The sequence below is a fragment of the Tasmannia lanceolata genome, unplaced genomic scaffold (assembly GCF_043159265.1).
Source record: "Tasmannia lanceolata isolate RefF3 unplaced genomic scaffold, GAP_Taslan_0.1 ptg000002l, whole genome shotgun sequence".
Taxonomy (NCBI): Eukaryota; Viridiplantae; Streptophyta; class Magnoliopsida; order Canellales; family Winteraceae; genus Tasmannia; species Tasmannia lanceolata.
In genome coordinates, this window is record NW_027518679.1 from 57057102 (window position 1) to 57186194 (window position 129093).

General features: G+C 38.3%; 6 protein-coding genes across 13 annotated transcripts; 3 read left to right on the plus strand and 3 right to left on the minus strand.

The window, feature by feature from the left end:
• Nucleotides 1–1532: 1532 nt before the first annotated feature.
• Nucleotides 1533–25898, minus strand: AARE (acylaminoacyl-peptidase-like protein). The gene is made up of 18 exons (XM_077383551.1): nucleotides 25689–25898; nucleotides 23368–23549; nucleotides 22893–23202; nucleotides 21499–21720; nucleotides 21157–21396; nucleotides 20985–21059; nucleotides 18900–19038; nucleotides 14445–14596; nucleotides 14271–14350; nucleotides 14044–14174; nucleotides 13872–13950; nucleotides 12031–12238; nucleotides 8085–8145; nucleotides 7819–7941; nucleotides 5654–5851; nucleotides 3939–4007; nucleotides 2013–2089; nucleotides 1533–1913 (listed from the first exon to the last, which is right to left on the minus strand). Exons 1-18 carry the CDS (start codon nucleotides 25811–25813, stop codon nucleotides 1850–1852), a joined length of 2535 nt encoding a protein of 844 aa, XP_077239666.1. The 5' UTR covers nucleotides 25814–25898; the 3' UTR covers nucleotides 1533–1849.
• A 4128-nt stretch (nucleotides 25899–30026) lies between these two features.
• Nucleotides 30027–32073, plus strand: LOC143880564 (Pentatricopeptide repeat (PPR-like) superfamily protein). The gene has a single exon (XM_077383561.1). The coding sequence runs from the start codon at nucleotides 30151–30153 to the stop codon at nucleotides 31867–31869; it is 1719 nt and encodes a 572-aa protein (XP_077239676.1). The 5' UTR covers nucleotides 30027–30150; the 3' UTR covers nucleotides 31870–32073.
• Nucleotides 32074–33642: 1569 nt separating this feature from the next.
• On the minus strand, nucleotides 33643–58083 carry GONST1 (golgi nucleotide sugar transporter 1). 8 transcript variants are annotated; one of them, XM_077383568.1, is made up of 12 exons: nucleotides 57067–57286; nucleotides 56853–56977; nucleotides 53343–53470; nucleotides 51766–51986; nucleotides 49143–49374; nucleotides 48775–48914; nucleotides 46452–46581; nucleotides 43751–43849; nucleotides 40068–40222; nucleotides 34986–35102; nucleotides 33835–33932; nucleotides 33643–33753 (listed from the first exon to the last, which is right to left on the minus strand). In XM_077383568.1, exons 4-12 carry the CDS (start codon nucleotides 51888–51890, stop codon nucleotides 33701–33703), a joined length of 1149 nt encoding a protein of 382 aa, XP_077239683.1. In that variant the 5' UTR covers nucleotides 51891–51986; nucleotides 53343–53470; nucleotides 56853–56977; nucleotides 57067–57286; the 3' UTR covers nucleotides 33643–33700. The 8 variants fall into 8 exon arrangements, with proteins under 8 accessions (XP_077239683.1, XP_077239689.1, XP_077239700.1 ...); XM_077383574.1 differs by having other exon boundaries at nucleotides 51766–52025; XM_077383585.1 differs by lacking the exons at nucleotides 56853–56977; nucleotides 57067–57286 and adding an exon at nucleotides 57666–58082.
• Nucleotides 58084–59413: 1330 nt separating this feature from the next.
• On the minus strand, nucleotides 59414–64592 carry LOC143880618 (small ribosomal subunit protein eS1-like). Its single transcript, XM_077383606.1, has 7 exons — nucleotides 64446–64592; nucleotides 64315–64362; nucleotides 64113–64218; nucleotides 61244–61381; nucleotides 60976–61161; nucleotides 60585–60785; nucleotides 59414–59715 (listed from the first exon to the last, which is right to left on the minus strand). The coding sequence occupies exons 1-7, from the start codon at nucleotides 64454–64456 to the stop codon at nucleotides 59620–59622; spliced, it is 786 nt and encodes a 261-aa protein (XP_077239721.1). The 5' UTR covers nucleotides 64457–64592; the 3' UTR covers nucleotides 59414–59619.
• A 32099-nt stretch (nucleotides 64593–96691) lies between these two features.
• MCCA (methylcrotonyl-CoA carboxylase alpha chain) lies at nucleotides 96692–114627 on the plus strand. The gene is made up of 16 exons (XM_077383555.1): nucleotides 96692–97101; nucleotides 100114–100235; nucleotides 100652–100799; nucleotides 102091–102228; nucleotides 103648–103743; nucleotides 103820–103879; nucleotides 104742–104834; nucleotides 105120–105231; nucleotides 105775–105879; nucleotides 106074–106210; nucleotides 106456–106687; nucleotides 106761–106927; nucleotides 110908–111024; nucleotides 112205–112447; nucleotides 112669–112764; nucleotides 114251–114627. The coding sequence occupies exons 1-16, from the start codon at nucleotides 96745–96747 to the stop codon at nucleotides 114257–114259; spliced, it is 2232 nt and encodes a 743-aa protein (XP_077239670.1). The 5' UTR covers nucleotides 96692–96744; the 3' UTR covers nucleotides 114260–114627.
• A 1525-nt stretch (nucleotides 114628–116152) lies between these two features.
• On the plus strand, nucleotides 116153–119459 carry LOC143880541 (LOW protein: PPR containing-like protein). The gene is made up of 2 exons (XM_077383552.1): nucleotides 116153–116697; nucleotides 116776–119459. The coding sequence occupies exons 1-2, from the start codon at nucleotides 116367–116369 to the stop codon at nucleotides 118971–118973; spliced, it is 2529 nt and encodes an 842-aa protein (XP_077239667.1). The 5' UTR covers nucleotides 116153–116366; the 3' UTR covers nucleotides 118974–119459.
• Nucleotides 119460–129093: the final 9634 nt, after the last annotated feature.

The window sequence follows — 129093 nt, forward strand, 5'->3', positions numbered from 1 at the left end:
GTAGTGAGGATATTACCACTATATATAATTTGAAACCATGGTTGTTACTTGGATGTTCCCATGCGGGTCGGGTTCAACGCAAATTTGGGTTGGGTCGGGTCGGGTTAAGCTTTTTCGCAAATCGGGTTGGGTTGGGTAGGAAAAAATCAACCCGAATTGGAAATCGGGTTGGGTTGTCGAGCAACCCTACGCGACCCAAAACCCGAATTTGGGTTCCATATGAAGAAGTTCTGTTAGTCTCCACAATCCACAATGGACGGTTTGGATAATCCTATGGTGCGGGCCATACCATACTTTAATATAGTAAGGAGTGTGATCATCAAAATATAGTAGTGCGGATAACATTTTTATTTGTTAATTGTTAGTCCCTGATTGGTTTGGATTTTGAGAACAGATTGTGAGCTAAAAATTGATTATTGGTGACTCACTATTGGTTCTCAAAATCCAAAACAACCCGGCTTCAGTTGAGGTGGTCAACAATTGGTACTATATCAAATTGGGCCAACTCGACCCAACCCAACCTGAATTGGAAATCAAGTTGGGCCGGGATGAGGAAATTGCAAATCGGGAACTACTTTTCCTTATTCACTATGTGTGGGTTAAATTACGAAAAGTTTGAAATTACAAATGTAGAACACCTGTAAAAATATTGACAACTTCTGGGCACCTTAAGAGGAACAACAATTATTGAAACCTCTATAGATTGGAGGGCTAGGATCGGTCTATGAAAATTATTTTACGGGCACAACTTATTTATGTTGTGTTCCATCACATGGACGGTTTAGATCAACCTATGATGTTGTCTGTACAATTCTTTCTCGGCCCATGCATCGCGCCGGGTTTTTTGCTAGTGATTATCTAAAAGGAAATGACAGGTTTTTTGCTAGTGGCACAACCTATTTATGTTGTGTTCCATCACATGGACGGTTTAGATCAACCTATGATGTTGTCTGTACAATTCTTTCTCGGCCCATGCATCACACCGGGTTTTTCGCTAGTGATTATCTAAAAGGAAATGACAGGTTTTTTGCTAGTGATTATCTAAAAGGAAATGATATATTCGTTCCCTTTTCTTCCACGGGGCAGCCCTTTTAGGTAAAAAGGGTGGTCATAAATACACTAGAGGAAACCCGGAAGGGTGTGGCTCTTTGGCGTAAAGTCATGGGTTTGCTCCCCAATGACGAGCGTTCGAATCCCCCTTGCTTACCCAATGCGCGTGGCGCGTGGTTTCCGGGTGCTTGCGCGCATCCGTAGGGAAATAGTCCTACCCCCAAAGGGGGTGGGGACACCCTTCGTTACCAAAAAAAAATACACTAGAGGGGGCTGTCCCAGGGAAGAAAGGGGGTGGAATATATTACTTCCCTTGTGAAAAAAATTAGATGTTTTTACTTTTAATACAAAACAATGCAACATTCAGGACCTGTTGGCAAACGTGAAAAATTATTCCATGGAATATTAGTAGGCGCAATTGTAAAAGAGGAGTTGAGATGGAGGGTGGGAGGGAGTTGAGAGGCCATGAGTTGGAGTGAGCATGGGAAGTCCCTGGAAACAGTGGGGAAAAAAAAACCATCCACCGTCAACCGTCATACCTTTGTTTTCATTTCCTTAATTTAGAGGGAAATCATATGATAATGGCTTATTTCGCCCTTACTCCTTTGATATGTTCTATAAGCAGAGCTTGTATGATCAGATAAATAGGAAGGCCAAGTTTACTCTCTAACGAATGTTTAACAGACAAGGAGATGAATCCAAGGTCTTAAGGAAACCATCTCCATCATGAGATTTTGAAGTCTTGAGAAGCATGAGTCCCATCTTTCAAGCAGGGCAGAGCAGTGGCAATTGAAAGAACTCATTTGCAGTACTTTTTGAACCATACTCCAATATTGAGGTAGCCCTCAAAGTCAGATTGAGGCCTGTGAAAAAAGAACAAGATTGAGAGATCTCAAAGTAAAATGCATCCCTTAGAAGTTTGGTTTGTATCTGTACTATGGCATCATACGAAAAGGGCAAACCTCTCAATCGCATGGACGTCGTTTGGAAATACAATGACTTTGACTTCAACTCCTTTTTCCTTCAACGCGCGTGCATACTGTACGTTCAGGTACAAATAAGAACTAGCTGAACAGCTATGTATATGATACATTTCTTTCTAAATATATCATGAATTATATGAAATCGAAACAGAGATTATGGCTTGACCAAGGTCCTGTTCGTTGTGGACTTCGGGAATCAATTCAGTCCAAAACTGAATTTTGAGTCCAATAATCAGTTTTGGACTCAATTGATTCTCAAAATTCAAAGCCGAACAGGGCATAAATGTAGTTAGTATACGAAAACTTTGAACCATGATACCAGCTGTGCAGTGGCGAATATAGGAATGCGGACAGAAGAGTTCTATATAGACTACAGGACCGAAGCCCTTAAACCTGGACCAACTTTTTCGCTTTCTGATAGTTTTGTAGGCCTTAATCTCTCTGTCTTAGTTTTGTTCTATTTTTTTACCTCATTTTTGACATCCACATTCTTAGGTATCCCATGTTCTTAAAGAAGTAAATTCAGTGCAGATGTTTTGACTATGCATGGAGCTTATAGTTTTAAGTTGTATGCAGCAAACCTTCTCCCACATTCTTAAGGATGTAAACTAAGTGTGAATCTTTCAACCATATTTCTATATGTCGGCGAAAATCGACACGAAATGGTCGACATGCTTCTGTTGGCATCTCCACCGAAACAAATCCTTCCATCAATACATAAGTAATGTTTCAGTCATTGTGAACCGAAATGCTACCACTTTAGTAAGTAACTGGACTTCGATTGATATATGGCAAAATTTCAAACAAAGTGAATAGAGGTTGGTTTTTTCACATTTTTGCTTGCTAAGTGCTTATTTTATATTTTATCCTCATTTCTTCAATTACTGTGAAAGTCCATCAACTAATTGTTAATTTGATGCATTAGCATACAGATTAGGGTATGAATTTTCATTTCTTCGTTGATTGATGATTATAGACTTGAAAAATTATCATATATGAATATTAGCTTCTATTTTTTACATGTGAGTTATTCTTGCTTGATCTACCGATTAACAGATTTAGATTTTTTAATTTAAAAAATTAATTATTTTATTTATTTTTGTTAGAAAATTATTGAAATTTAAATCATTATATTATACTCCATTATATTGTATTTTTTTATGAAATTAATAAATGGAGCAAATGTTTATAATATTTGGTATTTATTTGAAGCATATTATGTGGTTGTATACATTTCCAGTTTAGAATAGACCTTACTCTTCTAGACAAATGTGACAACGAATGTCATTAGGTGTTTGATCATATTGGTTCCTGTTGAACCAATATGGTGGTTGTCTTGCTTATTTGATGTTTTCTAAGAGTATTTGTATCTATTCTAGCATTTCTTGAAATTTCACCTCAAATTTCCATTATTTGAATGCGAAACTTCTATGATTTTGCAGAATTTCCACCAAAATCTATAAACCAAAACGGCATGTTTCAATTTCTATGGTGAGCAACATGTATAACAAAATCGTCATTTAAAACCTTCATCCAACTAACTGGAATTTATGAACCTCAATTATACATAGAAAATTATATGCAGCAAAGTTTCCCATATTATTCTTAGGGGGTGCCTCTTAATTATGTTGTCCTATTTTAACTTATTCTATATGAGAAGGTTTCACATAAAACAAGGATGGAGTTATGGTCTACACATAAGTATTCCTAAAGTGAAAAATCATATATTTCTCTAATCCAATATTGATTATTATTGTTATGTCTAGCTACTGTTATTTTAAAATTACTGGTGTCAAATTATCACAAATGAGTCAGGTTTCAGAAATCCCAGCAAAAATATCAATAATCGTAGCATTGCAGCATTCATAATCTCAGATGGTGTAGAGGGGAAGATAATTTTCTTACTTGCAAGCCATTAGAAATTGGAACCCGAAGATCCTGGGCACCCAAAAGAAAAAGAATTGGTGTTTTGACCTGCAGATACCACCATTACATTACTAAAGGTTAATTAGTGCAAAACCTGATGAAAAACTTTGAATCAGTGAACCCCTTTAACTCAGTTAATCTGATAGTCCACATATTACGTTTGTAAGAGTTATCATAGTTGATGCAAGGCTGGCTTCATAGCAACAAAAAATAAAGAATGAAAAGAAACGAAAGCCGCACAAATCTAACCTGACAGAAGCAAAATAGGTGAGATAATTATCAATTGAGAAATCGAGCTTGATATTCTAGGAAAATTGCCTCTATTTGTGAAGAAAATCTAGTGAAATGATGTGAAATCCATTACTACAATCATATCAACGACGTCATGGATTTTCTGATATGTTGGGCTGTGGCCAATTTCAGTCATGATTTCCATGTCCCTGGCAAAAAGAAAAGCATAATGTATATATGAATCTACCCTCTTAATTTATTAAATTTGCTTGTGAACATATATAGCCACAATTAACAATGTTTGCTGAGAAGATCATCCTAATCCCAACTATTGCGCTCTGCCACCAATAAGAACTGGTATTCCACTCTGTGATCGCTTGTCTTTTTCCCTTTCCTATTTCCCATTTATGCAATTGATGAATACTCTTGCATCATCCCCGACACCTGGTTCATAAAAAGCTCAACTTTGACAGCTCCAACATGGGCAGTCCCCGATGGACATTGGGGGTGTTATTAGGTGTCCCAATGGTGTTGTCGGCTAGGCTTATTCCAAACCAACATGTGATGAGGACTCTAATGAAGTAAACATCCTAGCGCTCAAGTACGGGATCAAGCTTGTTGAAACCAACATTCTTGAAGTTGTTGATTATGGAGGTCGACTCCCTCAATCTAAAGGGTGCCCCATTTCGAAGAATTATCTTTAAGCTGAATAATCACTTGAGTGTTTAAAGCTTTTTTTGTGCTGATTGAATAGGATGTCCTTTAGACGTTCCACTAATTTATATTGCAGTTTTGTTGGAGGTACTCTTGTGACTTTGGAGAAGAAGCAGAGTATGGCTTCACATTCCAGTGCAAGGCAGTGTAATTTGCAACTGCTCACATTACACAGAGTTTAATGTGGTTGTAGAAACTTACACATGAGATGATTTTTGTGATTGATAAGGCAATGAAGATATTTTTGACAATCAAGTAGCTATTTACATAACCAATAATCCAATGTTACATGAACGGACAAAGCACATTTAAGTGGATTGTTACTTTATTTGAGACAAAGGTCTAATAGTAAGCAAATAACCACTCCATGTGAGGGGTTTAAGAACACACTTGGTGGTAAACTGTTTCTGCTTAAGAGTGTATGCTTTTATTTTGTGGGGTCTATCTTTAGTTATGTATTAGCATACTTGTAATTTCATTTTAAGAGAGATCATATGTAATAAAGTGAGAGTGCTACACATTCCTAGATTATGTCGAACACCCTATGAATTCCCTTCTAGCACTACTCTCTCCTTCAATAATGGGTTGCTTTTTAGAAGAATGCATTGGAAACGGCATTTTTTTTAAAACAACAATATTGGGAAAATTCAGCACATGTGGGTGGTCAAACATTACTATCTGACATCAGTCGATAAATCCAGAAGGATGGCAATAACCTTAAAACAAAGTTGAAAGCTTAATAACCATACCTTTGAGAGGTGTGAAATAGGAGACTTGCTATAGAAGAGACCTAGATGTTCCATTGAAGGTGCCTCTGTAAAGAAATTTTTCCCTTCACTGCCATAGGTCTCCACATAACACCAATCAGGGATGTCTGACGTACCAACCATTAATGACAGGTTACAAACTGGATTTCTGACCGCTGCGGCCACAAACCTATCTGGTGCCTGCAGCAAGCAGAAAACCAAAATAGATCTATTGAGTCCAACTCTTGAATTGCATATGTTTATGCTTAACCTGATAGATAAAGAGAGTTATCTAACAGGATATTTTCCCTCTGAAAATAGACTGGGTTGTGGATAATTGCTTGAGATTAATTGCATTACATAAAATACACAACATTGGAATAAAAAGTAATGAGTGTTTATCTGTATTACTCGGTCTGCAGATCAAACATGAGCGTGTCAACACAAAAAAAGGAAGTACCGATGCATGGTAAAACATACCATAGTTTTGTGTGAATTAAGGAAATGAACAAGTGGGGGGATCCAAGCATTCAACTGATGGGTCCTGACATAGATAGGGTGTGCCCAAAAGGTCATCTGCATAGGATCATTCTAACCTTTCAATTTGTGGAGGTTTAAAATGGACAGATTTGTGGTGGTTTAAACCTGTCCATTTTAACCTCCAATTATCGAAGGGTTAGGATGATCCTATCGAGGACTATTTTTTGGGTACATCCTATATATGTCAGGGCCCATAAAATGAATGGTTTGCATCACCCTAACAACGTGTGTCCACTATATTTCTGGTCGACAGACCAGATAATTTATCTGGCCCGACGGACCAGAAATACTTTTCATATATATATATATATATATATATATATATATATATATATATATATATATGAGGAAAAGGATTGTACGCTCGACCGTACCTAAAGTTAGGTACGGTAGAGTGCCAAATCACATGGGTCCCCCATTTTTGGTGGGCATCTAAACCATTCATTTGCAAGGCCCCATCATAGATAGGGTGCATACCAAAAATCAGCACCATTGAATCATCCTAACCCCTCCAAAACTGGAGGCCAAAATGGGCAGATTTGTGGACAAACACTGTCTGTCCATTTTGGCCTCCACAAATGGATGGGTTAGGATGATCCTATGGAGCTGATTTTTGGTATGCACCCTATCTATGATGGGGCCTTGCAAATGAATGGTTTAGATGCTCACCAAAAATGTGGGACCCATGTGATTTGGCACTCTACCGTACCTAACTTTAGGTACGGTCGAGCGTACAATCTTATTCCTCATATATATATATATATATATATATATATATATATATATATATATATATATATATATGAGGGAAGGGTTCCTGCGCTCAAGTGCAGAAACAGGGGTGGGCCACATTGGGGGGGTGATCCTAAGCATTCATTTGATGGGCCCTTTCATGGATGGGGTGTCCACCAAAAATCAGCTCCATTGGATCACCATAGGGTGTCCATTTGTGAGGCCAAAAATGGGCAGATTTGTGGACAAACAGTATCTGTCCATTTTTTGCCCCACAAATGGACACCCTAAGATGGTCCAATGGAGCTGATTTTTTGGACACCCCCCATCCATGATGGGGCCTGTCAAATGAATGCTTAGGATCACTCCCCCCCCCCCCACCCCCCCCATCTCAGCACTCGAGCGCAGATAAGCTATCTGCACTTGAGCGCAGGAACCCTTTTCTCATATATATATATATAGGGAATTGCTAGCGTCCATCGCAGGAACCCAAAAGGGTTTTCGCGGCTGGTCTGTTGCACATCAGACCAACCACCTCGTTAATGAAGACAACAGCTTTTGTCTCCATTCACGAGGTGGCTGGTCTGACGTGTGCAACAGACCAGCCGCGAAAAGCTTTTGCGATGGAGCTTAGCAAATCCCTATACATATATATACACACACACACACACAAAGAGAGAGAGAGAGAGAGAGAGAGAGAACTAAAATAATTTACTGAGCATGTAAGAGCTAATGGCTGAAATCCTAGTAGGCTGTTGTGATTTGAATTAAATGGAAGTATGCAGTGAAAGTAAAATTCATAATAACCAAACATAAGAAAACGAAATAATCCATGATTTAATGACAGTCTTGACTGGAAAACAGAAACGTCAAAAGCAGTATACTAAAAACTGAACCTGGCCAATCAAGTGAGTGGTCAAAAAGCCGCCATGTGACCCTCCAACAACAGCTACTTTAGATGGGTCTGCAAGTCCCATTTCAAGGACATGGTCCACTGCTGTAAGGACATCATTGACATCCTGCTCATAACATCAGCAACTAAGGTCATCACAAAGATTCAACACCAATATCATTAGCTAGTTCATAAAAAAATTTCCACTCGTGGAATAAATATAAAGATGACAGCATGAAGAAACAATGTCCAATGTTGAAACCTAAATACCTGGCTCCCAACTTTCCCTGGAAGAGATTGTAGTGCCTCCTCTCCAAATCCCAGTGAACCTCTGAAATAATTAGTGTATAAATCAATGCCTAAAAGACGATTACTGAAATGACATTACCGTCAAGCATAAACTGAAGTAAACCTAATATTGCGCAGAACTTTCTGGAAAGCATATACAAGTACAAAACTCTTATACACCCTTTCCATCATTATCTCATGAAAACACTATCGATAACCAGGAATTGACCACTCTATTTATATTTTAAATTCATTCTCTTAAAGGCATAACATTTTATAATTGTTGAAAGGTAAAGGAAGTTTTGTCTATATGAAGAGAAGGTTATGGAACCTATTGTTCACTGACATTCTTGCACATAAAGCAAAAGGCAAGAGACTACACGTAGAAAGGAAGATTTTCTCTGTCAGAACATAATAGTCCGGTGTGCCCTTGCATACATACCAAGGGAGTTTTTGAGCTCAAAAGAAAATGGTGGGCACCAGGGATTTAAGTATTAGGAACAGTTCCAAACTGATAGGTTTTGGCCAATACATCCGCGATCCTTTTCTTCCCATTCATACTTTCCGAAAAAAGGGGAGGGTGGATCTAAACCTCCCAAATAATTATTGTAAAAATCAAAGGAAATAAGTAGGGAAGGAAAGTCCAATATATCAAGGCCTTGCTCGCCATCGTGAATCAAATAAAGAAAAGAAATACGCATCCTGAATCTAATAAAGAGAAGAAATACTTGCAAATGGAGTCCTCCATATTTTTCTGGGATTCGAAGGAAATGCAATCCACGTGATGTTTTTGGATCAATTACTTTCCGCCTCTTGAAGTGGCTGTTCTATGATAACGATTCCATGTTCCACACAAAAGACCTCTAGATCTATAATAGAAGAATATTATCATTGGTCATTGATGATCCACTCCTACTATAATGTTTGTTTTTCCTTTTTCCTGAACCGATAGAAGGAAAGAGTCCTTTCTATCAAGAGGATCGATTGTATTCTCGAACATGACTTCTTCTTTTTTTACAGAAATGCTATTAAGGTTCTCCTTATCCCATTTATAAAAGGCTACTTCAAGAGCCTTGAGCATATTGAATAGCCTTTCCTGGGGCTCCCAGGTTTAAGCTTGTGTCCAATAGTTTCACTGAACAACATTCCCAAGGATTTAACATTTCTAGGCAATACTCTAGAATTCCTCTCCTTCCACATGAGCCATAAGATAGAAAAGAAAAGAATGCTGCAAAGACATTGACCTTCCATTGCCATCATCTTTCCCACCATTGCCAAATGCCACCTAGATTAGAAAAATCACACACAGGCTTAAACATATCAAATATACCAAAAAAAAAAGTACCAAATTTGGGCCGGCTAGGAACAATGTAAGAAAATATGCTCGTGGGTTTCCTAAGGATGACCACAAAATTTCACTCAGTTATTCCACAAATCTTCCTTTTCATGAGATGGTTGCCTGTTAGTATTTTTCCATGGAAGGTTAACAACTGGAATGCAACCTCTCTAGGGGATGGGTGGATGTCCATATCCTTGGAAGTTTTATGCCAGTTCAATTAACATAAAATAGCAAGATTTGACAGAGTACTCACTAGATTGACATTGGACCAGATGATCTCATCATACAACTCAGAGATATAAACACTTGATTCTTGATTTCTTACCAGAAGACGGTTAAGATCATTGGACGTTCTCCAGGGGCTAGAATAATCAATATAAACATTGATTAAGGGGACGTTTGGATACATAGATTTTAGAATCTTGGATTTCCTCAAAATCCTGGATGGGAGACAAGAGAAGGAGACCGTCCGTTTCGCTTCTCTTTAGAATCTTGGATTTTAAGTAAGAAATCCAGGTTTTAGAAATCTCTCCCCCATCCGGAGATTTTTAAAACCTGGAAACATGGGATGATCTCCTACTCTCTTGCTGACGGAAAGAAGGGCGAGAAATCAGAAAACGATGGCGGGTCATCTTGTTCTCTCATCTCTCATCTACGATTTTGAGGAAATTCAAGATTCTAAAAACCAAGTATCCAAACAGGCCCTAAGTATCCAGAATTTAAGGCCATGTTACAAAGATAAGGGCATTCCAAAGCAAGCTTAAAACTTTTGCACCGTTACCTCTCAACTCAACTCAACTCAACTCAACTAAACCTTTGTCCCAAACTAGTTGGGGTAGGCTAATGAATCCTTTAGAAAATTTTCATGAAGAAGGTGAAAGGATCTACCCGGCTCAAATTGACTAAGTCTAATCCTGACACTAGTTGGGTTCGTCTACATGGATCAATTTCTTTCATTCTATCCTCTCCAAGGTCATGTTCTCTATTATATTCCTAGCCCTTCCTCATGTTCCTACCCAAGTTGTTTTCGGTCTGCCCATACCTCTTTTTACCTCATCAACTTGGCACGAGTCACTTCTTCTTACTGGAGCATCCAAAGGCCTACGTTGGATATGCCCAAACCATCTTAAGCGGTGCTCTCTCGTCTTCTCCTCAATTGGTGCCACCCCCACCTTTTTACGGATGTCTTTATTTTTAATTCGATCTAACCTTGTTTGGCCGCACATCTAACTAAGCATTCGCATCTCTGCTACACTCATCTTATGCACATGTTGCTTCTTAGTGGCCCAACATTCTGAGTCGTACAGCATGGTTGGCATCCCAACTGTCTTATAAAACTTTCCCTTCTACTTTGTAGGTATTTTACGATCATACAGAACTCCTGAAGCGTGCTTCCGCTTCAACCAACCTGCTCTTATTCCGTGGTTAACTTCCTCTTCAATCTCTCCTTCCTTATGTAGGATTGAACCAAGATAGCGAATGATATCCCTCTTAGGTGCCTCATGTCCAGTCATATTTACTACATCCTCACCCTGCCTCCTTACATTACTAAAGTTGCACTTCATATACTCTGTCTTAGTCCTGCTCAGTCTAAAACCTTTGGATTCCAAAGCAGTTCTCCATAACTCTAACTTAGCATTAACTCATACTATGGTTTCGTCAATTAATACTATGTCATCTACAAATAACATACACCAACCTCGCCCTGGATACCCTCCGTAAGTTCATCCATAACTAGAGGAAAAAGATACGGGCTTAGAGCTGATCCCTGGTGCAGTCCTATTGTAATTGGAATTTGGAAACTCACTAGACGTGCCATCCGTAGTTCTGACACTAGTTACTGCTCCATCGTACATATCCTTAATCATATCAACATATTTGGTAGGAACTTTTTTTCCTTTCAAGGACCCACCACATAACAGTCCTGGGAACCCTATCATACGCTTTCTCCAAGTCAATGAAAACCATATGAAGGTCTTTTTTATTTTCTCTAAATCTCTCCATTAACCGCCTAATCAAGAACATAGCTTCCATAGTCGATCGTCCGGGCATAAAGCCAAACTGATTCTCTTAGACCTTAGTCTCTTTTCTTAGTCTGTGCTCAATTACCCTCTCCCAAAGCTTCATGGTGTAACTCGTTAGCTTAATTCCTCGGTAATTGGTGCAACTCTGGATATCCTCATTATTCTTATAAATAGTTACTAATATACTCTTCCTCCACTCATCAACATCTTCTTAGTCTTCAAAATATTGTTAAATAATCTAGTTAACCAAACCAAACCCACTCATCAGGCACCGTTACCTAACCGGAAAAAAAAAATTTGCTCAATTCAGCATATTAAAGTGAAAGCCTTTTCAATAATCATTAAACATTGATTTCCAAGTGTTCCATATGAGACCCTAACTGCTTCCATTCCCAACAAATATGAATTTTGATCATAAGCCCTCATGATGGGAAACTAATCTCTACCAAAACCAGTAGAGTCAAGGAACAAGTTTCTTATTATCTATAATTAAATGAATGGCTTGAAACACTTGCCTTTAGACTAATATTTAATCAATAAAAACAAAATCAAAGCTTGTGCTCACCTATAATTTACCACAAGCAAGTTGTAACCCAAGGAAGCGAGAAATGCTAGAGACTTTGAATAGCTTGACACCGAAACTGAATGAGGACCACCGTGAAGGATGACAATTAGAGGATTACATGCACCACCCTTTTGTTGGTCATTGCATGATTCCTTGTTGGGGGTGTTAGAAGATGATACAAAAATAGCTTCAAAAGGTTTTCCAGCGCCTGCATAGAATTGAATGGTTACAAACTATGAATATCAATGTAATTTACATCCACAAAATGGTAATTCTATGGTTACAAACTATTAATATCAATGTAATTTATATCCACACAACGCATTACCATTATGATTTCTATAGCTGTCATTTTCCCTAGGTGATCTAGGCAAGCACATAAAGGCTAAGGCAGTAAAATATTAGGTGCAATTAAGTACATAAATATATTAGTGGAGAGAGCCAAAAGGTCATGGATGCAAAATACCTAACATTAAAATGACTAATCCAAGGATGAACAAAAGTACTTGGCATAAATAGTTGAAAGCAATAAGTGACAGAAAGTAATTGAACTTACCATTCAAATCTAATAGATTCGTCAAAAGAACTAAACAATCATTCACTAATGACCAAATATTCATAAAACAACTATTTAAATATAAATTGATTATGAAGTGACAAAAGGGAAGGAGAAAGAAGGAAAAATTGTGAAAGAGTTAGTCCTCTCTCTTAACCCACCATATGGTCTTAGAGTTAATAATCACTATCCACCCACCGCAATCTATAAATTCCCAGATGTGCGTTTACAAATATTTATAGGAATGTCGCGCGTAAAGAAAAGAAGAATATTGGAGAAGATTATGAAAGATGAAGAATAGAGGGAGGAGAGATAAGAGTGAAGAAAAGAAGAAACAAGAAAGAGAGATGGAGGGCTTGGTTGCCACTCCCCACAAAATCCATGCCTTTATATGCATATAAGGGGTTGAAAAATAAGAATTACAATGATGCCATTTATGAGATGGGCCCTGTCATAACTGACATCATTACCCACAAAACTAATCACAAAAAAATCAAATAAACCACAAAACGACCAAAAATTTTCTATTTCTATCCAACCACAAAAATGCACACCGAAAAGAAAACTGCAAGCATATATGCTACATTATTTGAGTTGGAACATGGTAACATGTCGATTTCAGTCAACAAATTTAGATGAAAATCCTATAAAATGACGGAAATGTATGGAAACATATGCAAATGATGCAAATTTAAGACCCACTTCAAGAAATGCTAGAAAACTATTTCTTTTATCTAATATTATGAAGATTAATTTTTAGTATTAAAATATTAAAAAATCATTAAAATATTTAATAATCATACAAATCAAAATGGACAAGGAAATTATATAAATAACACAACTCATACTATTGTAGTGTTATATAATACATTTTATAATACTATCAGTATTTTTATATTTTTATTAAAAAAAAAAAATCATTATATGTGAAATGTGGTCTTCATTGAATTATCAAACATGCACAAAAGCGCATGTCACAAGGTGTTCAATGTTGTTAAACCATTATGGGTATCTTTCTGGTGCCCAAAATGTAATTTATCCCTCAGATACTGGAAAGTCAGCATATGTAATGAAAAACTTAAGAGCAGTTACATTTGGGACATCGTTGTTAATTCCTGGGTAAAGATACATGGCCGCAATACAAGTAACGGAAAAAATTTGAAGATCCATGCTAAATGACAATTATTTCAATAATTGAAACAAATAACTTGCATGTCAATTTGATCATAGCATATGACAGTACTTTTGAGCATGAAATATACACATCAATGTCAATATATTTTACCGTTTGTAAGGTTAGTGGAAGGATCTCTGACTGGAATCTTCATTATACTAAATTTAAGTGAAGATAGCAAAGATTTAACCTGTTGCAGATAACAAAAATAGCCAATGTAAGAATTAAGAATATTACAAGTTCGATATATAGAAAGAGATAATTCAAAATATGGGTACTGAACCTTTTCTGAATAATTTGATAAAGGACTTGCAACATCTAGCCAATCCCATGCAACATTCACCACTGTATGCTCATTTTGGCCAACAGGACATCCGTACTTGATTTGTGGAAGGTCTACGGGACTACTAGAGACTTAAATAGAAAGAAAAAAGAGATACAGAAATTGAATTAATGTTTTTTCATTTTTTTTAAAGGGTGTATGGAATAAATTGGCATTTTTAAGTTTACCAGCAAGAATATTGTCCCCATCCACCGCAAGAGCAGTCCATGAACTTGAGTCCGTAGGGCTTACTCGTGATACCTTGCCACTGTGTAACAAAAATATGCCTTTAAACTTTTACAATTTAAACAGGATTGACAAAGTTCACTTTCACTATGACATAAAAAAACTGTTAGGGTTACCTTAACACATTTATGGAAAGTATTACTTCAATGCTACCCCAGATGGAAGATAAAATCATCGTACAACCATCTGAAAGCCACGGGTGGTCTAGGAAGCTTGAACAGTAAAGCCCGGGGAAGCAACCATCCTCAGGACATATCACCTCGGGGACCTAAAAATGTTTAAATTGACAAAGATATCTTGATATTCAAGCTAATTATAATAAATTGATAAATTGTGCGCTGACGTCTTAAAATTCATATTCATTGCAACTAATTCAGAGAAGGATAAGTCAAATACTATGCAGGAAGGAAGTGGCTTCATTCTTTTAAGGTGGACCAATAACAGAGCTACATGTGATTCCACTTGTTCATGTTGAGACACTATAAGGAAAACCGAGAACCCCAAGCAATATTTTTCTTCTCAGAAAGCAACAAGAATTGGGCTACGAATACAAGAAAACCTTTAAAGCAAAAGTTAGATATGTTGATGTGTTTACTAATTTTAGAATATGTCCAAAAGCTAATATATGAGTTTCACTGATCCTATGATTCATTAACATCCAATTTTTAAGATGCAAAATAATTGGTGGGATAAGTTCCCACGAGTGGAGTTTCATAGTATTCAACAATAAGGATACAATTTCCCAAGGAAAGAAATAGGAATAATCAAACATGGATCTTTATTGCACGTCGACAATTATAGACAGAGATATTGAGGGATGACACTATGGAAGCACTTGTATGAGAAGAGCTGAAACCCAGCTCATTTAATTCTTCCTTGGCCTCGCATGAAATCCATTTACAGCTGACACATACTCAACATCTTGAACTAGTAATCACTAACAGGAATTTTCTATCAATCATCCACTTGTAAAGATTATTTTTGCAACACATAAGAAGTTTACTGAGCACACCTTTACATCCATGTTGACACTCTCATAAAAAATCCTCTCCAGATTGACTGGAACCGTGTGGTAATTACAGATTACATCAGCCAAAAAATTACAGTACAACTGTCCACCTAACACAATCAACAGCAGCCAAGACCAGAAGTCTAGTGTGAAGAAACACCCATTGAGAACATTCCCCTAAAACCACAAGTATGGGATTTTCTCACAACAACTCTTGAGAAAAAGACCTTGATTGGTTAGAAAAGTGATTGCCTTTAAATCTCCAAGTCTAAACCCATCCAAACTGAAAGTTGTTCAAGAACATGTACGGAAAATCTCTTTCGATTCTGGTGAAAAGCTAATTTCAGCATCCTCAAAGCCGGTCCTTTTTTAAACCCGGAATTTATCTAGGAACCCAGGCCGACACCTTAAATCCTCAACCCTGGTCCTTGCAATTATCAACAGAGATTGTTTTTTTTTTTTTGAATGGTTAGATATCATTAATGGAAGAAAAGAATATACAAAGCCGACCGAGGAGGACGACTAAAAGAAATAAAAGAGAACAAAACAAAAGGGATTAAGGAGGAAGAAAATCAGATAACTCTAAGCTCTTGCTTCCCCGCTCCTTCCCTGGCAAGCTTGTCTGCCTCCTCATTTGCAGATCTTTTAACATGATGGAAAATTACATTCTCCCCTCCAATTCGATCCCTGATCTCATCCATTCAACTCCCAAATCTCCAAGGGACGGGACTTTTTACCTTGAAGCCATCCAATTACATTAAGCGAATCTCCTTCCACTATAAGCTTAGCCAAATCAATAGACTCTGCTAGCCTAATGCCTTGCAAAACCACCCTGATTTCCGCCTCATTAGAGTCCACAACACCAAAGGGGCTTGAAAAGGCCCAAATCGGGAATCCCGCCTCATTTCTGAGAAGGCCACCAATCCCAGAAGGTCCAAGGTTACCGAGGCTAGAACCATCAAAATTAATTTTGAAGAAGCCAGCAGGCGGTGGGGCCCATTGGGGGTCACACCTATGTACTTGCTCGATGCCAGAACAAACCCTCCTTCCCATAGATCATAAGTTGAAACAAACTTAAAGCTAGGGAGGGACCTAGCCCAAGCAATGGTCAACGCAATCACCATAGAGGAAGTATGATGAGGGCTTTTTCCACCCCCTTGAACACTCGAGCATTTCTTTCCTTCCATAAGGACCGGATCGTGGCCAATAAAGATAACTTCCAAAGCACTTTAGCTTTCTTTCGCCAAGGGGAGAATTCCCAACTACCTACCACCTCGGACAAATGAGCGGGAAACACCTATTCAAACCCGAATCTTTGAAGAATCCTGCTCCAAACCTGTCGAGCGAAATTACAATGCAAAAGGAGATGATCTATTGTCTCTCCTACCTCAATGCAAAGGGCGCAATGGTCCACTATCAACATATTCCGACATCTGAGATGATTAACGGTGAGGATCTTGTCGAGAACCGCCGTCCAACCAAAAAGTGCATACCCTAGGAGGAGCTGAACTAGTCCAAACTTTGGCCACCTGCAGGGATCCCGTGCAAGGAGTGAGCTGCTGATAGAAGGACTTGACAATAAATTCCCAGATGTGCATCAAATCCACCCCAGAACTACTGATGTACTGCGCCTCAAGCAACTCTAAAACCCTGGTCCAAACAATTATCATCAACACAGCTTGTTACTTTTCAGGTAGGATAAATTTGGTCAAACTTCAGACCCTATGTTCATGCTAGAAACAGCCCTTCGGACAGTTTCTCTATAGGAATTTGTTCCATCCATTCAGCTTTATTCTTTGTTTTCAAGACAAAACATTTTGTCGAGAGAACCTCCTTTAAAACCACAGCACTTTCTCTATTACAAAAATATCTAGCTACCCAAACCCAAAATTTTCATAAAGCAAGCCCTAGATTGTTGTATTTATATTATCGCTGTGCAGTTAGGAATCTACTGTAGAAGACCTCATGTAAACACCCACCTTTCGAGAAAAACCAGATGACTGTCATGATCAGAAACTGAAATCCTAATAAGAAACAACTTTTTCATTGTTGCTTTTCAGAGTTTATAGAACCTTTGTCTTTTATGGTTTGATCCTAAATTTCATCCATTGATCGAGGGCCTTTCATTAGTACAGCCAGTTCAGTACTTAGCGCTTAAAAGATCGGTTTGTAGGCTGATTCTGTATTGAAACCAGTGTTTTAAAACTGGGATTTGGAGAAGAACTAGGCCATGGTAAAAGGGAGACACCTTGGGTTAGTCACGAATTGTTGGGGCCAGTTTTTTCATTAACTCAGGGAGTTTAACGAGTTTTGATTGACTGGGTAGGGAAAAACTCAGACTCAGTTGAGAACGCAGGCAAGGAAAAAGAGAGCAAACTTGGGAAGTCTATGATTGGCTCGGAGTTTTTAAACAGTGATTGAAACTAGAGCTCAAAATGGAGTCAGCAACGGTAGATGAAGAAATAAGTGTGGAAAACAAGGAATGCGAAGGAATTAAGTTCTTTGATTGTTTCCTAACCAAATATGATGGCAAACCCTAAACTAGTGCTGTATTAGGATGTTATGAGAACTTCGCAAGATTTCTGGCTCAAACAGATGGAATTCAGTTGTTTGATTACATTCACCACCTAAATACAGCGTAGAGGGCTAAAAATGGCCTTTCTTGGGAGAAGAAAGAATGTAACTTATTCTCAATAGCAGCTTAAGATCTAATAATTGATGATGCCATATAAAAAAATGAACAGCCCAATGCACGAGGCTCCCGCCATTGCGGGGTCTGGGAGGGGGGGGGGGGGGGGGGGCTAGATGTACGCAGCCTTACCCCTGCTTTGCAGAGAGGCTGTTTCCGTGACTCGAACCCGTGACCACAAGGTCAAAATGGAGCAGCCTTACCGTTGTGCCAAGGCTCGCCCTCAATTGATGACGCCATATGTAAGGGTAAATATCATATACATGAGAAAGGTCAGGAATAATGTCAAGCATGGGAGAAAGGATGGGTACCTTATTCACACCTTCTCGGGTAAAAATGTCCATTTTAATTGCGCTTTTACATTTGTACAAAGAAGATATAAGGAGCCCCTCCATTGAGCTCCTGTAAACATTTGATCAAAATCTTACTTTTCTTTCTTTTTTTCTTGATTTAGGGTCCAACTTTACGTCTAAAAATGTCAGCAATGTGCAGAAGCAAAGATATGTCCTTAATTTGCGTGAGCATGTACAGAATCCAATAAATAAAAAGGGTGGCCCAGTGCATGAGGTTCCCGCCATTGCGGGGTCTGGGGAGGGCTAGATGTATGCAGCCTTACTCCTGCTTTGCATAGAGGCTGTTTCCGTGACTCAAACCCGTGACCACCAGGTCACAATGGAGCAACCTTACCGTTGCGCCAAGGCTCGCCCTCACAGAATCCAATAAATATGTACAACAATTAATTGCATGCATATTTCAAATATCTATTGCACGCAACAACGCAGTCATCATTAATTATACATTAAAATTTATAAAGATATCAAAGGGTTATTCTATCATACAGTCAAATTATATTAAACAGAAAGAAGGGCTTACCACATCAACAATATTTAGAGATGGGCATGGTCTTCCATCAGTGGGCCAACCCATTCTATGAAGCGAATTGGTGGCACAATGTGCTCCACTGTCCACAGCACTTTTTGCAGATAAAAAGACAAGTGACTTTCCATCTGGGCTGTAAACACAATAGGATCTACACATAAGTGACATTCCATCTGGACTGTGAGCACAATAGGATCTACCTCGATCAGCGATTTCAGGAAAGTTTCTTTTGATCCATTATAAGATAGAACATTTTCCAAAAGCTAAAATTAAGTGCACTGTCTTCAATTATCAGATGCACGTGGATGTGAAACATACACAACAATACAATAGCGTTGACAGTTATCTGGAAGTACTATTTTCTAAGACGCGTGCATATAGTATTTAAAGGTGGAACGCAGGGGCCCAGTGGGGGTGAGGTGTAAGCTGACAAGTTTTCTCATTTTTCATGTGAAATGATAAAGAAATTTTCCAGAAATCGATAGAAGTTCAGAAAATAGTAAAAACTAAAATACATGTTTCATTTTCAAAGTCATCCATTCCCAATCCATATAAACAATTATAAGAAGCTACAGATTTGTCACTACTTACAAAATATATTTAGAGAGTAGAAGTAACCAAAACATTGAAAGTAGCTCCCTCCTAATTTGTACAGATCACATTGATACATAACATAACAATGAAGACAGACCCTAATGAGAATGATGACCTGCAACTTAAGGATTTCCACTCCGTTCAACGCTTGGGAAGAAATAGTGAAAATAGTGACAGATCAAACCCTAATACCAACCTAAATCTCAAATGAAAATGAAACATTTGCTAAAATATATTTTACTCACCACTTCCTTCCCAACCAACCACCCCCAAGTGTGCCCTGATATAAATTAAATATTGTATCTTTTTCCTTTTCCAAGAAAAGGCACATAGGTCTGACCCGAGAACGCTTCTACCAGCTGTCCTTTTTTCTAGGAAGTAATATCTTTTTTTCTTCTCCAAGAAGTACGAATATTCTGAGGCTTCAAATATTTAGAATTCTTAGAAGCGGGAATTTAAGCTTTTAACAAAAGGTATCAGTATAATGGTCAGTGATGGCTCTTTAAATTTTACTGAAGGTTTTATCCTTACCATTCAAAAATAATAATAATAATAACTGAAGGTTCAAATATTTGGAATTCTTAGAAGCGGGAATGGTCAATGATGGCACTTCAACTTATTTATGGTTGGAAAGTTGTGTGGGGACTTTATATCTGCATGCAAGTTTTCCCAACTTATATAGGAGGCCTTGAATCATAGAGCATTAATTTCAGAGCATCTAATAAATTATTATGAGGGATTGCTTTGCTCCTTATGTGGCTGGGTCCACAATTCTTCGGGACTGTGTCTCTTGAAGAGCATTTAATGAATTATTGGTATATTAATGAAGCATACAGATGTTTTCCTTTCCCTGTTGGATTATATAGACCAGATTATACAGTCCTACTATCGCTCAAGCAAAGTTTCTTACGGATGTTTTCCTTTCTCTGTAGACCAGATTATATAGTCATACAGTCGTACTATTGCTCAAGCAAAAAAAAGGTTTCTATTAAATCTTAATTTTTGTTTGTTTGAAACTAGACCAAATTACATGGTCATACTATTGCTCAAGCAAAGTTTTATTAGATCTTATTTCTCATCATATAAAAAACAAAGTTTATATTAAAAACAAAGTTTATATTAAAAAATAGGATAGGGATATATTAAAAATAAATTTTATTGCAGGTTTATTGCCTCCAACAAAAGGCACACACGTATTCCCCAAGAATGCTTAATTTTTGTTTTATTGCAGGTATATTTTCTAAGAGGCGTGCATATAGTATTAAAAAAAAGTTTTATTGCAGGTTTATTCCCTTGACCAGTTGCTGCAGAAGCACCTTATTTTGCTTTCAGATATTTCATGAATACAGATTTAGATGGCTGATAACATCATTTCCTTAAAGAGTAAAAACCATGGAAAATGATTTAAAAAACAAGAGTTAAATACATTAACTTCACTGAACAGACTCGAAGAACCTGAGGCATGGAGAGCACTATATTAAATACCTGAACCGCGGAAAGAAAGCACTACTTATGCCTTGAGTTATGTTGACTGCTGCTGCTAAATCTTTGTTCCCATTACTGCCGCAACATAAAAAGATATCAAAAGTTATTAACAAATGATGGAAATTCATGGACAGAAAATAAACATAACCAGTTTTCTAAGAATGTAACCCACTTGAACTGAAGTTCATCAGCTTTTGTTTCACGAAATGGAGCCCGGATTGCATACAAGGCACATGGTCTATTGTAACAATATTTTATGCCAAGCTTTCTAGAAACATGATTTGGGCCATTTTCTGTAGACCACCCAACAAAAACCAAATATTTATCCACACCCTTGGAAGATGATGGTGCCCACAAAACTTGTCCGACACTCAAGGACTTTGAAATTCCCTCCACAGCTCGTACATCTCCGCTGAAAGCACACCAAAGTCCAAATACATTTTAGACAGTTCACAGCTTAAGTATCTTCACCTACTATATGCAATTAGAAACACAGAGATATGTAAAAGTGGACCTATTAATTTCGAGGACAAATAGTGCAGGCTCCCTTTTCCCTGAGTAGGTCTCACCCCAATCTTCTTCCCAGTCTCCTTGTGCTTTCCAGTTACCACAGTCCTTGTCAGCAGAAGCTCCTTTTTTGTAGTCAAAATTAGCAAACACGGGCTTAGATGGAGACGGCTCTTCAGCAACATAAGCAATGAGGGTTTCATCATAGTTCCAGGAGATTCCTTCAAACCTGTAACACCACAATAGGGTTTCAACTTGTTCATATGAAAGAACTATAATCAAATTAAACCACACAAATAGGAGATATGATAGTCTACTAACAACATCAAATATATAAGTTCAGATAGAGAGTGTGCTACATATATAAACAAGGAAAACACTTCCAAAACGAGATTTCGTTTGGAAACTAGAGACGAAAGTGAAATTGACCAAAGAATTGGTCATTTCCACAATGATTTTTGCATTTTGTGGGGATTCGAGTTCACTTCCTTGCCTTCCTGCGCATGTGTTACAACCAAGGTTATAAATTGCAGTTTCTATTTTGGTTTTGGTTGGCACGGAAATGGAAACATTTCGGTTTAAGTGCAAATTTTGGTGGAAATCTTGTAAAATCACGGAAACGTATGGAAACATGCAAATGATGAAATTTTAAGTTAAAGCTTTGAGAAATGCTTGAATAAGCACAAATACACGCTTAGAAATCATCACATAAGCAAGAAAGTCATCCGTGGTGGCTTAATCACCTCGAACAATTAGTGACAATGAATTGAGCATAAATCACCTTCTCTAGCTACAGGTTTCTAGAAAATCATGATCAAAATACCACCCAAAAAGCTGGAAAACAATGAAGCAGCTGGAGTCAACCATGGAAAAAATAATACCCCTTCATATTTCTTCTTTTTCTTTGAATAGTTGCCTTTGAGTATTTTCTTGAATCAAATACATTGCACAAATCGCTTCAGGTGGTTGATATCAGAGAGAGGGAAAGAGAGACTTCTTCCTGGCAAGGGGAAAGAGAGGAGGCGTAGATTGCTTTTGGCCTTTTGCAGAAAGGGTGGTAAGGTCATACAATTCTTCTGGTATATCTATTATTTCTCAATAACTGATATGAATTTGATCAGTGACAACCTAACCCACCACGAATAATAAGTGTGTGCCATTCAATGAGATTGAATAGGGTCCAATGTAATTTTGATTTGTTCTTATTTTAAGATGAACTACACTAAGCTCACATTAACAAACCTCGAGTGTGTGTTGGGACAAACACATAATTGCCATTTTAAAATTAAAACACATGTTAACAAAAAGATAACTTTTTATGCATGTGTAAAGACACAAACATATAATCACTCACATGAAAATATCAATTTCAAACATCTAAATTCATGAAAAATAGGTTACCATCCGTCTGTGTATACTGGGCCATGAACAGATTGTGGGATATGTATTTCCTTAAGCATTTGAGAAGGGCCCCAGATTTCAAGTTGTGTTGGTGATCCATTTTCCCCATTCCGAACTACAAGAAGCTTCAAACCTGTAGGTGACGGAACAATAGTGGATACGCCCTTCATCTCGACAGGAAATGGAGACCACTGGAAGCTTATAGAATGGTTACTTTCCTTTGAAATATGAGAGGATAGGATATGTACTCTTCTTTTGTTTGCCAAGAGATTCATCTGGCCAATAGAAAACATTGCCCGGGAAATATTTCCTGCAGTAAAAAATTCTATTGAAAATGAAAACCAGAAAGGTTACCCAGATAAATCAAATGAAAGCAATAAATAGAAAAAAAATGTGGATTTTCAAAAATAGAAATGTCAAGCATCATTTTTTAAAACACAAAAATAGAGTTTTACAAGGACAAAATCCCGTTTACCCTGGTCAGACTTAAAAATCCACGCCTTGTTAATGCTAGGAATACTTGTGAATTCACCAAGTAATTTAGCCTGGGAAGCATATTCTTCCACAGTTGTTGCATCTATGCCCTCTGGCATTTCCTTTGAGGAGACTGCTCCAGGGATATCCATGGCTGACAAAGTGGACAGTTTTGGAAAACCGCTGCAGAATTGAGGGAAACAAATCAGTAAATGAGAGGAGCAAAACCATAAACCACATGGTCAGCACCGAAGACAAAAGAATTGAAGCCTTTGAAACTAAATTTTTCTTCATTAGATAAAATTTTTAATTTTGCTGGACTTGTTAACAACAAACAAAAACTAAGGAAAAATGTTCTGATGCCTGTAAAAAAAGTTCATTCAAAAACCATAATAAGAACTTCTTTGATCCATTTCAACAAAAAAAAAAAAGAACTAAAAGTAAGACTCCAGGACCAACTAACAAGAGACTGTTCTTCATATACTTGGTAATATGAAGATGCCAAGACACATCTATTTGGAACAGTGAAAAGTCACAGACTGTACAGAATAAGTATTTAAAGTTTTGGACCAGAGAAATGCAGATTCATAACCACAGCTCAATTTTTATTTTCTGTATAGAATGGAGGTATTTATGTGTGTGTATTTGTGTTTCCATCTGAAAGAAAAAGACAACTAACAAATGGAACAACTTTATATACAGCCATGCATCCCTAACTTACTCCCCGAGCAATTCAAACACCTAATTCTAGTCTATTATCAATGTAAAGACACCCCAAATTCACTTTTCTAACCCTACTGTTCTGAAATGAAAACAGAAAGATACATCCCCAAATGTACAATTCACTTTTTTATGCCCACCACCCCAATCAAATCCGACTCAATTACAACATAAAGAGGCCAGTCAACAATTGCCAAAATTCGCCATATATCAAAAACCCACTCGACAAATTTTCACAATAAACAGAGATCATACTCACAATTCATCTTTGCTTGCATCAACAAGTGCCTACCAACAATCAATTAACATGAGAATCCATTCTAGTCTATTAACAACATAAAGACACCCTAAATTCACTTTTCTAACCCTACTGTTCCGAAATGAAAACAGAAAGATAAATCCGCAAATTTACAATTCACTTTTTTTTATGCCCACCACTCCTACCCCAATCAAATCCAACTCAATTACATCATAAAAAACCAGTCAAAAATTAACAAAATTCACCATAAATAAAAAGAACCCACTCACAAAGTTCACAATAAACAGAGACCTATACGCCCAATTCAACATCTTTGCTTGCATTACCAAGAGCCTACCAATCAACTAACCAGGCTGCTGACCTGACCGATATTAAGCCTCACAAGTGGACTAGGATACTAACATGTGTATCATCCTCAATCCAGCATGCTTCTTGAGTTCTTTCTTCTTGGTAGAAGATCTTGTAGAGTAGCCTAGCTTGTTAAGGAAAATACTTCCAATTTATACTTTGGTTCCGATTCTTTGAACAAATGACCAAACGCCAAAGGGAAAGAACAACATCAATCAGTTTCCTGATTATGTGCCAAAAAGGCCGAAGATCACCCAAACACCAGCTCCAGCATTAATGTTATTTACAGCTCAATTATCTTCGAAACCATCCAGAATCCCTCCAAACATTTACTTCTTCCAAAGCCATCTCCCAACAACATTGAGCAGTCACCATTTGTTGCGTACCTAGATGGGTCCCACTTGGGTGGAATAAATTAGTTTAGATTTGTGTAGCTTGTGAGTTTGCTATCTAGTTGTTTGGTATGGGTAGGAGTTTTAGAGGACATGGTATGTGGCTGCAAAGTGAGTGTTATATTTAACATGTAAGTAGTTTTTTTTTTCAAATCAATGAAGAAATTTATTCCTGAAAGTGTGTTTCTACGCATAGAGGAGGACTGACCCTTCCCTCGAAGTGGGTCGAGAGGCTGATCTTCCCTCTAAGAAGATAATCACGTTGCTAACCGAATTGGGTTCGTAATACCATTCATGAACAGTACACCCATCAATGCCTACACTGACACACATTTATCTAATACAGCCTAAGTTTTAGAAACACTACCGGAAAAAAAAAAACACATTTGTTGAAAGTCCAACTACAAAAGGTATCCAAAAACCCAACAAGAACATGCAAAAGGAATATTGAAACCGAACAAAGACATGAAAGAAGAGAAACCCATGAAGTATCTTTTTTCAGTTGAAACCAACAATCATCTAAACATTAGCAAATCCAACAGAAACTCAAGATAAAGAAGACATTAGAGAGAGAGAGAGAGAGAGAGAGAGAGATTTGCTTACGTGGAGGAACAATAGACCTTTTTAAGAGGTGGTGAATGGAAAAAAGAAGATTTGCAGGGATGAAATGGAAAGCAGAGAGAGTGTCCGTACCAAGCCGAGGAGGCTATTGACACCCTCGTTGCCATGCCCCAGAGTCGTCGGATGGTTTTATAATAGAATAATAAAAAAATGTATTCAGTCTAACCTACGCACACTGAGAACTACGCACCCTTCTTTTCTCCTTGTATATGTCACATCTTGGACCCACTAAGTCATACCAAAGAGACTAATTGGGTCGATCGTCTCCTCTTATCTCATTGTCTACCCACATACTGCTTGGGTTATCTACTCTTATCTCATTGTTCACCCACATGGCATACCAGAAAACAACTAGCAAAATCTAAGCAAAAACCAAGGGATTTGTGCATTTGATGCTCTTTCTATCTCTTCTCTCTATATTGGTAATGACAGCCCCTATCACTATTCTACAAGGTTGACCACCAAACACTACTTTACCATTGCTCTAGAAGCCAACTATAAGAAGACTACTTCGCTTGTCTCCTCCTAATGACTACTTAAGTTTTAATTCACCAATACTCTACGAGATAACTACGTGCAACCAAAGTGACCCCTTCGCCTTCGTTTGGTTGGATGTTGTGCCACCGAAAACACATGGAAATTCATCTTCTTCTTTTTTGTTTTTTAACTGTCTATTTTGACCTTAAGCTCCAGTCAGTATGGTTTGATAGTTTGTTTTGTTGTGGGAAAAAGATTTCCTCAAACCAAGGGGTTCTACTTGGCGACTCTGTTTGCTGAGGTAGCACTCGATTCTCCCTTATTTTTTGCCTTACAGTTGTTTATTCCCATTTTTTGGGTATGATTGGTCATGAGAGACCGGATCGCTGGACGATGACTTGTTTGGACTGAGACTGAGTCAAAGAGGTTACATGCCAAGCTGACACTCCTAAGAAATAGGGCGGCACCCAGCTAGAAATGGAGAGGGCGTGCAAGTAATGGAGCCAAAAATAGGTAGCTATCAAAAGTTCCCTAGTTGAGAACATGGGGTAGTAGGGAGCGGTTACTCGATTAAAGCTATAAAAAGAGATGTCTGTCTCCAAAGAAAAGGTCCCAGAACCAACATCAAACATGTCTAAGCAACCATCTTTTATCTTTAAATTTCTTGTACTGCCATTTACTTTTCCTACTTGTAGTTGTTCCGATCGAATTAAGGAAGCAATGAATTCATCTTCCCAGGTGAGTCTTTCTCTTTAATTCCCTATCCTTCACACTAGTGTTTTGCTTGTGTCATTTTGCTGGTTAGTTAGTCGAACGGTTTATTGATCCTGAGAGTCCCTTGCATTATGCGTGCACCAACGACGTCGTTTGCATTCCGCACGCAATGACGTTTTCCCCCGTGAGTACTTCACAATATGCGGTGTGCGTCGACATCCCCAAATCTGGCGTACTGTCATACTATATATGTGTAAAGGCTGAGGAGCCCAAGGAAGAAGTGATGTTCCCCTCTTCTTCACAATCACCCGGAATCTAATCCTAGGGGGAGGAAACGTTTCAGTCATCAACCCCTTGAAATGAAATTTGATCCTGCCTCTCAGTAAGATGGCACACCTTGTGCATTCACTACACAATCACACACATCCACTCCTCCATAATCGGTGCACTGACTGACCACGCCAAGCGATTTTAGACTGAACACCATTTTTTAGCCCACCCGGTGGGACCTAGTGCACTACGTGGCATTAAATGGCTCAAGTACTTTAAGTAAAAGTGCTAGCATCAGTGCTCCTGGAAACCCTAGTTACTAATGTTTTCGAGAGTGCTGAAACAGAAGATCAAAGGACTATTAACCAAGAAATTCCTCAGCTAAGGGAGAAACCTAATCCCATTTCGCTAAGGGGGAGTACCCCTCCAGAAGGACAAAGCTCTAACATGCCCGTGTCACTTCAGGATGTGGCCGATACGTTTAGGCAACACCTAGACGAGAATTCCCATTATCAAATGATGGCTCGCCAAACTTCTGAAGTGATAAGGCCCTTTCACTCCTCCAAAGAGAATTTTTTCTATGCAGGTCGAGAGACTGTTTGTTTACTTCATAATAGAATGCGACGGAAACGTCCATACAACTACCTCTCTAGCAAGGTAATAGATCAGTCTAGCAACACCATACGTTGTAGCGGCCCATCAGCTACCATATATTGGATCCAAAATTTCGAGTTCTACCCCGCGAGAGAACAGAATCAGGATCGGTCAATTCCAGCTTTTAACTAGACCGAATCCTGCTTCGAAAGGCCCATTCAGTGGCCCTTTTATATTTGTCCCGGGATAATCAAGCCAAAACTTACCACTGGGGTATAGTGTGCCACCTACTATGATCGTTTCAAACAACCTTGCCCCTACTATGCCTCAACAGCAGGCGAGGTCATCAGTGAGAAATCAATTAGACCTTGGAACCGTGAGACCAAACGAGAGCGCGAATGTTCCTAGTGGTGGTGTGCAAGTCAGTGAAGGAACTGGTTTTCAGGGGAACAATGATGGGAACCAGAACTAAAACCAACCTCACACACCACCCCCGAACCCCGAGTTAAACTAGGAGGTGCACCACTGGTCGGAGTTGGGGGCAACTAGTGCTGCCCTACCCTAGGATGGGTTTAAACCACCCTCTCGCTCGGGACAATTACATCCCCCGGTACATCGGCTTGAACAAAGAACAAGTAATGGAAATAATACAACAACAACTCGATCTAATGTTCAAAGCAACACGTAGGCCGGTGTATAGGAAACCGTACCCCGACTAGTATGACCTTTACCACCCATACCCTCGAGGATATCGGGTTCCTAAGTTCACACTTTTTCCTAGGGAAGATAACCAGTCTACCGTCTAGCAGTAAGCCGTTTCACTGCCCAGTGTGGAGAGGCAAGCCATTAAGTCTACAAACTTTGGCTTTTTACCAACTCTCTCACGGGAGAGGCCTTCAACCTGTACACTAGTCTACCACGCAACAGCATGGAGACATGAGTGGACATGGAGCATGGGTACCATTCCCAATTTTATTGGACTGAACCTAAGTAAACACCGTGGATTTGACTAGACTAAGCCAATTACCCAGTGAATCAGTGGAGTCATACATCGCCTGATTCCAAAAGGGCCATGAGCAGATGCCACTCCAACTTACAAAAGGCTGATTTCATAAAATTGGCCCAAAATGGATTTAGTTTAGAGTTAAGGAAACTACTTCGCTTGTCTCCAATTGACTTTTTAAGTTATAATTCGCCGATACTCTATGAGGTAACTGCGTGCAACCAAAGTGACCCATCAGCCTCTATTAGATTGGATGTCTTGCCATGAAAAACACATGGAAATTCGTCATTCTTTTGTCTACCATCCATCTTGACCTTAGGCTGCATTTGTTGAAGGGAAAAGATTTCGTCAAACAGAGGAACTCTACTCACAACTCTTTGTTTGCTGAGGTAGCACTCGATTATCCCACCCCCTCCTTTATTTTTCCTCTAAGAAAATGGAGAATTAATCAAAATCTTAGAAGCCGTTTGGATATAAGGATCTTATAATCGAGGATTGTAAAATCCTAGATTATATTAGCATTCAAAAAAATTGTTAAGGCCTCTAATCACACTCAAATTAAATATGATTAAATATAACTTAATCACAAATTTCACTATTGTTTGCTCAAATTTCGATCAGCACATTGCAATGAATCCCATCATGAACAAGCATTTGTCACTCTTTACCGCATAGTGTCTTATGTCTTATACTAAAGAGTTCACCACACGTAATTCAACAGATTCTGAAAAATCGCACTAGTCAAATTCCATCGAATTACTTTCTGATCCCTCACAGGCGTGTATTTTTCACATGTTACGAATGAGTACATTCTAGTGAGAAGCACCAACACACTATCCAAATATTTCCTCAAACATATTGGGCCACCAGTCTTCATGAGCCTATCCCTTCAGACAAAACCTAGCAGAACATTCCAAGTACTACGTTTAGTAGCTTAATTCTATCGGCAGGTTCCCTGATCCTTTCACCACTACTGATATATTTCGTGGTTTTGTCCCGGCACTAATGTTCGTAACACTCAGTTCATGGTGAAATTGTAAGTCAAAATTGACTAAAATATCGGCCACATGATGTACATCGGAGAACAACCGGTGAGAATTAGATCTGTGGATGCCATAAAATAATCTTACAAGGCCACACAAAATGCCATAAAATCCCAACAAGAATGTTTATGATGTTTCGTAGATGATAATGCCACCCATTTTAACTTTCCTTAAAAATGACAAGTAATACGAAAGAGAAACAGGAGAGCATAGTTATAGAGTAATAGTAATTTATAACAATATCTGGTGGGGGTTGTTTGTGCTATGAGAACTCTTAAAACTGTTGAAGATAAATTTCACCATTCGCCATCCCAACTGATGTACCTGGAAAAAAAATCGTGAGATGAGAGCAAAAAATGTACAAAAACCACACCAAATTCTCACCCCTCAGCTTCAGAGCTACAAAAACCCAAAGCTCCTCAAACAACTCCATGCAATCTCTGTAACAAAAGGCACCCAAAATCCCTCCCAATGGTCTTACCTTATTAGAGCCTACCTTACTCAAGGCTTCCCAAGAGAAACACTTCTCATATACACCCAAACTCGCCGTCAAGGCATCCACCTTTCAGTAATCCCTTTGCTTCTCAAAGCATGTGCTTCTATTTCTCTCTTCCTTCATGGCCAAACTTTGCATTCAGAAACTATCAAGTCTGGGTTAGGCACAGACCTCATGGTCGGAACCTCATTAGTGAGTATGTATTCGAAATGTGGCCATACGTTCCATGCTCGCAAGGTGTTTGACGAAATGCCTGAAAGAAATGTGGTTACTTGGAATGCCATGATTGGCGGGTATTCAAGCAATGGTGACATGGGCTCTGCATCATTACTCTTTGAGCAGATGTCGGAGAGAAATACAGTATCATGGACTGAAATGATTGATGGTTTTGCGCGGAGTGGGGATACTAAGTCTGCTAGGTGTTTGTTTGATCAAGTCCCAATGGATATGAGGAGTGTGGTGACATGGACAGTGATGGTTGATGGGTATGCAAGTAATGGAGAGATGGAGGCTGCTAGTCAGGTGTTTGATGAAATGCCTGTGAGAAATTTCTTTGCGTGGTCATCGATGATTGTTGGGTATTGCAAGAAGGGTGATGTCAAGGAGGCAAGGAAGGTTTTTGACCGAATACCAGTGCGGAATCTGGTGAATTGGAATGCATTGATAGCGGGTTACATGCAGAATGGGTTTTGCGATGAAGCCCTTGAAGCATTTCGACAAATGCAGGTGGAGGGATTCGAGCCGGATGAAATTACGCTGGCAAGTGCATTGTCAGCTTGCGGGCAGTTGGGTTCGTTGGATTCTGGAAAGGAAATTCATGAACTGATTAATCGCAATAGAATTAAGCTTAATCAGTTTGTTCTAAATGGGTTAGTCGATATGTATGCGAAATGCGGGGATGTTACTACAGCTAGACGTATCTTTGAAGGGATGCCTCGGAGGAACGATGTTTGTTGGAACGCGATGATCTCAGGTCTTGCAATTCATGGTCAGTGTGAAGAGGCTCTCGAACTTTTTGGTCGAATGGAGGAGTCACAAGAGAAACCCAATGAGATTACATTTCTTGTGATTCTTTCGGCTTGTGCACATGGGGGATTTGTGAAGGAAGGACTAGAATTTTTCACCAAGATGAAGGAGAAGTATGGTTTAGTAAGAAGAATTGAGCATTATGGTTGTTTGGTTGACCTTCTGGGACGAGCGGGAAGACTAAGTGAGGCTTATGATTTGATTAAAACAATGCCTGTTAAACCGAATGATGCAGTCTGGGGGGCTCTGCTTGGAGCTTGCAGGGTTCATATGGATATGAAGATGGCACAAAAGGTGGTGGAGGATATTGTTACCCTAGAATCCAATGCATATTCCAGTGACGATGCACGCTATGTGCTGCTGTCAAATATTTATGCTGCTTCGGATCGGTGGGAAGAGGCTGAAAAGACTAGGATGTTGATGAAAAAGAATAGGGTTCAAAAAACACCTGGGTGCAGTTCAGTTATGATTGGGAACACCAAATACCAGTTCCATGCTGGTGTTCATACAGAATCTAAGACCCATAGGCTTGCTATATGATGGTGCAGTTGATCTGTATGTTGGAATCCCTCCACAATCTTCTGGGTCTTAGAAAATATGTAAAGATACTTGTTGATTTTTTGCATCTCAAGAGCATATGTATAGCTACAACTATTGCAAGCAAATATATCAATGCCTGGGGGATAGCTTTTCGAAGGTGATGATACGATAACAATGTGTAAAAAAGGCAGACTTTCAGAATTATATCCAAAACTTGCTGTGCTATACAACATTTTTCTGTTAATGCCCATTAGTAACCCATGATACCATTTTGTAGGATGAAAGGGTGCCCCCATTGGGGAGAATCCTCAATCCTGTAATTATATGGTTGCCGGACACGCCGTAATTTGATCCATAATTTGATTTATTAGATGATTGTGGACTCCCTCCCAAAGTTTCCGATTTCTAGCTCTCGTAGTCACTGCTAATTTCTTGCAACATATGGTGGGGACCACTATTTTTACACCTTATGCTATGATGGGGTGAGGCCCAACGTTTTATAGCCATGCCTAGCAAGAGTGGGGCCCACAATTTTACACCTCAAGTTAGGGCGCTGATATTTTCACACCCCCGCTCCTCCATTATGCATGCGCCCCCCTTATAAGGTGATTTGACGTCAAAAAGCATGAAATTTTTTTTATTTTTTTTTATCATTGAGTAGGGTTAGGCAGACTCAAACCAGAGAAAAACAAACAAAGAATGATTCTGACTCAGAGGCGTTCAGAAGAACAAGCAGAAAAATAAAAATTAAACTTAAAGTTACCCACTTTTCACGTCAAATCACATTACAAGGGGAGCGAGTGTGTGATGCGCGCGCGCGGGGGGGGGGGGGGGGGGGGGGGGGAATATCATTTCCCCTCAAGTTAATGATAAGATGGGGCCACCGCTTGACTCCTCATGTCTTTTATGGGATGGGACCTCATGCATAGCAGGGTCGGGGGTCGGGGCCATCATTGTACAACTCTTGTTTTGATTAGGTCGGGCCCATCATTCTTGTCTTGAATGTGCACTGTTACCCATTTTAATATAATGAGTGACCTGTGCATAACAGACCTTTGATCACCAATGGCTCAAAACACAATGTGAGACTTCCGAAAAATAAAAAATCGACGACAGCGTGGGAAAAACACATTTGATCTAATGTTTATGAGATTTTGATCTTTGAAATTTATGGACCATGGGATATCAAAGGTAGACCCAACAGGTAGAAGAATCGAAAGTGGGGACACCTATTCGATACAAGTGTGCTCATTGTATTACACCTCGATTATTCTTCATAATGATCTTCACACCATTTTAGTGAGATAAAAAAGTGATACAGGACTATTATGGGTCTGAACATCTAGTGAGAATTAAGTTCATGGAAACTCGACTGTTTATGGAGCAGCATTACATTTTATCCATTAGATAATCACTTAAAAACATGAAAAAGAAGCTGCAAGACTCGGTACTAATCATTCAGAAAGATTTAACAATGTTACACCAGTCATAAACAATAGTTTACAAATGAGATTACAAGAGAAAGATGAGTTCCAGAAATGACCTTTCACAGAAGGATCAGAACCGAACAAATAGAACAACATGGTATCTGGCAGTACCCATCTTCCCTCTACCAAAGAAAAAGCTGAGACAAGGGGCAAACATGCAGTTTTTTTGTCTCGAAGACGAATCTTCTCTGAGCTTTCTGGTGATTTTCTTCCAATTAGACCTCCGAATCTCTACGTGAGTGGAAACAGTTTACCTGGATCCCAACTATAATTATCAGGAAACATCCAGGAAAATTTTCTCCAATGCAGTATAATAGTGTTGTGATACAGCATCTCTTTTGGGATTAAGATTTTGCCATCAGTTTTGCTCTAGCGAAAAATACCCCAGCCAAAAGACCTGCAAAATGCAAATAGGGGTACATGCTCTGTAAGATTAAGGTATCATTGCATTGGGATTTGGTTTGGGGAGAAAACATACCGAAAAGGATGCTCAAGAAGTTCTCAAAGCTAGTCGGAACTTTGAACAGCAAGATTCCAGCAACAGAGAGAGGAATCTTATTTAGTGATCCTACAAGGCTGCAAAACACCAGGAATCATGAGAAAATGTTTGTAATAAATAATTTTGAGACCTCTTGTAGGTAGGAATCTGTCTATCAAAACAAGTTGTATTGCATGTATTCGGTCGGATTCACATGAAAAAAAAGTTGTATTGGCGCTTGGCTAATGTAATCGATGAAATACGATACCTAATTCGTATTATATGCCCCTCTCTTGTACACCGACGACGATCGTCGAATACTATGGCGGAGTGGCTGGCAATGGAGGGGGTGGAGCTTGCGGATACGATTAACATTTTTGATGATCATGACGAAAGGGTGATGTGATACTATTGATCGATAATTGGATATTGTAATTCACTGGGACATCTTGTCCCGGGTGCTCTGTATCTCCTTTTATTGAAATAAAATCGTTACTGTTAAAAAAAACAAGTTGTATTGCATCATGGATTCAGATTTGCATGTTAAACAAGTTGCATTGCACGGGTTCAGATTCGCGCGTCAGGATCCGCCACGGATTCGAGGTGTTGGATTTGGCAAATCCCCAAAAGTAGAATTCATGGATTCGGTTTAAATATTTAAATATATTCATGAAAAAATTGACGGTGGAGGGTCGTGGCGCTAGGGTTTTTATTAAGAGATGACGGGCTATGCTTTTATAATAAAAAAAATGTTTAGAAGAAAACACATTTAAAAGGAAGATATACAGGAATATCATTTTAAAAGAGAAAACGATGTGCAGGATTCGTGCGGTAGACGGCTACAACAAGAATCCGGATGTGTCCCACGCGAATCCATGTCCGATTCAAGCGTTGAAACGTGTCGATACGGATTCAACATAAGTGGTAAAGAATCCATACAATACAAAGAACAAGATAATGAATCTTTCACATGGAATCATTTTCAAATCTATGTTGCCCAACCCAAATAGCAACATATAAAAAGTTCATAACAACATGAAATTGCCATCTATTTATGGGCACCACAAGCTCAAGTTTAGAGACTTAAAGACGGTTTACATGAAATTGAGGGTGAAGAAGACATGAATTTAAGTACACACTCCTGCACATACCTGTATGTAGTAGCACCTGTCTGATGAAGAAACCACATTGAAGTGAAGCTGATGGCGAGACCTAGAAACCCACTTAATGTCACCACCAACCAGAATACGGGCATCCTCAAAAGCATCCTGCCAATTCACTTCAGAGATACATGAGCCCAATAAGAAATAACTGATGTCATGCAATTCAACTGTTGCAAAAAAAAAATAGAGAGATAACTGGGTCTAGCCTCATGCCCCAACAGTTCGGACCTAAAGGACACAAGGTGGCAACATTGAGGTCATGGGTTGTGTTAAAGGATAAAAGATAAATAACGCCTTTCTCCAACAGCTTAAGCTTTTGGAGAAGTTGGTTAGTTAACATGGTATCAAAGCCAAAGGTCTCGAGTTCAAACCTCCCGGATAGCAAAAATCCACATGCGATGGTCGGCCCAAAGTGGGACCACATGTGCCACGTGTTTGCCAAGTGAGCCACACATGCAGGGGAGTGTTAAAGTATAAAAGATAAATAACGCCTTTCTCCAACAGCTTAAGCTTTTGGAGAAGTTGGTTAGTTAACAGGTTGGAACCCAGAAAATCCACCGACAAAGAGAAATACAAAAGACTGGTCCAACATAATGACATTTCAGATAACTACAGCAGTTAATGCATAAACTAAAATGTACAATCATATGTAGTCATACACATATACATCTGCCATTTTCTTAGATTCTGATAGCAATTTGATAATTGAGATCCTTATAGATTACGACCTGGTGTCAGATCTGATCCAAGTTACATATAGTTGTTGTTACTAGAAATTCAAATCTGTAAAGAGATGGTGATCTGTAAGATTTTCCAGTTACTAATCTTCAGAAAGGTAGAAGTCTTCTTTGACAGTTTGACATAATGACTTCTGATTGGCGAATCCATGACAAACAGTTTGTATCAGAGCAACCAATCATAATCTCAAGCATAATGTCATAAGGAAGCGCGGAAGACTGAAACTCGGTCATGGTTTGCGAATGAAACGAAAGTTGTGAGAATTTTCCCAAACTTACACAAAATTAAAAATTACATTAACAAAGATGACGAGAAGAGTGGGGGAGAAAATTCAGTGCTTCCCCACAGCTATGATATCTTGAAGTTGAACAATAAGATCAACCACAATAATCTACATGTGATCCTCCTACACAGGAACAATTACTCATGTGGATCCACTTTGTAGAGTGAGACTAATTCCCTCCGAATGCGCGCAATCACCCGTAAACCACGCGCATCGGGCAAGCCCAGGGGAATTCGAACTCTCGTCTCTGGGGAGCATACCCAAGACTTTAAGCCAAAGATCCACAGTCTATTGATGCTTCTCTCAACCACAATGACGTCATTTCCCTCCAACTAGAGAGAAATGAAGGGCAGCAAACAGTTTGCAAACTAAAAGATGTCTTCGCAAACAGTTGCAGTGCCCGGCCGCAACAACGTGGAAACCATGCAAGGGTACACAGAAACCACATTCCACTATTAGGAAGGGTTAATTAACAATTAAACTCTCTATCAACACCCAAAATTAGGAAATGGGGGTTCCTTGGCATCAAAGGAGTGGATTTTGAGGAAGTTAGGAAACTGACAAACCACACCAAACCTCTCAAAAAAGAGGGCCTAAATCCCAGCTCCATATGTACACAGTATAGATGATCAGAGAATTTAGTTCCCTAACAACTCAAGAATGATGAAATTGGCATGGATTCCCCTCTAGGCAATGAATTGCCCTGCCCTCGCCACATCCAATCTCATCTCAGATGATGATTCATCCAGCTCCAGGGTTCTGCCAAAGATGAGACCCCACTGCAGAGAGCGTGGAGGCATCCCATGCGCAAAGCATAACCCCATGAAAAATCGACCATACAACCTTTGTGCTCAGGGTGCAAAATGGATGCCAGTACTGAATGGACCTATGCTTCTCTCCTGGAGTACGCCCACCACTTTGAAACAGCTTCCCAAAAACCTCTACTGATGGGAGCTCAAAGAGCACATCTCTCTTGCTCACGGATCTCACCTTTATACGAACAGGCATCCTCCATTTCCTCCTAGTTTCGCTCTTATAAAGATTCTGGGAATTGGCGTCGATAAGTTCTCCAAGCATGCAACTTTAGAATCTAACCCATGTAGGGCCCAGCATTGCAGGTACAACTCCTTTAGAATCTAACCAAGCATCCCCAGGTTGGGGTGGCAACTGCTTACTCGTGAACCTGTGAGTAGCACCCTGAAGGACCAAACCCCTTTCACTTGCCACAGACCCCCATTTTCATCCTTCTAATGTGCGTACAAAGCCCAGTGCTCAAAGCAACCATCAGTAAGTCACCCTTATGATGAGCTCCCTGATGTACCCAACTACCCATGTTTCTGTCGAATCTGCTCCAGCAGGAACAGCTCATCCTGCACATTCTGCATTACAACCTATGATCAAAGAATATGAACAAATACGCCAAACAACTCCGACCACCATCTGATCAAAAGCTTGGTTATCAGCAGCTTTCTCAAGGCAGCATGCGGTTGAGACAGAGAAACACTTCCACTAAACCTTGAAAGCTAGCAGTCAAAATCATCAGTCAGACTCTCTCTTCCTCGAAATGACCAAAATTTGAGTACATTAGCAGTTTTTGGGTGTACCCCTTTATGACTGGAGGAGCCTTGCACCTTTCTCTACGTGTATCAAAAGATGCATCCTTCTTCCTGTATATCCCACTTGCAACAAATGGCATTCTTTACCTTGGGACGCTTCACAAGATCCCAAGTATGATTTCGATGGAGTGACTCCATCTCATCTGTCATAACCAGAACCCACTTGTGGCTTTTCCCGCCACTCATAGGATCCTGAAAACATAGAGGTTCTCAACTAGCGGTGACTAAAGCAAAGGAAACAAAATCATCAAAACCATACTTGACTACTTGTTTTGTATTCCACTTTGGCTCTGACTTTGCTAAGGTATGTGGCACTTCTTGTTCATCATGGCCGCTACTTGATGATTCCTTGGAAGATTGTATCACATTATTCCCATTATTAGATAATCCTGTATCATCAAAATATCGAACTATGGTATATCATATTTTTCTTCCACATCTACATCCCGTGACTATTCTACCGACCCACTTGTTTTCAAATGCTAGTCTCTTTGAAGATCATATCCCGGCTAATCACTATCTTTTTCGTATTAGGATCTTATAGCTTATATCCTTTGACCCCTTTCTAAAACCCGAGAAATATACATTGTTTGGACTTAGCATCTAGCTTGCTCCTCTGTGCACTCTGGATATGCATGTAAGCTGGGCATCCAAATACATGGAATATAAAGCAATCAATTGACTTTATACTACGTACCTCTTCTGGAAGTTTGAAGTCAATTGTGGTTTTTTTTTTTTATGGTCACATTTGAGGTCAATTGTTGTAGATGAAGATCTGTGTCCGTCCAAAATATTTTTGACAAATTTGCATTGAGCCTCATAGCCTTGGCTCTCTCAAGAAGGACCATGGTCATTCTTGCAACTACTCCATTTTGTTGTGGAGTACCGGAGTTAGTGAAGTGACACTTAATTCCTCAGTCTCTGCAGAAGGTCAAGAAATTACCATCCCAGTATTCCATGTCATTATCAGTCCATAGATATTTCAATCTTTTTCCAGTTTGATTCTCAAATTCTGCCAACCAATACTTGAATTTGAAGAATACTTCAGACTTTCTTCTCATAAAAGTCCTACCTTCCTTGAATAGTGATCAATGAAAGGTAATAAAGTACTCCATATTGCCCTGTGATCTCACTGGCGATGGCCCCCAAAAATCTCAGTTAATATAGTCAAGTATACCTTCAATGTTGTGTGCCCTTGTCCTGAACCTAACTCTGCACTGATCCCTGTATACACTGCTCCCTGTGAACATATTCAAGTAATTTCCGTTTATGAAGTTCCACTTAGAGAATTTTGAGATATCTTAAGAAGGGGCTTCAAAAAGGTGTTTTATAAGCCAGTCAGAGACACATGATTGTAGAAGAATATGCAAATGCAGATTGGGCTGGTTCTCATAGCGATAGGAGACCCACTAGTGCAGATTGTACATTTGTTACAGGTAATCCACTCACATAGAGAAGTAAGAGAGATGTAATTGCAAGATCTAGAGTTGAAGCCAAATATAGAGCCATAGCTCATGCGACTACTGTGTTCAGGAGGCTTCAACACTATGTAGAGGGATGGGAGTAGAGATTGCCACTCCTATGAAGTCGTGTTGTGAAAACCAAGCAGCTATCCGCATTACCTTCATACGTGTGTTATATGTGAGAACCAAACATATGGAGGTTTTTTTATGATACTAAAAAATGGGAGGTTGATTGTCATATTGTTAGGGAAAAGGTGGAGCAACAATTATGATAGTTTCCTACATTAGATCATTAGATCAGCTAGCCGACATCCTAACCAAAGTTGTTTCTCATAGCTTACTTCATGATGTTCGTCACATGCGGAACGTGTTTGACATTTATGGACCAGCTTGGGGGAGAGGTTTGACAAATATGGCAATCACTTATTTATTTCTTATACTTTCTCAGCTTCATGTTTACGTTACAAATCCTTGTACCACTCATGCTGTAATTTTTCACTTATGCAAACATTTAACACCCTCTCTCTCTCTCTCTCTCTCTCTCTCTCTCTCTCTCTCTCTCTCTCTCTCTCTCTCTCTCTCACACACACACACACACACACACACACATTCCCAAGAAAACTACACAAACAACAGATTCTAACATATAGAAGTTCAACAGCACAATCTGGTTTCCATTTGCAATTGATGTTAACTAACCCACCCGCTAATGGCTTTTTCAATACATCTCTTTAAATTGTCTCAGTTACATTTGAAATGGAAGATAGTGGTAGATTTCATAACAGAATTTCTACAAATATTTTCTGCAAAAACACACAAAATTGTTTATGATATCCTACTACATTCAAAGAGAAAGAGATCATACTATGCAAGTTGATGTTTATTACTGACAAAAACAAGAAATTGAAAACTAAAGCAAAGCAGTAACACAAAACCACTAAAAAGTGGAAACCTGGATGAAAGAGCTCACGTTTTAGAGAGGTAGTCCACTTCGTTGAATACAAAAATAAGCAGAACCCCCAGAGGCAATGAGAGAACGTTATTGAGTAACACCATCGAAAATTCATTTAAATTTCCAGATCTAGTGACTTGCTTTGCTGTATCCATCACTCTTCGTAGTGTTAACTAGACAAAGATTGCACACATTTAAGATATATGGCCAATTATACAACCATGATGATAGAAAAGGCACTAATGGACGGTGCAATAAAATAATATTATGCCCAGGGTCCAGCATCCACTCATTGTAACACCAAAAACAAAAAGATGATGCGGCTGATGAGAAATAAACCCAGCTATAATGAAATTATGTATCTAATGCAAATCATGCAATATGGCATCTCTTAGGACTTCTTCGTTTGGGATTGTGGCAGCCGATTGTGATTAATGGACTCAAAATTATATTAATTGTGATTTGTGAGTCCAATAATCACAATCGGCTACCACAATCCCAAACGAACAGGGCCTTAGTATAACAAGGGTTGTGGGAGATTTATAGTATGCAAAGTGAATCTGCCATGAATATGCATTAGAAGCATTCATGCTTGCTATCCATCAGATGATAGTAGGATATATTTATTTGATGAAAGAATCTACACAATATATGAGCAGATTCATCTGAGCAATTTAAAAGGCACATGGTAGCGACTTCTCTTTTTTATAGCAGTTTAGCTCAAATTAAATGATTAAGATGAAGGCTTAATTATCACTTCCTCACGGAGTACTCAAACAGTGGAATCATATTGGCAGAAGCAAGTATAAAAATCTGACTCCATAAAAAACAATCCCTGGAGACTACAAAATCTAATTTCTTCGTCCATTTTATTTTTATGATGTTTCAATATAAATTATTATTTTTAAATTTTTTTAATAAAAGAAATTAATTATTTTTCAAATTCAATCTAGGTGTTGATTCTCCATCTAATTCAATGGTTGAGATCAAGGAATGACCAATGTTTGGAAATAAAAATTTTCCATTAAATGCATCTATTTTATCTTCAAATTCTCTGCAGTCAAAAAGATAAGGAATGAAACAATGAATCCTATTTATCCAAACCATTCTGTTGGGATCTGTCAAAGTGACTATTTTTAAATAAAACAAATAATTTTCTAGCATTTACTGAATTTTCATCTTAAATTTCCATTATTTGCATATGTTTCCATATGTTTTCGTGATTTTATAAGATTTCCACAAAAATCCAACCGAAATTGACTTGGTTCTAAGTTTCAACCGAAATAATGTAATATATATATATATATATATATATATATATATATATATATACATATATATATATATATATAGAGAGAGAGAGAGAGAGAGAAATTATATGGTGTAAGGGCTTACAACAATAAGGCCTTTGTACGGTGGAAGTACCACCCTTGATCCAACAGCAGCTCCTCAAAAAGCTCAAAAAGTGAGCTGCTGTTGGATCAAATATCAAGGGCGGTACCCCTACCATATTGTTGTAAGCCCTTACACCATATATATATATATATATATATATAGAGAGAGAGAGAGAACGGTTTCTGCGCTTGAGCGCAGATACCTTATCTGCGGTGTAGTGGTTAAGTCTGTTCCATAGGTCGCTAGTTGTGGGTCCCACGGAGTACGTCTTGTGCAAAAAAAAAGTAATGAAACCCGCATTACCCGAGACAGGAAAAAAAGTCTTGACTTCTATTTCGGTTTACAGAGAGAAACCCGATTCTTCTTCATGCATGAAAATTAGAGAGAAATGTGCTTCTTCTTCTTCTGCGAGAGCGCACAGAGAAACCCTTCTTCTTCCGCGTGAAAATCAGATAAACCCATTTCATCTTCTTCATCTTCCCAAAACGGTGAAAGAGAGGGTTTCTCTCCCATTTCATCTTCTCCATCCCACACTCAAACCCTAACTGTAGATTTAGGGCTTCTTCTTCTTCTTCTTCTTCTTCTTCTTCTTTCAAGGATTAGGGCTTCTTCTTCTTCTCCGTGCGTTTCAAAACTGTAGATTTAGGGTTCTTGTTCTTCTTCTTGGATAACCACTTCAATATATGAATCCCTATCCAGCTAGGGTTTTACACCAAAAGGGTTTTCGAGGATTCCCTGCAAAGGAGAAAAAATGAAAAATCGATTCGTGAAAGTCGAGGGTTTCTTCTTCTCGCCCAGTTTTTCTCTGTTTTGGGTTTTTCTGTTGCGAGTTTTGTTTTCTACTCCTACACGTAGATAGCACTATATTAATTTCGTGTTTTATTCTCTTCACTCGTATTACGCGGGACCCACTTAACTTACCAATCCAATTCATTTTGAACGCTCAAGCGCAGATACCCTATCTACGGGTATCTACGCTCGAGCGTAGGAACCCTTTCCTCAAATAGAACCAAAATAGCACCAAAATGGCCAAATTTTCAACTGAAATTTCATTTTGGCTCTCATGGAAACTGAAATATTTCAGTCAAAATGATACGTTTCGGGCCGAAATTTGGTACCATGTCCATTGTTAGAGCTGAATTCGTTTTTTCTTTTTCTTCGAAAAGTATTGTTAGAGCTGAATTCTCCACATTAATTTCTGAACCAACAACTATAATAATAGCTTTCTTGTTAGCTTCTTGGCTAATATAATTGTAAACTAATTTAAGAGAGGATACGTCAGCTTTCCCGAGGACTTGAACACATTAGAGTTCTAGACCTAGATTTAAACCATCATGGAACTCAAAGAACCAACGTTGTTCTATTTACTGCTTTATGTCTTCGATAGCGCGGGCAATGGGCTGGTAGTAATCAAGTTACCCCCACTTTTGCTTGAGAAGGACATAGTATTTTTCTATAGATAAAGGATTTTCAGAATATTTTGCAATTTTCCTATGCAAATGGTAGATCTAGGCTAAATCCTCTCATTGAAAGTAGCTTCAGGAATCAGAATACAAGCTCTTCGAATATAAAGGCCAAATAATAATTGTAAGGTTCTCAGTTATGTAATCACCATCGGGTGGATCCTCTTTTGTATGTTCTTTAACCTTTCAGGTTACATAACCCAACTTCTGCTCAGCTACCAATAAACGTTCTAGCAGACCGCAAACACACCAAATAATTTCTTCTTTTGAGTTTAACAGTGGTCATTGGGACTACTTCTCATAGAAGTAATTACCCTTTGGTCATTGGGACACATTGCTTGATCCTTCTTCCATAGTTGGCAAAACAAAACAAAAAGATCTCATCAAAAGGCGGCATACACAGCATAGAACAAACGAAAAAACACACCTTGGATTTTCTCCCTAGAATGTATGTTGCTGCCCATCTTCCTCTTCAACTCCCAGAAAAAGGAAACCCTTGACATATGATCCAAGGCTTCTAAGTAAAATCTAGATCAGAAGAAGACAAAGGGAAGAAAAGGAATGGAGAGAGAACAGTTTGTGTGGGTGATTTCAAACCCGGGTAACTTGATTATTTATGTTGAGTCATTTGCATTTAATTACAAGAAAATTCCATTCGTGTGATCCAGCATCACATTTGAAGACAAAATAGTCACGATAATAGTGTATCAATTAATGAAATGATAGGCTTGAAAACTAATATCCAGTTACAAATAACAAGTTTTAAGAGGACCCAATTTTCAGATGAGAAATACTGAACTGTACATTGCAACAGTAATATAAAAAATCAACTAGATGAATTACCGAATATGACGCAGTGAGAAAACAATTTATAATCTGCCATGTATAGCCAACCGCATGAAAGGAGAGATCCGTAATTCCTCCAGAAATTGCTGAAACAATCTGCACCCAGAAATAGTTATTCAAATAATCCTACCTTATTCAGCATGAGTTTAAACCAGAATACCAAGTTAATACTGTTTTCAGGAGAAAAAAGAATACAGAAGTAGTTGAGTCATAAAGATCCATACAGTCGTTGATTAATAAGAAGTGTACTTGAATGAGCTACTTATTTATAAGAAACACAAAAACATTACAAGCGAACCTGAATTTGCAAATCCTACACCAAATTACTCGTACATAATGTACAAAATGATGAAGCATGGTTGAAAGCTAGAGATATATGGCATTTGGGTTTACACAGATATTTAGTTTCCAAATTTAAAATATTTTTTATCAGACTTCCTGTAGACAAGGTACTGTCGGGAAGTGACTCAGTAATGAAACCCAAACTTCATTAACCCACCTTTCTTAATAAAACCCAAACTTCATGAACCCACCATTGTTCATTCATTTCTCATTTTTCTTATATGGGCATCGGTTGAATAAGTATTTCACTTTTCACCTCATACAGGTTGACACTTAGAAGCAGGAATCTTCCCTCGGGGTGCCGCTCCCGACTCGGAACCTCGATTCAGATCTCCTTAGGAAGGAGCTTCCAGGGAGCGTGATCCTGAAGAGATGGAAACCGCTCCCAACCCACTCCTATTACTCCATTAGTAACCCCCCTCATCAACTTGCTTGCATCAAACTCCTCCAACTTTTCAAAGTACTTCATTGGAGCAAGTACGGAGGCAAATCTTCAAAAGGCACCAGCCACCAGGAAAGAAGGCATGAAAATGAAGACGGTTAGAAATTACTACTTTTGGTGTACTTAAAATTTGAAAGATTATATAAGATAGTTAAAAATTACTACTTGAATTTTGAAAGACATATGATGAAAATATTACATTAACGCTCCCATGGCACTCCCAAACTTTGACTCTTCTAGACCCTCACGCTTCCCCGCCCCAGCACCCGCTTCATGCTTCTATGGGTTGACACTATAGCTAGATTTTTTCTAGGAGAAGGGTCGTGACAATTTGACCATGCACCTATCTTTGTTACCAGTTGCTACTAACTGATGTCTTTTGCAAATCAATCCACATTGAAATAACTCTTCTTTGAGGGGCTCTGAAATGGATATCCAATCGGGTGTGGGTCCAAACCCTTCTGCTGAGATGTCCATTAGATTCATGGGCCTTCGACGAATGCAATTACCAATCAAAAGTAGGTTCCCAAGAACGCTAGTGGAAATAGAAAAAAACAATTGTTTCATGTCAATGGAAATTTAAAACCATGCTTGGGAGGAAATAAGGCCTGAGTAGCTGTATCAAGGAGGCATCTTGTCCCAAGAAGAATCCTCCCCTTCCTGGGAAGTTGAAGCTGAACCTTGATGGCTCAAGTCTTAGCAACCCGAGTCCAACAGGTATTGGAGGTCATATCAGGAGTGTGAACAAGTAGGTGCTTTGGGATTTCTCAGAGCTTATTGGTGAGGACTCTAGTGAGACTGAGGTTCAGGCACTCCATCGTAGGATCAAACTTTTGGAACAAACGCAATTAGATCATATCATCATTGATGATGATTCCCTCGGAGTGGCCAAACGGGTGAGAGACGGAGTTAGATACCCCTTTGCACCTCTTTCCTTTCAACCTGAAAAAACACCTCCAATTGAATTAAGAATGGTGTGATGCGTAGTGGTGTGATCCAGATATCTCAGTTATGCCCATCTTAGAATGTTGAAATCATATTCTGAAGCATATTTGGTTTGTTAAACATGTTAACTTTATCAATGTCTATTCATGTAAAATATGAAAGATCACAACAGAGGAATCTTTACAAATATAAAGAGTCAAATTGAATTTTGCTAAATTTTGGATAAGTAGACTTTAAGGGGCCGTTTGGATACGCGGATTTTAGAATCTTGGATTTCCTCAAAATCCTGGACAGGAGACAAGAGAAGGAGATGATCCGTTTTGCTTCTCTTTAGAATCCTGGATTTTAAGGAAGAAATCCAAGTTTTAGAAATCTCTCCCCCATCCTGAGACTTCTAAAACCTGGAAACAAGGGATGATCTCTTACTCTCTTGCTGACGGAAAGAAGGGCGACAAGTACATACATCAAACAATTTTTTAATATTCATAACAAACCATTCAAGATCTATTTCTCTACCTGACAAAAATTATCAAAATCATTAATACATATCTTTTAGGTTGTACAAAGTAGCCACAACACCATTTTGAACCTCAGTAAAAACTCATTTTCTTCACTGACCTATGATATTGTAATGTCCATATTTTCTTCTCACTTTCATCTCCCTACACTAAAACAAATGACATATTTAACCGAAGAATCTGACGGGTAAGTTTTGATCTTATTCCTACACTGACATTCTATCGTCAAAACACTGCATTGCAATATCATGTCTAAGAAATTACACTGTGATCCAAAGAACATATAGAATATAGAATGAAAATAATTTGAACCAAAGGTATTAGATGAACCGTCAAAAGATTAACAAAAGTGAGGCATAAATGTGAGTACATATCATTAGAAGAAGATCTCCATTTATACTAAACTGTAGATAATAGTTTTAGTCAACAAACAAGAAATGTTGATGATTACCATTAGGAAGAGAGCAGCCCAAACTTTGCTGCCATGGTGCTTCTTAAAAAGATACATTTCCCCAAGAGCAGTAATGACATTAGTAACATTCTTAAGGACTGTTACCATAGCAACATTAATGTACTTCAGACTGCAAATAACAAAGTAAGTGATTAAGCAACATATAAAGTAATGTAATGCATAAATCGAAGTTAAGAGTGATACGCTTATTCTTATGAGGTCCAAATGTAAATGCTATGAGGAGGCGAAGGAAGGCTTTGATCATTTGTTTATTGAGTGATTTAGCAAGAGATCTATGGTTTCATTTTGCTAATATGGTAAAAGTCCTCTCATTCATAATCAACAATCAATGCAAGGCTCCGTCAACTGTTTGAGCTGTCAAAAGGAGGAAAAATTCAATGTTTGGCGTCTTACTGAAAGTTATTCCATCATTTATCAGCCGGGAAATTTGGAAGGAGAGATGTAAGCAGTATATGAAAAGTGATTCTAAAATTTCCAAATTATTACTCCTAAAACTTCGAAATTATTACTTCTTAAACTTCCAATATTATTACTAGAAAAATTACCGCTTGAGGCAACACGCTTGCAAGGCCTAATTCTTAATCTTCATAAATTATAATGTCCTATTGGGAATCGTTGGCACATGGCGACTCGGGTACTTCATGGTTGGAAATAAAATCTAACACAAATGGTGCGTCAAAAGGCAACCCGGGCATTCCTGGTGGTGGAGGTATCATTAGAGATCGTATGGGTAAAGCTTATCTTAGCTTTTTCTGATGTACTGGAAATTCCTAATATCCAATCTAAGTGATTTCTTTCTTGTTTTTTTTGGTTTTGAGGCAAGGCAACATGCCCTCCTCTTCTATCTTTATTTAATATCAATAAAATTTAAGGTGTTGTCTTGGGTTCCTAGGTAAATTCTGGGTTCAAAAAAAAATTGAAGTTTGATCAAATAGATTTACCTACACAAAGTATGGTTATAAGATCAATAGAGTTTGGTTAGAATCGAACGATGAACGTTTAAGTCGTATCAATGCGTCAGGAAAGCTAATAAAGGAGGATCTAGCAGCCCCATAGGAAATCTCACAAGGAGCCACCTCCTGAGAAAGAACCTTTAGGTGGACTGCCTATCAGTGATTCGACCAACCGAGCCGATGGTGAAAACGATTCAGAGGATGGGGACTTCGGATGGCAGGTCCAGACCCTAAGAACCCTGCCTAGCGAGGTAGCATTGAACATGGTGTTCATCTTGCCCGGATCATACCAGGCGCCGTCCGAGCAGCCTTCATATTTGGAGAGGAGAAGAGATCTTTCAGATCTTACATGTGGACTTCGGCTAAGGGCCGATGGAGAAGGTAGAAAAAACCGCAAAGCTCTTGATGGATAGTGACAGTGAGGCATTAAAGATCGTGTTCGAGCGACCGACCGATGAGATGGAAAATCACTTGAAGCCACTCTACATTAGAGCTCATAAGAACGGCCGCCCCGTATCAAGGGTACTTGTCGACAATGGTGTTGCGGTCAACATCTTACCTATCGCCATGATGAAAAGGTTGGGCGGGGGGGATCAAACCGGCCTGGTCCCAGCCGAAGTCATGGTCATCAGCTTCATGAGTGAAGGTGAAAGAAAGACTGGAATTCTTCCAATAGAACTCACACTTGGGACAAAGACTGCATTGATGACTTTCTTCTTAATGGAATGCTCATCAAATTACAATGCATTGTTGGGATGCGATTGGATTCATATCAACTTCCGAGTAGCGTCATCACTTCATCAAAAGCTAGTTTATTTGGAATGGAAACAACGTGGAGGTGGTAGCTGCCGATGGAAAGCCATTCCTAGTGAATGCCAATCTGGCAGAAGCCCGATTTCACTACTCAAATACCGCTCCCTCAAGATTGGAGACCGATTAAAGTGGAAAGCCTGTTGAGTGGAAGAGCAAGCTCGGTCGATATGGTCGAAAGTCAAATCAGATGTCGCTTAAAGAGCGACGAGCGCGGGTATGTAGGGACATGCAGAAGAGGTTGTTAATATTCAACCTCGAGCAGAAAAGTGTGAATTGCATTTCGGCTTGCAAGGCCGAATGTATCATGGAGGACGAAACAAACCTCGAATCCATTCAGTTCGAGGACTTAAAAACTGTACCTGCGAAAATGGAAGATTCCAAGGCTGAATGGAAGATTTCCTCAGAGTTTATGTGCAGTAGACGCAGTACGGCAGCCACGTCAATAGGATCTCCTATCTCAAACTTAATTGAATGCTTATACATATATCTCACCAAAAGTAATAGGAGGATCAATAGTAACAGGAAAGACTTCATACCTAAAAATGCTTGTAATAAGCATCCCAACAAATATAACATTCACAGGCAACCAGACCTGAATCAATCTCCATGTAAGTGGTTCTGTTGATATTATGCCAAAAAAATTCAAAAAGGAAACAATAACCACTGAGACAAGATTCTGCAAGCATAAAAAATGTGTTTGTCAGATATCATAATGATGTTTCATATTCATTAAGTGGAATAGCATAAATAACAGCAATAGATAGGGTAGAATCACCCACAAAAACGAGACTTGTAATCAAAGCTAAGGTCCACTTCGATGTGTGATCCAATTGCATTTTGAATGCAATTGGTATTGCACATCCAAACATGACCTAAAATAGAAGATTATAGGTGGTAATTTCACCTGGTAAAGCATCAAAGATATTCCAGCATTGAAATCGTAGCTTGATAGCACAAACTTGTTAACAAGTATCATGCTGCATGATGAGATGCAATAAGCAAGGCCAGATAGTAATGCTTGGTTGTGAATTTTGACTGCCCAATTGCTCCTTACATTCTTATCTCTATCCTCTTCCACTTTACCACCCTCCACATCAACATCATCGCTGCATAGAGACTTCATTCCCGAAAATGATCTGCACAAGACAAGGAAAAGCATAACATTAAAGAGCCAAAGAATGGTGGCAAAATCACAAAGACATACAGAAGAAAATCAAACAAAGAAAGGATCACAATCAGGCAACAAATGACAGTATGAATCATATCCATAAGAAAAAATCCATATGATAGACAGATGACATAATTGGAAGCAGAAAAACATAAATGCTCATGTAAAAAAAATAGCATGCGGATCATTGATGACACTAAAACTATGAATACAAGAAAACTTCTTTGGTGAATCCTAGAAAAATCATCGAAGGATAGAGTTCCCTGTAAGTCAACATCAGTTGATATAAGCACAAGTGGTGCCAATTTTCCCAGATTTTGAATAACACATGAAGAGCTTCGCTACTTCTTTTTTTTAAGATGAAGAGCTTCGCTACTATAACCATGCGGTTGATGGAATTCCATAAAACACCTACCCCACATACATACCATCCATGTGGCATATGTCTAGGGTGACTGGGACCATTGATGCTGAATCACATTGATTCTCATCAAATGTGACATGACTCTGACTCCAATAAAACTATGAGACATCGGAACAGCTATTAGGGACCCCATTTTTCATTCCATTTTTTAGTTTATTTAGTACCTAGTAACACTAATAGTATATATGTACTTGAAGACAAAGATTACCCATTAATTAATATTTAGTTACTTTGCGAGTTTAGTTTATGTAGTTGGTAAGATTGTAGTTTTCTTTGTTTATTGTAGCTTCCTTGGCTTAAAAATGGCAATGGACTGTACTTATTGCTTATTTAGATTTCGGATCAGAAAATCAAAACTTGAAATTGAAATGAATGGGAATCATTGTTCATCTGATCTAAGTACAAGAATCTACCTTGACTCGTCTATTATTTTATTTGTAACTGTGCATCGGTGAGCACATGTACTTCAATAATTTGCATCCCCTAATCTATCTTACATTACTTCATAGAATAATAAATTCATAGCGTGTCAAATTGAAAATGTCATGACTCATGGTTCACGAACTCATTCATAACTCAATACAAATTTAAATTTCAAAATATAGATAAGTGAAAAAACAAACGGAAGTTGACAATTGTAGAGTTATCGCACTTGGTAGATGCGCATCTTTTCCCAATGAAATATACAAGCGGGCAAAAGTACAAGTGGGGGCATTTGCTCAATGATCCAAACCATTTTTTTTTCCTACGCATTGCTACTGATGGCCATGGAGCAAAATCGACGCCCTATGGATGACTCTAACCCTCCAATTTGTAGCCACTTAAAGGACAGGTAGAAAATAAAAGGACAAAAGTTTGTATTCAGCTCAACATTCTTATAAAATATCGAATGACATGATCAAAAGTCATGCCATTAGTTCTAGAAGGAGTGCAAAGTGGGTCCTACTACCAATGTCATCAAACTTAATTTCCCCGATAGTTGCTTAGGGAATCTAGGTCCAGTGTGGGTAGGGATGTTTCCAGAAAAAAAAAAGGTGGGATTTTGAAGGTGTTTTTCGGACCTCTTTGGATTCAAGGACAAGAACGAGGTGGAAACCCACGCCCTTCTCACCGTTCTTTGCATCATTTTGAGTGAGATGCCTTTTGGTGGAGGGTGATTCATCTAGCACAATTACTTGGGGGACTCTTCATAGCTATGGACAGTGGAGGCTTCTGCATATCAGTGAAATAAATTATACTAGTAGAGTCTCACACATTTCTTTTTTTCATATTTGAGCGACTAATGATAGAGTTGATTGTTGGCAAGAGAGGTGTCAAATTTGTGCATTAATCAAAAAGAGAATATAATGAGGAAGAAGAGAAGAAATTAGGGTAACAATTGCACACAAAATGACGAATGGAGAGTTCAAATCACCCTAATGACTTGTCTCTTCTCCTTATATTGCAGCAGTTGAACCAAATTACAAATATGCCCTTATGTATGGTACATCAGCCGAAGGGCATGACTGTCAATTCCGATCAATTTATATAAGTATTGAAAATACAAGTTTGTATGTGTGTGTAAAAGTTGCCTCTGTTCTACAAGAGGGGGTAAACATTTCCGCATCGTGTGAGACAGTCTACGCACCTGCTTTAATTTTCCTATTTTTTAAAATTTTCTTTATGGTTCAAAAATATAAAATAAAAGAATATAGAAAACAAAAAGAAAGGACAACTTGCATGAATTGCAGATCTATTTGAAAAAAATCTATCATTAGTGTCAACAAATCCCTTGCAAATGCTACAAAAATATCCAAAAAAAAAAGGATAAATCATTTGTCTTTGCAATACTACCAGGGTCCATTTCTAACATATTAGAATGCAGTAACAAACAAAAGTAACGAGTATATTATACAAATAACAGGAAACACTTAAACATGAATCAAGGGCACATGCCTGCTAACTATTTCTCTTCTTCCACCACCTGAAGGACTTGAGACGTGACCTATCATTTCATTCTGCTCATGACCTGTCAAGCTACTCCTTTCACCATTTAGGGTCAACTTACTTGTATCCTCCATGAGATATCTATCAAGAATTGAATCAGGAATATCTACAAGAACACCTAAAGGCAGATCTCTTGGAAGAAAATGGCAGCAAGCTTCAGAAAATCATGTCTGCATGAAGTCATTTCAAAAGAATTTATAGGAGGCACCCTGAAACAAGCAAATTCACAGTAGAAAATAACAAGATATTACTAAAAACCAGTGCAATGTCAAATGCCAATACAAGGAATTGAAGAAAAAAAGAGATTTCAGAAGAATTTTGAATCTAATATACGCATAAAATGGGTCAATTGAGAAAGTTCACTAAAAGCAAGTGTTATCCTCAGACACAGGTTAGAAAAGTCCATGTGGAAAGAGGATTGAAAATCTAGGTCATGCAACAAGGCCAAATCAAATGGGAGAAAAATATATAGTGGCAAGGAATTAGAGTTATGAGAAGTTAATTTTCTGAAAGATTACGTGAACCCATAAAAGTTAATTTTCTTGAGAAGTTAATTTCTAAAAATCTCAAATGACCGATACACTCAGAATACGAAACAGAACTTATTTATTGAGCTCCAGGTGCATAATCTAAAATTGAGAAGGAGATCCATATCACGCACTTGAAAAAAGTATCCCCAAATAACCTCAAGAACAATTAGTTGCATTCCTCTTTAAACATGGAATGCCCAAGTGTACATCCTTTACAGTTTCTTTGCATCATTTACTTTCCCCAAACCAAGATAATTACTACAGAAGTTAATGGTATATCAGATCATCGGTCATCTGTATTTTTCACCCTTTTTGAATTAATGCATATGTTGCCCTCAAAGTTTAAACATAAAAATTGGTGGGACAGACAACTGAAAAGGGCACAGAACATCCTCCTGAATAGGCTTACTGAGCCTCAGCTGATACAGAAAAGAAAAACAACAATAAAAATGACAAATACACCTCTATCCTACACTGAGGCTAAACACAATAAAGAAAAATAAACTTCAACACTATACAAAAGGACATAGACAATAATTGTCACTCATGCAGGCTGAATTCATAAGATTATATACTATTAACTTCCAACACTATGCTGTCTTATTTTCGTGAGGTACACAAAATAAGTTAACATATGAGACACCTATATAGGCCAAAAACAATAATAAATGAGTAAATATCACCCCAATAACTAGTCACCCACAAGAAAACACCAGTCACTACCATTTGGGCTATGCCTGCCAAAACACATTTATAGACAATTGAGTCAAACAAAGGAGTCAATGGGATTGGGAATTAAATAAAGCCCGTAATGAACTGTAAAACTCAGTAATCAGCCATAGCAGTATAAAACAAGTAGACAGAAATGCAAAACCTTGAAACTGAAAAGTGAGTGATCAAAACTAACAAAAGGACCACGGATCAAAAGACATTACAGACACGCATTGGAAACATGAAGTACAGAATTAACTTCAAAAAGAACAGACATGGAAGTACCATTTTCTTCCCAAGAGGATTATTCGGGTCACAGTGTTTGTACAGATCATGGAACTATTTATCATTGCTCCTATGGATGATTCCCTTTATTCTCTGTCTTCATTACAGGCTTCACATTGAATGGGTACCTATAAATTTTTAAAACCTAAATATTCAACAATTGGCAGACCAAACATTTGAAGCATTAAAAAAGAAAGAAGTTTTACGGTATAAGTATGGAAGGACTCAATTTCAAAAGAGTTATATGTGATCTACTAACTGTCCAAGGAGTTAATCACAAAGACACAAAAAGAATACCATAGGCGAAGGAACTAATTGGACCATAAATATACAAGAAACAACTTTTTCTCGAAAAATCAGTTTCATTGAACTGAATTGAACTGCCTTATCAGAATAAATTCCTATTTAACAAACTATGAAGAAGAAAATGTCAAAAGCACGATATTGTATCAACCTACTAAAAAAATTAAACAAAAATGCAAACCCAAAACTATTAACAAAGACACACACACAGATAGAGAGAGATTTTTACACTTGCTGCAAATGATTCGAACCTCGGTGTTTATTGAATTGCAAAAAAAAAATGCAACATTTAGAGAGAGAGTCAGATAGAGAAGACGAAGAAAAACAATATAAGGCAGCAGACCTAATCAAAGCACGACAGAAAATATAAGGAAAATAAAATTGCACAAACAAATAACAACTGTCTCTAGATGCCATGATAGAGAGAGAGAGAGAGTTCAACATCAAGAATATGTTACGGTCCTGAGTGGGGACCTGCCTAGGTATGGGAGTAGGTAGGAACCAGCCCGGTATGGGACATGTTTAAAAGGCGCAGCCTAACATGTTCCATTAGCTTTGGAACTTTTGGCATGTTGGTTAGGTACCTAACATTTGGTATCAGAGCACCCACCGCATCCTGTGTTCTAGTCACAGAAAGGATGACCTTTGGAAAGGACTACCTGAAAAGGGCTACTTGGTAAAAAGCCATAGTGAAAGCTGTCATAGTGAAGTTGCCACAGAGGGCCACCATGGAAGTGGCTACCTGAAAAAAAGGTAAGGTTACGGTTTTGAGTAGGGACCTGCCGATTAGGTGGGACCCAGCCTGGTACGGGACAGGTTTAAAGGGTCTAGCCTAACGCGTTCTATCAGCTCTTGAGCTTATGGAGTATGTTACCTTAACAGAATCCGAAAGAAATATATTCAGACAAGAAAAAAAGAAGGAGAAAACATCAGATCGAAAGCATATGCTAGATTAGAACCTCAAACAAATGTTTTGAAAGGTGAAAAAAGATAGAAAGAGTAAAGAAAATGATAGAATCGATGAATCAAACCTCGAATAAGTTGGCCGAAAAATCACTGCAGAAAAAAAAATGAACGAAGAATCCTCCAAGGGCGCGAGACGGAGAGAAATAAGGGGAATACGTTTATATATAAGGACTTCTTTTAATGGTCGGAGAGAGAAAAAAAAGTTCTTTGGGCTGGAATGGATTGAGCCAAACCCACAAAATGCCAATGGAACAACACTAACAAAACTTTCCTATTCAATGAAGTGGACTAGCCCTTGGACCTTGGCTACGTTTGGATTGCCGGAATCGGAATTCGGAATCACTGTCCAATTCTGATGATGTTGGAAACGGAATGAAACTTTTTTTTTAGAAAAAAAAGGGAAATGATATCAGCACAACCGTATTTTGAAAATTGCACTAACTCAGCTAATCTTTTCTTATTTAAAGACCTGTGAAAGGTTATTATTACCAAAAAGCTGTCACAAGCCAATTAAAAAAAGAAAAGACAAGATGTTTTGTGCTATTATTCAAATATGGTAATGCCAATATCAGTAGCCTAAAAAAATTAGGTTACTTTTTAGGCTACTGATATTGGCACTACCATATTTGAATAATAGCACAAAATCATCTTGTCTTTTCTTTTTTAAGTAGCCTAACTTTTTTAGCCCAGTATAAGTAGCCTAATTTTTTTAGGCTACTGATATTGGCACTACCATATTTGAATAATAGCACAAAATCATCTTGTCTTTTCTTTTTTAATTGGCTTGTGAGAGCTTTTTGGTAATAATAACCTTTCACAGCTCTTTAAATAAGAAAAGATTAGTTGAGTTAGTGCAATTTTCAAAATACGGTTGTGCTGATATCATTTCCCTTTTTTTTTTAAGAAAAAAAGTTTCATTCCGTTTCCAACATCATCAGAATTAGACAGTGATTCCGAATTCCGATTCCGACAATCCAAACATAGCCAAGGCCCAAGGGCTACTCCACTTCATTGAATAGGAAAGTTTTGTTGGTGTCGTTCCATTGACATTTTGTGGGTTTGGCTCAATCCATTCCAGCACAAAATCATCTTGTCTTTTCTTTTTTAATTGGCTTGTGAGAGCTTTTTTGTAATAATAACCTTTCACAGCTCTTTAAATAAGAAAAGATTAGCCGAGTTAGTGCAATTTTCAAAACACGGTTGTGCTGATATCATTTCCCTTCTTCTTTTTTTAAAGTTTCATTCCGTTTCCAACATCATCAGAATTAGACAGGGATTCCGAATTCCGAATTCCGATTCCGACAATCCAAACATAGCCAAGGCCCAAGGGCTACTCCACTTCATTGAATAGGAAAGTTTTGTTGGTGTTGTTCCATTGACATTTTGTAGGTTTGGCTCAATCCATTCCAACCCAAAGAACTTATTTTTCTCTCTCCGACCATTAAAAGAAGTCCTTATATATAAACATATTTCCCTTATTTCTCTCTGTCTCGCACCCTTGGAGGATTCTTCGTTCATTTTTTTTTCCTGCAGTGATTTTCGACCAACTTATTCGAGGTTTGATTCATCGATTCCATCATTTTCTTTACTCTTTCTATCTTATTCACCGCTAACCAGTAACCATTACTCCATAAGTTCAAGAACTGATAGAACGCGTTAGGCTAGACCCTTTAAACCTGTCCCATACCAGGCTGGGTCCCACCTAATTGGCAGGTCCCCACTCAAAACCGTAACATTACCTTTTTTTCAGGTAGCCCTTTCCACAGGTTGCCACTTCCATGTTGGCAATCTGTGGCAAGTTCACTCTGACAGCTTTCACTCTGGCTTTTTACGAGGTAGCCATTTTCAAGTAGTCCTTTCCAAAGGTCATCATTTCTGTGACTAGAAGACAGGATGCAGTGGGTGCTCTGATACCAAATGTTAAGTACCTAACCAATATGCCAAAAGTTCCAAAGCTAATGGAACATGTTAGGCTGCGCCTTTTAAACATGTCCCATACCGGGCTGGTTCCTACCTAGGGGTGTTCATTCGGTTTAAACCGAACCGAAATAGGGAAAAATAACCGAACCGAAATATTTCGGTTAGTGCAAAAAGATAACCGAAACCGAACCGAATTATATTATAACCGAACTTGAACCGAAACCGAAAAAAAATTCGGTTCTTCGGTTAGCTCTGTTATTACCGAATTATGAGGATGAGAAAAAATAATAAACCCTATTACCCCAATCCAATAATCCTTACCGGAATCCGTCAATCCGGAGCTTCACTGCTTCGGTAGAAAACCCTAAGTCCCAAAAGTCCAAAACCTTTTCGCTTCGTGGCTTCTTGCTTGCAAAGTGCAAACGACTGAAATAGGGGATGAAAACCTGTAAAAAGATGAATGATACAGTCAATCCAAAGTCGGAGATGGAGAGATGCCGACGATGGAGATCATGGAGTCATGGATTGGAGATACCGTCAATCCGGAGAGATAGGGAGATGCCGACGATGGAGAGTAATCCGTCAATCCGTAGTCGGAGATGGAGATACCGTCACCGGAGTCGGAGATGGGGCAGAAATCACTCAAATCAGCCGCTCCTAAGTTACTTACGAGCAAAACCCTAGTTTCACTTCAGAGCTTCGAAATAGGGGAAGGAAAAATCGTGCGATGGAATAGGAAAAGTAAAGTGTAAAACCCTAGTTTTCAACTTTTAAGACTCTTTAACATTTAACTTAAAGTTACAGTTATACCCTTGATTTTTACTCGGGACAGCCATGTGATATTAACCAAATCGATTAAAACGTCCAAAGCCAACAAACCCAGCAAAAAAAATATATAGGGTTTTACTAAGAATCCATACAGCTCAATGGGAAATAGAAAAGGACCCATATTAAAAATCAATTAAACAAAATATAGAGATTTCCAAATTGAACAAATGATCCAAAATCAACAAATCCACAGTAAAAAACAAAAAAAGAAGAACATACAGAGAACCCTCTCATCCACAAACAACAGAGAATAGAGAAAAACAAAAAACAAAGTCAACAACACAAAACCCTAATCCCAAAACTCACATGGAAAGTAGAGCTTGCTTGAGGGATCGAGGCGGAGCCTGCGTCGGTTGGGCAGAAACGACCTTGCAACAGAAGAAACAGAGCCAAGGAAGGAGGTAGCAGTGGCTTACCTCCGAGCTTCTTCACAACGAAGTGAGGAGGAAGACAACGTGCGAGATGAAGCGACGACGAAGACCGTATTTACTCAAAACCCACTTTTTCTTTCCCGGGAAACCAAATCGCACCAATTTGGTTTCCCACTCTCGTGAGAAAATGTTTCTCTCAGCTCATTTTTTTAATTTCCAAGTCATTTTTTTCAATTTCCACCTAACACTACTAATTTCCCGGGAAGACAAGTGAACACCACTATTTTAGATTTTTCCGAAAAAAAGAGGTATTTTCCCGGGATTTGGTCTCCCGGGAACGCAAGTGAACAGACCCTAATGGCAATGGCCACTCAATGGGGGCTGCCCCTAGTAAGGAAATGTTAAAACATTAAAACCGAAACTGATAATCGAATACCTATAAATTTCTAAATTTTCAGTTATTTGGTGCAACCGAATTATTGTAAGATACAAACCGAAACCGATAACCGAACTACTACTGATTACATAACCGAAACCAAACCATTTAATAAATTAACCGAACTGAAACCGAAAATAGATTCGGTTCGGTCGGTTAACTCGGTTAAAACCGAGTAATGCACACCCCTAATACTGGCACTACTATGTTTCAATAAGTGCAAAAACTCAGATTGTCTTTTACTTCTTTATTGGATTCAGTAAGCTTTTTAGGAACTGCAATAAAGTTTGACTGTGGTTTAAATAGTAAAAGAGAAGATGAGTTAGTGCAAATATCAGTGCCCATAATTTAATTTTTAAAAATCGATAAATTTTTTATTCTGATAGTAAATGACATGCGTTGGTTTGGATTGCCAGAATCCGAAATCGGAATCACTATCCAATTCCGATCATATTGGAAACGGTATGGGAGATTTAAAACAAAAAATATATATTCAAAAAAAATTAGTCTACCACTATTGGCACTGCCATATAATGATTGGACGATCCTTAAAAAGGAAATTGGGTAATTGTTTGCATCCTTAATATATTCTTCCTTTTTTAGAAACATAAGTGGGCTTTTACCCAGTATTGAATCTCACGATTGTCATACAAAGCACCTTCCAACAAAGATCTGGGAGCCTTGAAACCTTAGGCCCCCATTCGATTGAGATTATGCCAACCGATTTGGGTCCAAAATCAATTATTTGACTCAAATTTACGTATAATTTTGAGTCCAATAATTGGTTTTGGACTCGCAAATGGTTAGCATAATCTGCCTATAGATATACATGGTAGCATTCTCGATGGGCCTGTGTTGTCCAGGGGAAAGCACAAAACCACAACCATCCTCACTTCTACATTCGCTGGCCCAGAGAGCACGCCATTACCTACAAATGACTCCGTGTGAGTTGAAATCAGTAGCAGAATGGTTGAGAACACAAACCCGGTCAGCTAAGCATCATCAAAAAGCCCAACCGAAAGGTCCAATTGAACCGGACATTAGGTATTTAGGCTTGGATATAACGCGAGGAATGACTTACTGACTGGACCCTACAAACTGGCCCAAACAGGGAGCCTAAGGTTCACTGCTCCCATGGCCCAGGTCTATAAAAGTTATGCAACTCCTTCGACTTGTTCGTTTATATACCTGTTCTTTCCTCTTCAATGTATTTACCTTACATTCAATAAGCAGAACAAAACTTTGGATGAGAGGCACAAAAACAGTGGTTAAAAGCCAAAGCATTGTCCAGAGGAAAGAAAACAAAGATAGACTTAACAAAGAGAGAAGGTAACTAGAAAATGTAAGCTATATGAGAATATTCTCATCATCCCCAAAATTACTGTTTTAATATAGCAATGTTAACACAAACTCTTCATGAAAATTGAAGGTAAAACAAAGCACTTCATCTCCCTTAGGCGCCGACTAGTTCAACTTCGGCCTCTGGCACTGTCTCCTCAGCTGGCCTGTCCACCTTTACTCCAACATCTTCAGAGTAATCGCCATGAACCTACAAAACACAGCACCAAAAGAACAACTCAGAATACAAATAAGCAGGGACTGTCCAGCTGGCATAATCCATATAACAAGGGCACTTCATTTGACGGAAAACATGATTTGATTGTTCATTATTTTCTACTATTATGTGTAAACATGTATCAAATTTTTTTTTTGTTTGCATAGTTGTCCTTACAGCCTTCTGTCCTAGGAAGAAGTGCACCTTTCTTATTTAGTACTTTTCTTTCCTTTTTTTTACTTTTATTCCTTTTGCATATCCATCAAGCATCAACAGAAACCTCAATTGTATAACAGTTAAGCTTCAGAGTCTATATGAACACCAACAACAGCTGTGTCATACATAAATGAGTAGTAAAGATCTTGCCTAGAGAGATCTCTGAAGAAGTTAAAAAAAAAGGCTTCTTGAGAATTTGATTAAAAATACTAATGCAGGTGTAAATGCTGGTAGAAGAAAACACATCAGTATGGTGTTTATAGATCCTAAAAATACTCATCGGATTGCTAAAAAATTCATTTGAGTAAACATCTGGGTAGGTGCAAGAAGACCATGAACCAATTTTTTTTCAAAATTGTGTGCATGTGTGCATACAACACCCATATCATGGCAATGCTCATCCCTGCAAGAAAACCACGAATCAATAATACTCAACATGTTCTCTTCATTCCTGTCAATTCAGTGATTGGTAAAAAACCAAAGATTGCGACTGTTATAATTGGTAAGGCATATTTCAGCATTTGAGGCTTCATGGACCAAGTTTTAGTTCTGGTGCAGGTAGCCACACAGTTTTCATAATCTGAAAGGAAAAGGAGAATTAAATAGAGTGAGAGAGATTGTAAAGGTGAGGGGAAATGGGAACATGCCTCCATCAGCTTTCCAAGATCAAACTTGGGTGCTTTGAGAATCTTGACCTTCCGAATGAAAACATTCTGCAGAGGATAGATACTTGATGTTGCCTTCTCGATCTCCTTTCCAATCACCTCAGGAATGAACTTCTGCACCAGCTCCTTCAGGTCACAAGATGTTGCCTGGTTGACCATGATTTCCCTCATCTTCCGACGGATCTGACAGCACCATCCAAAACTGAGTTTTAGGTGTATAACAAACATGTATTGGATTTAAATTTGAATGATAACAAATATGTCAAATAATCAGTAACCAAATCGAACGTAATATATAATCCAAATCACTCGTGATGTTGCACAAAAATACATAATCAAAATGCCGAACAGTGAATCATGGCTTCGTATTCACCTGTCTGATTTGGCTAGATTGTGCATAGCAGGTTCGCTTAACTTGGTTAGGGCGCCTCTTGGTGAATCCAATGCAAAACATTCTCAGACCATAGCTGTCCGTTGTCTTCACATCTACATGTGCCTCAATCAGAGTCTGCCACTTACGGACAAGTGATCTTAACTTGTCTGTTGTGAAGTCCATTCCCTGCATAACCCAATTGGATTAGTAAAATTTATGTGAAAAATAAGATCAGGGAAGAATAGGAAAATTTAAATTTAAGGAATACCCAGAAGTTGGTGAGGACGTTCCTTCCTTGGACATCCTCTGCTCTCAATCTGATCTTCCTGTATGACTGATCCTCATCAGCCTGAAGGTCCGCTAAGGAACACTCAAACACTCGGTGTTTGAGACCTTCAGAAGCAATCTGTCATAAGTAAACAAGTACAACTTAGAAACAAATTTAGCTAAGTTTGGTCAAAATTTAAATAGCGAATGGCATCAAATAGAGAGAAACAAGTGCTTTGACAATTGAATGTGTGTAACAGTGAAATGAGCAAAGAGTGTTCCGAAACCTAATATCTCCAAAAACTACGCATTTCCTTTTTGGAAGCTATTATATGTTTTCTTGCCTATTAGCAACTACCATGCTATTTTGTCATTTTCAGCCTAATGGTAATTCTAAAAATTCTCCCCTACCAACTAAGGCCCCACTCCCTCCTTTCCTTTTTGGGAGCAATTATATGTTGCCTTGTCTTCAGCGACTACCGTGCTCATTTGCCATTTTCACACTAATGCCCAAAATTCTCTTCCCTCCCATATGATGTGATCCAGCATTGATTAGCAGCAATCTTTAGAGTTTTCTATTTATCTAGTTTCTATTTTTGTATCTAAGACTTTCTATTTTATTATGTTGCTATTTTGGAGCAAAGATGCGGGGGTCGTCCACATCATCTAGGACCCACACCACTTCACCATGTTTCATCCGTAACTTTTTTTTTTGGTAGGAAAGCTGGGATCGAGCCTTAGACCTCAAGGATGAGAAACAAAGCCTCAACCATTGAGCTACATGCCCGATACCTTTCTTTCCTAACTAGACCGTTCTATCCTTAAGTGATTAGCTTTCCTTGTGCTATTATGTGTGGGTATTGGCTATATCCCAGAGGCCAAGAGAGAAGGCCCACCAGGCATCACTTAAATCCTTTATATAAAAAGAGGCAAAGACAGAGGGAAAGCCCTAAGTTTTGGTCATAGGATTTGTCTAGGTCAGTCACTTGATGTTGATGTTTCCGTTGTCTAGAGTGTCTTATTTAGGATTCTGTTTTGACATATAGGATTATCTCCATCTCTATTTAGGTGTCCGCTATCCCGGAGTTTGTATGGTTGGGTGTCTTTTGGGGTCGGGGTCGGGTTAGTGTTGGGTTTACCTAACCTGGGTTGAGTTCGGGTTGGGTTTGGGCTGAGGGCATGGGCAACCCGACCCGAGTGAAAACTAGCGTTTTTGTTTTTGTTTTTAGTAAGCTTAGAAACTCAGGTTGGGTGGGGTTGGAACTCGGGTCGGGTCGGGTCGGAAAAAAGGGTTCCTCGGTTCGGGTCGGGTAGAACCTCGTTGGGTTGGAACTCGGATCGGGGTTGGTTCGGGTTGAGAGATGGTTCCTCGAGTTGGGTGCAGGTTGGCCTCAACCCGACCCAACCTAAGTTGCACTCCTACTCCAGGGCACACAGTACCACATAGGCCTACCCTCCCACTCACACCAGGCGATTTCGGCACCAAGGATTTAGATATTGACAACTCTTAGAGGGACAGTCGAGGCGATACAATGATGGACCCCGACTACAGGAGGATAGGATGGCGTGAGCCTCAGAGAGATCTAGGGACTATCGAATCCGAGCCGATGCTGGGGATTTTAAGGGTCGCCTCGATCTTAACAAATTCCTTGGATAGACCAACAGCATCGACCACTTCTTTTGAGTGAAAAGATCTCCCGGAGGATAAAAAGGTTCAATTTGTTACCATGAAACTTAAGGGAGCAGCCCTTGTATGGTAGAAACGAGTCCAAACCAGGAAAACTCAAGGAGAAAAGGTCAAGATTAGTAGTTGGGTCAATACGAATGAGAAGATGAAAAACAAACATCTACCCTCTGATTTTAGGGTCACCCTTTGCAAGAGGCTACGCAGCCTCAAGCAAGGGACTCATTCCTTGAGGGGAATAAACAGCGAAGTTCCATCTTTTGACCGTCCATAATGGCTTGCTTGAAGATGGCAAGTCGAGTATAGCTCAATACATCAACAAGCTACGATTACAAATATAAAATCGTCATACTTCCCCCACTATTGATGACGCCTGCCACTTAACCCTGAAAAACAAGAAAATGGCGCATCATTTTCAACAACAAGACACTGACCGAAGCCCCTCTAGCTGGGCTTCTTCCACCAAGTGCAGCCTCTTATTAGTGCAAGCAATGACTCATAGCCAACAAGTGCAGCCTCTTATTAGTGCAAGCAAAGAGACCCATATATTTCATGTCTTCATGCGGACCCATCTTGCCTCTACCAGTAAACATGCCTTGTTCCTTCCACCAATAAACACACTACATGTATTTTCCCCACTACTTTTCCCATGACCTATGTATCTTTATTTTCCCATGATATACCTAGATCATATTGCAAATGTACCATCCAAGGGAAAAACTAGATATCAACATTAGCTAAAGAATTCATCAAATCTAGGAAACATTACTTCCTGTCACTGGGTTGTTGAAACTCGAAAGAACGTTGCCAGAATCAGATGACATGGATGTAATTGCTTTATTTTTGTTTATAATTTCTCAGATTCAATTTTTTATCAGTTTCCTCTTTTCCCTCAGCCCTGGCTCAAACCCAAAGTTCAGGATACCTAGTTACAAGTGAAAATGGAGAAGGAAAACAAAAATAAAAAAATAAAAACTCCAAAATTACAGAAAGACAACATCAGCAATTCCATCACCAAAATCAATTCATCATATTCCCATTATAAGCAACTCGAAACAGTACGTCCCTAATTACATAATAATAGAACACAAATGTACATGTAAACGTCAATGTAAATGCAAAGTCAAAATCAGATATCAACAAAATACAGTAAACAAAACAAAGAGATACATAGAAAATCACGGACCTTAGTACCCTGAGTCCTAGTAACTAGGGTTTTTCCAACATTCCGGACGCTGAAGATCGACGGAGCCTTGATATCATACCAATCCTTCTTAGCGAAAGGATCGACACTGAAAATCGAAATCAAAGCCAAGAGATCGACATGAAAAAAAAAAGGTAGAAAGATAATAAATAAAAATAAATGCATATTTAGGGCTTCTACTCACGCCTTCTTCTTTCCTCCCTTTTTCCCCTTGGAAATCCTTTTGTTCTTCCTGAGAATGAAAGAGAGTAGTTCAATAGCTGTGAGAAAAAAGAAGAAGAAGAAAAAGAAGAGATTATACAGAGAAAGACCGACCCAACCGCCATTGTCGAAGACGATGGAGCTTTTCAGAGCAGCGGCACGAGCTGCGACCAGATGGAATGAGAGAGCTGAAAACCCTAATCCCTCTTTGTAAAAGAAACCCTAGCTTTGGTCATGGAGTTGATTATAATTTATACACAAGGCTGCTCTATGTTTGAAATTACTAAAGTACCCCGCAGTTTTGCTAGCTGACAATTTTTAGAGAGCGGAGCGTGGGGAAATGTCATGTGGAGACGGGGAATTATAAAAAAATGCCATGCGGAGATGGGGAAATAGACAAGAAAAGAGAGGGAAGCGGGATGTCACTTTCACCGTCCCGTGGGTCCACCTAATGGGTAAAACCCATTGTGCATAAAGTAATAAAGAGATGTGGTAAAAGCTATATAAACCCCCCTCTTACTTTTTGCTTAACCGATGTGGGACTATCTTTTCAAAGTTACTTTACTCTCTTTAGTAAAAACAACCACTTTTACAAAGCAAAGGCATTTTTCTTTGAAAACACTTTTCAAAAGCTATTTTATTTTGAAGATACACTAACAATTATTTATTTTTTATAAAATTTGGTTTAAAAGTGAGAAGAAGATCAAATGAATTCCACATGGCAAAGAACAATAATTTTGTCAGAAATATGTTGGTTGGAATTTCAATGCAATGTTTGCAATCAAACAAGGAGTTGACTTTACTTTTCTCTCAAAATTCCAGTGGATGCAAGTGTTTTTTAAACCAAAGTTCACTAATTGGATAACAATATTGAGCAAGCACGGTTTGGGGAGATTTTGCTCTACGACCCATCAATATCAAGGCCTAAAAAATGAATAGTTTGGATTGTTGAGCCAGTGGCCCATTCTAGTTTCGGCCTGACTCGTATTACATCATAGGATGCATTTAGGCTGCCAAATTTTATTTTTTTTCAATAGAACATTGTTCATTGATGTGTTTAGATATGTGGGAAAGTAAAATCTCGAAAATGACAATTTCAGTGTCTACCATCGGTCGGCCCATGTGGCATTACATTTGGAAAATAAAATTTCTTCTCCAATTTAAGGGTCCGTTCAGTTGCACCACTCAACTGGAAAGAAACCGGAAAGGAAATGGAAATAACATGGCAAATGGAAAAGAAAAATGATACAAAAGCAGTAATAGTGTGCATCAAGTTGTCACGAAAAAGAAATGAAAATAGCTGTAATATGGTGTTCAATTGGACAAAAAGTATCGAAAAAGTTTACTAAATTCACGTAACACAAAGTTTATCCCCTCTCGGGCCCACCTATGGCTCTACTGACACATGGTCATCCAATAATTTTAAAAGTAAATAGTAAAACTAGAAAAATGAAACCAAAAATTGTGAACATTACTCATGGTAGCACTGGTGTCGCCCTTTGCACTTCCTCGTATTTTTAACTGCATCGGCAGCCTTGGTCATCAGGGGTGGAGCCAGGAATTTAAGCTTGGCGGGGGGGGGGGGGGGGGGGGGGGGGGGCTAATTTGTAGTTCGTCTACATTGGTCTGGGGGGATTACTATTATCGGCGTTCTTGGTAAATGTACTTTTATCTTTAGCGGTGTTCCTGAACGCCAGTAAAACTATTTTTGTGACTTAGTTTTGAACGCCGGTAAATGTACTTTTAGCTTTAGCGGCGCTTCTAAACGCCGGTGAAACTATATTTGTGACTTAGTGTATAAAACGGATTTTGCAACTCATTGGGGGCCGTGGCCCCCCTTAGGCTATATGTGGCTCCGCCCCCGTCGGTCATCCTCGTTGAAAGTCGAGTCATGATGTAGCATTAATTAGGCAAAACACCAACACCAGTCAATCCGAAGGAAATGGGAAGGGGCTTAAAATCGACAAAAAATAGATGAAACCCATATATTGGATACGAAAAAGACAGAGTAAACAAAGAAAACAATAAATTGGTTTTTGCGTTTTTTTGCATAAATGGGTTTTAGAGCTTCTTCATCAAATGCAAAAATGGAATGAACCCACTTTTGTTGAAATGGGTTTCGGGTCTCATCTTTTTTGCAGAAATGAGTTTCTGTCCTTTGATAAATTTGGCTATTTGCAAAAATGGGTTTCAGCCCTTTGATAAAATGAAGGAAAAATGGTGAGAGAGAGAGAGAGAGAGATGGATTAAAAAAAACGTCCACAGAGATAGAGAGAGAGAGAGAGTGTGTGTGTGTGTAGGTGAGAGAGAGAGAGGATGAAGCTTATCCGCATTTTCTCATCAAAATCTTGCCATCCAACGAAGGGAGGAGGGAGACGAAGAGGTAGCTCGAGAAAAGAGAAGATGTCAGGGTTAGATAAAACGCTTGAGAGAGAAAAAAAAGTACTCTTGAATTTTTAGTTCTATTTTCCGTAACTCAATAAAGCATATTCCAATGGGATTTTTTGAAAATCTGTTGATATTTGAAGGATTTTTTATTGCAGAAAGTGGGATGACACGTGTGCGGCGACGGATTCCATGTAGGACCGGTTGATTTACAGATATATACAACAAAACAACCATTTTTTTACTTTCCTACATAAAAGGTGGCCTTTTTCTTTTCCTTTCCACACGAAGTAGAGCAACTAAATAGACCCTTTCGGAGGAAAATGTGAGAAAGTAAAATTTTCTCTTACTTTTAAGAGAAACTCTCTCTCTCTCTCTCTCTCTCTCTCTCTCTCTCACTTTTTGAGCAGCTTTCTCTCGCTCATCTTCCTCTATCATACTCCCTACTCTCTACTTTCCATTTCTTCATGCCTCAAAATAGCCATGGGAACAAAAAAAAATCTGTTCTCAATTTTACACGCCTTCTTTCTCTTATCGGAGACATCACATTTTCCATTTCCCACAACTTTGCCCGCGTTCAAATAGACCCTTGGCTCTATTTGGTTGCCACAAGCTCAGCATCCTCAAGGATGTCCCAAGTAGGAAAATGCTTTTTTGTTAACTTTTATGGTGTCTGGTAGCCAAATTAGCACCACAATCTCTAAAGACTACTTGACACGATTCAATGCTAATTAATGCTCGTCTAGTGATGTGGCACCCATGTTTCCTACTTATACCTTCTATGCCATCCTTATCAAAAAAGGAAAAATTTGTCAAGTAGAATTTCGTTTTTTCCTTTTTATTTCTTTCTATCTTCTCCCTCTCTTTCTATACATTAGTATTGCCATCCCTTCCCATTACTCTCATGAGATTATCAACCAAACACTACTGATCACTATTCTACCAGGTAAATCCTAGGTAGATCAAACATTATAAATGTATTTCTTCTTGTAGACACCCCATTTTGACTGGACCAGGGTTCGCGTTGCTTGTGCGAAGCCTCGTCAAATCAGTGAGCTGGAGTCCCAAATTGAACCTTGGGGTAGCTAAGGTCTCCCATAGGTCTCCGTAAAATTTCGTCGAGATCCGAACGCGTTTGCTCAGTGAACGAGCGGAGAGAATGTGCGCAATGTAGACAAAAAAGGGGAGTGAATACATCAGAAAAGGGGGTTGACCGCGGGAAAATGTAGGCAAATATATCATTTTTTATATATAAAGGGGGTTGCATAATCCCGTTTGAGCTTGAGCCCGATTGGCGCGCCCATCATTTTCCGTGCGCCTATCAAAAAGAAGGGTGCCAATATCAATTGCCTCCATATGTGTATATATAAAAAAAAAGATCGAAAGAAAAAAGGGGATTCGGGGATTTTTCGCAGAGAGAGCGCGAGAGCAGAGGGGACTTGGGTTTTTCTTTTTCTTTTTTTTTTCATTTCTCTCCTCCACCGATCGTCTTCTCCGACCGTTTGCCGGAGATCCTACTTCCGATTGGAAGTTGTGAGAGAGAGAGAGAGAGAGAGAGAGAGAGAGAGAGAGAGAGAGAGAGAGAGAGAGAGAGAGAGATCGTCTTCTCCGGTGAGATTCCGACGGAATTCCGGTCAGATTGCCATCTCCAGCAAGCTCAGATCTGAGATCTCTTTCTCTATTCCATTTCTTCCATCTCTAAACCAGAGATCTGCACATTTTTTTTTTAGATTTACTCTTAGTTTTCTTTGTTTTTCAAATCTCATCAGATCTGGATTTTTTTTATACAAACCCTAACCGAACTTCTTTTTCCTCAAACCCTATCCATGAAACCTTAGATCTGGACAGATTCAGAGAGGAAGTGTTGATCTTCTTCTCCGGCGGCTTGACCGGAGCTCCGGCCAATCGGCAAACCCTCACCATCACTCCATTATTCTCTTCTTCAATTTTGGACTCGGTTCCTATTTTCTTTCACCACTAGATCTGGGATAGAGAGAGTCTGAGAGATGGAGGTAATCAAAGAGGGAACCCTCAGATCTAGGATATGAAATTTAAGGATTTGTTTCGATTAGGTTTTCCCTAATTTGAAACAGGAGAGAGAGATCTGTAGCTATTTTAACCAATCAAATCACTTGCTCCGATTGTCGTCTGTCCTGCATTTGTTCCATTCAGAGGCTTAAAAAATGAGGGAAGAAAGGAAAAGGAAGCTCAGATCAGCATCTTACCCGGGTAATCTCCTTCCCTTTATTTCAATTTATGGATCAAATTGAGGTTATGTCTATTACAATGGATTAGGGTCTGCAATTTGTTAATATTAATCCATGCTTTTCATATCATCAAGTTGCTAATAAGATTGGTGAATTGGTTCTGTTTTGTTTGTGTTTTTTCGTTTTTCCTAAAAATTCCTTAAATTCCCATTCCATTATGAGATTTATATTGACTAAGAAGATGAGCTTTGATAGTTCGGCTGCAATTTTCCTTCAGCATATTCTTTTCATAGAGTTTTAAATCTAGTTCTTTTATAATTGTTGATTTCCTCTCTGTGATTTGATTTCGAGATTGAAATTAATGGATTTGTTCTTCACCTTTGATGTGGTTTACCTAATTCTTATCCTTGGTGTTTATGCCATCTTAAAAAACGAAAGAAGAAGCCTATTATGCTTTAATCATTAGATGGTGTGGATCCATTGCATTAGGATCATTGAGAAATGCGACCCTGCCAAATGTGTATAGCAAGTTTAGATCATCAAGAATTATACCCTTTATTCATGGAATGACCCAGCGAACCTTAGTGAAATAGTCGAATGAAGATGGTGTTTAGATCTCTCCTGCTTTGGGTTTGAGCAGTTCAAGTGGCATCTTGTTGATTTTATTGATTCTACTTAGACTATCTTCTGCATTTATCCTTTGGTGTTACTTATAATTGGGAACGATTTCAGCAGATCCCGCTAAAGGAAAAGACAGGTTAGGGTTATTCATGTTGGAATATGGTTATGAGAACCTCGTTAACCTGTGCATTAAGGAAATGTTTAAATCACTTAGACTTTATATCATTTGATAAGTGGAAGTTCATCGCATTTACTAAGATGCCGTATATTTTGTTCCTTTAGAGGTTATCCGATCGTTTTGAGAGGAAGTGTGAATTTGTTCGGGTTTGTATAGTCGAGAGACAAGAGAGAAGAGTGTCGGTTTTTCTCCTTCAAGAAGAATTCTTGTTCCATTTATTAGAAGACTTGTTAAATCTTTGGAGTATCTTATTCCTCATATTGTTGCAAAGGCGATGAAGCTGCTAGCCTAAGCCCATCCTTAGGGGACTTGCTCAGTCCAAATAGAGCTCCCCTCCCTTTGTATAGTAGACTTTAATAGTCTTTTAGACACCGATAGAAATTAGTCCCCTACTAGGAGACATGCTATGTCTCATTAGGCCATGCTCCTTTGGAGCCGAGCCTCATTTACAGCCTACCCCTTAGGGAATTTACCTCTGCCGCATTATAGAGATATCCATAGGAGGCATGCCTTGCCTCATTGATGGAGCCCCTATTTGGAGACAAGCCTTGTCTCATGTAGAGGGTTTCCATTTTTTAGAAGGCTTACCCAGCCTTATATTAGAGCAGCTCATTTTAGAGAGTCTTTGACTCATTCCTCCTTTAAGTTGTAGTATTAGAGAGCCTTTGGCTCATTTATCTTCTTTAGTGTTTTTTTATTGGAGAGTCGTTGACTCACTCGTCCTTTGGATGTCATTGTTAGAGTCTTTGACTCGTTCGTCTTTTAGGTGCTTTTATTAGAGAGTCCTTGACTCATTTGTCCTTTTAGGAGTTTTATTAAAGAGTTTTTGACTCATTCAGTTTTTGTTGGTATTTTTTTAGAAAGTCTTTGACTCATTTACCCTCGCTTTCGATAGTGTCATTAGTTGGGAGTTTCTCCTTAGTGTTGTCGTCGTTCTTCTTTGATTAGAGACTAACTCAGTCTTATTAGAGCTTTGCTTGTTTGAGATCTTAGATTCATTTTCTCTGTCCTTGGGACACTTCTTTGCGTGTTGTGGTTCGTCTCTTTGAGACGCTTGTTGTTTGTTCGGGGTTTTCCCGTTTGATTTAGGGCTTTGCCCTAGTTTGTGGTTATGCCTGCATGTTCCCTTGAAGGGGTGAAAACATTTAAGAATCCAAAAGCATTGGAATATTTTAAAATCCAAAAATATTTGAAAACTTTAAAAATGTCAAAAACATTGAAAACTTTAAAAATGTCAAAAACATTAAAAACCTTAAATCTTTTGGATTGTTAGGTTTTAATTAGGAGAGTTCGTTTTGAACTACGTTGGCTTGATCCTCTTCCGAGGTACCTAGTGTAGCTTGGGATTTATATCCCAAGTCCAGCCAAACTTTTGTAAATAGCATTTTCAATTTTTTTGAATAAGCAAACCTTTAAAACATCATTTTCAAAAGATCTTCCTCTAGAGTTAGGAGTTTCTCCTAGATAGAGAGTTTTAGAGTTAGGTTGTGTCTTTTGATAAGTTGTTTGATTGTTTGCTTGTTGTGTGCTTGTTTTAGAGTTAGGGGTCTGTCCTAGAGTTATAAGAGCGCCTCCGTCCGGTCAGTCGACAATCCACATCGCCGAATAATGACTAAAGTAGGATACGCTAGTCCACCCTTGGTTTTCCTTAGGAAATACAGCCTAGTTACACATAGGTTGTAAGAACCACCTTTATTAGCTTAGAGCTAATCTGCATTTAGTTAGGGTATATAGGGTGTCCTAAAATCCACAATTCACTGGAATTTAAATAATTGTACAAGAAGCTTTAATAACTAGTCTGGTCTTTTAGATCAAGTCTAGGATAGAGGTCTAGATGTCTTAGGCATCATAGCTTAGAATAGGTGCGAAGAACTACGTTGCCTTGATTCTCGTGGAGGCGGGGATACGTAGGCTTCTTTGGATGAATACCAGACCATCCGAAGACTCGGGCTAATCATTTAGAGTCTTAGGATTTGTTGTGTAGTTATTGTATTTTTTTTATGTGTTTTCGTACTTTCTTGTACTGATCCTATACCTTTAGCTATAGCTTGCATGTGTTTGCACAACAGAACTTAGACACCCATTAGGTATGCCACTCATAACCTAGCTATGCTTAGGTGACACATCTTTCATTTTATTTTATATGTGTTTATTATCTTTATCCTCAGAAAATGCATGCTTAGGTAGACGATTCCTGAGGATTATTCCCATTTCACATGATTTTTACCCAAACTTCTTTGGAGTTAATAATAAATGGCATAAGAGACCAAGTGCTTGCACTCGGACGAATTGTGGGTGCTCTCAGACCTTCTCCATTCGTAACCAGGCACGAACCCATATATATTTCTGGTTATCCATTGCACAGAGGATTTAATTTTAGGGTTCCATGGCATATCCATGGATGGCGACTCTGAGTTTATTTTAGATATGTCTTGGTTTCGAGCCTTGGCTCCGGATCAAAACATATCTCTTTCTTTTTATATCTCCACTCGTGCTATGCTATGAGGGTGGCATCCGTTTCGAGAGTTCCTTGGCAGAGCTCTCATTCACGTGGAAGATCCAGAAGATGGTGTGTGTACTCGTTTCCTCGCCGTCCTCGGATCGGGGTCAACACTTCTCCCTATCTATCTATATCTATAAAGCTGAATGTGGTAAGCTGGGTGTCGGAATGTGGTAAGCTGGGTGTCGCCACGTGGCACCCCCATGTGGCACGCCGAAATTTAAAAATGCTTGCATTCCCTTATTTAAAAAATGTTTTTTAAAGGTGTAGACACCCCATTTTGACCGGACCCAAATTCGTAGCGTTGGTGCGAAGCCTCGTCAAATCGGTGAGTCGGGGTCCTGAATTGAACCCTGAAGCAGCTTATGGTCCCACTGAGGTTCCCGTAAAATTTCATCAAATTCCGAGCCAATTTGGCAAATGGGACGAGCCGAGAAAGGATGTGTAGTACAAATCCAAAGGGGGGTGAATTATCTGCTGAGGAGGTTGTCCAAGTAAAAGAGGGGCGAATTATCTTGTGATGGTCGCGCCCAAGCCAAATAAGACAAAAATGGCGGGCGCGACTCATCCAGTTTTGTGCGCCCATCAAATGGGGGTGCAGATATCAACCGGTTATTTTAACATATAAAAGAAAAAAATCAAAACGAAAAAAAAGGAGAGGAGATCACTGTTCATTCTCATGAAAACCAGAGAGAGAGAGAGAGAGAGAGAGGAGAGAAATCCCCAAATTCGCCGAAACCCATTTCTTCTCCGATCGTCTCCGACCGCACCGCCATCTCTCCCACCTCCAAGCTCCGACCGCACCGCCATCTCTCCCACCTCCAAGCTCCGGCTGTATCTTTGCTAGATTCCAGATCTGAGAAAAGAGGGAGAGAGGAAGAGTGAATGTAAAAGAGAGAAAGAGAAGTAGAGAGAGGGGATTTTAGCCGAGGAGAGAAAGATTCTAACCTTCTTCTCCGGCGATCTCGCCGGAGATCCGACCAGCATCGCCCTTACCTCTAGCAGATCTTTATCCTCAGCCACTCCTTTCTTTGCCTCTCTGATTTCTCCTTCTTCTTTTTTCTTCTTTAATTTTTATCTTAGAAACTAGGGTTTCTGTGAGAAGAAAAGGGCTGATTTGTTAAGGTTTGAGTTGTGTAGAAGAAAAAAAGGAAGGTTGAGATCTAGGTTGTGGCTATTGGGAGGTTAAGAGGAGAGTTTCTAGGATTTTGAAGAAGAGAAAAAGAGGGTTCGAGCACCACCACCTCAATTTTGATGCTCCGATCATCAATTATGCCCATTAGTACCAATATCTCTTCCTTCTTCGGTCACTGGATTTCGCTACAAAATCCGATCTAGAGCTTCTATTTGGGTTTGTCATTTTTGTCCCCTAGCAGTTCAAGGCCTACCACCATCTCGTTATACATCTGATCGATTTATCATCAATCCCGGGCATCACTGCCATCATATCTGCGGTTTGGGCTTTATCAGTGTTCAAGGAGACCACTTCAGGTATATCATTTTGTTTCAATATGAATTTTTAGCATCGGGATTCATGAATATTGCTATGGATTTATTAATTTTCATGGAATCTCGTAAGTAATACTCTGGACCTGATGGCTTTCATAAGAATTTTACATGCTTATGCTCTATATCTATCTGTTTTCATGGAGTTTTACGAAAAACGCACTAGATCTGTTTGTTGTGGGGAAATTTGTGGATATTGTTGTGGAGCTGATTGTTCTCATAAAAGATAAATGAAGCTATGTCTCATAAGGATTGTGACTTGGTGTCGAACATGTGTTAAGTCAAGGCGGGATATAGAAATATTATCATGTGTATATGATATCAGATGATTACTTTAGCATCATCTGATTTCATCCCCATATTGGGGTGGTGTTTGTGGTTGGCTTTGAAGTGTTTGATATTGTTTTTACTTTATTAGGCTATCTAGCGGCTGGTCTGGGCTAATTAATGTTGTTTATCATGCTATGATTGCTATTATTACAGGTTGTTGTAGACACCCCATTTTGACCGTACCCCAAGCTATCATTTTGAATAAAAATTCCATCAGATGAATGCTTCAGGGTCCCTAATTTCACCCTAAGCTAGGTTAGGATCCCCCTCAAGTCCCCGTAAAGTTTCAGCAAAATCTGCCGAGAAATGGCAGACGAGGCGAGCCAGGAAAAAGGCGTGGTTCGAATGTATAAGGGGGGGTGAGCTATCTGTAGAGGGGGCTGTCCATGAAATAGTGGGGGAGGCGAATTTACCATTTTCCCTTTAAAACCCATCGAGTTAGGGTTTAGAAAAGGGAGAGAGAAAAATTGCAAAAAAAAAAAGGGAGGAGAAAGGAGCCGTAGCCACCTTCTTCCTCGGCACCACCTCCGGCCACAACCTTCTCCGATCGACCCCCATCTCCCCCAGCCAAGCAGCACCACTCTTCTTCTTCTTCTTCTTCTTCTACTTTTACCACCGAACCCCTTTTAACCCAAAACCCAAATCCGGCCGATCTTTTTCCCCTAAACCCATCTCTATCTCAACCCACCTCTGCAAATCCGGCAAGCCCTCCCTTCTTCCACCACCCACCTCCTCCATCATCTCCTTCGATCAACCACCGACGGATTTTCCGGTGGGTTTGCCGGAATCCCAGCAAGGAACCTCCATTTCTGACCTCTGCCACCATCAGACCATCTCCACCTTCTCTGCAACTCCGTCCGGCCACCTCCGTCAAAGCCACACCAAAACCCTCTTCTTAAACCCCATCTGCTCCGGCCATCCTTGCCGGAATCCGGCCTCAAACCCATTACCCAAACCCATTTCGACCATTTCTGCAATCCTGGCCGGAATCCGTCCATTTCCGACCATCCAAAACCCTCAACCTCCACCACTGCCACAGCCACCCCACAATCATCCCCAAAATCTCTGCAATTCGTCCCATCAAGCAAAACCCACTCCATTTTACCTTCCCAACCATCATACCATCAGCCACCATTGATCTCTACTCCCAGCAAACCCATCTCTTATTTTTCGTCTTCACAGAAACCCTTTTCATTTGTAGCCCAAACCCATTTTCCTCAACCCACATAAATCCACGACCATCTCCCATACCACCATTGAAGAAACATCACAACCCCTCTTCATCTCAAATTTCTTCCGATCTATCTTTATAGCAGATCTCTATCCCTCTGTTTTGTAGATCAACAACAGAGAAGAAGTCAGCATTGTTTGGAGAATTTGCTTGGGCGAAAGGAAAAGAAGATACGAGCATTGGTTTTGGGAGCCTTGTAGATCTCTTCTAGTCGAAGAAGAAGGAGAGCAATTCCAAGAGCAGCTTCCGGTCAGGTGAGTTTTCTTTTAGAAATCAATCCAATTCAGTTCTTTTAGATAGTCATTTCTGTGAGTGGTATTGTCCAAGATTTTGCATGATGTTTTATCTGATTCCGGTTGCAAGTATTGGATCCTATCTCCTATTGGTGTAAACTTCGGTGCCTGAAAGAATGAATTGGCCACTAGACCCAATTGGATTTCTAATCCAAATCTATTTTGCTTGAATGTTTGTTTGAATGGGTCAGTAATAGAAATTCCTTTAAATCTGTTTGTAGATTGTATCGAAGTAATTGGTGTTCTTGTTTGAGCATGTTAATTCACATCAGCTCAACAGGTTGGTTGATGATATTGTTTTAAGAAGGGAGCAATAGAACCATAGCCTTTCTACTCCTTTGATGAGTAGATCGAACCCAACATCAGAGTTCTTTGATTCTCCTACAGATTCTAAGAAGCTTGAATGTAGTTAAATCTGTTCTTCTTAGACTGTTGGACCTCATTCTATGGTTAGGGGTTAATAGTACTAGGGGGCTTGCAATCAGAATTTTTTCAAACCTTGCATCCCTTAGACCTTTTTTTGAGTTCGAAGTTCTAATAAAAGCGTAGGGTTTTATTTTATTTTTATCCAACTTTGTAGAGTTTCCTACTATGATCTCAGCACTTAAGCATAAGGGAAAGTAGAAGGGCGATGAAGGCGCTAGCCCAAGCCCATCTTTAGGGGACTCGCTCAATCCAAGTAGCACTCCCCTCTTTTGTTTAGTAGGCCTACCCAACCTTTTGGATTTCTTTTAACCATATTTTTAAAAAAAAAGAAAAAAGAACCCTTCTCTGGGCAATGATAAGGTTACTTGGAGCCCGTCTTTATGTTTTATGGCTCACCGCTTCACACTTGGATCTGCACAAGTTGATGTCCCATGTATGCACTGAAATTTTTAATAAATTGGAATTATCATAATCTTTTGATATTTTTTTTTATATTCTTCTCTTGTACTAATCTTTGAGTTAGGTTTTGAAGATGATAATAAATGGACTGCTCAGGTGAGACTCTCTTGAGGTTCATAAACTTGTCTTTTATTTAAATAAATTATTTTAGGAAAGAAGGAGATCAGATGACTACTCTATTCGATATTATCGACATGAGTACTGTCTGATCTCAAGGCGGGCTTAGAAATATTATTCTGTGTATTTGTGATATCAGATGATTACTTTAGCATCATCTGATTACTTTAGCATCATCTGATTTCACCCCCATATTGGGGCAGTGGTACTTGTGGTTGGGCATAGAAGTGTTTAATGTTGTTTCTTGCTTTATTAGGCTATCCAGCGGCTGGTCTGGACTAATTAATGTTGTTTACCATTTTATGGTTGATATTCTTACAGATTGTGCACTCTTTAGTTGTAAATCATACTTTGCGGATATTTATTTTGTTTTTGTAATAATTGATTGAAAATTTGAGATTATCTGGTAGCATTTTCTTCTCTCTTTGATAGACTAACACAGTCTTATAGATTTCTGTTAAATTTCTTTAGATACTAGAATCCCCTCTCATTGCGAGGGCGATGAAGGCGCTAGCCCAAGCCCATCCTTAGGGGACTTGCTCAGTCCAAGTAGCATACCCCTCCTTTGTATATAGGAGACTTGTCCAGTCTCATTCTCTTGCTTAACCTCCTCTTTGTGTGTCGTTTGGTTTTGGGAGAACACCCTACTCGGCTTGGCAGATACCCCTACCCTTATGGGTATTGGGTTGCACATTTGTTGCACCCTACGGCTAGGTAGCTGTCCGGCCCGGCTGGGTGTTTCACCTTTGCCAAATATGCACAGGGTCTCTTATTCCTTTTTACGTCATTTGTGTCTCGGAGACAAGCCTTGTCTCCTGTAGGGAGTTTCCCCTTTAGGAGGCTTACCTAGCCTCATGTTAGAATAACCCTTCCTCCTGGCGAGTCTTTGACTCATTTTTACCCCTTTCTTGGTGGTGTTTTTAGTGAGTCTCTGACTCATTTGTGCTCTTTTTTTTTAGTGTGTTAGTTAGTAGTTCGCCTTTAGATTTGTTGTCATTCATCCTTGTTTGAGACTAACTCAGTCATATAGAGCCTTCCCTGCTTGGGATCTTAGATTGTTTTCTCTGTTCTTGGGACACTTCTTTACGTGTTGTGGTTTGTCTCTTTGAGACGCTAGTTGCTTATCCGGGGTTTCCCCTTTTGCTTTAGGGCTTTGCCCTAGTTTGTGGTATTACTTGCGTGTTCCCTTTAAGATTGAAAACATTTAAAGGTCCTGAGCATTGGAAAAGCTTTAAAATCCAAAAACATTAGAAATTTAAAACTCAAAAACATTTGAAAATTTTAAAAATATCAAAAACATTTAAAAATATGAAAAACCTTAAAAAAAAATATAAAGTGTTGAGTGTTTCTTTTAGAAGCGTAGTTTGAGAGTTCGTTTCGAACTACGTTGGCTTGATCCTCTTCCACGAGGTACGTAGTGCAGCTTGAGATTCTTATCTCAGGTCCAGCCAAACTTTGTAAATAAATGCTTTAACCCTTTTTCTTTAAAGCCTTGTTTTCAACAAGATCTTCCTCTAGAGTTAGGAGTTTGTCCTAGATAGAGAGTTTTAGAGTTAGGGAGTTTGTCTTGGATTTGTTGCGTGCTTGTTTGTGCTTGTTTTAGAGTTAGGGGTTTGTCCTAGAGTTATAGGAGTGCCTCCGTCCGGTTAGTTGGCGATTCACATCGCCGACTGATGACTAGGTCTTGGATACGTTAGCAATCCTATTGTTCTCCTTAGGGCGCACAGCCTAGTTACACATAGGTTGTAGGAACCGCCTGCATTAGCTTAGGGCTAACCTGCATTTAGTTAGGGCATATAGGGTGTCCTAAAATCTACAATTTACTGGAATTTAAATAATCTTACAAGAAACTTTAATAACTAGTCCGGTCTTTTAGATCGAGTCTAGGATAGAGGTCTAGGTGTCTTAGGCATCCTAGCTTAGAATAGGCGCGAAGAACTACGTTGCCTTGATTCTCGTGGAGGCGGGGATACGTAGGCTTCTTTGGATGAATACCAGACCATCCGAGGACTCGGGCTAAATCGTTTAGAGTCTTAGGATTTGTTGTGTTGTGTTATATTGTATATTTTGTTGTGTTTTTCTTGTTTTCTTGTGCAGACCTATACTTTTAGCTGTAGCATGCATGTGTTCGTCCACCAGAACTTAGACCCCCTTTAGGCATGTCACTCATAACCTAGCTATGCTTAGGCAACACATCTTTCATTTTATTTTATGGGTGTTTATTATCTTTATCCTCAGGAAATGCATGCTTAGGTAGACGACTCCTGAGGATTGTTCCCATTTCACATGATTTTTGCCCAAAACTCTTCGAGGTTAACAATAAATGGCATAAGAGACCAAGTGTTCGCACTCGGGCGAATTGGGGGCGCTCTTCGGACCTTCTCCATTCGTCATCAGGCACGAACCTTTTGTATCTCTGGTTATCCATTGCAAACAGAGCATTTGTTTTGGTTCCATGGCGCATCCATGGATGGCGACTCTAAGTTATTTTCAGATATATCTTGGTTTCGAGCCCTGGCTCCGGATCAGGATGTATCTCCTTCTTTTTATATCGCCACTCATGCTATGCTGTGAGGGTGGCAACAGTTTCGAGAGTTCCTTGGTAGAGCTCTCCTTCTCATTGTGGAGATCTTAGAGGATTGCAGGAGGGATCTCGTGTCCCTCCGCACCCCTCCTCGGATCGGGGTCCACAGTTGTGTACTCTTCAGTTATAAGTATTTCTTTGCTTAGTACTTGATTTGTTTATATAAGAATTGAATGGAAATTTGAGATTGCCTAGTAGCTCTTTTCTGCTCTCTTGGTGGACTAACGCAGTCTTCTAGACTTCTTTAGATACTAGAACCTGTACTAGGAGGCATATTCTGTCTCATTAGGAAATCCTCCTTTGGAGGCAAGCTTCATTTTTAGCTTAACCTCAAGGAGGTTGCTTTGATTTTGATAAATGGTGTACCCATAGGAGGCATGCCTTGCCTCATTTAGAGAGCCTTTGAATCATTCGTTTGTGTGGTGATGTTATCGGGGGAGTCTTTGACTCATTTGATCTTTATTGATGTTATTAGGGAGTCATCTGTCTTGGCTTTGTAAGTAATTAGCCTTTAGAAGGCCTGCTTGGCCTCATTTGTAGAATCCTCTCTGAGGTTGCACCTCAATTTGTTCCTCTGTTAATTAGAGACCAATTTGGTCAATTAGTTATCTTAGCCTTGCTTACCCCTTGCAAGGGCAATGATAAGGTTACTTTGAGCCCATCTTTGTGTGTGTTTGGGAGACCCGCCCGGTCTCATTCTCTCGCTAGTTCTCCTCTTTGTGCGTCGTTTGGTTTTTGGGAGAACACCCTACTCGGCTTGGCTTCATACTCCTACCCTTATGGGGTACTGGGCGCACATTTGTTGCACCCTAGGGCTAAGTAGCTGTCCGGCCCAGCTGGGTGTTTTACCTCTGCCAAATGTGCAAATTCTTGTTCCTTTTCTTTTAGGGAGTCTCTGACTCATTTATCCTTTAGTTGGTGTTAGTGGAGTTTTTGACTCATGTTCCTTTTCTTTTAGGGAGTCTCTGACTCATTTATCCTTTAGTTAGTGTTAGTGGAGTCTTTGACTCGTGTTTCCTTTTCTTTTAGAGAGTCTTTGACTCATCTATCTTTTAGTTGGTATTAGTGGAGTCTTTGACTCATGTTTCTTTCTCTTTTAGAGAGTCTTTGACTCATCTATTCTTTAGTTGGTGTTAGTGAAGTCTTTGACTTGTGTTTCCATTTCTTTTAGAGAGTCTTTGACTCATCCATCCTTTAGTTGATGTTATTGGAGTCTTTGACTCGTGTTTCCATTTCTTTTAGAGAGTCCTTGACTCATTTATCCTTTTAGTTGGTATTGTTAAAGTCTTTGACTCATATTCCTTTTCTTTTAGAGAATCTTTGACTCACTCGTCCTTTAGATAGCGAGTCTTTGACTCATTTCCCTTTTTTTCTATAGTTGTTTCTAGGAGCTTCTCCTTAGTGTTGTCGTTACTCTTGTTTGTTGGAGACTTGCCCAGTCTCATTGGAGCTTTATCTTCTGGGTCTTAGATCCTTTTGTCATCTTTGATAGTTAGCTTGCCTGGTTTAGGGGTTTCCCCTGTTTGCCCTAGGGTTTAGCCCTAGGGTTTTGCTTTGTGTGTTCCCTTAGGTCTTTGACCAAAAGGGTGAAATCAGAAATTAAAAATATAAAAATATCAGAAATTCGAAATCCAAAGACATTTGAAAAGCTTTAAAACCCAAAAACATTAGAAATTTGAAACTCAAAAACATTGGAAAAACTTTAAAAACATCAAAAACATTAAAAAATATCAAAAATCTAAAGTGTTGAATGTTTTAGAGGTAGCTATTAGGAGAGTTCGTTTCGAACTACGTTGGCTTGATCCTCTTCCGAGGTACGTAGTGCAGCTTGGGATTTATATCCCAAGTCCAGCCAAACTTTTTGTAAATAATGTTTTAAACCTTCTTCAAAAACCTTTAAAATCTTGTTTTCAAAAGATCTTCCTCTAGAGTTAGGAGTTTCTCCTAGATAGAGAGTTTTAGAGTTAGGATTTTTTCTTTTGATATGTTGTTTAATTTTTTGTTTGCTGTGTGCTTGTTTTAGAGTTAGGGGTTTGTCCTAGAGTTATAGGAGCGCCTCCGTCCGATCAGTCGGCGATCCACATCGTCGAGTGATGACTAGAGTAGGATACGCTAGTCCACCTTTGGTTTTCCTTATGACATACAGCCTAGTTACACATAGGTTGTAGGAACCACCTGCATTAGCTTAGGACTAATCTGCATTTAGTTAGGGCATATAGGATGTCCTAAAATCCACAATTCACTGGAATTTAAATAATCGTACAAGAAACTTTAATAACTGGTCCGGTCTTTTAGATCGAGTCTAGGATAGAGGTCTAGGTGTCTTAGGCATCCTAGCTTAGAATAGGCGCGAAGAACTACGTTGCCTTGATTCTCGTGGAGGCGGGGATACGTAGGCTTCTTTGGATGAATACCAGACCATCCGAGGACTCGGGCTAATCATTTAGAGTCTTAAGATTTGTTGTGTAGTCATCGTATGTTTTGATGTGTTTTCTTACTTTCTTGTACTGATCCTATACCTTTAGCTATAGCTTGCATGTGTTTGCACATCAGAATTTAGACACCCATTAGGCATGTCACTCATAACCTAGCTATGCTTAGGTGACACATCTTTCATTTTATTTTATGTGTGCTTATTATCTTTATCCTCAGGAAATGCATGCTTAGGTAGACGATTCCTGAGGATCGTTCCCATTTCACATGATTTTTACCCAAACTTCTTTGGAGTTAATGAAAATGGCAAAAGAGACCAAGTGCTTGCACTCGGACGAATTGGGGGTGCTCTCAGACCTTTTCCATTCGTAACCAGGCACGAACCCATATATATTTCTGGTTATCCATTGCACAGAGGATTTGATTTTAGGGTTCCATGGCATATCCATGGATGACGACTCTGAGTTTATTTTAGGTATGTCTCGGTTTCGAACCTCGGTTCCGGATCGAGACATATCTCTTTCTTTTTATATCGCCACTCATGCTATACTAATGAGGGTGGCATCCGTTTTGAGAGTTCTTTGGTAGAGCTCTCCTTCACACGTGGATGATCCAGAGGGTGTTGGGGGACCTGTTCCCTCATGCCGCCAATCTCGGATCGGGGTCCACATAAGGATAATACCGCAAGGAATTCCAAAAGTTACTCTTTCCAAATTACATGGCACATTTCCTAATGCCTTAATCAATACGCTGAATGTGGTAGAACCCGAAATTTAAAAACGCTTGCATTCCCTTATTTTAAAAATGTCTTTTTTTAAGGATAATACCGCAAGGAATTCCAAAAGTTACTCTTTCCAAATTACATGGCATGTTTTCTAATGCCATAATCAATAAATTATCGATATTTATATTGTTGATAATTTATCTTTTACTGATTTGGTTAGACGACCCATCTTATTTTTCTCCGTTCCTGTCTCAAACACGTTTCATATTCCTAAGCAAGAGTCAAAACCCAAACAACACTTCACATTCTCTCTATCTCAACGGATACGTCCCGTGCATCATACGGGACTGCAGCTAGTTATATAATATAATAGTAAAACAGAATCCTGAAAAACGTGGTTGTGCCACGTGGCACCCCTCCTAAAAAACGTAAAACTCTCTCAATAAGGTGATATATTTCGTTTGTAGAAAAAATCTCACCATATCCCACGTTTTTAGCAAAATTGTTGGTGATATATTTGGTTTGTACAAAAAATCTCACCATAAACCAAGTGTTTAGCAAAATTGTTTCTATTACTCAATATCCCACGTATATTAGCAAAATTGTATATTGGCAAAAATACTCTACGGAATAAATTAATTATCTTCCCAAAAAAATCTTCCACTCTACTAATCAAGAATCTATAAGATCATCCATTCAAGAAACGTATTTACGTCCAATTCCATCGTCCCTTTTCCAATTCCACCACCCTTAAATATTTTTAAATAAGTAACTTGCATTGAAAAAAGAAAAAATACTAATTCATCATAACTCCACATTTATGTTTTGTTTTCCTGTACTTCTACTATTTGCAGCTGCCAAATCTTAACATGGGTGTGCGTTCTTTCTCGCTATCTTTGCTATATCTGATGCGTTTTTCTTCTTTGTTTTCATATGTTTCAATTGTAGGTCATGGCTCCTTTGAACATTTGTTATGGTGAAGAACATGAAAAAAAAATGAATTGTCATTTAGTTAATGGGATGTGGGGATTTTGGACTTTGATGAGGAAATGCTGCTAGCTAAAGGTTCTCTCTCTCTCTCTCTCTCTCTCTCTCTCTCTCTCTCTCATCACGTAGGAATGTTATCGACAATAGCAGTAACCGTGATTTTGATTTTCCCCCATATTTTTCTTTTAAATTTCCATTTTTTGTACTTCACTTGTAGAATTTTACAAGGGTTTTTCCCATTTTATGCCATGATTTATTTTTTTTCCTTCTGAGATTGTTTCCAATCCTGAGACAACTGTTACATTACCCATGGATCACCCATTAAACTTCAATCCCTATTGTAACACTTTTTCCTACACACACATTTTTATGAAATTTTTCTTTCCATGATTTATAGGGAAATTATATGAATTTGTTGATATGTATTATCTAATATTGAAGATCTATCTAAGGCCCTGTTTGTTTAGCCACTGTTTCAGTCGAATAATAAAAGAAATTGAATTTCGCAACTAGTTAAAAAAAAGGTCCTCCAATTGATCAAAATATGTTTTTATTGCAGGCTTTGAGAATCTTACCACTTACTCTATAAATCTAACATGTTTTCTATAATTTTCTTCTATCTCGAGTCTCGACAAAAGGGCAAATAATGCATAACAGAAAATCCTAGAAAAAAAATGTGAGATGCATACTGAAAATGCATTAGAAAATAAATCCTGAACTTTCAAATGCATCATCAAAATGCTTATTCACATTTTAGTCTCTTAAGGCAGTTTGAAGTATGCTATACCAAGTGATTGTTTCCATGATTTCAGCCAGTGTCGTTTGTTGGTTACTTGATATCTTTCTCTACAAGGTTATAATAAGATGATGTGAATTACTGCCATGCAAATATTCCCATGTATCATAAGTGACTTTTTTATGGTAATCTAGTTGATAATGTATAAAATTCAATGTAAAATGTTTGGATTTTCTTTTTCACTGTGAAAAAATAGGAATGACTACTGCCGATTTTTAGCTCCCATAAGGTGAGAGTTGCACGCTTGAAATGAAGAACGTCGATCTTATGAACCATCATAGGGCCATCTTGTGGACTCCGATCCCGAGGATGAATGGCGTGGATACGAGATCCACGTCAATCCTCTTAGATCTCCACACGTGAATGAGAGCTCTACCAAGGAACTCTCGAAAGAGTGTCTCTCACAGTATGAGTGGCGAAGTATGTGAGATACCTCTTGATTCGGGGACTAGCCCGGAACCGAAACGTACCTAAAATAACTCAGAGTCACCATCCAAGGAAGTAGGCCATAGATTACATACTATACTCTGTCGCAACGGATAACCAGAGATACAAAAGTCCATGCCTGATGATGAATGAGGAAGGTGTTAGGCGCTCCCAATTTGCCCGAGTGTAAACACCCAGTCTCTTATGCCATTTATTTATTAACTTTGAAGAATTTTGGATAAAAAAATCATGTGAAATGGAAACGAATATTCCCGAGAAAACGTCTACCTAAGCATGCATGACCCGATGATGGGTAAAAGAAAATAAACAAGTCCTAAGGAGAAGTGATATCATAATTATCTGACCTTGGAACAAACACTAGAATCAACCGTCTCTCAGAGAGGCGGATAAGACTAGGGTCAATCCAATATTAGATAACCCTGCTACCTATCTCCATACATCATATCTAACATATATGCCTAAAGAGAGTTAGTATCAGTTTCATCTGTTATCAGAATGAACACTAGAATCCGCCGTCTCTCAGAAAGAGGCGGAGAAAACTAGTATCGATCTGATAATAGATAACCATGTTACCAATCTCCATCAACCATATCTAATCCTAAGATAATGCATCTAAGAAAGCGGTAAACATACACATGCACATCTATATCTAAAGTGATAACCTACACAGTGTACAAACGTCAGTAGATGATACCAACAGTAATAATCAGCAATAATAAAATGCTACATCTATGCATGTGATCAAGAGACAGATAAATGTTACAGCAAAGCATGTAAGCAAGCAATAGACTAAATAAAATAGACAAGCAAATGCTACAGCTAAGCATGTGAATCATCTAAAGAAAGCAATCATTCAAGCCTACAAACAAGTATTTGATCACAGACTCCTATAACTCTAAGACAATAAACCCTAAGACTCTAATGTGATACTTGACTTGGACCAGGATGACCATCCCGGCTGCTCTACGTATCCCGGCCTCGGGAAGAATCAGAGTCAATGTAGTTCGGTGGCTTATTCCAAGCTACGATGCCTAATCATCTAGAATCGCTATCCTAGACTCGATCAACTAGACTCAATTAGTTTTTAAAGTTTCTTGTGCGATTGCTTAAGTTCAAGTGAATTGTAATTTTTATGACTTCCTATATGCCCTAACTAATGCAAGTTTTTAGCCTTAAACTAATGCAAGTGAGCCCTACATCCTATGTGTAACTAAGCTGTATGTCCTAAGAAAAATAATGGGCTAACTAAGTGCATCATAATCTAACCATCAGTTCGACTAAATGTCTAACCGACCACGACTCGAGGCCTCCTACCTCTAGGGACACTCACACACAAAACACACAAAGCATTAACATCCAGGACAGACTCCCAGCTCTAAGACACCCCAGACATCTAGAACAGACTCATAACTTTAGAAGAAGATCTTTTTGAAAAGGTTTTGAAGAGTTTCTCATTTTTTTTAGAGTTTTGAATTTATTAATGATTTTTGGAAAGTTTGAAATGTTTATTTTTGAAGGTTTGACTGGACTTGGGATAAGGATCTCAAGCTGCCTACGTACCCCGTTGTAGACACCCCATTTTGACCATACCCCAAACCCTTCAATTCTAATGATAAATCCTTGAAATTAGGGTCCCCTAGTTCAATGTAGGGTAATTTAGATCCTTGGTAGGCCCCTTTCAAAGATTCGAAAAATCTGATAGAATTTACCCAGTAAATCGATCAAAATTTATAGTAAATTGGCAGAAGGGTGGTGATTTAGCCAGACAGGGGATGTGCTAGAACCAGGAAAGCCAGTTCAAATTTACTACAGTGGGCTGTCCAGGAAGATATATGGGTGTGCAGATTAATGTGTAGCATAATTAGGGGGTGCATTATCCGGGAACAGGTAAGTTTTGTAAAAAAATGGAAGATTCTTGTCTTCCTTCTCAAGTCACAATTAGAGCATACTCTAGATTAATGGAGGTTTAGGGCTAGGATTAGTTAGGGGAGGATTTTAGAAAGCTTCCTAATTCCGTACTTTTTTTAGGATTTTCCCTACAAAGAAAATTTTAAAATAATGAAAAGGAGAATCATATAAGCACCAACATATGAGGACACTATCTTCATTCTTGTAATGTCATAAGGGTATTGGGGTCTCTTTCCCTCCCATTTTTGAAGAATCACACGTGTGTAATAATTACTTTAAGGGACACATGTGACTCGTAATTTTTTGTAATTAATACCCTCATTCCGTAATTTTTCCAGATTTTCTCTAGAAATAAAATACTAAAATTAGGAAAAGGAGAATAGTGTAAGCACCAACATAGCACGACTCTTTCTTCGTTCTGATAATGTCGTAAGGTTATTGGGGTCTTTTCCCCACCTGTTTTTAAAGAATCACCCGTGTTTAATAATTACTTTTATGGGTACCTATGATCCATAATTTTCCTTAATTAATGCCTAAATTCCGTACTTTTTTAGGATTTTCCTTACAAAGAAAATACTAAAATAATGAAAAGGATAATCATATAAGCACCAATATTGGAGGACTCTATATTCGTTCTGATAATGTCGGAAGGTTGTAGGGGTCTCTTTTCCTTAAAACAGCCATAACTTCTCCTTTTCCTGGCCAATTTTGGATCATTATATGCCAAATCGAAGATCTCAAAGAGTACTACACTTTTAAGTAAAAAAATTTCATTAATTCCAATTGAAAATAGATGAAAAATGGTAAAAATGAGGCTGGACAGCACCTAGTTTTACCATTTTCACATCGAAATTCAACTAGAACTCAAAATTTGAGGTGAATTGCTTTATATCTTCATATGAGACATGTTTTTAAACATATTTTGGTGAATCGCGAAAGGCTAACCGGATCAACAAGGGTCTCGCTTGTAGCACTATTTCTAGTGATGTACTGGTTTCGACTACGATAAAGGTCGCGGTGGAGGTTGCTGATACAGAAGGCTCTTCAAGAGTAACCGAACGCTTCAGGAATCTATTATTAAGAATAATTAACCATAGGATTGTATAGACCAAGAAACCTATTCATGGCTTCAGTGATGGAGATCATGCATAGGTAATCATCGTTGTCATTAGATTGAGAGTACCGAGACCGAGACACATTAGATGCATGAAAACTGAATTCTCCTAAAGAAATGAGGCCATACGCGTACCACGGACCCTCCTGCCTGAACTTCGACCCCCCCGGTTCGCCACCGGTATTATCTACAACCTATCGACAAACCCAGGATTGCTCCTTTCGGTCGAATCCTAACCATTTTTAAGCATTTTTCACTTAGATTTCCTATTTTAGGCTAGATTTTCAAAGAAAACTCAAAATCAAACTCAAAATCTACTAACCTTGTGCTCTTCTCTTTGATCTCTCTTTGAAAGCTTATTACTCTCTCTAGATCTCCTTCTTTCTCTCTCTAGATCTCCTTTCATTCTCTAGATCTCCTTCTTTCTCTCTCTAAATCTCATTTTCTCTCTCTAGATCTCCCTCTTTCTCTCTCTAGATCTCCTTCTTTCTCTAGAATTCTCTCTCTCTAGAAAGTTTTCTCTCTCTAGAATCTTCTCTCTCTAGAGAGCTCTCTCTCTCTCAAATTAGATTAAGAGCCTTAATTTTTCAAATGAGAGCCCAAATGCTCTATTTATAGAGTTTTTCCTTAGTTTTTGTCCCCCATTAGTTTATAGGACAACCCATTTTCAAAAATTTTATTTTGGTTTTGGTTGCAAGAGGGTGGTCATTTGAAAAAAGTTTAATGAAAAATTAACTAAAAGAAACTTTTCGCCCCTTAAGTTACCTTAGACAACCACCCTATTCATGTATATGTTGTATTTTAACTAAATGATGGGTATTTTCAAATAAAACTCTTCATGGGCGACATTACAGGGATAATGCACCCCCATTTCTGCTCTAGTGTAAAAAATGGTCGGCTTACAGGATATTTCACTCCTCTTTTGCACTACAATTCTAATTCGGCTCGTCTTATTAGGTAAATCTCATCTGATTTTGACAAAATTTTACAGAGACCTAGCTGGGACCCTAAACTATCCTAGGGTGGAATTTGGGGCCCTAATTCCTTGATTTTGAGGGTTTTCTATTTACACAAAGAGATTTATGGCACAGTCAAAATGAGGTATTTACACATCCACATAATCTTACTGATATCTTGAATAGTTATCCCATCTAATAGATGGACTTCAAAATAAATAGTTAACTTTTATTGGGAGAATCCGTGAAAGCTATTTTATGGGCCAGAGCCTTGAATAGCTGCTCATGTTGTCAATGGCATGCAATTATAGTTGCTATTTGTATAAGTGGATTTGATACATACGTGAAGCAGAAATAGGAGACAATAAGTGTCATTTAAGATGGGACCTATGAATAAGACAAGCAAGATCGCTGAGCAGGTGCTTGGTATGCATTAGAATTGATTCACCCCATTTTGTTTGTATTTTCTTGAGAATGAAGTTAGTATCATGACAAGTAAATGTATCATCATTAATATTTTTTTAATAAGTTCTTCAAGATAATCAGCATGATGATGCATCAATTATTTCCAGACTTTGGGATTGGAGATATCCTTGAGATAGGGACAAGTAGTAATCTCATAGAACCTGCTCAAATGGAACAACTGTTTTGAGTGTTATGTTAGTTTTAAAGTTTTAGTTTATAAAATTCTCTTTTCCTGTGTTTTGAGGCACTAACTGTATTTTCAATTTGCATGTTTTGTTATGAAATGAATGTATCTTTATTTCCTTTTTTATTTATTCCCCTATAATATTTAGGCAAAAAATCAGCTACTTTTTTATTTTATTGGGAAGCAATAACAAATCAGCACTCCTCACGATTCTTCATTCCACGTGACATATCTGTTTCAAAAAAGTCTCTCAACGATTCTCACTAAAACAATTTATCATAAAACAATATACACCCCATAGAGTAGCATGTGATACAAAGCATGTATAACCCATGTCTTCTATTTGTTTACCGAATCCACTGTTTTATTTCCTACATCTATGTTTGTGCCTCCCAAATTAGAGCCTCAAGTGATATCATCTAAGACAATAGAATGTAGGGGTAGGAGGTAAAACACTTTTCTACAGACAATTGCGAGTTATTTTATCTTTCAATATTTTGTAATTTTTATTTTGTGGTGTACAAGATTAATATTTTAGAAATAATTGGTCTATATATATTCTTATTGAAATGGAGAAAATTGTATCGAGCAAGAATCATATGCAGTTACAATGGATAAACCAGAGTCTTCACGGTCCAACGTTGAGAAATAAGACTTTTCGAACTCATTGCATTGCCTTTTCTTCTATTTGTCTTAGCATATTCATATCTACTATTACTGGCTTTCATATTTTTCATATATATATATCAATTTTTCTTTGCGGTAATCAAAATCAATTTTTTGCTTTTTTTATTATCAAAGTTGGTTTACCTAATCTTTTTTCACACACATGGGGTTATATTATTCTAGGGTTTGATGTTACTTTTTGTTGTTGTTGATTTGTTTGAAAAGATGGACATGTTGGAATCGATCTATTTAGGAGTATGTTCTTTTTATTGCAACATAAGTTTTAGGTGTGTATTGTTCTTAATCATGGCATTACTTTTATTTTTTTCATTTCGTTCTATTTTATGCTTCAAGTTTTGGCACTATTTTTATTTATTTCATCTACCTTTATTTTTATTGTTTATTTTTTTCCTAATTTGGAATTTATTTTTATGTTTTTTAATTTCTTTCTATTTTGGCCTTTAAGTTTTGGATGTATTTTTATTAATTTATTTTGGTTTTATATTTATATTGTTAATTTCTTCCTAATGTTGGCTTTATTTTAATTTTTAATTTTCTTTCTACTTTGGGCTTTAAGATTTGAAGACATTTTTATTTATTTATTTATTTCATTTTGGCTTTAGCTTTATTATTAGGGAAAAATACACTTAGACCCCCTGTGGTTTCTGACACATTCAACTTAAACCCAAAAGTTTAAAAAGTTACAAGTAGACCCCCTCTGGTTTCAAAACGTGACAAGTACACCCCCTCCGTCAACTGTCCGTCAGTTTAACCTGACGGAAAGACTAAAACTACCCATGATTAATATTTTGAGGACAGAAATACCCTCATTTGCAGAGGGATTGGGGTTACGCCATTTCCCACCGCCGTCGTCGCCCCTCCGGCCACCGTCGGCACCTCCACCACACAGGGATTCAAAGTATAAACAAGAGGCAGGGGTTTCAGATTTCTAAAAAATGCAGAGAATCATTTGAACTACTAACTTGGATCAGATCTGATCTAAAATATTTCAATGGAATCAATAACACACTCAAAACCGAACACGATTCTCTGCTAGAAAAGACAACAATTGCTAGAATTTTCAAATCCCCTTTCTTGCTTAATTTCTATCAAATTTCATATCTCTCACTGCTCTCAATCTCTGTAAAACTGCTCAAAGTTAATGTTCCTTAACAGATCTGAAGCTAAAACAGTGTAGATAGAACATGATTAGGGTCGAGAAAGGATCCATGGCCGATTGGAGGTTGAAGATGAGGTTTGAGAAGTTTGGTTGAAGATTAGTCGGGAAATGGTTTGGAAAATCTGGCCGGAAAAGGTAAAATCACAAGAAGATGGTGATGAACTAGGGTTTCTGGTTTCAGAAATGGTTTAGAGATGATAAAGAAAGATTCTAGGGCTTGGATATGCGGAAGGATTGAAGTGGTTTTAAGTTTTAACACAGAGGATTGAAGGCCAGCCGGAGTAAGGCCTGATTCCGGCAAGATTGCCGGAGAAGAAGGTGTCTCATCGGAAAAGTAAAGGGTTTATGTTGATAAATCAACAAGGGTTTGAATCAAACCCCAAGAAAACCCTAATTTACAGTTGGGGAAGACGAGGGCGTTTTGGTATTTCCCCCCATGCCGTCAGCTCCGTCCAGTTAAAAAAGCCCAATGAAACCACAGGGGGTCTACTTGTAACTTTTTAAACTTTTGCGTTTAAGTTGAATGTGTCAGAAACCACAACGGGTCTAAGTGTATTTTTCCCTTATTATTAATTACTTCCTAACTCTCTCAGTAATCCCTTGTACAAAAAAATGTTTGTTTCTATTTGTTGGAGAAAAAAATCTTCACTATGTCCCACAATTTTAGCAAAATAAAATCTCAACATATCCCATGTTTTTAGCAAAATTGTTTCTATCTCTCAATATCGTACGTTTATTTTTTGCCCCGTGCGGGTTGTCCACTAGTCTATCTATATTATATAAGTAAAGTTGAATGTGGGAAGCAGAGGTTCTGCCACGTTTCACACCCACAGCTTCCCAAAAATAAAAGCTGAATTAGTATTTCGAATTCTCCAACGTGTCATACTATAAAAAAAAAGAATTTTGGAAACCGATAACTTCTCCAATTCCACCGGTGTAAAAAGTTTTGGGTATTTATTCAAGATGCTTTTATAAAACGTCGATTTAAGGGGATGTTACTAAAACGATTCAGATCTTATCTCCATAAAAGAGAGTCTCCAAATGGCAATCTTATCCCCTTTTTATTTGCAAAAGAGGCAAAAGTTGGTTTTATAAAAGTTTTATAAACAGAATGTGGGACCCGTTTTATGCATATCGATTTACACATTTTGAATTCCAAAAATTTAGCTTCTTTAAAAACAAATCTTTCCATATCCCACTTATATGTTTCCATTTACACTTATCACTTGAATTCTATATCCCGGATCTCTCGGAATTAATTTGGAAACAACCCCTAATTTAATTCCCACGTAGGAACTTCAATAGAGAGAATGAGAGTTGAGTGACACTATCAAAACAGAGAAATTTTATGATGGATGGACGTATAAACCCGTATTTTGTAAAATGTGAGGATGATCCAAACCTTCCATTTGTTTGCCACAAAATCATTTCCATAGATGATCCTAACCCTCCAAGGAGTGGCATTAGAGAAACTATGGGTGATATACGCGTATTTTCAAAATGTTGGGTATGGCCCACTCCATAGTATGATCAAAACCGTTCATTTGTTGGTTCACCACGTAAATAGGTCTGCGTTAATTGAGAAAGGAAAGTGAAACGTCAATAGCAAATCTAGATTTTCACAAGATTTACACCGACCCTCTCTCCACCATTTGAAACGGTAGATTTTTTGGAATTCCAAACACACCCAAAAGCCATACGTTCCAGTTCTAATCAATATACAATACGTACTTCTGCAGTTCCCATTTTTCATAGAACTCTTTCTCCTTTGTAATTTTGGGTTTGTGGTTTTCTCCATTTCCATTACATTCCATTCTTTTGCTTCTCTTTACAGGTTACTTTACTTACTCATTTCTTCTTCTTTACAGGTTTAATCTGTAATTCGGACTTTTGGTCTCTCAATCTTCCACCTCCACTAAAAAACAGGTACGAAAAGCCAATGGATGAGTGTTGTTACTATTTAGGTGAAAAATTATTCGTAAAGGATGAGTGTTGTTTCTTAATTTAGGTTTCGCAAAGAATACTGAAAATTTGGAGGTTTGGATTGGTTTTTAAGAGAATGACTAAAAAATAAGTTCTCTAGGTTTCGATTGAGATAGAGTATGATTGTTTAGTAATTCTCTAGGTTTCGATCTGGGGTATATTTTTATTTCAATATTTCTAGATTTTTCATGGACTTTACACTCTATTTGGATTGTAAGAAATTTCTGTAAAACTTTGGAGAAGTGGGACTTGAATTTCCGATGATAACCCCAAATCTTTGGTAGATGATTTTTTTTCACCACCAATGGAGGATTATGTATCCCGCTCTTAACGTGATTTGACATAAAAAACAGTAAAGTCTGGAACAATTCACTTTACAAGGGGTGCGCATAATTTAATCCTAGGGTGAAAAAATCATCTCCTCAATCTTTTTCATAAGACGACTTTTTAGTTTTTACTATTTTTCTACAAGGATAGATCTGTCATTTCGAAATCAGAAAAGAGATGAAAATAACCAAACGTTTTTTTGTGGTTTAAAAATAAGGGGGTGATTATAATTTCGCACCCCCTCTAGAGATTTTTCACGGACTTTACACCCTATTTGGATTGTAAGAAATTTCTGTAAAAGTTTGGACAAGTGTGACTTGAATTTCCGATGATACTCCAATATTTGAGGAGATGACAAATTTATAAAAAAATAGCTTTCATACTCTTTCCTAACGGTCGCTAATTTAGCCTCACATGTGTTATCTAAATTTAATTTGGTCTATTATTTGGACCAAAAAACACAAATCTATTATTTGGTTTTATTTCTTACATTGGGTCTGGGCCCACCTACTAAAGCATACACTTCTTTGATTCTCATGTATACTTCTTTATTTTATTCCAATTTGTTTAGTTGTTCCTAGCATATTGTTTAATTTTACAAGGCATTGAAAATTATATAACCTTCATTTTTCTTTTAGCTCAAGCATGAATTTTTTTTGCCTGCAAATTGTCTGCTCTTATATCATGATTTAATCATAAAAATATGGAGATTAGTTTTTAAATTGTTCTTCAAAAACGTGGAGATTATTTAGGGAAGGAAGATACACACGAAATTAAAAAAATATTTTGAAATCCTTTTTCATGTGCAAAGCACACCTCACTTCAGATTTTGACCTACTCTGCATCAACACGTAAGCACATATAACATTCACTCTTGCAGGGATTCGGAAAAATGAGTACATCGCGAAGTTCAAATGATGTTAGAATTGGATTCATGTCATCAGAATAATTACTTCTTTCTTGGGTTTAAGAAACTGTAAAGTTGATAATTTCTCAAGAACTGGTTGTGTTATTTTAAGAGAACGATTGCTTCTTTGCTTTGCTTTAAAGAACTATAATGTTTAAAACAATTTACCTAATTACTGTTATTGTTCTGTAATTGTTTACTTAATTACTTTTCTTATTTTTTGATAATTCTGTCTTTTCTTCCAATTTTTTTTAAATTGATTTTTTTATTACATTTAGTTCATTATATTTACATACAAATTATAAGGAGAAGAGGCTTTCAGACATCATCTTTATAATGTGTTCTTTGGACAATAGATAAATGGGCGATACACTTTTTGGAGATGATGAAATTTAGATACCCTTCTGGAGAGGATGAAATTGAATATCATAATGTCGATTCATTCATTTCATTTATTGGACATTGTTTTGTTTTTAATGTTTCCTTCATTGTTTCCATGTTCTTTTCAATGCACAATACAGATTCTGATTTTCTTATTTTTTAGGAATTTGTATTTTCCAAAGGCTATTGCAATGGGAGTATCTTTCAATATCTTTAGTTGATATCATTATAATTGTGATAATATTTTCGGCATAAACTCTCTCAAATTTTCTTATTTTAAATAAGAGGTTGTTATATGAAAATGATTCCAACATGTAAGACAATTCTATGTTCCTAAGGCCACATGGTTATACATTTGTTTCTTCTCAGATTTACTATACTTATTTGCTGATTCAATAGTGACGTTTCTACTTTCGCATTCATTTTTTCCGGCTACAATATTAAGGAAATTTTGTTCAATTATTTTTAACAAAATTATCTTTGTTTTTTGACTTAAATTTGTTATATTCTCCAATTATTCATTATTTATTTTCCAAGATTTATGTCCTTACCTCTTTGGATTTTTATGGCCTCAACTATTGAAATTTTCTCTTTATTTTTCTTATAAATGTTTCTTCATTCTTTTCTTTTCTTTTTAAATTGTTACAATTCTTTATTTTTTGTTGTTTTTTCTTAAAAAAAGGTTACATTTCTTTCTTTTTTGGACAACCCTGTGCATCGCCACAGGTCTGCAACTAGTATATATGTAAAACAGAATCTTGGATGACGTGGGTGTGCCACGTGTCACACCTTTTATGCCCTGTTTCCTTTTCTTACAGGATTCTCGAATAGAAATCTTCTATTTAAAGGTTTTTTGGCTGATTGGAAAAACATCGATGACATAGCAAGATTAGTTACAAGAGTCTTGGAAGACTCTCATTTAACTACTCGGGAAACGTAGAGCAGTAGGTTATTTTTGAATGGTTACAAGAGTCTTAGAAGACTCTCATTTAACTTCTTGGGAAACGTAGAGCTGTAGGTTATTTTTGAGATAAGGATAATCTCTTTAAAACAGCCACATATAGCAAAGAGTCCAGCTATGGGACACTCTCCTAAGCAGATTCCATTTAGATAACATTCGGCTGCCACAATCCCAAACGAAAAGGGCTTTTTTAAGTTTTAATTTATAAACGTCTATTTTCCCATGTTTTTAGGCACACACTATATTTCCAAATCGCATATAATGTTACGAATGTATTTTTTTTAACGGTCTTAAACCACACTTTTTTTACAGCCACGAGTTGACTACATATACCACTAATCTACAAGGTAACTATCTCCATCTAGGGGTGCAACTTGGGTTGGGTTGAACTCGAACCCGACGAGTTGAACCCGATTTTTGGGCGGGTTGGGTTGACCAATTTCGGGTTGACCAATTTCGGGTTGGGTTCGGGTCCGGGTTGGGATCTGGCAACCTGACTTAAATTCGGGTTAGGTTGGGTTGGGGACCAGGCAACCCGACCCGACCCGTGAACCCTCCAAAGATAAACACAGTTTGTTAGTATACAAGTTTTTTTTGTAGTTTTTGGACCTTTTGTTGACTTTTTTGTTTTTTCTTTCCATACTTACAATTATAATACTTATTTAATATTCCCTATTAACTTATACCCAAAAAGTAAAGGCAAACAACAAACTAAAGTAAAAAGTAAACAGGTGATTGTTATGGTCAACCCGACCCAACTTGGGAAATCGGGCCGGGTCGGGTCGGGTTAGGGAAAAATCAATTTGGGTTGGGTTGGGTTAGCCAAGCCGGGTTGAAACTCGGGTTGGGTTGGACTAGGGTTGGGGATTGAAGTTTTCGGGTCGGGTTAGGTTGGGTTGGCCTCAACCCGACCCAACCCAACCCGACCCGAGTTGCACCCTATCTCCATCCAAACGGATTAGTGTTTTGTTTTTACGTACTTTCCTTTTACTTCTACATTTCGTACATCAAAACGGATCTAAGTTTTGCAATCCACGTCAGCGCCAGACCACGTGCTTATCTCAAATCAGAATTCCAATCTTATCCTCACACTTTGCATTTTATTTATTAAAAACAACCCCGCCTGTCCTTCTCCTCTCAGAAAGAAACCTCTCAAAATGCCGTTAATGGCGTCGATAATCCGTAGAAAACTCGCTCCTCTAAACAAATGGCCAAATAAAACCCATCTCCTCCACCAAAAATCCTTCTCTGCATCTACCTACGAGACAAAGACGAATCAGATGAACTGCATAGAGAAGATCCTGATAGCGAATCGAGGAGAAATCGCTTGCAGGATCATGAAAACTTCAAAGCGGTTAGGGATTCGAACTGTGGCCGTTTATAGTGATGCCGATAAAGACAGCCTTCATGTGAAATCCGCTGATGAAGCTGTTCGAATCGGTCCCCCTCCCGCTCGATCCAGTTATCTCAATTCGTCTGCGATTCTTCAAGCTGCAATTCGTACGGGGGCTCAGGTTTCATTTTCTCACTGCTTCTTTGCCCTAATTCCCTTTTCTTACGTATAGATTCAATTAGTGTTGTTATATGTTCTGTTATTTTTCGGGTGATGATAAATTCGCACCCCTCTGACGTCAAAAAGCGTTCAAGCCTATTCACTTTACCTTCCTTTTTGACCTTTTGGACGTCAAATCACGTTAGTGGTGCGAATAGTCCTACAGGGGAGGTGCAAATTTATCATCTCCCTTTTTTAATCTTTTATTTAGGTTGCTGATATTGGCACTACAATGTTTTGATAATTGCACAAGGTCAGCTTGTTTTTTCTTTTTTCTTTGGCTTCACAGACGGTTCTGGGAACTGTAATAACCTCTGACAGCTGTTTAAATAACAAAAGACGAGATGAGTTAGTGGAATTATCAAAACATTGTACTGTCAATATCAGTAGCCTTTTATCAAAACATTGTAGTGCCAATTATCAAAATATTGCTTCCGTAATTCTTCAAGCTGCAATCCGCACGGGGGCACAGGTTTAATGGTGTCTTTGCTTCTTTGCTCTAATCCCCTTTTCTTCTGTGTCACATGCAATTATTGCACATTATCCCGGCAGCCGTCGCGATTTTGTTTGGATTTGGGATGCCATTCCCCATTTGGTTGCTAATATAATATTGAACTCCGCGAAGACCCCCCCAGGATACATCCCGGGTAAACATTTCATGTCTGCTGAGGTGTTATTCTTGTCCCGTACTTAAAACTTTCAAGCCAACTTTACAAAAAAAGTATCGAATTTTCTTTGAAATTTCCTAGGAATCTCTCTCTCTCTCTCTCTCTCTCTCTATATATATATATATATATATATATATATATAGAGAGAGAGAGAGAGAGAGAGAGAGAGAGAGAGAGAGAGAGAGAGAGAGAGAGAGAAGTGATTGTGCGCTCAAGCGCACCAAAAATTGGTGCGCTTGAGGCGTTATAACGCCTCCCATTGGTTTAAATGTTTGGGTCCCACATACACGAACCAATGGGAGGCGTTATAACGTCTTAAGTGCACCATTTTTTTGGTGCGCTTGAGTGCAAAATCTTATTCCACACACACACACACACACACACACACACACACACACACACACATATATATATATATATCAGTAACGACACCCCCAACTTATTCCCCTACTCTCCGAGTATATGCCACACAACCAGACACTACTTACCACCATTCTTCGAGGTAATTTTTAGGCAAATCCAATGCTCGTCTCCTCCCTATTGACTACTTATTCCACTACACTCTGAGTCTGCCGCTCAACCAAACAGTCCCTCATTGTTTGTTATATGTTATGTTATTTTTTTATCTTTTATTTATTTTTTATTTTTCTGGGGCTCATTTTGTTGAGAGATATAAATCCCTGTTGTTATGCAGCTAGTTACCGCAGACAACGCGCCCAAGATCATTGAAAGGCAAAGACCCACACCAAAATAGCAAGAAAAAGAGAACACACAATGGAGAAAACCGATTAAATAAACCAGAGAGGAATTCTATTCAAGTTAGTACAATATTTCAACACTCCCCTTGGTGCTAACTTGAGGTATCACACTCAATTGTAGTATGAGGGCTTCATACTTAGCTTTTGGTAATGCTTTGGTCAAGGTTTTCCACTTGATCTCGAGTGTCTATCCCAACCAACTTGATTTCTTCTTCAAGAATCTTCTCTCAAAGTGATTTTGAGTTTCAATTTGTTCTGTACTTGCGTGAAAACCCATATTTGTTGCCAATTTGATAACACTTTGATTCCCACATTTGATCTCCACCAAATAATCAATTTGTTGAAAAAAATCACCAGTAAGTCTTAACCATGTGCAACCTTGACAAAAAGAGTTGACTTTTTACTCGAATTTTGTGCTCGACAGTGACACCTTGCTTCCTACTACATGATATGGCCACTAATCTGGTACAAAACACATAAGTGTACATAAGTGGAAGTAGATTGTCGGGTCATTGGATCACCAATGACCAAACACAATTTGCATTAAAAAATCTACTAGAAATTATGTGTTCACTTCTTCTTGTATAATATTTCATAATCATATGTATGTTTTATGTACTAAAGAAACATAATTATATGAATCAAGGTACGGAAGAAACCTTTTAGTGATTTCCAAATAAATCTTCTTGGTGCTATGCCTGACTTAATGATATTTAAGTAATCTGCCCCATACATCTTTTAGTTCCCTTCTTTGATTCGCCCTTAGCTTGATTTTTTTATTTCACTGGAGTTGTTGCTGGCTTCCTCTTCTGGGGTATATATTGATTTTGGGAAGCAAATATCCATTCATTCTTTTTCTCCACTTCTAACTTAAGGGGGCATGTTCTTCATCATGAACTAGATTACAATTTCGTCTCTAAGCCTTGTAGCCTCTTTAAATTTATCTCCTGTGACTACTACATATCTACGTATAACAAAATTATTGCGTGCATATAATACTCTGAAGGGTATCTTCCTCGGCCTGAAAGTGATTTAATTCCTCTAACAACTACAAGAAGACACCACATGAGATAACTCTCTTATGCCTATCTTCCTCAGGTTAGAAGCATCTGCCCCATGAAATGCTCACCACTGGATTGCAAAATATGAATAACAAATGAATAAGTTACAATCATTATTGCTTAATCAAAGTTAACTGAATTTATTGAACAAAGCCCCACAGACAACATATGGCTAAGCCTACTCCATTGTATTGGGTACTATACGTGTAGTGAACCATGAACCACAAATCCATACCTATGGGTACTAAAGAACTACGTAACTATATGCAAAATCAGTAAAGGGGTTCCATAATCAGTTAGTTCTACTCGAGAAACAAACTTGAGCCAAAAGTAATTTCAGGGATAATTTTGTATTTATTACATTATGTCTGCCTATTTCGTCTTTGTTAGTGTTTAACTCAGACAAGCCTTGGTAGCTTTTGTAAGATCAAATAGTCATTTGGAAGGATGAACATTTTCAGTGTGAGTATCTTTTCGTGACATGTAGGCTATCCACCCAGGCTATGGTTTTCTGTCAGAAAGTGCTGAATTTGCTCAACTTTGTGAAGCTGAGGGGCTTATATTCGTTGGGCCACCATCATCCGCAATCCGAGATATGGGTGATAAGAGGTAAAAGTTGTAGTTTACCTTGTCTTTTCCCCCTAAATGTACCTTATCTTGTTTGAGTTCCTTCTAACCTGCTGCGATTTTGTTTCCTTATGTGCTGACATCTCTCTCTCTCTCTCTCTCTCTCTCTCTCTCTCTCTCTCTCTCTCTCCCTCCCTCCCTTGAATGAATACATTAGTACATCCATGCAGACACGCAGACACATATATGTGTGTATATATGTATGCATTTATGCAAGACTTATGAGCTATTTCTCCTTTCTTGTTTGTTTAGAAAATTGCATTTTTTATGCTTCATGTGTCCACTAATGCATCAAAGCATTACACATGTATTTATGTAAGACTTTATGAGCTATTTCTCCGTTCCTTTTTTGTTTAACAAATTGTATTTATTTTTTTGATGCTTCACGTGTTTACTAGTGCATCAAAGCGGATAATGGGAGCAGCAGGGGTACCACTTGTTCCTGGATATCATGGCATTGAACAAAATATTGACTTTCTAAAGTTAGAAGCTGAGAAAATTGGATATCCTATCTTAATAAAGCCCACCCATGGTGGTGGAGGAAAGGTATGAATTTTCCAATTGATCTAGTAAGCTTACCTCGTCAATGTTTTTTTACATTTATCTAGTTGTGACCCCACGCTACATGAATAATCCCGCTAATCTAAAAGTGATTATCCTCTAAGTATTTTCCATTTTTTCTCATTTTTGTTATCCTAGTCAATATGGTTCAATCGATGATTTTTTTTTTTTTTCAGAAAGGCAAAGGCAATTGAATTTCCTGTACTTGTCCTCATTACAATTTTATTGAAATCAGCACCTCCATAGACAAATTGGTATATTTTTCTGGTCTATGGGAATCGGTTACAGTTATGTTGCCAGTTTTGACAGGGAATTGGCGGGATATGGTGCCACAAAACTCAAATCCAAGCTTATGGTATCAATTATATACATATTAGTTTTTATGTATATAGGTGTTTACTCACCAAGACTGACTAGTACACACTTACACATGTTTTTTTAGTAATTTCCACGATAAATCACTCACAATATGCATCTGGTTCATTGGTTGTTTAAGTTGGCAATTCTCGATTCATAACTTGCATACGAACCTGGATCATTAATGTGAGGCTTCTTTGTTTCACTCTAGTATTGTTTTTGGTTGTACTCATAGATTTCTTGGGAATATTAGAGAGGGGAGAGAAAACCCTTAATTGGAAAAATACATTAACACAAAAAGAAGCATAGAAAGCAACTATGTAACATATTTCTCATCACCACTCCCCAAGCTGGTTCATAAATACTGAGCACGTCCAGCTTGCAAACATTGTCTTGAAGTTGGCTATGAGAAACAATTTTTGGGAGGATATTGGCAAGCTTATCCTATGACCTTATGTACGGAACAATGATGATCTTGGCTACCATTTTCTCCCTCAAAATGACAATCAACCTCTATATGTTTGGTTCATTCATGGAACACAGGATTGGAAGTAAAATAAATAGCTGGTTGATTCTCTCAATACAAATTCATAGGAGTGAATCTCTATTCCCACCTTTCTTAGGAGAATTTGGCTCATTCCCACCTCTCTTAGGAGTATTTGGCCCCACATAAACTCACAAGTCACATGAGCTATGGCTCTGTATTCAGCCTTAACACTAGATCACACAACTGCAACTTGTTTCTTTTCCATGTGACTAGATTACTTTGACCAACTGTGCAATAGTCATTGGTGGATCACCAAGAACCAACTCAGTCTACATATGCATATCCTACACCCATGTGTCCTTGCTTGGCGCATAGATGTTGCTTAGGGAGAATTGCACCATTGTTATTTATCTGCATATTTTATATTTACAGGGAATGAGGATTGTCCATGGACCCAGTGAGTTTGTTGAATCAGTTTTGGGAGCGCAACGTGAGGCTGCTGCTTCTTTTGGTGTAAACACTGTCTTACTAGAGAAATATATTACTCGACCAAGGCATATAGAGGTCCAGGTAAAATTCTTTTTGCAGTTAACTAGTGATGATTAAAGTTGCATTGTTGTTTGCTTCCATGTACATGAAACTCTATAAAGCCATAATTCTGTTGGTCAATCTTGGTGGCCTCCAGGATTATGTTGAATATGAACATTGGTATGGACCTATATATTGACAAAGAAAGGAGTGAGCCGTTAAATTTTTTATCAGAGGTGTTTTTTCATTGAGTTTTCCACCAAGTCAGCACCAAAATTATCAGAGGTGCAGAGATCTGTCCTCCTGCTGATTTCTGTGTGAGAATTTAGCTTCCTAGCTGAATCAACTTGATATCAGAACTTAATTTTGCTTCTCAGCTGTGTCAGCCCACAAGATCAACAACGCTGATTGTGCACCCTTTTGCCGTGTCAGACCCAAGGTTGATCGTTGGGATCACATCCTAGAGATGATTGTTAGGGCAGACGTACTCTTATTTCATATTTGTTCAGCTGGGTTCGACTTGCATGACACATCTAGATTTACTGGCAGTGATCCCATTCTCTACTCTCTTCCTTGATGGGCTGTACGGCCTACCTTGTGGAATCGTCATAATCATATCACGGGTTAAGTTAATCCCATATATGTGAGCTGAGCCTTTCTCTTGTGATTGATCCATTCAAGTTTCTGAAGTAGGAATTTGAGTCAAAACTGACTCGTTATCGAAACATATGGCGATGATTAATTTGTAAAGGCTGTACCCTTACCCATGTTTTGTGCTTTGAAGGATGTTGGGTTTGTTAAAAGCATAGTTTCAAAACTCCCCTGCGTCATCGTGGACTCCCCCAATTCGACTCCATTTTACCCTGGCCGCTTTTGCCTTGGCCGCGTTCTGTGCTTTGCCCTACAAAGTCAATAATAATAATAAAAAAAATCCTTTGACTCTCTCGATTTATGACCGCGTCAACCGAGTACTTGGCCGTGTCAACCGAGTACTCGATCGCGTCCTGCCGAGTCGACTATGATTTTCTTCGGCATTTTGACCCGTATCCGCGTTTTAAACACTGGTTAAAAGCATTACTTCTCACATTTTTTTTAATGGCTCCTACTTCTCACATTAACCAAAAGAACTTGTGCAACCTTCATTTGATGCAAATTGATTGTGCTTCATATGAAAGCTTTGAATGTCTTAGCAGTTCCTCTGTTTTTGGTATTCTTACATCGAGTTTCCGAGTTGTCACTCGAGGTCAACAATCTTGATATCGGTGGTTTTTCAGATAACATCATACTCAATCAAATAATTCCTGGATACCAACCAAGTCATCTAGGTCTTTTCTTTTCTCCTGAATAAAGTTTTTGGATCAAAGTGTCAAACTCACAACTATGGCAGCTTGTAGGGAATACTTATTTGTTATTTTCCATTGCGATTTATTGACTACCTCTTTGACATGTTCGATTCTCTAGGTATTTGGAGACAAACATGGCAATGTTTTACATTTGTATGAGAGGGACTGTAGTGTGCAAAGAAGACATCAGAAGATAATTGAAGAAGCTCCAGCAGTAAAGCTTGCATTTCCTTTTTCTGCTTTACATTTTCTTTTTGTGAAATATTGTTAAAATATCTTCATTAATGCAGCCGAATGTTATTAATGAGTTCCGCTCCCACTTGGGTGAAGCTGCTGTGTCCGCGGCCAAGGTATGTGCTTTGAGTTGGTTCTCCTTATATTCATTATATTTATAACCGTTTGGTATATCTTATGATTTCAGTATTTTCATGATCTCTAAGCATTGCCAGACCTGCTTCCTTTTTTTTTGGTAGTTTGCAAGCATTCCTTGGTGACCATTTAGCAAATCAACCAAGTAGTCACAGTTCTCAATCATCTACGAATAATTTTTCAGTACTACCATTTCTTTGCTTCTTTTTTTCAGATTCATTTGGAAGAAGTCCTCCAAGGCCAAGCAAAGAAGTGAAAATAGAGCCTTAACTTAAAAGGAGCCCAATCCCTAAATAAAAATCAAGCCCAAAGTCAACTATACTCTATATTGTGTTATACTAAAGCAGATGTTTTTACTTTTAAGTACAGCATTAATAGAACAACAGAATGGTTAATTGGTTATGCTTTAATTTTTTTTATTCTTCCTTTTTAAAATCTCAGGAAATATTATGAGAATGTGGAATATGAATGTAATAGCACTCTATTACGTCTGAAGGCTTATTCTTATTTTGTAAGTCATACAGTAGAGCACTCTATTACATTTGGTTGAGTTTTTAAAAATAGGATTTAAAACTTGTGGTTCATTGTCACCATGGAAGAAGCTTAATTGAATGCTTTGTTCTATTGTAGATTTCCATATGTAATGGCTGTTCTTATCTTCTGTGTGCAACCAAGTTTTGTTATATTTTGTCATTTCACTATTCCAATGTTCTTTAGTTGCTATTATGTTACATTGGCCCTTCTTTGTTTCCATTTTGACAATTTATTTGGACAGCTTTAATTCCTTCTGACTGCATTTTGATTGATTTTGAAACCTCTGTTTGATGTTGACTATTTGAGAAGGCAGTTGCTTATCACAACGCCGGTACTGTGGAATTTATAGTCGACACATTGTCTGGCCAATTTTACTTCATGGAGATGAATACTCGTCTTCAGGTGCTGAGCTTATTTCCTTGCTTAGTTTATTTCTTTTCTGATGGTACACGTCTTGGTGATTTTATGTGATATATGGTTAGATTGAATAGGAAGCTCTGTTTTGGTGATTTTATGTGACATATGGTAAGATTGAATAGGAAGCTCTGTTTTGGTGAAATTAGTGTTGTTCTGATTTCCGAGTCTTTCAAAGAAATGGGTTACTCTTACTATATTTCCATGTTCTGGTTTTGCACTTGCAAAAGATCTATATATTAGTTCCTGATTAAGAGTAAAAAATATTTTTAGGTTGAACATCCTGTAACTGAGATGATTGTTGGCCAAGATCTTGTGGAGTGGCAAATCCGTGTAGCAAATGGAGAACCTCTTCCCTTGACTCAGTCACAGGTGCCTTTATCAGGTATATTTATAGCCAAAATGAAAATAGTGAGATAAGATGTGATTTATTAGCTGATCTCAGTTGAACTATTTCTGCATGACATCCTTCTTTCTCAGACTTTTTTCTTCGTTTTTTGTGGGATGCGATTATCGATTTACTTTGCTATTCCATGGATATTTTCTGGGGTGCTTATGGTTAAAAGGGTTTGACACTTTTGAGGTTTAAATTGCTTTGGAGGTTGCAAATTAAATTGCTAATGTAGATGTCTTAGATTTTACTTCTACTTATCTGCCAAAAGTGACAGAAAAATCCCTCTCATGGAGTCCATGAGAAGAAGGATTTGGAGTAGAAAATGTATCCCCATACTAAGTTTAAGGGATCCTTACTTGTATGCTACAAATTCATATCGAATACTTTCCATATTCATATTATAAAATTTTGGAGTTAAGGGTGTCCCCATAGGTGATCCCTTTATTGGATACCCATATCCGTTTGTAGGTAATATAGGAGTGGTACAGTGTACTTTCAATGTATTTACTTTTTTTCTTCCAATGGTAATGATAGGACATGCCTTTGAAGCTCGGATATATGCTGAAAATGTTCCGAGGGGATTCCTTCCAGCTGCTGGAGTTCTCCATCATTACTGTCCTGTTCCAGAATCACCAACAGGTGATATACCACATTCAACTAGCAAAAGCTTCTTATTTTCTTATTTTTTTAAAATAGTCTCGCCCTAAAAATTGGAGTGGGGATACCTTATGTCATAAAAAAAAAGCTTCTTATTCTTTTCATGCAGTCTGCTTACTTTCTTTGACATACCCTGTCTGATAGGTTGGTACTTTTGGATGTATGTGATTGGGCAGTGAGAGTTGAGACAGGAGTAAAAGAGGGAGACAATGTTAGTATGCATTATGATCCAATGATAGCTAAGCTTGTAGTATGGGGAAAAAATCGCAGTGCAGCATTAGTTAAACTGAAGGATTCCTTATTAAAATTTCAGGTACACCTAGCGTTTTGTCTTTCATAAATTGTAATGTTGAAAATGTTATCACCAAGGTTTGAAATTTTGGTTTCGGTTTCGGAGGAAATTTTGGTAATTTCTGTTGAAATTTTTAAAATTTCGGTTTTGATCCCTGCCAAAATCCGAAATTTCGGATTTCGGCTAAAATTTGAAACCATGGTTACCACTACATCTTGGATTTTTTTAATAATCTGAATTTCAAATGCTATGCCATGCCTTGACAGGTTGCGGGTTTGCCAACCAACATTAGTTTTCTCCAGAGGCTTGCTAATCATAGCGCCTTTGAAAGTGGCGAAGTGGAGACACATTTTATTGAGCATTTTAAAGATGATCTTTTTGTTGATTCAACTGATGCAATAAGAAAGGAGGCATACATTGCTGCTAGACTAGGTGCAACTTTGGTAGCCGCCTGTGTTTGCAAGAAAGAGCAGATTGCTTCAATGGAACACTTTGCTGGTAATTTGGCTTAGTTGTCCATTAGGGTTGCTCATGTCTTTCTTCTAATTTTCTGACCTGTCTATATGAACAGGGGAGGGCAACTTACTCTCATTATGGTATGGTCATCCACCATTTCGAGTTCATCACTTTGCAAGACACACCATGGAATTGGAGTGGGAGAGTGAGTCTGATGGCACCGATCCAATGCTTATGAGACTTGCTATTACTTATCAATCCAATGGAAACTATTTAGTTGAGGTATTAGATTCATATATCTAAGTGAAAAATGTTTTTTTTTTACTATCTTCTAAGTGGAGAATGTTATGACATTGATAAACTAGAAAATGGTAGTGGTTTTTTACGTGGAAGAACCTCTTATACATGATAAAACTATAATTTTATGAATTAGTGGTGGTCTACATTTTGGCTTCTCCAGGTGGAATATAGTCTAGGGGTGAACGAGAAGTGTGTCTGATCACGAAATGATGCCATGCCACGACTCCCTTGCTCAAGTGGATGCATCGTGTCATGATCTTTTATGACCCTACAACTTACAACATCTTGAGTACATTTGATTTGACTATGTTACTTGGTTGCTTGAAAATGGGTTTTGTGCTTATGGTCGATGCATACGGTTTACTGCCATGTGTATGACACCATGCCCAAAGTTATACTAATCCAAAATTTTAAAATGAAAAACTAACAATTGTACATGTATTCGACAATATCTATTATAATCTTAATAATTTCTAAATTTTAATGGTTGTTGCAGAATCTTGGCACATTCTGCAATTTTTCATATTCTAATATAATATTAGATTTTTAGGGCCACATAATATAATTTATATTATGTTAAGGCTTGACCGTTTATTAGTTAAAAGGTGCTTTCATTGCAACCACGAGGTCATGGATTCAATCCAAACCTATGGTACAATAATGTACACACACCGATATATATGCGCGTGCGTGCGTGCGTGCTCACACGTGCCATGGCTTCTCTCTCTTGCCATTACTTGCACTAAGGGCTTGGCATGACGCATACCTTCTTCAAGCTCATCAATGTCCGGCCCTACCCTCTCCCACAAAGCACAACTCCAAGGTCTAGACACGATCTATGTTGGTATAGCCATCCTCCAAAAGGCAGTCGCCTGAAACCTTGCTATTGAATTCACCCTTATTAAAGAATACCTTGTAAGTTTTGTGGTGAGATTTTTTTTCAATATTTGACATGTTATAATTCTCCTCCCCAAACTCTGGATTTGACCTCTGGGCCCGAAGCTTTATCTGTTTTCATGGAGAAGACTGCCACATTGATTTCTTCTTCTTTGAAGCTTCTTTCTAATCATTCCATCTAATGTGAAGGGAGAGATTTGAATAGTAATCCTTTCACTCTTGGTCTCTGTTAACTAACCAACTTCTCCAAAAGCTTAAGCTGTCGGAGAAAGGCGTTATTTATCTTTTATACTTTAACACTCCCCCGCACGTGTGGCCCACTTGGCAAACACGTGGCACATGTGGTCCCACTTTGGGCCGACCATCGCATGTGGATTTTTGCTATCCGGGAAGTTTGAACTCGAGACCTTTGCTCTGATACCAGGAAAAGGAATGAGATTTCCATTAATCTTCGATGATTACATTCAGCCCTAATCACTGCTTATATAGAGCACTTGGTGATAAACATGGAAACATGAAGATAAACATGGAAAGATGAAGTTAAACATAGAATCAAATCACACTAATCTAGATTAGAATCCTAACCTATCCTACTTACCTCATCTAGCAGACTTGCCAAATCTATCAAGATGATCCAACAATCCAACGGTTAGATCTCTCACACTCTAACATGCCCCCTCAAACGTATATGGATTGAAAATCAATATACACTTGATTACAATAGATATCCCTAAAAGGAAATGTAATTTTTTTTTCTTGTTACGATTGATGTCCACCTGTTGTTGATATTGCTGAAGCTGAATTGCCGCCTGTTGTTGAAGAATGTGTCACATGAAAGATGAGCCACGAAGAGTTTCAAAGAACTGGATTGGACTCTAGCCGGAATGGGCGAGTCTTTAGGCTAGTTTTGAATACCGAACCTTTTGGAAATGGGTCACACCGGACCAAAGCCTCGATGGGCAAAAAAGGATGCCTCGATAGGCGAGAATGGGCCTCGATGGACCAGACACATGGGTCGGCAAGTACCGATCCTCATGAAATTTGGCTCTCTCAGGCACGAACCTCAAAGAATCGAGGCTCCTCAACTGAGTAGAGCGATTTATTCCTGGCATGCACCTCGAAGAGGTACCTCAACTGAAATAAACAAAAGATAAGAAAAGATTGAAGATATAAGTAGAGAAATTGAGAAAAAAATGGAAAAATGGAGTGCAACATTAGCAATTGAGAATAATGATGGCAACAAAAATAAGAAACATTCAAACTTTGGATATGGAGTGAAAAGAGTAAGCATGTAACAAATGTGGGGTGTGTTATCAAAATTTGGATGGGGCGCAAATATCAAATTTAGGGTTTTAAGATCAGATGGGCAAAGGCAAAAGAAGACACTTTTGGAAGAAAAAGCAATAGGTGCCCATATCAATTTATGGACAAGAGATTTGGGTGTAGGTATCAAAGATAGAGGGTGAGGATTTGGCGTAGCTTCTCCCCCAAAGCTCTGTTCCCTAATTCCATTTTCATCTTTTTACCCCTTCCAACGATGACCAGCAGCCATGGTCTTGAGAAAACAACATTTGCTCTTGCGATGAAGGCACAGACTATGGCGAGATCTTTGCCGTCTTTGTTGTGTCCAGCATCAACAAGATCACGGCCGTCTGTAATGTTAATTTTCTTCTGCAAACTGCATCCATGTCTGAACTCGTCGAGAGACACTCTGCTGGCGAGGAATACAAGGAATACCAGGTGAAGTACACCTTTCAAGAGTGTGTTGGATCTAATTTAGATCACAGGACAAGCATAAAAACATATGCTTTCATGAGTGGGTTGAGATTTGCAGTGTGCTAGATGAACCAAAGCAACAGCTAAATCAAAGCAAATGCGCTTAAGAAAAACATAGATGCAAAGCCGGGCGGACGGCTAGATCGGTCGTCCGCCGGAGAACGGTGCAGCGAGAGTTGTGGTCAGGCCTACAGAAAAGCTTAAGCTGTCGGAGAAAGGCGTTATTTATCTTTTATACTTTAACAATCTCCAATGTTTTCCCCTCGCATAGAGCTTTTTAATATAATGTGTGATGATTAGCTTAATCTCCTCCTTTTCCTCTAGTACTCTTTCGTTATGTTGGATGGAGTTGATGGAATTAATTCTCTTTCTAGCATTGGCCATTCTATGGAAAACAACAGTCAGTGTTTTTATCACCTTCTTGTGACCATAAAGCTCTCTTTAAAATTCATAAGGTTTCCTCTTTCAATAGCAAGATCCTCTTCAAGAACTCCCTCTTCCTCAAAAATATATATGGGTCTCAATCTCTCTTTTTGATTTTCCTCAAAAGATTTTTTCCATTCCTTCATTTTCATTTTCATATTGTTGAGTTTTTCACAGAGTTAGAAATCCTTTTGACCTACAACCTGAGATTTCCTATACCACATCTTAACTCTCTTGATAGTCTTGCCTTTCTAACCAAGCTAAATCCCATTTGAATGAAAACATATTCCCATTCCAATTTTTCCAGTTCTAGTAGAAGATGGTGATGGTTGGAGGTTGGTCTTGGTAAAATATTACTCCCAATCTTTTGACACAAAATTGGTAAAATATTACTCCCAATCTTTTGACACAAAATCGATCAATTCTACTTGCAAGAAGGCAATTGATTGTTTGACCAAGTGAATCTATCAACCAATAATGGTAGATCAGTCGACTCATTTTGTTAAATGAAAATTACTGACTATTTATACAACCAATATAATTCTGTGTTATCATCACATGTGCACGGTCTTGTTTAGTCCTGAATACCTGCTGTGCTATATGTTTTTTATTCTTTGGCCCTACATCTAAATTTTCAGTTTTTTCTTTCAAAATACCCAGAGATTGGTTATCAATTGCTCGTTGCTGTACTTATATATGTATAGTGTGAATGCTTCTATTATAATTTTCTTCGCATATCTATCCATTAATTATTTTTTCTTTATTCTTTCATGGTTTCACCTTGCTTCCAGTGTTAGTCTCATAATTTTCACGTATCTATTGTCTATTCATCTATTTTCTCATGCTATTGGATTTTATGTTTCCAGATTGGAGATAGCGGTTCCCCCGAGTTGGAAGTTAAAGTTGTGCATTTAGGACGCCTTGACTTCAGAGTTGAAGCTGATGGATTAAGCATGGCTGTTAGTTTGGCACTTTATTCTAAGGTGAAAAACTTCTTTTGAACATACATTTCTGTTTTTGAACCAGCTTCTGAGAATGTTTTGAAGAACGTTGGAGTCCATTTATGTTAATTTATGTTTTTTTTTCAAAAATCATGTCATATATAGAACTTGAATATATATTAACTCCCTCAATGATAGATAATTCACATGAACTTAGAAGCCCTTTATGGTGAAATTGCTATATGCATATATATATTAGCTATCTCTGCTGCATGAAGTGTAAAATTTTACTCCTGAATTGTAATAGTTGCCACTTGAGACAACACATTGAAGGCATACATATCGTCAACCTTTTCCAACTGACTTTCAGACTTATATATATATATATATATATATATATATATATATATATATATATATATATATCAGAAAAGTGTTGCTACTCGGTCAATTCTGATACAAACCGTATTCTGTTACTTAAAATCTAGACTACAATTTGTGAGTAAATACTGAATATTACTCAGAATATACTCATGTCCAAATAGTGACCACAGCAATCTGTATGCAATTGTCTTGAGAGTTTTATGGGAGCTAAATAGATCCCTTCTTAGGAGAGGAAACATTAACTTTCAACTATGAATTACTTTCTGTCAACCATAGCACGTAGCTTTCTTTGATTTTCAAATAAACACGCGCACGCGTGCGCACACACCAAAAAAAAAAAAAAAAAAAGCTTTCCCCCTTTGCTGCCTACCAAAACCAAGATCGTTGGATTGGGACAGTCCAGAATTGAAGATTGACGCCACTCAGGTTCCACTTGTGATAAATTTCATTAAATCATGTGTATTTTGCTTTTTCCAGTGAGTGGAAGTTTTTTTTTATAGTGCTATAAGCAATACATGATTCTTTTGTTTTTTTGGGGGGATATATACAGAAACTTGTCACAGGCTAGTGCTATACTGCTTAAAGTATATAAATCAGCCGAATTGGCTATTTTTCAGGCCATTTGCTTATGCAGATGGGAAATTCTTCAAATAATACGAGTACATGATTTGCTGTATTTCTGGATATTTAATAACCAACCATCACCGAGGAGGAGTGTTCCTTCTACATGCTTAATTACATTGATCGAATTAAGAGTTGCCTTTAGGACCTTTCGTGCTTTACACCAAAGAAGAGTGTCTGAAACTTTCATTTTCGATTATCTAATTTATGTTTGCAGGAACGTGACAAACACATACATATCTGGCATGGTAAGCATCACCATCATTTTAGACAAACAACATGGGTTGAGCAGTCTAGCGATGATGGGCCTGACCACAAGCCAAGTTTTGAGATAGCATCCCATCCTCGAGGAAGTGTTGTAGCACCAATGGCTGGTTTAGTGGTTAAGGTTTTGGTGAAGGATGGATCAATGGTAGAGGAAGGGCAGCCTGTCTTGGTCTTAGAAGCTATGAAAATGGAGGTCTATATAAATATGACTTTCTTTCAAAGTGTGTATTATTACCATGGATTTAAATTTCGGTCATTTTGGCTGAAATTTTTACAATTGCCGTCAAAATGACCAAATTTTGGCCGAAATCCGAAATTTTCAGATTTTGGACCCAACCGAAATTCGGCTGAAATTTAAAACAATGATTATAACCATTCAGAAGGTTTTTCATGGCTTCCTTTATTGTTTCCCAGCATGTTGTAAAAGCACCACGTCCTGGGTATGTACATGGCCTTCAAGTCTCTGCTGGCCAGCAGATTCTTGACTCCAGTGTTCTTTTCTGCGTTAAGGTGAGCCTATGTCTTGATATTTTTTACTTCATATTATATCATCTGTTCTATGGGGGTATCACTGCACAGTATTATGTAATCCCAAATTTCTATGAATGTCTCATATTTTTTAACTTGGGTATATGCTGCATGTGTCCCTATGAGAGTCCCTATGAGACTGTATTTATGTGTATGTATGTTATGCATGTCAATGTGAGAGAGCATCTGTTTGAGTATATACTATATAGGACTATCTCTCTATTTAAGCATGTCTGTGTGGCTGTGATGCTTGCATGACTTGCAGTACCCAGGTTTCTTAAGGAGGCATTCATTTACTGTTTACCTATTTCCAAAAGGGCAGCAACTTTTTGGCGGGTGTTAGACAATGATACTTATTTTAGAATCAGTAGGTGCTTCGACCCAACCTCTGTAGAAACACTTTTTTGACAATGAGCTTTTCCATTGACATATCAACCATTTTTTTATAAATTGTCCAACTCTTATAAAAAACATTGAATACTCAACTCAACTCAACAAAGCCTTTGTCCCAAACTAGTTGGGGTCGGCTATCAAAAACATTGAATGAGGGCAAAAAATTATTTAGACAAATTGATATGTTGTTTCTCTGTAGCATTTGAAGGATGATTTTTTATTACTTTTAACAATGGGAGGGTCATTACGAAATTGATGACCCAAACTGTTCATGTGCTGACTCCACCATGGATTGGTCGTGCCTCAAAAGTCTGCTCATCTTACAAATCTAAACTGTGTAGTATTTACACAGTTTAGATGATGGTTTGGATCATCAAATAGGCTGCTCCCATTTGTGCTTCCCCCTCTTGTATTGGCTCTAAGAAACCTGTGTTTGTCAGTGTAGTATTTACATCATTAGCGCTTGTAATTAACTCATGTTTTTTTCCTTCTTTTTTATTTTAACTTTTTTGTGCCTCTGTGCGCGCATGTGTCTGTGCAGTATTATTAGGGGTGCAACTTGGGCCAGGCTCAACCTGAACCCGACAGGTTCAACTCGTTTTCGGCTTGGGTTGGATTGGCATTTCCTCAGATTGGGCTGGGGAAAGCCAACTCGATTTAATTTTGGGTTGGGTTGGGGTCTAGCACTTTGGCAACCCGGCCCAACCCAAACCTGACTTTCGTCCTCGAAGTTTATCATGGTTTTAAAAATCTCCGGGTTATGGTCTTTTTGTTTTTGTTTTTGCCCTAGGCTAGCCCGAACCCAACCCAACCCAATTTGGAAAAAACAGGTTAGACGGGTCGGGTTAGGTTTGAGATTTAGAGGCGGGTTGGGTTAGGGTTGACCATCCTTGACCCGAGACTCGGTTTGAGGGAATGCAATCTCGGGTTGGGCTAAGGTTGGCCTCAACCCGACCCAACCCAGCCCGAGTTGCACCTCCTAGTATTATGCGATGTAATCTGTTATATATGTGTATCTATCTGTATCTATGCATAAATGTCTGAAGCATGATAATACCTTGTATACTTCGTGCAGGATGAGTAGAGGTATTCGGGGCTCCGGTTTAGTGAAAACTTTCTTAATCAAATTGAACCTTCTTATTTCAACTGAATGATCCGAACTTGTGTGATGGTAAGAAAATGGTCATGTGGAATTTCATGAATTCTCAATTTGCATATGAAATCAAGTCATGTCTTTTGAATATTTTTTTCCTTGTTCTGATGATTATGATAGCAAGATTGTTGCTATCGAAAATCAAAACCAACTCATGAAGCTACTTCTCCACTTATGTTCACCCTTTTCTAATGGACTGTTAAAGGTTGTAATAATTTCCAAAGTTTGTCAACTACCAATCAATGTAATATAGAATAAAGAATGGTGGTATTATCAAAACGATGGAGTGTGGATCTCCCTCTCTCTCTCAATAAAGAATGGTGGTATTATCAAAACAATCCCAATAAACTGCAATATTGTTCATATTCCCTAGGGGCGCCATTGATCTAGCAGATAGGTTAGCTAAATATGGGCCGCCCTTTAAAGTTGTTCCATGGATTAAGTTAGAAAATGAACCTGTTTTGTATTATTTGTTGGGCACACAAAATGTGTCTCTATAAAAGATGTAAACTTTGGATCTTCTTTGTTAAAGGATGGATTCATATGCAACAAATTAAAAAAAAAAGATGCTAGTGCATTACAGTTTAAATATGGAAAATCAGTGTCGGAAATTTGGAATTATGGCATGAGGATAATATGCGACCATTAATAAATAGAACCCAAACTAGAATCATAGATATTTTGGACTGGAAAATCTCCCCTGATTTCCAATGATTATGAGTAAGGGGTGGCAAAATTGGCAGAACTAAACCGAAACTGAGCCGAAACCGAACCGAAAATTGGTTTCGGTTTGGTTAAACTAAACCGATTGAAATTTCAGTTCGGTTTCGGTTCAGTAGAACCAAACCGATTCAAATTTCGGTTTGGGGGTCAAACTGAACCGAAACCGAAACGTTGCCACCCTCTCATTGGTGATGAGAAGCCAAGCACAAATAGGATTAAATTATTTGCAATCATAGGAAAGCCTTGCATTAGAAGAAGGCAAACTTCAGTTTGAAATTAGGTAGATGTGGAGCCCAATAACTCTTGAGAAGTGACAAAATTAGGTAGATGTTGAGCTACATTTCTCCAAACCCTAATCCTCTCTCGAGTTACAGCACTTCCTCTTTCTTATGCTGTCTTCTCTTCATAAGTTAGAAAGGGTACTGATATCAGCAGTACAGTTGTACTCACTCAATTTGTCTCTTATATAATAAGGAGCTGTCAAAGCTTCATACATTTTCTAAAAAGTTTTTACAATGGTTGTGTCATTGGACACCGATGAGGTAAGATCAACCATCGGTGAGCATTTCTCCAATATTTGTGATTCATAGATTAGAAATTTTCATGGAAAAAGTTGGGGGTCCGTGGAATGAAAGATCCAAATTCATCATGTGGTTGGGCCCAAGTGAATTCAACAGCCATATGAATCCAAAATTACAGTGGGGCCCACTTCATTGGATGATCCAAACCATTCATTTGTTGGGCCACAATGTGAATACGATTAGTACTCCATGGATCATCTCCGTAGGCTGATCCTAACCATCCGATTTATAGAGGCTTTTTATATCCTTTACCTCTACAAATCCTTGGGTTAGGATCATCCTATGGAGATTATCGTCTTTTTTACGTTATGGCCCAACAAATGAAATGGTTTGGATCTTCCTAAGAAGTGGGCCCGTATTCTTTTTTGGTTAAATTCTAGACTTCACATAAGATCTCAATTTTCAGTCCAGAAGTGATTACTGATTCAAAATTGCATTTAGGCCAAATTAATTTTAGATTTTGAGAATTGATTTTGAGTTCAAAACTAGATACAACATATAAAATTTCCAAACTCTCCACCTGAAGTTCGGGGTTTAGGGAACCGCTCTCTCTCTCTCTCTCTCTCTCTCTCCCCGTTCTCTGTTTTTCTTTCTCCCAATTGCCAACAATGACAAAAATCAGGCGAGCGAGAGGAGAGGGAAAGACAGGCAAGATGGGATTTTAAGTTCCACCTGTTTTACGTGAACTTAGGGCTATTTTAGTAGGAAATGTAGAGTTTTTTGCGAACACAGCAATGGCTGCAACCCTTCTTCATTTATCTATATCTCCTTCCTTTGATGCCGTCAACACCGAAAATGAGCGTCCATTCAAAATTAAGGACAATTCCTCAATTGGTTCATTGAAAATTTGTAGAAACATGCAAGAATTGAAGCAAATACATGGGCAGATGATGAAGACTGGACTTACAAAATTACCCCCAAATGTAAGCAAACTGATTGCTGCCTGTGCAGAAATAGCCACTTTGGAGAGTTTGAATTACGCAAGAAAGGCCTTTGAGCTCTTGGAAGAAAGGGAGACCAATGTTTTCATGTGGAATTCTATTATCAGAGGCTACTCTTCTGCTGGTATGTGAAACAACCCATTACACTAAATGCTTTAGCTGTTAAGAGTTAGTGTGATTTGATCATTTATACTTCCAACAGGTATTGGAGAAAAAGCCCTCTTGCTATATCTTCAAATGATGATGAGAGGGGTCGCACCCGATCGATTCACATTCCCTTTTGTTATCAGTGCCTGTGCAAAGATTGTAGCTTTTCAGGAGGGAATCCAAGTCCATGGATCTCTGATGAAGATGGGTTTTGAGACTGATGTTTTCATACTCAATTGTTTGATTCATTTTTACTCTGAATTCGGGAAGATGGATTATGCACGGCTGGTGTTTGACAAAATGCGTGTTAGGAATGTCGTGTCTTGGACAAGCTTGATCTGTGGTTACAGTCATGGGGATTGTCCTGAAGAGGCTGTTTCTTTGTTTGAGAATCTAAAGATGAATGATGGAATCAATGGAATCAGACCCAATTCAGTTACGATGGCGTGTGTTATATCTGCTTGTGCTAAGTTGCAGGATCTTGATCAGGGTGAGAGGGTCTCTGCTTATATTGGTGAATTCGGTATTGGGCTTAATCCGGTCTTGGTGAATGCGCTCGTAGATATGTACATGAAGTGCGGGGCAACGGAGAGGGCAAAGCGACTTTTTGATGAATGTAATGAGAGAACTCTGGTTTTATGGAACACCATGGTATCAAATTATGCACGCCATGGTCTGGTTAAGGAGGCACTCGATGTTTTTAATCAAATGTTGCGCTCTGGTGTGCGTCCGGATAGAGTTACGATGATCTCTGCAATCTCGGCCTGCGCTCAATTGGGCACGTTGGTGTCTGGAAGGCAATGCCACGGTTATGTTTTAAGGAATGGATTGGAGAGTTGGGATGCTGTGAGCAATTCAATTATTGACATGTACATGAAATGTGGTGAACCAGACCTCGGCCAACAAGTTTTCGACTTGATGCTGAAGAAGAGTGTGGTCTCATGGAATGCAGTGATTGCTGGCTTTGTTAGAAACGGTGATTTGGATTCTGGTTGGAAGGTTTTCGATACAATGCCGGAGAAGGATCTTGTGTCTTGGAACACTATGATAGGTGCTTTGGTGCAGGACAGTTTGTTTGAGGAAGCAATCAAACATTTCCGAGCAATGCAGAGATTGAACGTTAAGGCCGATAGGGTGACGATGGTGAGTGTTGCTTCGGCGTGTGGGTATTTGGGTGCTCTCGATCTTGCGAAATGGGTCCATACCTACATTGATAAGAACAAAATCCCATGTGACATTCGACTCGGCACGGCTCTGGTTGATATGTATGCTAGGTGTGGCGATACCAAAAGTTCAATGGAAGTTTTTCGAGGAATGCCGATAAGAGATGTTTCTGCTTGGACAACGGCTATCGGAGCGATGGCCATGGAAGGAAATGGAAAACTGGCGATAGAACTTTTCTTTGAGATGATCGAGGAAGGTGTGAAACCCGATGGTGTGGTGTTTGTGGGACTTTTGACTGCTTGTAGCCATGGCGGATTAGTTGAAGAAGGTCGGCGGATTTTTCAGTCGATGAGCGGTGACTATGGTATCTCTCCACAGATTGTCCATCATGGATGCATGGTTGATTTACTCGGCCGTGCAGGCTTGTTAGACGAAGCAAAGATGCTCATTGAGAGCATGCCCATGGAGCCTAATGACATAGTCTGGGGTGCTCTGTTAGGCGCTTGTAGGATGCATGACAATGTCAAACTAGCTGATTATGCTGCAGAGAGGGTCAGGGAATTGGCGCCTGAGAGAACAGGAATAGAGGTGCTTCTTTCTAATGTCTTTGCCTTTGCTGGAAAATGGGCTGATGTAGCAAGGGTGAGGCTCAATCTAAAGGACAAAGGGGTGTCTAAACTTCCAGGATCCAGCTCAATTGTGGTGAATGGAATGATCCATGAGTTCACTTCGGGCGATGAGTCACACCCGCAAATGGCCCAGATAGTTAGAATGCTAGATGAAATTGGTGCCAAACTTAAGGATGTGGGTCATGTGCCTGATTTAGCTAATGTTTTGCTGGATGTCAATGAGGAAGAAAAGAACCATTTGCTCAATCGACATAGTGAGAAACTGGCGATGGCATTTGGGCTCATCGGAACAGGTCGTGGAGTGCCGATCCGCGTGATTAAGAATCTCCGAATATGCGCCGATTGCCATTCGTTCGCAAAGTTGGTCTCGGAGATCTATGGAAGGGAAATCATAATTCGAGATAATAACCGGTTTCATTTTTTTCGGCAAGGGTCGTGTTCTTGCATGGATTACTGGTAGAAGATATCAAAGAAACAGACCTTCAACTTCAATCCAAAGAACAAAAAACAGAAAGAAAAAGAAAATCCTTTGCAAGCTTTTCAATTAACAATACCCAACTCATAATTCGAGCACAATCTCAGAAATCAAGAGCATATGCCGGAAATTAAACCCGGATTTCAGTTACACGCTATGATCTGCAAATGAAGAGGCGGATTGCCTAGCAAAGGAAGGAGAGGGAAAAAAATCCACCGGATGCAAATACCTGAAGAGGGTAAATGACAACTGGTGCAATGCCAGAAAAAGTATATGATATTTGCCGAGGGGGAGACTTGATGAGTGGATGGCTATCAAAAAGATGGGTCCTATGTTTTAACAAGGGTAGAGGAAAATTGTATGCCCTAGGAGGGGACATCTTGTCAGATGTCCCATTAGTCACTGTAATCAATTCTTATGAATAAAATTTCGTACCATTTCTCAAAAAAATAAAATTCCCAATTCAGAATTCATCTTCATATCATTTCATTGGAATCCAGTCTTCTCTTTTCAATTCTACAAGTACCAAGAGCTCAGCAAAAGCCAGCCTTCAAACCCCTTTAGAATGCGAAAATGTACTTAGGCCTGGCAATGAGCTAGCTCATATCTTGATTTGGAAATGTTAAGGAACAGTTGATACACACATAGCATTTTGTCAAGAATCAAAACCAGAGTAGACACCACTATCTCTCAATAGCCTCTTCTCTTTTTCAACGTAGTTCTTCCCCCTACTGGCTTGACCAAGCTCTCTCTCTTCCTGTCCTCTTTCTGTGAGAAAGAAAGGTTCTTTTTATCACTCCTCAGCTGGCACGTTGGTCAGCTTTTCGGCTTCAATTATCGCAGCTCTAGTACGTGATGGGTATTAAGCACCACCGCCACAGAAGGCAGAACAACCCCATTCTTTGCAAGTCGATCAGCCATTTCATTGGCCGACCTTCTCATATGCTGTATTTTAGGGCCAATGACACGAACCAAATCCTGTATTTCGCGGTGATGTCATCAAGTTTCCAAGGTCCTTATACTTGTTGGGTGCCCAAGCTTACCCATTCAGCAAGTTCGACCAGAGAATAATCTAACTCTCATTCTATCTCTCAGTTGCACAAGAAAAGCACACCACACCCACATTCTTCCTCTCTCACCATTCTACTATAATAAGCTGGATGGAAAAACCTAAGTTTTTTTGAATTTTTTTGAAAAATCTATAGACTTTACACCTCACTTTTTTTTACTTTTTCAAACAAAGGCACCCATTCAACCCACATATTTTCAATCCTACCCCCTGCTTTATGCTTTTTAACAATAGCACCCATTCAACCCACATATTTTCAATCCTACCTCCTCCTTTATGCTTTTTAACAAAGGCACCCATTAAACCGACATAATTTCAATCCTACCCCCCTCATTTGTTAAAAAGCATTAGAAAATATTTTTAGAAAAATATAAAAAAGCATATATTTTTAGAAAAAGTATATGATACTTTATTTATTTATTTTTAGCTACTTTTTTACTTATTTTTTCTACATATTTTTTAAATAACATTTTTTGCGTATCATATACTTTTTTTTTTGCCGTGTCATGCATATTTTTATTTATTTTTACACAAAAGTTAATTACGAAATTTTGTATCATATACTTTTTTTGGCCGTGTCGTGCATATATTTTTTTTTACACAAAAATTAATTACGAAATTTTGTTTCATATACATTTTTTCCGCCGTATCGTGCATATTTTTTTTTCCAAAAAAAGTAATTAGAAAACTCTTTCTTTTGAATTTTTTTTCATTACTTGGTACGTGGTTATGCATACTTTTTTCCTTATTGTTTCTACATATATTTAACTAAATATTTTTTTTGCCGTGTCGTGCATTGCACGTCGGGTTTCATACTCCTTTTTTTGGCCGTGTCGTGCATCGCACGTCGTGGTTAAAAATATTGTTTCTACATATTTTTAACTAATTTTTTTCTTGGTATCATAATCCTTTTTTTGGCAGTGTCGTGTATCGCACGTCGGATATTACTAGTATCTATATATATAAAAGCAGATATAGAAAGTAAGAGATTTCTTTTCATTTTTTTGAAAAATCTTTCCTTCTAACACGTGGATTTTCACGTCTTATTTCGCAACAAACACCAGCTTTAAATTGGAAAATGTCAATTCTTTCCTCTCTCGAACTCCTCAGACATGCAAAAGTATTCAACAAAACTAAAAAAACCCAACATGTAATAAGAGGAATTCCAGACTTAAGGGAGCCCTTGCAAACAAGGGGTGAAAGGGCTCTCCTATTGGCTACACATCACCATCATGCATTAATAACGGCTGAAAAGTCAAACATGATGGTGATGTGCAGCCAAAGGAAGTCTAAACTGAAGGGAGCCCTTGCAAAAAAGGGGTGAAAGGGCTCCCCCATTGGCTGCACATCACCATCATGTTTGACTTTTCAGCCGTTATTAATGCATGATGGTGATGTGTAGCAAATAGGAGAGCCCTTTCACCTTTTTTTTTTTTTGCAAAGGCTCCCTTCAGTTTAGAATTCCTCTTATTTTTGTCTACTAAAATATGTTATTTACTGTAGCATTTTTGTCAGTATCTTTTGTACACTTTAATAAAGCCTTCTTCCTTCATGTCAAGAGGCTCACTATAATATTATTCTTTTATGTTCTCTGTCAGAGTTTGCCGATTCAATACTGTCATTTTTTTTGCCATGTTCAAGTAGAATTTCAATGCAATATTGTGGGAGCCAGGTTTTTCCCGCCGCTCGCTTTCGGCAGCGCTGGATCACCACATCGGGTTTTGGAGGTGGGAGTGTTTGCTTGTCTAAGTTTCTTGTGAACTCGGGACCGAGGTCCGGATTGCACAAGAAAGAAAGTCTCAGAGTCACCACCTCAGTTAGAGCCTAGGACTTGTGTTAGGTTTTCCGGTGAAACAGGGATAGATATCCGAGTTTCATAGGAGTAGTAGTTGTTGGGTATATCATATAACCCATGTATGTTCTAATATAAGCCCAATAGGTAATGGACCAGGTGTAGTGGGCCCATTTGGGCTGGAGCCCATTAACCTCTCATAACCCTAGTGTATCTCTATATATAGGGGCTGGAGGCAACAAACTTGGTATTCCAAACTAGATACCTTGGGTGTATGCTTTAAGCATCCTGCTTAAACCCTAATAACCCTAACAATCTTAAAGCCAAATCACATCGTTCCATCTGTTCTACAGAGTAGACCACGATTTTGATATTCCTGCAGAGGAGGCCGAGAAGCCATTAGAGTTGCAGCCTCGCAGCAATTTTTTGGGCGTGGGTTTCATCACCCAGAGAATTCGATTTGGCCGAGGGTTTGCCTTCGTACAATTTTTGTTGTTGTTTTTTGGGTGTTCGGTGGGCAAATGAGCTACTCGTTGCCGAATTTTTGTTGGGCGAATTTTTAGTCGTCATATTCCATTGGCTGCCACTCTTGTTGGTGATTTCGGAGAAAACTTGTTGGACCCGAATTGCTCGGTGGTCCCATCTTTGGGAACGTTTCTCAACTACAATCTATATATTTTGGGTTCCTCTCCAATCAGGTGCACTCTTTCCTTTTTTTTAATTTCATCTGAAATATCAAATGGATAACTGGATAAGAATGCTATGCCGTTTGAGATGGTCAAACTTCAATCCTTTGGTGGATCTGAGTTTAATTCATGGAAGCGAAAGACTCAATTCAGTCTAAAATATATGAATTGTTTTTACACTGTTTTGAGTACCTTTGCTGAGACGGATGAAGAAGTTGATGAATCTCAATGGCTTAGAGATGAGGATTTCTGCAAAGACTACTTCTTGAATTGTCTTTCAGATCGTCTTGCAGAAACCTATAGTAAATTTAACACTGCTAAAGCAATATAGGACAACTTAGATGCTCAATTCAAGAAGGAGGAAGAATTGTCCAAGACCCATCTTGTTGACAAATTCATGGATTTCAAGTTTCAAGAAGACAAGGAAATCACTCCTCAAGTTACTGATCTAGAGAATCTGAGATCTAAGTTGAATAATGAAAAAATAGTTGTCTGTGATTCATTTCTTGTGGGTGCAATTATATACAAGTTACCATCTGCATGGCACTCTTTCAAAACCGAGATGTATCGGAAAAAGGTGCAAGTGGGACTGGATGATCTCAAACGATTCATTCGAATCGAAGATAAGAATCGAGCTAGGAATAACTTGGAGATGGTTAGACAACAACAATCTGCTGCTAACGCGGTAATATATCCCAAGAAATTTCCTCGGAAATCCAAGTCACCTAAAAGTGAACATCCTAAGTTGGAGGCCAAAAAGACTATCTTTCAGAAAAAGAAGGGCAAGTGCCACAACTGTGGGAAATGGGGTCACTTTGCTGCAGAGTGTAAACAACCTAAGAAGGCTAAATTTGACACACCAAAAAAAGAAGCTCATATGATGGTGGACAGTGCTGCGCCTAAGAGTTTTATTGCCATGTTAGGCAATGGTAAGGCCAGTACTTCTTCAGATTGGTGGTTAGATACAGGAGCCACCTGCCATTGTTGCAACTCGAAGAAACTGCTTACGGATGCTGTTGGCGTGAAAGAGACCGTTACAGTGGCTAGTGGAGCTGAGGCAGAGGTGACTCACACTGGAACTGCGAACCTGGTTCTTTCTTCAGGTAAAATACTAACTTTAAAAAATGTTAAAGTAGTTCCTGCTATTCAAAAGAATTTAATTTCTATTAGTCTTTTAGACAATGCTGGCATGTGTTCATCTTTTTTGGGTGGTAGAGTAACTTTAACTGTTAACTCTTATTATTTTGGCTGTGCTTTCTTAATCGATGGTATGTATAGACTGAGTTTAGCAAATGAAACTGTTAGTCAGGTTAGTTCCACTTTGATTGATCCTAAGTTGTTACACACTAGATTGGGACATGTGAACTATAGAAAAATGGTCAAACTTGCTAAAGCTTATAATATACCTTTAGATACATCGATTAGATTTGACAAATGTGAAGTGTGTGCACAAACCAAGATCACTAGAAAACCTTTTCGTTCGGTTTCTAGGAGCACAAAACTTCTTGAGTTAATACATTCTGACCTCTGTGACTTTAAAAGCTTCACTACTCGAGGTGGTCGGAAGTATTTAATCACTTTTATAGACGATTTTTCTAGATATTGTCATATTTATCTCCTAAAATCGAAAGATGAAGCTTTTGATAAATTTAAAATTTTCAAGAATCGTGTTGAAAATCAATTGAACTTGAAAATTAAGCGATTTAGGAGTGATAGAGGAGGAGAATACACTTTGACAGTGTTCAAGAAATTCTGTGCCTCTCAGGGCATAATACTTGAAACTACTGCTCCTTACTCACCTCAATCTAATGGCATAGCTGAACGTAAGAACCAGACGTTAACTGAAATGTTAAACTCTATGTTATTGACAGCTGGCATGCCTACTAGCTATTGGGGAGAAGCAGTTTTAACTGCAAATCACATCCTGAATAGAGTACACCACTCTAAGTTGACCACTACTCCTTATGAGTTATGGCATAAACATCCTTGTAGATATGACACTCTTAAGACTTGGGGCTGTATTGCTTATGTGAGGATACAAGACCCTAGGAGACCTAAGGTAGGACCTAGAACAAACACTTGTGTTTGTCTAGGTGGTGCAGCAGATAGTGTTGCTGATCGGTTTTTGGATCTATCTACCAATTTGGTTATAGAATCTAGAGATGCAGTATTCTTTGAGAATAAATTTCTCAGAGATCATGGTTTGAACCTACCTGGCGATACTGAAATGGTTACAGAATCGCATGTAGAGTTTGAACAGAATACTTCTGACACATGTCCTACACTGATTTCTACATCAGAACCTTTAAGAGTTTCTACAAGAGATAGAGTACCCAAGAACTTTGGTGAGGATTTTGTGACCTACCATGTAGAAAATGATCCATCAACCTATAAGGAAGCGATGAGATCTAGGGACTCTTTGTTGTGGGCAGAAGCCATTGATGATGAAATGAGCTCTCTGCTACAAAATCAAACTTGGCAGCTAGTCGATTTGCCAAAAGGGGCTAAGACTGTGGGCTATAAGTGGATTTTGAAGAAGAAACTTAATCCTGACGGATCCATAGCTCGGTATAAAGCACGTTTAGTAGCTAAGGGCTATACTCAAGTCAGTGGGATAGACTACTTTGATGTTTACTCACCGGTCTGTCATTTGGCAACGATAAGAATTCTTCTTGCTTTGGCTTCTATTGAGAAGTATGTTGTGCATCAAATGGATGTAAAAACGGCTTTCCTTAATGGAGACCTCACAGAGGAAATCTACATGAACCAACCTGAAGGGTTTGTCATGGAAGGTTTCGAGAACAGAGTTTGTAAGTTACACAAATCTTTGTATGGTCTTAAACAAGCACCTAAATTGTGGCATCAAAAATTTGACAAGGTAGTAAAGAGCTTTGGTTTTCAGACCAGTTACTCAGATAAATGCCTTTACTATCGTTCTGTGTCGAATAAGGTTGCGATTATTTGTTTGTATGTAGACGATATGTTGATTCTTGGTTCCGATCTCTCTGTAGTGAGTGACGTGAAAATCACTTTGGCTCAAGAATTCGACATGAAAGATCTTGGTGTGGTTGACACCATTCTTGGTATGAAAGTAAGTTTTGAAAGGCAAGGGATTACTCTTAGCCAAGCCCATTATATTGAAAAACTACTTTCTACATGGGGATACAGTGAGTGTAAACCGATTGAGACACCATTTGATTATACCAAGAAGCTGATCTCTAATGGAGGAGACAGTGTGAATCAGTTAGATTATTCTAAACTGATTGGTAGTCTCATGTATGCTATGAGTTGCACTAGACCAGACATAGCCTTTACAGTTGGCATGCTGAGTCGTTTCACTAGTAATCCTGGCCATGAGCACTGGGATGCCCTTATGAGGCTGATGAGATACCTTAAGGGTACTCAAGGATATGCTCTATGTTATACTGGCCATCCTCCTATCCTGGAAGGGTATTCTGATGCATCATGGGGATCAGAATTAGGAGACAGTAAATTTACCAGTGGTTATGTTTTTACACTGGGTGGAGCCGCTGTTGCATGGAAGTCAAAGAGACAGACTTGTATTGCTCTGTCATCTATGGAATCGGAACTTTATGCTTTAGCTTCTACAGGAGATGAAGCAGAGTAGATAAGAGATCTGATCCTGGACATTCCATTGACCCATTTAAAGATTAACTCTTTAAGTTTGTTCTGTGATAATCAAGCTACAATTACGATTGTGAAAAACTCACTATTTAATGGTAAGAGGATACATGTCAGGCTGAAACATGCCACGCTGAATTATCTTCTAGAACAAGGTATTATCACTTTGGTTGATGTGAGATCGAAGGATAATATGGCCGATGCTCTTACGAAGGGACTGAACAAAGATCGAATATTCAAAACTGTGGGGGAGATGGGGTTAAAGACTGTGTAGACGTGTCTTAACCTACATTCATATTATTTTGAATTTTTCGAATCTCCCTATCTTGGCCAAGATAAGCACTTGATATGTTTCAATGATGTTTACAGTTATCTTTATGTCATTCCACATTTGATGACATGTCCTTCTTGGGAAAGGTTGTTTCATTCCAAACTTGATGATACATCTTAACTCAATTTGGATATGATGCCTGTAACATTCCAAATGGAAACATGGAATGGTTCTTTGTAAAGAAACTGTTTAGGTCTGGTTCTTGATTGAAACTTGACATTGATGCTTATTGATATTGATATTTATTTTTCAGCCATTATGAAATTGTACTAAGTTCTTCTGGTAGAACTAGATACTTTTAGTAAAATACACAAATGATTGGATTCATTTTTTAATGAAATTCATATTTGATAATTTACAGGAATTGGCGAAAATGGAGGATATTGCCTCAATTTGGATCTTGATGAGGATGACTTACTTGATGAGTGAATCCTTATAGTGCAGTGGAACTATTATTTTCTTTTCCGTTGATTAAATAGTTCACCTACATATAAAACTGCTTATGTTTGAGTTTAGATTATTTCTAAAACTCTTGATTATTCTTTAAAGTATTTTTGTTTTCAGTTGGATTACAAATCTTTATTGATATGGTGATATGGATGATTCAATAATTTTGTTTGGACATCACATTATCTATCTATTGGATTGTGCTATATGTAGAACATAGGAGGAGATTGTTGGGTATATCATATAACCCATGTATGTTCTAATATAAGCCCAATAGGTAATGGACCAGGTGTAGTGGGCCCATTTGGGCTGGAGCCCATTAACCTCTCATAACCCTAGTGTATCTCTATATATAGGGGCTGGAGGCAACAAACTTGATATTCCAAACTAGATACCTTGGGTGTAATGCTTTAAGCATCCTGCTTAAACCCTAATAACCCTAACAGTAGTAACCAAAGTTGTACTCTAGGTCTGGGGCCTAGAACCTGTAATTTTACTCTGTTTGTTAAGGCTTGGTCTTTACAAAAATCTAAGTAAGGGTTATGGTTACATTCGGAGAAGGTATTAGGCACCTCTCATGCCCAGGTAAACCCGGTCTCTTGACTTGATTAGGCATTTTTTTTTTAAATTATCAGAAATCTTAATTGTTTATCCTTTATTTTGATTAGGCTTAGTTCATGTATGTTAATGAAAAAGGATTTGAAAAGAAAAGAAGAATCGGTTTAGGCATTATCCGGATCGAAGACGTCTTACTGCATATTTCGAGTCTTTGGAGGATCTCACAGTATGACCTTAATCGGGATAACTAAAACAAACGGAAATGACAAGACATAAAGGAAAAAAGAAAAGATGGGTTTCTGATTCCCTCCGTTTGTCCAACTCCTTTGGAGCACGAGGGCTCTCATCTCTGCCTCTTTTGTCTATGGTAGGACCGGAGACAGAATGACGAGATAAGGAGAGGGAACATAGCCCTATTTACAAAGAGAGGTACGGGATTTACGTTATAGGACCCGAGGCAAGAGGAGCCCTGGACCCTATAACTACCCTATACCGGGTCATTTAAAAGGCTGTCAGAAGGATATTGTCGTTCCCAAAAAGCATTTACAAGCCTTTAAATACTAAACAACGACATGCTTTCTCGCATCTTATAAAAACATTGTAGTGCTGAAATCATTTCCCTAAAAAAATATCTTATTATTACAAAAATTGTAACCTTAGATTTTAGAATAACTTTGTCTAATATTTTTTCCCATAATATTTTTCCTATGTCCAAACAACTACTATCAACCGATTAGAAAGTTGTAAAATAAAGTGAGGGGTGCCATTATTAAACTAAGCTAGTGCTTATCACCTTCCTTGTAAGGAATCACATTAGTTAGAAAGTTTGATAACTTTTCTCTTAAATTTCAATCAAAACAGTGTTTAAAAAGTTAGACTCCAAAGAAGCTCGAAATAAGAAAGTATCATTGCGGATGAGCATCACTTAGTCAATTTGATCCCATTAGAGCATGGGGACAGTGAAGAATAGGGTCCAGAACGGGAGGAATCAAATGAATCATGGTAGAATATTTCAAAGAAAAATTGCCTAAGACGCCCCCAAAAAAACCCGACATACCCCAATCAAACTAGCTGATTATGCAACTTACAAGTATTGATCAGTTTGATCTCTTAGGTTTAGTATTCGTCAATCCCAACTTTTTTATCACCCTCTCTCATGTATTCCGATTTTGGGATGGCGTATTTTGCCCATAAGTGTAACATCTTTCTTTTCATCTAATAAACCGGTAGGGTTCTCTGTCATAAAAAAAATAAGAATCAAATGGAAAAAGGCAAAAAAGCTGTGCATTCAAATGAGTATGAATGTATGATTGATGCAGCAACTTTTCGTTGATTAACTTGGGCAAATTAAAAGAAGTTTCTAATCGACATGGTAGGGAAAAACCTCAGGCCCTTGGTAGACAGAGTCAAATCAGTTGAGTTTATCATGTACATGGGTTGCTTTTAAACAATAATCCATGGGAATTCATGAAATATGAACACTCAAGTCATTGTGAAATTTTTTTTTTTTTTTTGAAGAATGCTAAAGTCAAGGGCAGCCTTGAAAAATTCAGCTGCAACGACGAGCCCCATTGGATCTA

Excerpts from the sequence above, each read along its gene's own strand:
- LOC143880564 (XM_077383561.1), top strand. The coding sequence starts at position 30,151 with ATGAGAGCAAAAAATGTACAAAAACCACACCAAATTCTCACCCCTCAG.
- GONST1 (XM_077383593.1), bottom strand. The coding sequence starts at position 51,890 with ATGGAGGATACAAGTAAGTTGACCCTAAATGGTGAAAGGAGTAGCTTG. Across the intron at positions 40,223-43,750 it reads TTCTCACTGCGTCATATTCG|TTAACACTACGAAGAGTGAT; the intron begins GTAATTCATCTA and ends ATCTTTGTCTAG. Across the intron at positions 33,754-33,834 it reads CTTCTTGAGCATCCTTTTCG|GTCTTTTGGCTGGGGTATTT; the intron begins GTATGTTTTCTC and ends TGCATTTTGCAG.
- AARE (XM_077383551.1), bottom strand. The coding sequence starts at position 25,813 with ATGGCAACGAGGGTGTCAATAGCCTCCTCGGCTTGGTACGGACACTCT. Across the intron at positions 4,008-5,653 it reads CTATTTCACACCTCTCAAAG|GTCAAAACACCAATTCTTTT; the intron begins GTATGGTTATTA and ends TGGTATCTGCAG. Across the intron at positions 2,090-3,938 it reads CAATTTCTAATGGCTTGCAA|TATGCACGCGCGTTGAAGGA; the intron begins GTAAGAAAATTA and ends CTGAACGTACAG.
- LOC143880541 (XM_077383552.1), top strand. The coding sequence starts at position 116,367 with ATGGCTGCAACCCTTCTTCATTTATCTATATCTCCTTCCTTTGATGCC. Across the intron at positions 116,698-116,775 it reads CAGAGGCTACTCTTCTGCTG|GTATTGGAGAAAAAGCCCTC; the intron begins GTATGTGAAACA and ends TACTTCCAACAG.
- LOC143880618 (XM_077383606.1), bottom strand. Across the intron at positions 64,219-64,314 it reads AAGGGAGGAAAGAAGAAGGC|TGTCGATCCTTTCGCTAAGA; the intron begins GTGAGTAGAAGC and ends TTCGATTTTCAG. Across the intron at positions 61,162-61,243 it reads ACGTCCTCACCAACTTCTGG|GGAATGGACTTCACAACAGA; the intron begins GTATTCCTTAAA and ends TGGGTTATGCAG.
- MCCA (XM_077383555.1), top strand. The coding sequence starts at position 96,745 with ATGCCGTTAATGGCGTCGATAATCCGTAGAAAACTCGCTCCTCTAAAC. Across the intron at positions 104,835-105,119 it reads AGATGAATACTCGTCTTCAG|GTTGAACATCCTGTAACTGA; the intron begins GTGCTGAGCTTA and ends AAATATTTTTAG. Across the intron at positions 106,688-106,760 it reads TTCAATGGAACACTTTGCTG|GGGAGGGCAACTTACTCTCA; the intron begins GTAATTTGGCTT and ends CTATATGAACAG.